This window comes from Homalodisca vitripennis, chromosome 3 (assembly GCF_021130785.1).
Source record: "Homalodisca vitripennis isolate AUS2020 chromosome 3, UT_GWSS_2.1, whole genome shotgun sequence".
NCBI lineage: Eukaryota > Metazoa > Arthropoda > Insecta > Hemiptera > Cicadellidae > Homalodisca > Homalodisca vitripennis.
In genome coordinates, this window is record NC_060209.1 from 195,365,726 (window position 1) to 195,509,904 (window position 144,179).

General features: G+C 34.8%; 1 protein-coding gene and 1 long non-coding RNA gene across 2 annotated transcripts; one reads left to right on the forward strand and one right to left on the reverse strand.

The window, feature by feature from the left end:
• Positions 1 to 5,981: 5,981 nt before the first annotated feature.
• LOC124357978 lies at positions 5,982 to 6,507 on the forward strand. Its single transcript, XR_006922014.1, has 2 exons — positions 5,982 to 6,020; positions 6,065 to 6,507. It is a non-coding gene; the product is annotated as an uncharacterized LOC124357978 (long non-coding RNA).
• Positions 6,508 to 8,490: 1,983 nt separating this feature from the next.
• On the reverse strand, positions 8,491 to 84,426 carry LOC124357977. Its single transcript, XM_046810148.1, has 10 exons — positions 84,130 to 84,426; positions 52,319 to 52,605; positions 47,102 to 47,302; positions 45,113 to 45,412; positions 44,111 to 44,368; positions 40,417 to 40,632; positions 38,430 to 38,537; positions 24,436 to 24,588; positions 17,756 to 18,657; positions 8,491 to 11,565 (listed from the first exon to the last, which is right to left on the reverse strand). The coding sequence occupies exons 1-10, from the start codon at positions 84,362 to 84,364 to the stop codon at positions 11,460 to 11,462; spliced, it is 2,766 nt and encodes a 921-aa protein (XP_046666104.1). The 5' UTR covers positions 84,365 to 84,426; the 3' UTR covers positions 8,491 to 11,459.
• Positions 84,427 to 144,179: the final 59,753 nt, after the last annotated feature.

Below are 144,179 nucleotides of genomic sequence, written 5' to 3' on the forward strand. Positions count from 1 at the left end.
AAAATAACCTATAGTAACATGACCTTAAGTTTTCCCCATAAAAACCATTTTAAACTTAGTGCAGTTTTATGCCCTTATTTAAAGTAAATTATAGGATTTTGGGAGATATCTTATTTCAAATATATAATTAATATGCATCCAGTTTAGAGATTGATATGGATAGAAAAACATCAATGGCAACATCGAACTCGCCTGATGACATCGATAGGAACAATGTTTTACTGTGTCAAAACACTATATTTTAAAAAGTAAACTTGCGTTTTTAGTTTTTACTATGGGTATTGAAAACGACTAAGATTAATGCTTGTTACTGGTAAAAGGACTAAATTCAATGTATTTTAATCCAAATTCACTTACTGTAAACCAAATGTGCATTAAAAATATTATGAGACAAATTGACAACACAATGTAACATGTAACTCTATGAAAATAGTACATGATTATTACGTAAAATTGAATCGTTGTAATTTAAGGAATATAAAACTAAGTTATGAATTTTACGGAAGAGTTTTAGCAATACAAGTGTATACTAAAAGAAGATTTAAACACTTTTTCATTACTTGTAATTGGTTTAACTAAAATAACATTTTTTGAAGGTTAACTCCATCGCTTGTATAAAAGACATTATCTTAAACAAAGCCTGAATTGATATTCATAATTGTGGAGGCACTGCTTTAGTAGGTTGTGTAAGATTAATAATTTAAAATGATTAGACTGATGTGGTAATGTAATTAAAAAAAAAATGCTTTTATTGTCTGCAAAACACAGTACATAGTTTACAAATCCACACTGAGAAATGATAATATGTAAAAGAGTTTTTACAAAAGTAAAATTCTTCTCTATTGCTGAGCCAATGCAATGAGCATGGAAAATAACTTTTTATTAAAAACATTGATGTGTAGAAAATGGCTCACAAACATCAATGGCAAAATTGTCGTACCTTGAATCCCAAACATCCCTTATCAAAGTCAATTCCTAATCCAAATGAATTTTAGTTTTTCTCTACATTTCTTAATGGATTTTTCAGAGAAAATCTCAAACTTTGTTGTTCTTCATTGTTTAAATACCCAAAAAGTGTACACATATAAAAAACTAAAAAAGTATTTTGAAAGCGTATTAGTTAAATCTTTTCTTCTAAAAGCATGCGCCTCAATTATTGCTCCACCCCTAACCCACTCCGTAAATACTTCCCTTCAAACTTGAATACATTCCCGACAAACTAAAATTTTCTTCTATCACTCCAATATTCAAAAAAGGTGATTTGTAGTCCGTGGAAAGCTAGACCTGTATCCATTCTTCCTGCATTCTCTAAAGTTTTTGAAAAAGCTGTTCTCAATTTTTTAACCGATTTCTTCAAAAGTAACACTCTCCTTCATGACTTTCAATTTGGATTCCAGAAAAATAAAAACATACATACCGCCTTGTACACTTTTCTCTATGAGATCACCACTGCTGTGGATGAGTCACAAGAGTGCCGTCGGAATATTCTGTGACCTGCCTAAGGCTTTCGATTGTGTAAACCATTCCCTTCTTATAAACAAGCTATCTTTCTATAGTGTGCAGGGCAAAGTAAAAGAATGGATCTCCTCTTATCTAGAAAATCGCCAACAAATCGTCGTCATTGGAGATCAACCATTTCTTAAAAATATCTTAATATTCTACACAGAGTTCTACAAGGGTCTATATTAGGGCCACTTTTATTTTTAATCTTTGTAAATGACCTTCAAAAATGTCTTCAAATTGTACTCTTATTTCATACGCTGATGATACCACAGTTTTTATTAAGAATTCTAATAGGATGCAACTACTTCATCATCTTGCATCAGAAATTACAAAAAAGTGGTTCAGTAATAATGGCTTGCTTCTAAATACAGAAAAGACATTCACAATAAATTTTCATTCCAACTATCAAAGAATTGCTAGGGCGGATGATTCCTACCTCGAACCACTGCTCAACACAACTCCGATAGGAAAGTTTCTGGGCCTCCAGATTGAGGGCAGTGTCACCTGGGGAGCTTACGTGAGAAGACTTTCAAACACCTTAAATAGAGCCCACTATGCCATTCTCACATTATAAAAAATCATAGACCTGATCGTAATTTTGATGGTTTATCATGCCTATGTAGGCTATATTCTCATCTTCTCTATGGTATTATGTTTTGGGGATCTTTACACCATAGTCAGACCATTTTTAAAATTCCAAAAAGAATAATTCGTGTAATTGCTAATGTCACACATAGATCATTATGCAAACCTCTTTTTCCAAAATTAAACATACTTCCGCTCCCATGCATTTGTAAAACAGAACCCTCTCAGTTTCTCCCAAAGCTTTTACATTCAATCATCCTACCTTACAAGACAGAAATAATATGATCCTTCCACTTCATAACACATCTTCATACGAAAAAACACCTGGCTATATGGGAAGAAAACTACAATAAACTCGGAATATTCCTTAAAAACGAACCATCAATAACAATCTTCAGGAAGAGGCTTTGTGAGCTCCTCATGGATGGCATGTTCTACTCAGTAGACAAATTTCTTCGATGACGCTGGTGGGGCTTTCTGGTACATCAAATGTCTACCTGAAGTTTGTAACACTTTGGCAAATACGTGCAATTGGTTAAATTTATTGTTAAGTTTAGCTGAATTTTATATTTATTATTTCATTCCATAATATTTCATTACTTTTATCTGTTGCATATCTATTCAGTATCACTAATAATAATATAATATTTATACTAGCACTTAAATTGAATAATATTACATAGACGAATACTACTTGTATGATTAATACAGTTTATAATAATGGATAATATCACCTGTTACTCTATAGCACTGCTATAATATGTAATGTTTTGTGAAAGTAAAGATATGAATTTGAATATACTACGTACTGTGTTTTGCAGATAATGGTAACACATCGTTTTTGTTATCACATTACTACACAAGTCAAATCAATTTCAATTATTAATCCTACACAGATTATTAAAGAAGTGTCTCCACAATTATTAAGTATATCAATCGTCAATATAACCTATTCAAAGACATAAAAACTGTGCAAAATTCACTATTTTGCTTCTTACATTTGAGAAATTTAAAAATTTGAATGTTTTCGGGGAAGCCCCCCTCAATCTCATCTTGATCCCCCAAAAATGTTTCCTGGCTACGTCCCTGGAATCAACGTTGTACAAATTCTTGAATGTCATAATTATTATACGATTTATCAAACATGGATCTTTCGCTATCTTGAATCTGGTATTCATCGATAGTTTTCCTGCATAACCTCAGCATGCTATTACAATGTCTCTTAAAATGAACTCACTAAGACAAAGAAAATGTTCATTTTTTTTAGATGCTGTCTACTATGATGAAAGAAATATGATGAGAGACCAAAGTCCCAAGTTGATCAAGCCGAGGTACAGCACAGTATGACACACAACTGGTTGGAAGGAACGGTTGGTGGCAGAGAGGTGTTGTGATCAAGTTCAGCTGGGTACCCTGAAGTCAACTGAGAAGCTCCAGCGGGTACTTCACTATTCAGCAATTTGTCGAGAAGTGACAAATCAAGCAGTTAGCATCTGACATTTAAAGTACCCAAGCCAAAAACAGTTCCAATCTGTGTCAGTGGCACAGCATCATAACTGCAGCCAAGTTTCATTCCAACACATGAGTCGGTCTTGAATATTCTGGGGACCAATCACAATCAGAAGTCTATCCAGCTGGTTAAATTTGACCAGGTGAGAAGTCAATTCTAAACAATTCACCCATTATCCCTACATGATTTAAACCATCTAATTAAATGTTTGAATTATCTTCCTTCTTCAGTTTGACCATTAGCTAATCTAGTGTAAAAGTCACAGATTGCCTGAGGTTTCTTACTAGCAGCCTCTTCTAGAATCCTGTTTTGTTTTTGTTCTTTTAGGAAAAGAAGCTTAGAAATTACACTTAGTCCTAAAACGTCTTATGTGCCTCTTCGGAGTGATAAGGTATTCTGGATGGGTAAGGGAATAGGGGCTGCCACTGTTAAAGGAAGGATTTAGGGCATTAATCTCAGTCATGTCTCCTCGAAAGAAGAGGAAGCCGGCTTTGAGTCAGCCTCTCCAGTCAAAGCAGGCAAGGAGCAGCATACTCTTACGTCCTTATGTCGAGGCTAGCAACAGCCCTTGACACTTGGGGAGCCCCACCAACTCCAACAGTCATCTCCCAAAGTAGTTTAGACCTATCGATCAAGCCTTTCACGCCGGAATTTGAAGTTAATGATGTTCCACTCCTGGACATCCATTATGTTATTCAGATTAGATGACACATCGGTTTTTTTTCTGTACCCAGCATAGGTTTCAACTGGAAGGTATAAACCATCATGAAGTGAACACTCCTGGGGTTAGAATTTTTCTCAGGTCACATAAATTAAGAGGTTTTCTTTTATAAACTTCATTTTTAGAATGATCACATTGGAAGTAATCGACTGGAGACTTGGAGACCAATTGATTTCTCTGTCTAGTCAATCCATTTTGTGAAAATTTAAAACCAAATATTGCCTCACCCGTCTTTAACAATGTAAGCAGCATCCTTACATTGTCAAAGTTGTCACCACCTTAGTTGCATTAAACTATTGATCAATTCAATCAAATGTAGTACAAAAAGAGTTGAGCAAGTCAATAATATTTCTTTACATAGCAATCCAATACATCAATATATGCACATTTTTGAAGAATAAGTTACCGTATTTAAAACCTTGGAGAAAACATCAATCTGGATTGTAGTAAATGTAAGTAATAGTAATTAATCTACTCATGTTCATTAATAAATGAATTATCATTTTCAAAACAATGTTGTTTATATAGTGTATAGATTTAAATACAACTAAAAAAGCGAGGAACAGAGGTAAAAAACGTGACCAGTGAGTATTGTAAGAAATTGTATATTTTTTAGTTTTATTTGTTTTTAAACCTATGAATCATATCACTCTTTATAAGCCATATGGCTGGTTAACTATGGAACTGAAATATTTACAATATCAACAGCAGAGTTAGGGCTGACTGCATTTTGTTTTAAACTCATTCGACATCAAAATTCAGTATGTGGTATTTCAAACATTTTTCTCCAAACAAAAAAAGTCAGGTTTTTTTAGACACAATTATACAAACCTAATTATTACTTGCAAAGTCATATTGATACATATATTAAGACATTTCTGAGATAAAAACTATGTAAAATGAGAATTTACTACTTTGAGAACTGCGTATCTGAGAAAGAGCCAGCTTCTAAGTCATCTCAGTATTTAGATATTTAGGCACCTTTTCATCTTGCAAATCACTCAACATCAGCACTCCATTACTTTGGTATCAGTGATCAGTGATCTCACATTGGTTAGAGTTTGAACAATGTGGACAACGACAAGTATGATACCGAAGTAATGGAAGCGCATTTCAAAATTTCAGAAGGAGGTGTAAACTAGCGTTTCAACAGCCTATAGGTAAACCGCTTACAAAAAGACCCTGGATTTCAGTTCACGCAGGGTGGGGTAAATACCCCTCCGACGCTGTGATGCCGCCCTCTCCCAGTATCCCCACTACTTCTCGGCATTCGCTCTATTAGATCAGCTGATTGATCTGGCTCAGTCGGTCTCGTTCACTGCTGCGATTAGTTCAGCTAAACCGGTCAGTACAGAGTTACTGAGCCTTCCCGCTAGAGTATGTTATACCGGTCATCGTGTTGACCGAACAAAATGAACGAATGAACGACTGGATGTAATGACCGAGTGAGCGAAAGGATCTGCTAGTAAAAAAGTGTTCGAATAGAGGAAGAAACAACAACAGCATATCATACAGTGAATAGACAGATATATAACAATAAATGTATTATTTCAGGAATCTAGTAAATGCTGATGTATCTATTAAAACATATTTAAAAGTGTAATTGAAAGTTACTAGATACATTACTAAATATTGTAAATGTTAATAATTATAATCAATGGACTTGGTTGATTGATATGCCTTTGATTTATCATAAGTAAGGTTATTACAAATAACCTTACTTATAATATAACCCTATTTGTAAGGTTATATTACAAATAGGGAGACTCTCTAGTCCCCCTGTTGGTTATACGATTACGGTTTTATTCTTAATCGGTTAGCAGTGAACTAAAGTAACGACTGAACAATTTTGAAAACCTGGTGTAACCTAATTAATGTATAAACTCAATAGTTTTAGTTAGTTCCATATGATGTTAAGCTTAGTTTTAACGATGATTAAAAATAACATATCTGGTTTGAGAAAATATCAAACTCATTCATTTGGCAAGAAAAAGTGAACGAACGTTCTAGGTGAACGGGTCTTTTGAAACACTCTGATCTGGATCACTTGTTCACTTGACTGACCCGTTTGAATTGATGGCCAGCTAATGGCCACTGCCACTGCACGGCTAACCTCAAAACAAAATACAAGCTTCCTAGATACATCTATGACTACATTAATCTGTTCAATTAATATTTTACGCTTAGACTGCGACACAAAAAATATATAGTTATAGAACAGGTAAAGTAGCTGCAGTGTAAGCAAAACTGTGAGAGCGAGACACGATCCATACAGCTGATAAACAGATACAAGAAGGTGCTGGTCCCACCCCCCACCCCAACTCCCAGCCGGAGGGGCCCCTCCTGCGTGGTACTGCTCAGAAATTTGCTTCTCCGCAGGTTTCTTTAATAGCGGTTGACCTATAATTTATTTCAGCAATCTGCCCACTTGCCTTTTCTAAAATTCCCGAGATCACTTATAAATCTAATTAGAGGCACAAATAGCAGTACATTGCAAAATCTTAACTATTATCTGAAACAGTCCAATAGTAGTAAAACTGACAAACATTTTATTGATATAGACAATTTTAAGTCATCGGTACTCTACAAAAACATTTTTTAAGAGATTTTGAAAACTTAATAATTTACTAATTATAAAAAAATGAATAAAGCAATAGATTTTGGAGATAACAATAATTTTCAAATTAAAAAAATATTTTTATCTTATTTGATTGCAGTCAATTAATTGTAAAACACTCTTCACAAATGAAATGTACATTTTTATTCCTCCCTAATTTTGCAGCAAATTTATTTAATAATATAGTTCCTGCTTTGGCAGAAAGTTTTGTAAGTTTTTTAAATCTGTGTTGGTTTGATTATATTGCTCCTAATTACTTCATAAAATTTACATTTAATTGTTCAGTATATGTTTGTTTCTAAAACATAAAAAAATCCAACGTCAAGAGTTATAACAATATAAAAGCAATTTTACATGAAAACTTCATAACTTTCTTATGGATTTGTTGTATAATACAGACATTATCTGGAACTTATTTATTCACATCATGCCCATATAATACTTATGTGTGGTAAAGACAATATATGAGGCAATAATACCATCTTAATATAGTTGTGTTGCAATTTTTATTCCAAATTTTAATTTTTCAATCATATGATTAATAAAACTATTATTTACAGGAACGACGGATTACAAAAACTGATTGAAATTAGATTTTGTTCAATTAATTTTTTAATTGATATTCAAGCAAAATTGTATCCATGAGTATATGAGTTCTATGATTTCATAATGAATTAGGTTCCAAAATATTAAGAATGAACTGAAATTGAAACACATATAAGAAAAAAATTGGCACTTAGAATCATCCTTCAAGGACACCATATTCTAATTTTACAAGAAGATATAATGTTAAGGCAAAATCTACTTGTTGAATTGTATTGGTTTAGTAAGATATAAAGTCACATTTGTTGTATTCAAATATATTATAGGTTTCAAGAATGTCTGAAATAGTTTCATGGTCAACACAAGCAATAATGGTTAGGACAGAAAGATGTCAAAGTTATAAATTTCTCCAACTATTAACTAACTGCATAAAGTGTAACATAGTATACTTTATTTTACTTTCTTAACTCAAAGACTAATAAAATATTGAATTTTTATGTATTCAAACCATTGATTAGAGAATATTTTTATTAATTTGAACAATTGTTGAATATTTTAATGAGCCAAGGATATTGCAATTCTGCCAACAGTGAGGCCTCCTCAAAGTAAACCTAGAAGGAATGAACGCTTTTCTAGCTTACATAGCTTATGAAAATACTAAATAGCTAAAGATGAAATGTGAATTCATCAAAATTTGTGAGAGAAAACACAGAAACAAAAAATGAAATGATAATAAAGCATACAGCAGATATCAATCATTAATTTCCCTCAGAATTTCATTTCACAACATTGTAACCTGATTGGTGGATGGGCATAATCCTCAACTGCCTCTACTTTTTGTAACATAAACTGTTTTTAGTTCTGTGTTGTATTTTTTTTTTTTTTTTTTTTTTTTTTTTTTTTTTTTTATTTTTGACTTTTCAGATAATGTTATCAGTTTACACAACCTGAATGTGCCTAAAAGTAGATTTTCTAACTCTCTGATTTTTAACCTTTTACTTAGGAAATTCCAAGAAAGAAGAAATTCCTTAATGTAAATCTTATCAGCCTAAATACTAAAAATTAAAATGACAAACATATATTTTTCAACTATAATAGTGAACAAAGTACATTTTGTTTAAATATTTCCACTTTTAAAATGTAGCATTACTATGTTTTTACTTCTATAAGAAAGTTCTTTCCATTCTGATAACTACTTGATGGCTCTCATAGAAATTACAGTGGTTAACTAAATATCAAATAAATAAATATACATATAAAAGGAGTAATACTGTAAAATCAAGATTAGAAGTTTAAATATTTATGATATTTTAATATTGTTATGACCTTTTATAAAAATACAAATAAAATATTCTTGTTTTTTATACCACCAATATATTATATTACAAGTTTCAGTTTTAAGAAAATAGTCATTCAGGTTCAAAAAGAGCCAGCCCTAATAGGATAGTTTTATCACTTGATATGGCTTGACCAGTCAGTGGCTTTTCCGGGAATAATGTTCTAGGAGAGGTATTTACTGTAAAGTAAACAGATTTTCGTTTTTGTAGGCAATTAAAAAAGTCCTTTGTCTTGATGGAGAATGGCAAACTGGAAGTAGTAATTTCTTTGACCAAACATTAACTAAGTTATAGAAATGTAGAGTTTACTGAGTTTGGTTATTATAGCAAAAATGATTAAATTACTACTGAGGTAATTCGAAATTCGCGGTAACTATTCGAGCGGCGAGCAAACAGCGCAATGCGCATGCGCGCCGACTCCCGGCATGCCTTGCGTACGGACCGACGCCATTTGCAGTGAAACCATTGGTATTTACTGTAAAGTAAACAGATTTTCGTTTTTGTAGGCAATTAAAAAAGTCTTTTGTCTTGATGGAGAATGGCAAACTGGAAGTAGTAATTTCTTTGACCAAACATCAACTGAGTTATAGAAATGTAGAGTTTACTGAGTTTGGTTATTATAGCAAAAATGATTAAATTACTACTGAGGTAATTCGAAATTCGCGGTAACTATTCGAGCGGCGAGCAAACAGCGCAATGCGCATGCGCGCCGACTCCCGGCATGCCTTGCGTACGGACCGACGCCATTTGCAGTGAAACCATTGTATTGTAGGTTGATGTTGATTGTGAAAATTTACAATGTTCAAAACAATTAATCAACCCGCCGGCTGCGAAATATGATTAGTTACCCGGTTTTTGGGTTTTTGACAGGAAGGTACGTTCCATATACATATATGATATTCATAGAAAGATAAGTGCAGTATTATTTTAAATATTTGTTATGAAATCGGACCTTACTTTCAGATGACCCTATTACCATTGCAACTAATTTTTATCCATTGAAATAAATATTTTACATGGTTTTAAATAGCTTTTAGTTTTAAAACAATCTGAATGGACTCTAATTAATTAGTAGGCTATTAATAACAAGTTCTCTACTTTTGAATTATTGGTTTGCTAGTAACAATAGACGTTATGTAGCCTAAATTAAATAATGATAATGAACCACTAAAATTCTTACGCTAGTCTTCGATTACAATCTTAGTTGGTATTAGCGCGAAAGGGTTGTTGATGTTGAGACGTTTAAAACATTTTGTAGAATCCTCTGTATTAGTAAGGTATATTGCTCTTAAATTCAAAGCTTACTTTTTACAGAATCTTATTACAGGGTTTTAGTGTGTGGTCTTGTAAGCTTTTTATATTGCAAATGATTTATTCAGCTGATCTACAAATTGTAATGGGCTACGTCTAGTGAAAACAACATTCAACTACAAAACTTAGCTGCGTACAATAATTAGAGTAGAGTGCACCAATAAATGTCCATCAGGTCATGTACTAAAAATATAAATAAAACTAAGCATTCATGCAGGTATTAAAATTAAACAATAACCAACATTTAAAAAAATTACTGCATGTAAGAAAATAAAGATTTTGAATAATAGTTACAAACAGTGTGTATTAGTTCGTGTCCCTGCACTAATAAATTAATATATAACAGAAAAAGGCTATTAGAATTATATGTAATGTAGGTAATCAGGCTCATTGTAAACCATTATTCTCTATGCTAGGAGTATTGAGTTTATTTTATTTGTATATATTATTTAGTTTAATCAATGAACACTATACTTAAACAGCCACATACATCTGTATAACACTCGAAATAGTGTCCAGCCACTGCTCTGTAGTAGCTCCCAAAAGAATTTTCTTTATATGTGAACTAAACTAAATAATTTCCCTAACAAAATTTACCTAGTTTAGCCTTAAGAAAAAAGTAAGTATACTAACTTACTAATCGAATCTTTGCAAAATGTAGATCATATTTTTAATTGACCGTAGAAGAAATTTATGAATTTTTTTTTATGTTGGGTCGTACATTTAGGTCAGTAGAATCCCTTTTTCTCTTTCCCTCTCTGGATTCCTGTAAAATATTTTGGTTTGCACTATTTTTGCATTACTATTGTTGATGTTATGCTTACTGCCTATTTATTTTTGTTATTGCTATTTAGTTACTTAAATAACAATATTGCAGTTCTAATGATAAAGTTTAAAATTATTATTATTGTTACAGTCACATTCATATTTATTTGTTATTATGCTGTTTATTGTTACTATGCAGTCTATTTTTATTATCCTATTTAGTATTGTTATGCTATTTATTGTTATTTATCCATAGTTTATTTAATGTTTTTTTTTCTTTTTAGACTCTTATCTGCTAGATACAAATTATGTATCTGCAGTTGATGAATGTGAGGATCTCATGTTTTTTTCACATTTGTTAGTCTAGTCTCATATTTTAGATATAATTTTATTGTTTCACTGTGTGTATATGTATTACTTAAAAAGGCATTGCCTTTGGTTAAATAAATAAATTATTAAAACTTGTATTACGTTTCAGAATCTATTCACATCATAATGTTGCTCCTAAGTTTACATCCTTCACCCGGTGATCATTTTAGGAATTCACGAATTTTTTGTGGAATAAAGTTAATTGAACAAACCAGTTATATTGTTACATTTCACCAGTTTTACATGAAATTTAAATATTCTCCACACTGTTGGGTCCAAGGGAGTGTCTCCACCGGAAAAGCCACTGTAACAAGAAGCCATGTCATAAACGATGTTTGCACGTAGTGCTTTAACTATCAATATTCAAGGGATAAAGCTTAGTACCTTTATAGAACTAATCTTAAAGCTAGTGTCACTATTGCTTAATATTATATCTTAATCAAGCATTTTATGTCAATACATTCTCACTTATCATTAATTTTTGGTAAATGTAAACTCTTAAACTTCTAAACTACGACTATGTCCAGATCTTACAGTCTGAAGACAACTAGATTTCTAAATGTCTACAGTTTCCTAAATGTATTGCAACATAAACTATGATGATGAAAAACATCTACGAAGAATGATCCATAGGACTACATCAAGATTTGTATGAAAAAACTTTTTTACAAGTAAATGATACTTTCACATTTTTATTTACCAATTGTTTTTACGTGAGGATTTTGAAATCAATAAGATGTTTGTGGTTCTCATTAGTTCAGAGGAACATTTTAACTCCTCTTCTTTGGTACAATACATAAAATTACTTGAGCAATAAACAATCTATAACATTTAAAAATTATTAAAAAAAAGTAAAACTGCTGTGGTTACTTTAACCCTCTCCCGCTCGCAAGGCATGAATCGGCACGGCCACCACATAGCCACTGCAGCCTAAACGGCACAGATCGGCACGCACTGATTTACCCACTAGAGCCGATAAGTGCTGCTCTCGTGTAGCAATATTTGGTACTACTACGGGTTGTTTGCTATCAGGAGACCATTTACTTTACTTTTACAGTAGATTTATTCCATTATTTGGCTATTTATATTAGTTGTGCGGAAACAATGGCGGGTTGTAGTCGTACACTTCGTGACAGTGAAATCAATCTCGTTATTAGTAGTGATTGCGACGATTCAAGTGAGTGTAGTGATGTACCAGAGCTTTGTGAAGTGGTTTGTGGCATTGAGGATGTAGTTCGTAGTGATCACAGTGGCAGTGGCAGTGACGGCGAGCCAGACAATGACCTTCACCAAGTAACTGCGCAACAAACAACGCAAGTAACTGCCACCGGCGCCCAGCTGTCCGTGTGCCCCCTCCCTGGTCTCGTACAATCAACTTCATTGAACCAATATATAGTAAAATAATTAATATATATAATTTTATAGTTAATTACAATGACAAAACCTGTGTAAGTTGAGGCGCAGCGTATTTTGACCGAGTGCGACCGGCAGAGCGAATTAATTGAGGTTAGAAGCACCGTGAGCGCCTGGAAACAATGCGAGCGGGAGAGGGTTAAATGATTTTTTATGAATATGAATATGTTACGGTATAATTATTGTATTGTTACAGCTATTGGTCCAACATTTTCTCAGCAGAGCTAAGAATTATTAATTCCGTTAAAAAAATTGCAAATAGAATTATTGTACCTCTCTTTATTTATACTTACAAGTATTTGTTGATTTTAATTAAGAATATTAATGTCTCTTAATTAATCAATAAAATACCTTGGACATCGGCAATTTCTTTGTTAAAAATACTTTGGACTAAAGTATGAACAATACTTTATAAACAATTGTTCTCGACATCACATTTAGTCTGTATTTATAAGTAATTGCAAAACCAACATTTATAGAGAACAGTTAATGTTAGATATTACGTAGGCTACCACAGTAATACATACTTAGATGTAATAAAGCTCTCTTCGTTGCATAATGAAAGTAAAACTAAGCCTAATCATAATATTGCAATAAACTATCATTACAATACTGTATCAACTAGCACTGTAATATTTTAAAGCATTCTATGAAAGACCTTAAATATTTTATTTACAATAAGGTACTAGTTGAGAAACTGACCTGTATTCATAAAAAACTTGGATCATTGAAATATTGTTCACAACAATATCAATATAAAATCTCAATTCAATCATAAATTCAACGTTTTAAAAACTAATTTAACAATTATTACTTACAGTAACACATTTAAAACATAGTATACGTATATTAAAGTTTATCTGTAAATATAACAATTTACGATAAAACTGATCTCACAGACACATAGAAAAAGACAAGTTGATATAAAAACTCAATATATTACCAACATTTTAAATTAAGTCAACAACAAGAAATGTATGTAACATGCGAGTTGTGTTCTGTTTTAGAACACAATGTTTATTGTTAAACATTGACGATTTAATGGAACTGAAGAATCAATTATTCTAAAATAATTTGAATTGTAATGATTTAAAATTTGTAACATACATTAAAAATAAATGTTATGTTTGTTCCCTCATTACTACAAACCTATGTACAGTTAAATTCAAGATTGTATTTTCTACTCAAGATCAGTTAAATAATCTTTGAGAATGTAATATTGAAGTTTAAACTGTATTATTTTAGTAATCATTAATAACAATTTCAGGTGAGCAAGTATCAGTATGGTGGAGGGAGGCTCAAGTAATATTGTTTTCTAGTAATGTGTAGCCATATTATTACCAGTTTCAAAAATTAAGTTGGTTAAATGTTATTACCAATGGTGACAAACAACAATCAAAGATAAATTAAACCTAAATAATTGTTAAGTACAGACAAGTAAACTAGTACACGAAGGGGAACAGTTGGAAGTCTATTTTTATTTGCGTGTTTTATCTATTATTTAATTGTACTTCAATATAATTTTAATTGTATAGTGTACTGTAGAAATGGAAAACAGGTGGAAAAGATGAAAATAAGTAATAGTGCAAAAACATGGCATAACATTTTGCTCTCTATACACTAGATATTTTACCATTTCCAAATTGCATTATAGCTCGGGTCCTCATAAGTTCAATTTTACATTTACGCAAAGTGTATTATTTCTTTAGAGACTTAATGCATATGTGAACTATGCTGCTTTTACTGAGTAGACATGAAAATTGATTCATTACTGTTAGTTATTTTATTTGTCATTTGCCTTCTAAAAGAAAACATGATATTTGAAAAAACTTTGATTTATTGGATGTAAACAGTACACTTAAAAAAAATGGAAAATTTCTCTAGATATTTATATACTTGACGTGCATGCTGAGTTTGATAAAGCAATCTTCGTAATGTATATATCTTACGATTTCATTAAATTGTATTTATCTGAATTAAAATTAATTATTTTATATCTTTCTGGTAAAGAATTCAGTTTGTACTATGAAAAACTGAATGGTTTATAAATACTGAAACAAACTCAATTAAATTGATTCATTAATTAATTAAAAATTTAAAACTATGATAACTAGATAGTTTTTGCGTAACAGACAAAACAAAAAAGTATTTCTTTTTCTCCATACATAATTTTTTTTAACTTTTGGTTCGTTCGGCATTTGGCTGACTATTTAAAATGCAGACACATCAAAAATAAAAAATCTTTGACTCAGGGATATAAAAATGGATATTTACACCACATACCAAAATCCAATGTTGTTATCGTCAAAATATTTTGTGGGGGAGCAAGCGAACTGTTACCGAAGCCATCTTCAGTCAACATGTTTTACACTGAAACTGCCAATAAAACATTCTGCTTATAGCTAACTATGAGCTGAGAGAAGCGGAGCTATAACGTGGATGGCCAATAACCAATACCTTAACCAACCAACAACCAATATGACAAAACAGGCTTCTTTATCACTAAATGAATAAGAATAAAGAATGGATAACAAAGCCATAGAGATCATGTTTTGTCGTATTGGGAGTTGATTGGTGAAGCTATAGCCAACTACGTTATAGCTCTGCCTCCTTTAACCCACTTGTATAAGCATATAGTTTTATTAGCAGTTTTCTTTAATATCTGTTTACTAAAGATGGCTATTCACAGCAAGGCCAAAATACTTCAAGAATTTATTTTTAAAATTAAATTATATGTAAATGTTTTGACGTGGTTTGATCAAAAAAACTGAAACAATACTTATGATACAGACTGTTAAGAAAACTTAAGTTCACATGACTGCCTCAGGGAACCTTAGTAGTTATTATCTTAAGCAACTGAGATGTCTCTGAGATTAAAAGATTAAATCCTAAGTGATTGTGCACAATGAGAAACCATGTAAATGGCCTCAGTCAATTTGATTTGCTGACAGTTATTGGATACAAACCCTACTCTTTAGCATGCCTATTGTCTTTGACAGATGGATCTTAAAACACTTAAAACAGAGATTGGTTAGAGAGATGTGAACTTTCATATGGAGTCATGGTCCAAGTATTGTGAGTGCATATTGTTGTTTGGGGTTCATACTACTAAACCGTGTATTACGTTTAATGTTAGCAAACCTTTTTATGTATGTTATTTCTGTTTAGTAAGAGTTTGCTTTTGCTTGCAGGTTGAAGAGTAATGATGGAGAATACCAAAGTCAGGTGTGAAAATGTTCTTGACGTGTACATAGAGGTGTACACAGAGTTGGAGCAGTACAATAGAAATATCATCAGCACAAGCATATTGCGTTCCAAGAATGTTAATAGTATAAACATCGGAACAAATACTAAACCCTGGGAAGGCCATCATAAAGTAGTCTGAAACCATCCTCCTTACATTTCATCAATCAGTTATTCAACATAGAGCTTACTAGCTTTAAAAGAAAGGAACAAGAAATGCAGTTGTAAAATTTCACTAATGGGCATTATATTTATACCCTGCTGTAAGCTGCTGAGACGACCACAGAGGAACCATGTGTGTTTCTCTTTACACAAAACCTCACCGAAGGATGGGATAGGATATGGACTCAACAATTATGATAAGGTTGAAACTGGCTTGTTCGGGCTGGACTAAGACTGGTTAAAATATGATGATGTATAGTAGCTACTTTGGGCTTCACACACAATTTTCTACTGAAAAACGGACATGGAGGGCATAATGACGTTCTATATAATGGTCAATTCACAGTCCAGTCTTCGAAAATCATCATCAACATTAGAGCAACACAATTCCTGTACTAAGCATTCCTTTTCCTCTGTTTTTAATTTTAATAAATGTCCACAATTTTATATTTAAACAAGTATTTGACAACTGGCGTAACTTTAGATATGTACAAAAAGGCTTTAATGAAATATCTCACAGTCAGTGAGTATATTAGGTATTTTAAACGCTGATCATAAAAAATTGAAAAGCACCGCGATAAAGGAGTGAATGCGGATGTTTGTAATCTTTGAATCTGCCGAGGCATAAGTACTAAAAGATACTCTTACATTATTTCTAGATGTTCATCTTGCATATGAACTTTAAATTTGGCCAAATATATATGCAAAGATAAATATGATTGATTATACAGAGTACAATGACAGAGTAAGATGAAGCCTTGAAACAAAGCTTCAATCCATTGTTTTATAACAAGTAACTACAGGAAACAATGGGAGTCCTGCAATTTTGAGTCCGAATCACAAGAACTCTTGGAATATTGACAGACTGCTAAGATCCAGTTTCCAAAATTGCATTCCTCCAAAGTTCGTGCATGACCTAATTATCTTCACGCCAAAGTCTAAGGACACGAGCTGATACTATACCCTACTCCAATATATCCTAACCTCAAATCTACTAACCAACCCGACCTCCACGTACCTAGATTATAAGACAATGACATCACATCAGGTCGATATATGTAGATGTCAGCAAGTTTGAAGTGCATGTGAGTGTGAGGCCTCCCAGATCACATTTATTGTTAAAGAACTCTACAATTGTATGGCAATTGTCTGCGACGTGTAACAAACGTTAAAGAGCGATTCGTTATTAGTGATAGAAAAATAACCAATTTTTCCTTAATCAAAAACATTACCCTTGAGAACTCTCCCTGTAATACTGATATATCGAGGATAGTTCAAAACAACATCAAAAATATGGAAGTTAGCCGAGAACTATTAGATTGATTGTACAGTTAGGTTATAAATGCTTCATGTCTTTATAAAGTACTACAGCTACTCATTTATACTCTAAGGCGTATTAATGTTTATTTATTATTTGTAATTTAAATTTCTAAAAAACCAACAAAACATCTACAATGTATAATCTACGAAAAGCAATTTTATCCTTTAGTTTTTCATGTATTTACAGTAAATATTTATTGATTTATTTTAAAACCTTCTAAAATATTTTGTTTGTAAAATATTTAAAAATAGTATTGCTAGTACAATATTTATAGTTATTGCCTACTATTAAATATTTTGTTCCCACAATTTTAAACGTTACATGCTACTACCATTGGATTGAAGTTAGTATTTACACGAACTCGTATATGCTGTGGTGGAGAGAAACTGTACATTCTTCACACTGCTGCTTGGGAATCGTGGAATGTCTTCTCGACCTGTCCACGGCCTTCTTTGGTTGGTAAAACGAGTTCCCGACGTCCCAACTATACCCGGCGTTCCTGTGAGGCTTGTCCACCATCGTGTTCTCTAAACTTAATCTACGTATCTTTGTCGCAAAATCTGATAGCGATTCGATCGCCACTTCGTAGTCAGTGTTCTGCAAGAGGCGGCCGTTGAGGTGGTTACAGGAGCGGGAGATCCTCGGCTTCCGTTCCGCGATGTCGCCCAGCTCCGGTCTCCGCCACCGGTGACTCCAGCTCTTCTCATAAACAGAGTTCATAGTTCGACTTTTGTATTTCCTCAAGTTAGATCTACTTTTACACCTAATTTCGGCGTGTGCAAAGTTGCTCTCGATATGGTCCCTGAAGGCCGTTCCGTTGCAGCGCCTCCTATCCGCGTCGTAGAGCATCTCGCTGCTCTCCAGAGCCTGCAGGATCTCGTCGTACAGACCTCCACACACCTGTCCGCTGTCGCTGTACTCCGACAGGCGTTGGTAGTATTTGGGGGCACTCGGCGGTGAAGAGAGAGAAGGCGTGGAAGAATCCGACTGATAATTGACATTGAAGACACTTGTGTGGGAGGTGGAAGGACCGTCGCTGTCGGTGAAGGCCAGGGTGGAGTGGAGTGGAGGGGCGGGTGGTGTGTAACGCGGTAGATGGTGTGGCAGAGGTGACACCACGTGGTTGGAGGTCTCGATGACGCTAGCGGGTCGCGCCGTCGACAATAGACTCACCACGGACATGCTGGGGCGGCGGGAGAAAGAACAGGACATCGCGCGTCGACGGGACCTCCATTGAACGTCCCAAGGTTCCATCTCCTGAAATAATACGCATGTGAGAAACGAGGATGTTAATGATCATCACTCGAGTTTACTTTTTTTATATACAAATGTCAACAGCAAGCAATTATACCTATAATACAAAAATTAATGTACAACAAGGAGGTGGTTATACCTGTACAACATCAAACAATAAGTAGTATACAATAAGTTGTTTGATGCAAAATACCATGCAACTAATACAAAAAACCACAATTGTAGTTAATCTGACCAGAACGGGAACTAGATTATTGAAAACAACTAATTACTATATATTCACAAGAACGTTTATATGTTCAGCGGGGCTCGAAAAGGTTCGAGGCACGACCTCTCCCATTCTTCAGATTGTCAGAAGAAATCCACGACATAGTACAGTCCGTTGGACAAGCGCTGTACCCGTGCAAGTGGTCTCGACAAGTTCTCGAAACCTGGTTCCAAGCAGAGTTCTAAAGTTTACTACTACCGATAGCTTCGGGCAGACAATTGGAGTTAGTTAAGCAGCATATGGATAAACAAAACATCAGATATCCAGCGTCTTGTTCGCAATCCATAGAATACCATGACATTTGGAAGTAGCTGTACAGGAATGTTCTGATAGCCAAGACGTACCTACCCAACCTCGAAAATGTAGTATGAATGTCTTCTGTCATGATCGATAAAATAGGGTGACCAAACCACACTTGCATACTCAAGAACCCGAAAGATCAATGAGTAGAAAAATGTTGCAATTGCCTGGAGATTAAGCAACTCTCTTGTTTGATCCCGCAATGAAACCTAAAAGCCTATTAAACCTATTACATATGTCAATATGAACATAAAAACAGGGATAATAGATAAAGATCACCCTAAGATCTCTGATAGTGGAAACCCTCTGAAGAGTGGAATTCATGATCTAATAGTCGGACAAGATAAATGTTCCTTTGGCGATGGAACACTAATATGGAACAATGATTAACATCGAATATCATACCGTTCTGGTTGCACGAATCTTGAATAACGTTTCAATTGAGGTCGTGCATAGTCATCAGTAGACGTGACCTCAGTGTTAAGTTTGGCATCTGAATTGTGGAACAGAATATTCGGCGTCAAGTTAGCCACCATGTCATTTATAAATATGTAAAAAAAAATAACGGACCCAAGGTAGAGTCTTCGGATACACCAGATGTTTGGTTGACTTCTAACGACATTACATGTGGTAACCTCACACACACGGATCGGCCATAAAGATTAATAGTGAAACCAGAAAAGCAGTGGTTCCATCACTCCATATCCACGCAATATTGTCTGACAAAGGCTCTAGGTTGATTTTGTCAAAATACCTGGACAAGTCCATTTACATTAAATAAATATGTGTCGCCCTCCCAAAAGCCTGAAAAACTCCTAGAAATTATGCAGATTAGTGGACGAATTTTCTAGCATGAAACGGTACGGGAACGAACTGTCAGCAGTGCTTGAATACGACTTAAGACTGTTAGACTAATCTCTCTCTAGAATCTTCCCCAGAGCTGATGGAGTAACAATTAATCTATAGTTTCTCACGTTTCCATAATCTCCACTCTTAAAAATAGGTTCGAAATATCCGGGCTTAATAATGCCATGAAAGGTTTCTTCTGCTAGATTCATTGAAGAGCTGTTGAAGAATTGTGGCTAGACCGTATCTACAGTGCTTAAGCAGGGATACTGGTACGTCATCCGGACCGAAATATTCCGAATTCGTAGTATAGGAAGCATATAATCTTTTGTGATAGCAATGGACACACCCAACGCATCAACACTATTGTAATCGAGATCAATGTGTCTCAACGATGGAAGAGAGAATACTGTAACAGAATATTGAGCAAGCGTGTTGCACTTATCTTCTTCTTCATCCGGAGCCACCCCACTGTCATTTGTAAGTTGCCAACTCCGAAGTCAAATTTTTCATTCCTTGACGATGCAAAAAAACTCCAGAACGGTTTTTGGATTCGAGTTAGCAACACGACTAATTGTAATGACACTCCAGTGACCAGACCCTACACACTCTCTCTCTTAGTCTGCTGAATTGATACCCATGTGCAATTGAGTTCCCCTGCTTGTTTCGATGATGAGCTGTTCTATTCTCAATCGTAAGCGCGATTAATTCCTTGGAGAACAAAACATGAAAACAAGTTTTTCCACTCTCTTAAGTGGACTGCAAGCCAACAGCACAACTAAGAGGAGAGACAAGGCAGTTGAACTTTTCATTAGTCTCAGTGTTTGGTAGACACAGCGAGATGTCGTAGACACCAAGTATGTTATGTGCAGCTGTTAAATCACATTTCCGAAGATTTGGAACAGTGGATTCAACCATAGTTTATGTTGGCTGAGTAGTCGGAGAAAGATGCAGAGTGCTGGGCGATAAAGATCTGGTTTACTGGAGTATCGATGACCATCTGAACGTTTAAAGATACATCAGTGCAGAACACAGAATCACGGTAGTTCCAGATGTGATTTAACTGATGAAGTTGGCATGATGAGGTAGCATCTTCAAATCCCTCGATGGCACATCTGTTGGCTGTGCCGAATGGTAGGATTTGAGAATCATCCAGATAATGCATAATCGGCCAGATGATGCTCAAACCTTCAACTGAGTTAAAGGAATATATGAACCGTTCAATATAAGTTTCTAGTGACAACCAAGCTCAAGACGGACTGAGATAGATTCTAGATATTTGGAGTAATACTTTTGAAACGCCCTCACCTAATGATTTATTACTTCGGATGATGAGATTTCTGTTTTTTCTATACACTGTAAATTATTGACACCTAGAAATTCTGAGATCGATACATCAGGAGTCAGTTATTTGAAGATGGAGGGATTGTGAAGGAAACAGGATGGTCTTGTTGCCTTCCAATGGGTATTGAGGATCATATGTTTATTTTTGGGAGAGATCCTTTTTTCGTTCTCCAGGTGCCATGTGTACCTATGTTTCTGGCTCTTGCCATTCTACTCTGGCACTTGTCCATTTTGTTGTCAAGGATTTTATCAAAATTGTTTTTCAATTTGTCTAGTATATACAGTGGAGTACCGCTAATCCGAACACGTGTAATCCGAACGTCGGTTAATCCGAACAGGTCCAGGAGGAATTATTTATAACGATAATGAACAGTTATAGGAACTAATTACATAAAAAATGAAAATGGGTGCATCATTTCGTACATAATCAAAGAAAACTTTAATTAAATAGACATACAGTATTTTATTAAGACAAATTGTGTACGGTACAGTACATAAATAATGAAGTTAAATACAGTACCAAATTGAAACTTATAGGTTAAGTATGAGATAAGTTACTGTATTAAGAAGTGAAATCAAACAAAAATTGGACGTACAGTACTGATATTATTATTGAGTACAATATTAATTTTTAAAAGACGTAAATTCAGTTATTGTCTTCTGTCTCATTGAAGAGAGTCTATTGGATGACGCGTAGTTTCGTTCAACTATTGAACGCGTGGAACCGTACAATATCCAGTACGCTCACATTGCACATTGCAATAGAACTCTCACACTAAATACAGTAAATGTGCTTAGTATTCGCAAACACGTTTATTTGTCAAGAAATACAATGCAACAGTCAGAAAATATGTTTTAATAAACAATGTTGATAATTCTACAATAAAATAGACCCATCTCAAGTTTAAAACCGTATTTTTCTGTAATTCTGGCTAATCCGAACAATCACATAATCCGAACAGGGCTCGGTCCCAATTAGGTCGGATTAACGGGACTCTACTGTACTCGCAAAATCGGCGCAGGCAGAAATTACTAGTGTATTATTCCCAGTTTCCTCAGGATTAATGGAGAAGATGACAGGGAAATTTCACACAGTCTTTGGCTATCTCCAAGACTGAAACAAATTCTTCTTCCAGTTATTTTTTTATAGAAGAAAAATATAAAAAGTCATAATTCTTCCCTGCTTGTCCTCGGTCTGACAAATTATTGTAAAATACTTTTCTTTAAGTCAGTCTTCAATATTGTAGAGGGTGTCTATTGGAGAAAGTTTCCGGGGTCGATTCTTTGTTCTATATTAAAAAGGAAAACACTCGTACGTGTTAAAGGGTTCTATCGTAGCTTGAGAAGCCTGAAATGCTTTTCTAACTTGAAGAGAAACACTGAATTTATTTTGTACCAGTTATTTGTGTGGTTTAGAGGTTCTCAAGCTGTAGTTTGGAGACTTGTAATGTGTTTTTTTGTATTGAAATTTCTATGGATCTAATTTTATTTTATAAGTGCTGTTTAATTAGTAGTGGCTGGATTTGTGTGCTTAAAGAAGAAATACGAACGTAAGAGTCTGTGGTTTTGTTTGTTGGTTGAGTACCTCTGGCCTCAGTTTCAAGTTGTTTCATCAAGAGTTTGATTAATTTTTATCGTCATACGTTATTTGACTTTCTAGTCCTCAAATTGCTTAAAAATAGATTTAAAGTTGTTGGATTTGATTGATGTCATGTTTTCAAAATATTGTCCTATTTCTTCGGAATGCAAATTTTCCTTTTGCAACTGATTTTTCCATTCCTTTACATTTCGGTAAAGCTTTTCATTTTGAACTAGATATTTTTTATCCTCTCCCCTCATATGCTCCAGCTTTGCATCCTTGATTTCAACTTCGATTTAAGTATAGTATCTTGCTGAGTTAAAAGTTATTTTATAAGCAGCATGCTACCAATTTTAGTATATATTTCTAATTTATATTCTTGAAGGTTGTGTTGTGGGAGTGTCGATGGCCGAGCGATCTAAGACATTAAACTTGAGTCTGAGTTAGAGATAGCGGAGGTTCAAATCCTGACTGCGACCGTTGCACTTTTTATCAGTACTATATCGAACTTGTACTTTATTGACTCTCCATTTTATTATGTTTGATAAGATCCTCGCACAGGCCATTGGACGGGCAGAATAAGTCTTAAAAGTAGATCTGCCTCACCTAAAAAAATAAAAAAAAAAAAAATTTTCCATTAAGCTGGATTTTAACTTCTCAATAGAATTTCATTGGAAATTGTTTCCTTGTAAACTAACTAGGGATACTGTAAGTGATGAAGCTTAAGGTCAAATTCAACCGCAGGTTCTTCAGTTTGGATTAAATTTGTATTAGTTTATTCTGTATTGCCATTTATTTTGCATGGTGATTTGGTTGTTTGTCTAGTTCAGCTTCTACTGAAGACTTGTTAAATTTTTCTGTTTCTAAAATTACCAATTAAAATTGTTTGTTTCTGAGTACAAGCAGATGTCATGTCATATAGCAGAGTGAGCCGAGGAAATAGTGGTACGTTAAAACAAACCAATGGCTAATATCCTTTAATATCATTGAAATCATCAGCATCCCACATTAATATGATAAGGTGTCGAGTTAAGGGCACCACAGTGATTAATGCACAATCTACGTGCCTGACCATAACTATAAAAATATGCAACATTTCATGCACAAATTAACAGGCTTGCTTAACTAAGATATACAGTGAGAGTTTTTAGTTATCTGTGCAATACAAAAACATATAGAAGATAACCACTCTATCATAAAAATATTAATCTTGCAAATACAATAAGCCATAGCCAGAAAATACCAATGGTAATTGTTCAAGAGAAACGTATATCCTGATAGGTCTAATAAAACATAGATACAATGACTAGAGCCTCTAGCGAAAGTGAAGAAGGACGATCACAATTCAAAACTTTACTACATGCACAATCAGCCTAGATAACTCTACTAAGGTCTTTAATTTAATTGAAACATGCACATCAAATAAAAATATATGACATCTCACACTGAGAGACTTCCTCTTGCGCAACTCTCGAAGCAGATGAGAGAACTCTGCTCTGAGCCTGTGTAATCGCTCAGTCTCGTGTGTGGTCGCATCACTGTGAGAGCGACTCAGCCTCTCCACCTCGCCTTGTACCAGCGACAGTCGACTAGCCAGCTGTCAACAGTGAAATATATTAGTTCCCACACTGAGAGACTTCTTCTTGTGCAACACTATCAGCAGACAGGAGAACTCTGCTCTGAGCCTGTGTAATCGCTCAGTCTCGTGTGTGGTCGCATCACTGTGAGAGCGACTCAGCCTCTCCACCTCGCCTTGTACCAGCGTCAGTCGACTAGCCAGCTGTCAACAGTAAAATATATAAGGTTCTCAAAATGGATCTCAAAATTGGCCTCTCAATCTATAACAGTCGGATGAGCTGCATCCATTGTTTGGTCCATTACTTACACTGAAGACAAGTATTTAGTGTATTGGGAATATTTTTTATTCCTGAGAAATTTGGAAATATTTTCTAAACTCTCCTCAGAGATTTTTTCAATTAGGGGAATTAGTTTTTCTTTTGGTTTATAATAATGTACGTACTAATTTCACCAACAGAAGAAATTATTCTTTCAACTTATATTGAATAAATTATTTATTTTCCTTAGACGATTTACCACCAGAGTGGTGACTATTGCATAATGAATTAACGTCAGAACATTCGTTTTCATTCTCAACACCTTAATCGTATGTGTCATATGGAGCATGTATGAATCTCGCATATGTTGTAAGACCTTCGTCATCTAAACCACTGATCTCAGAGTGTGTTGTGATGTACAAATTAGATCCTGCAAATACATTTTGAAACATGTTATAATTTCATAATATTTAAGTATATTAAAATAATAAATGATACTTAAGTGTGTGTGTAATATAACATAAAAATTCGGAATGAATTGATTTTATTTTATGCTAAATGGAAACATATAAATTATAATTAATTGATATTTAAAAATCCATCTTTGGCACATCATGATAACAAGGCTTCATACATACGTTTTTAATTAAATAAATACAATTGTCTTCATTAGTAGAGGTTTGATCAAAGTACAAACTCTGCTTTTCATGACAACCTGCTGTCAAAGTATACGAAATTCATTGCACATAAATTACAAAATAATAAAAATACGAGTAACGTGTATCACTTAAACATCCCTGCAACACTTTTCTTAAATTCTAAGAAGCTGAGGTTTTTATTGCAGAGGGCAGAGCATTATTTTCTTTTGGTCCAAAGTGTCTAAATACCTTTTCACTGTTTCTAAACTCGTTCGTGGTAGGTGTAATAGACAATTCTGTCGAGTACAGCGTTGACTCACCTCATGCATAAAAACCAGCTTTCTCCTAAGATATTATGGCCTTCCCGTCTGAATAACCTTATGAATCAGCTTAACGGTTTGAAGATGGGAGCAACCCTCCACCAACATCGCCCCAGCACTTAATCGGTAATCGCTTATACAATCAAACTTCTTCAAACTGGAAACAAATCTCAATGTCATATTCTGCAAACTGATGCGAACCATCACATTTTCCCGTGTTAAACAAAAAGTAATGGTTGGAAGAGTATTAGGTCATTAATGGGAAATTTGTTGATCTCATAATTTCTAATTTAGAAAAGACTGGAAGAATTATGCTTAGCTTAGATATAAATTTCAACTTGGTAGTAATACTTTCACACATGGATTTCTCATCGTATATGAATTCGAGTTGGCAATCAAGAGTGACTGATACTATAATTAATTGATATTTAAATTCCACCGTTGGCACATCTTGATAACAAGGCTTCATACATACGTTTTTAATTAAATAAATACAATTGTCTTCATTAGTAGAGCGTTGATCAAAGTACCAACAAATTTTATTTATTATGTTATACGCTAAGGATCTTTTATTATTTTAATAAACTTAAATATTATGAAATTATAATACTTTTTCTATATATATTAGTAGGATATTTTAATTAGGACATCGCACAACTTTGAGATGAAGGTTTAGGTGACGAGTATCCTATATCTGCGAGAAACACATGATCAGTATGATACATATTAATCGGTTGTTGAGAATGAAGATAAGACATATGTAGGTGACTCATTCCACATAAATGTTTATGTATATGAGAGTGTAAAAAAGTCTTTGGATGGCTAATCGGGAAAGTGAAGTGTTGAAGACGGTAAGCCTTTGGCACCATGCAATATTTTGAAGGTTCTTGGCGTCACTCTTGATTGCCAACTCGAATTCATATACGATGAGAAATCCATGTGTGAAAATATTACTACCAAGTTGAAATTTATATCTAAGCTAAGCATAATTCTTCCAGTCCCTTCTAATTTAGAAATTATGAGATCAACAAATTTCCCATTAATGACCTATGCTCTTCCAACCATTCATTACTTTTTGTTTAACACGGGAAAATGTGATGGTTCGCATCAGTTTGCAGAATATGACATTGAGATTTGTTTCCAGTTTGAGGAAGTTTGGTTACATAAGCAATTACCGATTAAGTGCTGGGGCGATGTTGGTGGAGGGTTGCTCCCATCTTCAAACCGTTAAGCTGATTCATAAGGTTCTTCAGACGGGAAGGCCATAATAACTTAGGAGAAAGCTGGTTTTTAGGCATGAGGTGAGTCAACGCTGTACTCGACAGAATGGTCTATAACACCTACCACGAACGAGTTTAGAAACAGTGAAAGGGTATTTAGACACTTTGGACCAAAAGAAAATAATGCTCTGCCCTCTGCAATAAAAACCTTAGCTTCTTAGAATTTAAGAAAAGTGTTGCAGGGATGTTTAAGTGATACATGTTACTCGTATTTTTATTATTTTGTTATTTATGTGTATTAAATAAAAATATCTTGCATATACATATGAAAATATATTATGATGTTTACAATATTAAAGTTAATAAATATAATAAAAAATCCTTAGTGTATAACAAAAAAATCAGAATAAATTAATTTTCATTAATTGATAAATAGTAACTGTTACTATAATTAATTGATATTTAAATTCCACCGTTGGCACATCTTGATAACAAGGCTTTATAAATACCTTGTTTCTTCAAGTTACTATTGCACTAAGTGATGCTTGTTTAGATGGGCAGCGTGTATGATTAGTTCAGTCGGTGCTTTTTTAGTTATTTTTTCGGCAAATGGAATAGTTACATAACGCATCGCTTCTTGGGCAGTTCTATAAAGAATCTTTCAAAGCTGCAGGCGTACCTTCTCTGTATCTGTGTCGTGAGCAACGTTCACACAATCGGCTTCTCAGTTCATGGCATTCTTATGAGTTGAATACTGTTTTTGGTCTTTTGGATTTTGTCTCCATCGATGACACGTCGTCTCACCTGGGGAATAGTTTGTCTTCCTGACGATTGGGCAGCATGTGCCAATAGATCCATACTAATATCATCAACAGATGGAATTTCATGTCAGGAGCTTTATCACCTTTTGTAGAACAAGATTTCTTCTTTTTCCTGTTTTCCTTAGATGCTTTTATGCCAGAGCGGTACCCATTGTAGAATGCAACAACGTCAGATGTCTTTGTCCTCATTCTCAACATCCGAATTTTATGTATCGTACTGAGCATGTATGTATCTCGCAGACCGTCGTCTCCTAAACCATTGATCTCAAAATGTGTTGCTATGTTTAAATAAAAATATCTTGCATATCAATATAAAAATGTATTATGATGTTTACAATATTAAAGTTAATAAATATAATAAAAGATCCTTATTGTATAACAAATAACATCGAAACAAATAATTTTAATTCTTTGATAAATGGAAACTGATAAAAATCATAATTAATTGATATTTAAAGTACATATTTGACACTTCTTAATACCACGGCTTCATACGTTCGTTTTTGTTTGAAGTTACTGGCGCACTAACGTTTGGTGGCAGTGTATATGATTTGTTCAGGTTGTGCTTTGAAGCTATTTGTTCGGGAGATAGAGTAGTAGCACAAGAACTGACGTGTTGGGCACTTCCATAAAGGATGTTTCAAAGCGGTTATGCCTTTATCAATCATTGTTTCTCAACTAAGAGTCACAGAATCGGTTTTTCAGTTCAAGACATTCTGATGAGCAGCATAATGTTTTCATGGTCAATTTTTTTTTGGATTTTGCCTACATTGATGGCTTGTAGAGGCCATCTGGGGAATATATTGACTCCCTGACGAATGGGCAACATTTGCCACAAGATACGTAGTAATATCATTAACAGATGGAATTTATCTTTTGTAATGATGGCATTTCTCTTTCTTCATGACCTTTTCATTTTTATTTTCCTCAGATGATTTACCGCAATAGAGGTATTTATTTATGTGATAATGAATTACCGTCCATATGTCTTGTCTCAATTCTTATAACTTATATCGTATGTATCACATGGTGTCTGTACGTATCTCGCAGAGCCAGGATCTTTGTCAACTAAACCATTGATGAAGAGTGTGTTACAATACACCTTATTAAAATATACCACTCACACAGGTAAAAATGTATCACATGGTGTCTGTACGTATCTCGCAGAGCCAAGGACCTTTGTCAACTAAACTATTGATGAAGAGTGTGTTACAATGCCCTTATTAAAATATTACCACTCACACAGGTAAAAATGTATCATAATGTTTACCATATTAAAGTTTGATAAAATAATAAAAGATCTTCAGGGTAAATTGGAAAACATTGCTTTAATTTGATGCTATATACAAAACTGATAAAATACTACAATTAATTGATGTCTGCAATATATTTTGGCTCAACATGATAACAAGACTTTATACACACGTTTTCGATTATAGTTAGTGGGCGCACTATTAATAACTGTTTAGTTGGGCTGTACATGTGACTTGTACAACCGGTGCTTTGTAGTTGTTTGTCAGGCAGATAGAATATTTGTTTAAAGTCCTCACGTGGTAAGCTGTTCCATTAAGGAGTTTCAAAGCGACGGCCAAACCTTTCTCTATATTGTTTGTTAAGCAAGGTTCATAACATTGTGATGTGCAGCATACTCTGTTTGGTCTCTTTGGAACGCGAGTTTGGTTCGATATGTCCCAAAACAATAAGGGCAAGCCTAGTAAGAGAAGTGGTCATTGTATATGTCAATCTTCTCTTTTTATTTTTATTTATAGACGACATTGAACTTGGGCTTCCGAGTTAAATTATCTTTGACCAGTGTACTGAACCATCGTTGCACTTGAACACGAATATCACTCCCTCGGCCGTTCTCATCGATGTGAGTAAAGTTGTTGACGTCGTCTGGGTATTAGGAACATCTGTATATGTTGGATCACACTCATATTTCCATTTTACGCCACTAAACGTACCAAAGTAATAACTAAGGGCAGTGCTTGTTGCGTAGGTATCTAATGCAAGGTTGTTCTGCGCAGTCGCTGTTTTGACCTCCATAGCACTTTTACTGCTTCACCGATTTCCTTCAATAGCGTCTGATTATATTTCGCCCTTCTACTAGGCTTTTTCCTTGCCAGTTCTTCGTCATACTCATTTCGATGTGTGTATCATTATATTTTAAGTAAGCTATATCATGAGGTTGAAAAATATCATCGAAGGAGTTTATACTCTTATAGTCCCTAGCTATGCGTAATGGTCTAATATTGAAGAGACTGGGAGAATTAAGCTTAGCTTAGATATAACTTTCAAAACTTGGTACTAACATTTTTACATATAGATTTCACGTGGTATATGAATTCGAGTTGGCAATCAAGAGTGACGCCAAGAACCTTCAAAAGTATTTCATGGTGTAAAAAGGCTTTTCGTCTTCAACACTTCACTTTCCCGATTGGATACCAAAGACCTCTTTACACTATCATATACATAAAACATTTATGTTTAACTAGCTGTTCCCCACGGCTTCGCACGCTTTTTGTAAGCTTTGATCGTGTATGAGCACTTCTGGTTCAAGTGAATTATATTGTCAACGCCGATGTAGAGTTTACCTTGTTGACACTATCAAGGAAATCTGCCAAAATGTATGTTTATAGCCATTGTACACGTGCATGTACTTAATAATAAAGTGGTCTAACATTCAAGCTATAAGGCTAAACAGAAATTCATTTGAAAGACAAATATCCATAAAAACTTAGCGCCTTCACATAGTGTGTGGTTATTATACACAACTATCTCGTAATTTGTAGTTTACAATGTGCAGGCGCTTTGATAATTATATATTTTGCAGCGCCTCCTGGTGGTGGGAGTTACTTTAATGGGTATAGCATATAAACCTTCTACGTGGAAAAATACATATACATATAATTTTTCATAATGATCGGTCAAATAGTTTCTGAGTCTATAAAGGACAAACACACAAACATTCATTTTTTATATATATAGATGAGTCATCGTCATATGTCTTCATTGTCAACAACCGACTAATATGTATCATATTGATTCATGTGTTTCTCGCAGATATAGGATACTCGTCACCTAAACCTTCATCTCAAAGTTTTGCGATGTCCTAATTAAAATATCCTACTAATATGTATAAAAAGTATTATAAATTTACAACATTTAAGTTTATTAAAATAATAAAAGATCCTTAGTGTATAACATAACAAATAAAATCGGGATAAATTCATTTTTATTCACACGAAATTGAAACTAAAAAAATAATTAATTACTATTTAAAATCTACTCTTATATTTGGCGCATGTTGATAACAAGGCGTTATATAATTACGTTACTAATCCAAGTTTATTAGCGCATTAAGTGAAACTCTCCAAGTGAGCAGTGTATGTGATTTGTTCAGCGCGGGCTTTGTAGCTAATTGTTCAGCAGAATAGAAATACTTACATATCGTCTTACAAGGTGGGCAGTTGTATAAAGGATTTTCCTGAGTGGCAGCCATGCCCTTCTCTCTATCTATTTCTCAACCAAGGGTCACGGAATCGGCTTCTCAGTTTAAGATATTCTGACGAGCAGCATGCTGTTTATGGTCTTTTGGATTTTGCCTACATTGGCGACATGTAGTAAGTACTACCTGGGATATATTATGTCTTCCTGACGAATGGATAATATTAGACACAAGATGTACTAATTTCATCAACAGAGGGAATTTTCTCCTTCTTAATCACCATTTTTAGAACAAGGAGTATTTAATCTTTTAATTTATTTAAATAATTTACCGCCATACATGTATCCATTGTAGAATGAATCTTTGTCAGATGTTTTGTCTCAGTTCTCAACACCTGAGTCGTATGTATCACATGGAGCATGTATGTATCTCGCAGGTTTAGGACCACCGTCTCCTAAACCATTAACCTCAGATGTGTTTGTGATGTTTAAATAAAAATATCTTGCATATACATATCAAAATATATTATGATGATTACAATATTAAAGTTAATAATATAATAAAAGATCCTTAGTGTAATAACAAATAAAATCAGAATAAATTAATTTCATTAATTGATAAAAAGTAACTGATACTATAATTAATTGATATTTAAAATTCCATCGTTGGCAACATCTTGATAACAAGGCTTTATAAATACCTTGTTTCTTCAAGTTACTAGTTGCACTAAGTGATGATTGTTTAGATGGGCAGCGTATATGATTAGTTTAGTCGGTGGTTTTTTAGTTATTGTTTCGGCAAATGGAATAGTTACATAAGGCATCTCTTCTTGGGCTGTTCTATAAAGAATCTTTCAAAGCTGCAGGCGTACCTTCTCTGTATCTGTGTCTTGAGCAACGTTCACACCAAATCGGCTTCTCAGTTCATGGTATTCTTATGAATTGAATACTGTTTTTGGTCTTTTGTATTTTGTCTCCACCGATGACACGTTGTCTCACCTGTGGGAGTAGTTTGTCTTCCTGACGATTGGGCAGCATGTGCCAATAGATCCATACTAATATCATCAACAGATGGAATTTCATGTCAGGAGGTTTATCCACCTTTTGTAGAACAAGATTTCTTCTTTTTTCCAGTTTTCCTTAGATGCTTTTATGCCAGAGCGGTACCCATTGTAGAATGCAGCAACGTCAGATGTCTTTTCCTCATTCTCATACATCCGATTTTTATGTATCTTACTGAGCATGTATGTATCTCGCAGACCATCGTCTCCTAAAACCATTGATCTCAAAATGTGTTGCGATGTCTAAATAAAAATATCTTGCATATCAATATAAAAATGTATTATGAAAAAATATTTTTAATTCTTTGATAAATGGAAACTGATAAAAAAATCATAATTAATTGATATTTAAATTACATCTTTTGACACTTCTTAATACCACGGCTTTATACGTTCGTTTTTGTTTGAAGTTACTGGCGCACTAACTTTTGGTGGCAGTGTATATGATTTGTTCAGGTTGTGCTTTGAAGCTATTTGTTCTGGAGATAGAGTAGTAGCACAAGAACTGACGTGTTGGGCACTTCCATAAAGGATGTTTCAAAGCGGTTATGCTTTTATCAATATTTGTTTCTCAACTAAGAGTCACAGAATCGGCTTTTCAGTTCATAGTATTCTGATGAGCAGCATGTTGTTCATGGTCATTTGGATTTTGCCTACATTGATGGCTTGTAGTGCCATCTGGGGATGATATTGTCTCCCTGACGAATGGGCAACATTTGCCACAAGATACGTAGTAATATCATTAACAGATGGAATTTCTTTTTTATTCATGACCTGTTTATTTGATTTTCCTCAAATGATTTACCGTAATAGAGTTATTTATTGTGTAATGAATTACCGTCATATGTCTTGTCTTAATTCTTAAAACTTATATCGTATGTAGTACATGGTGTATGTACGTATCTCGCAGAGCCAGGACCTTTGTCAACTAAACCATTGATGAAGATTGTGTTACAATGCCCTTATTAAAATATACCACTCACACAGGTAAAAATGTATCATAATGTTTACCATATTAAAGTTTGATAAAATAATAAAAGATCTTCAGGGTAAATTGGAAAACATTGCTTTAAATTGATGCTATACACAAACTGATAAAGTAGGCTAGTACAATAAATTAATTTTTGCAAACTATTTTGGCACATGATAACAAGACTTTATACACACGTTTTCGATTATAGTTAGTGGCGCACTATTAATAACTGTTTAGTTGGGCTGCGTATGTGACTTGTACAACCGGTGCTTTGTAGTTATTTGTCAGGCAGATAGAATATTTGTATAAGGCCTTACATGGTAAGCTGTTCCATTAAGGAGTTTTCAAAGCGACAGCTATACCTTTCTCTATATTTGTTTCTTAAGCAAGGTTCTTAACATTCTGATGTGCAGCATACTCTGTTTGGTCTCTTGGCTTTTCCATACATTGATGACAAATAGTAACACCTGGAATATTTTGTACTCTTGACAAATAGTCAGTGTTTGTTATAAGATACTCACTAATTTCATCAACAGAAGAAATTAATCTTTCTTGTGGTTTATTACCTTTTAAAGAATAAGATATTTTCATTTTATATTTTCTTTAGTCGATGTACCACCAGGGGGGTATTAATCTTGCAATGAATCTCTCTTAGTTGATTTGTCTTCATTCTTTTACATCTGAACTGTATGTATCATATGGAGCATGTATGTATCTCGCAGATATATAGACTCTTCATAACAAATTTTGTTATATGGCGTTTGTGATGGAAGCCGAGTTTGGTTCCATATTTCCCAAAATAATAAGAGCAAGCCTAGTAAGAGAGGTGGTCATTGTATATGTCAATCTTCTCTTTTTATTTTTATTTATAGTCGACATTGAACTTGGGTTTCCGAATTAGAGTATCTGTGACTGTTCACTGAACTGCCGTTGAATTTGGACACGAATATCACTCCTTCGGCGTGGTGGTTATTGTATATGCCATTCTTCCCTTTTTACTTTTTTTGTATAGTAAACATTGAACTTGGGCTTCTGAGTTAGATTATCTTTGACAGTTTACTGAACCATCGTTGCACTTGAACACGAATATCACTCCTTCGGCGTGGTTATTGTATATGCCATTCTTCCCTTTTTACTTTTTTTGTATAGTAAACATTGAACTTGGGCTTCCGAGTTAGATTATCTTTGACAGTTTACTGAACCATCGTTGCACTTGAACACGAATATCACTCCTTCGGCGTGGTTATTGTATATGCCATTCTTCCCTTTTTACTTTTTTTGTATAGTAAACATTGAACTTGGGCTTCCGAGTTAGATTATCTTTGACAGTTTACTGAACCATCGTTGCACTTGAACACGAATATCACTCCTTCGGCGTGGTTATTGTATATGCCATTCTTCCCTTTTTACTTTTTTTGTATAGTAAACATTGAACTTGGGCTTCCGAATTAGAGTATCTGTGACTGTTCACTGAACTGCCGTTGCATTTGCACACGAATCTCACTCCTATGGGTGTCTTCATTGACGTAAGTTGTTGACAGCGTGTGGGCATTAGAAACATGTATATGTTGGATCACTCTCTCATCCTCTATTTATACCACTAAACGTGTTAAACGTCTTCTAAAAGTAATAAATATGGCCAGTGCTTCTTGCACAGGTGTCTAATCCGAGTTAGTCTGCGCAGACGCTGTTGTGACTTCCATAGCACTGTTACTGCTAGTGCTTCATCCCGTTTCCCTTTATTAGCGTCTGATTTCTTCGCCTTCTACCAGGATTTTCTTGCCAATTCTTTGTCAGCCTCATGTCGATGTTTGTATTATTATATTCTTAGTAAGCTATATCATGAGGGTGACAAAACTCGTCAAAGGAGTGTATACCCTTATTGTCTCTAGCTACGCGTAAGGGTAGGATTTGTTAGTTGTATGAACTTTTCAATTGAAGGGGTGATGTTTCAATTGGATGATTTATTACAGTACCAATATAGGGCACTGTGCTTTTTAGATCACTGGTCACTATACCTCAACCTCATATCGTTTAAGTCTGCTTGATTTAACCTCGTGATTCGCGATTTATGTAACATTTCAAATAAAATAAAAGTACCTTCTTTCGAGCGTTTCGCTGTACGAGCGGTTTTTGAAACAACTCAATTCTTCTAAAACTAATTACAATTAATTGATATAAACTTAAATCATATAAAAATACTAACCTAATTGTTAATTACCAACATTTCTCTTACTTTGACTTGAAAGGCAGTCTCCTTGAGTGATTTTAGATCACAAAGGAGGGAGTTGTACAACTTGGGGAAAGAGTAAGAAAAACCTCCCCTCCCTATCTCAAGCCTCACTCAAAACAGTCGAAAAATAGTAAAGATGGCCAGTGTTTGTTGCGCAGGTGTCTCCCCTATTTGGCGTGCGCAAATGCTGTTCTTCATACATACTGTAACCGTTGTAGTTTCTTGGTTTTCTTACACAGGAGTCTGGTAATCACGCCTTCTTCTTGGATTTTCATACAAATTCTTAGTCAGCCTCTTTTCGATTTTTTGAATTTTATCCTTTGAGTACGCTATATCGTGAGATCAACAATGTTATCAAGGGGTTAATCCTTAAGTTTAGTTCTGCCCAAGGGCCACAGAAATAGTACCTCCTGGCAATAGTGTTTAAATTGCACGATTTATTACAGTACCAATAAAGGGCAGTGTATTTTGAGAGCACTGGTCACTAAACTCGGGTCGATGTGAGATTGTTAATAGCTACTTATGTGGCGTATCACCTTGTACTTTGATCTATATAGTAACTTTGATCTTGGATTTCTAAATTAGTTTTCCTTCGACAGTTATTACTCTTCTTTCTATATTTTATTAAGTGGATATCAAACCCACTCGTGTATAAATAGATCTGACGACGTTTCCCCTACTCCTGTAATGTTATTAGCTGAATGTACACTATCATGAGAAGAATCTAACCGTTCGTAAACATTATTTTCCGCTCGATTCTCATCATAAAGGCTACATGAACAGCATCGCGTAAATCTTTTCGGTCTCTCAGGTTCCTAATAGGGCCGCTTCTTGCATTCCAATTGTGATCTTCTTATATATCTCGTATTGCTGAAAGTATTTCACATTAACAGCTTCATTATCTTATAAAGGCTTACCGATCAGATTCAGACGATCTTTTATTTAGTGTTCGTAAGTTTACTGCATACGAGCTGTTCGTGGGTTCGGCTACATTAATTTTTCTATCATGGTTTGCATTGTGTTTATTGCCCGAGGTGTAGACCGTGTTTTAGCCTCGTCTAGAGCGGTTTGCAATAATACTCGAGACGTCTTTTATTTTCGTGTCCAAGGTTTGCAGATTTGTAGTGTCTAGACTCTGAACCAGATCAGCTAAATTGGGGATTCTGTTATTTCTCGCATTCATCTCATTATCTTTTGATAGACACGATACATCGATTAACTCCCCGAGCACAAAAGCGGTCATTGTCTCCATATTTACAGCGTGTAGGGTGCACGGTATCGCCCACATTTTATAGTAATTTACATTATCATTAACGTCGTAATTACCGTCGACCGTTGTGCTAAACCAGTGGCTGTAGATATAAAGGGTGGCGCAAAAGTCACTAGACAGTTGGTTAAAACAAGACTAGATTTATTTGAAATTATTTTTTATTACAAACAATACTTACAATTATATTTTATATTCAAATTGTTTTCCGTCTTCATTAATACATCTTTGAAGTCTTTCTGGAATACTGTTACATACTCTACGGCATAGTGTGGGATCATTGTCCAAATCATAAAATGCGTCATGTATGTAGTCTTTCAGTTCGTCAATAGTATGAGGCTTTCGAGAATAAACAGAGTCCTTGACTACTCCCCATAGGAAAAAAATCCATTGGTGTGATATCTGGTGAACGTGGGGGTATGTCAATATCTGCCCTTCGACCAATGACTTTTCTTTGGAAACGTTCGTTTAAATAATCGTGAACGGCAGTGGCGTAATGTGGTGGAGCACCATCGTGTTGAAAGTAAAGTAAAGTTTCTGCAAACGTCATGAGTCCTGGTACCGCGTAATTCTGAAGCATATCCAAATATTTATCTCCTGTCACTGTTCCTTCAAAAAAATATGGTCCAAGTACGCCAAATGATGATATTGCCCCCCAAACACTCACACCAGGTTGATTCAGCTGTTGCTCTAACAAAATACTTTGATTGTCATTATACCAATAAGTACAGTTATGTCTGTTAACTTGTCCGCTTAACTTAAAATTGGCCTCGTCAGACCAAATAATTTTTTTTAAAAAAGGTTAGGATCATGTTTGTGTTGGTTAAGCATCAATCCACAAAACTGAAGACGTCGATCTGGATCATCTTCAAGTAACCCATGTAATAAACGTGGAATGGGACTACAGCTTTAAACACGTGTCACAGATGAACTCACTAGTTCGATTGTTGTGTGTTTCATTGCATTGTATTGCCAACTTAAAAAGGCATAATTACCAACATTTAGTAATACCAACATCACGGACGAAAACTATTGTACTACGTCTTGCTGTTATTTTTTTCTTCTTTTAACCAACTGTCCAGTGGCTTTTGCGCCACCCTGTATGTTGAACGTGGTCGGTAAAAGTTTGGGTGGGCGATTAATGGGTAACAGTTTGGGTGGGCGATTAATGCTCCCCATTTTGAAGGAATGGGTGGTCAAATTCCACGCATTCTTGACAAGTCGGTCCTGGAGCGGGGTGTTAGAAATTATAGTGTGGGCTATCCGCACAGTTAAGGGCTCTTTAAGTATGGGAGGCAGCAGGAAGGGATGGATTTCCGGGAGGGACAGTTAGAAATGCGGTACTGGCTGTAAAGCGCTCGATTATTCTAAAACGCCGGTGTCAGAATGAGCGGTTAAGCAGTAAGCTTAGTGCTGAGCTATGTAAGTGCAACAAAACAGTACATCTGCGTTGAAATAAGTCACCGTAAAGGAGAAAGTCTGTGGTTAGGAAATACTTAAATACAAACCACCGTACCATAAAGAGACAAATTTAAAACATATTTTCAAGAACCCTTGTAAAATTAGCTCCATAAGAGCCAATGTTAGCGCTAGATCAGGGTCTGGTCTACTAGTGATACTGACCTCACGAACTGGTGACCTAGTAACGTCTGGGAAGCGGTACAACATGGTGTCAGACTTGGCCTCTCCCGGCACCCTCCTATTCTTGAGCAGGGTGTACATCAGCTCCACCTAAACAAGACATTATCACGCTTAGTCCGATTCGGTGAGAATAAAAATGTGTTTTAACCCACCAAATTTGCGATTGTTTACTATAAAATTCTCTTGTATAAGCTCACTCTGTTCAAAGACAAATTTATAAATAAGGTATACATGTATTTGTCTTCTCAAAGGGGTTGTTAACTAAGTTAAAATTACTATCTAAAAACTAGTAAAATTTACCCACGTTATCGACATAAGTACAAACGATGATATACATGAGTTGTGCACAGAAAGTAAACAAGGAAATTTTTGAAATAAAGAGGTTCTTACTGAGCCTATTATATTTGAACCGTCTACTAGCCCTGTAGAAAACGTTACACGTTGGCCACGTTGGTTTCAACCCTATAACACAATACTACAACTCAACAATTTTACCTTATTTTAAATTGTAGAATATGGCACATGTATCGTTTTAAAATATAATTACACGCTTATAAATGCTTTTAGTTGTTTTGAAATTGTAATTGTTTACAGTATCTCAAACTTCACTTTATATTTAATTGTTTTTATATGGAAAAAGTATATAAACTTTAAAAGAAAACTAAAAAGTGTCTTAATGTTATATTGTGCCGATAAAGTTAAATTGTATTTAAACGTCATGGTGAAACTGGACATTGATGGAGATGTCTACACAAACAATGAGTGACGGGTAACTGGTCAAGAATAATCGTCAATTGGTCCAGGGATAATGGCTGGTCAGACATTGTATATATCTCCTATCACTGCACAGTAATGACTGTGTAAGCGATACTGCAAATTACCTTCTCGGGGAGTAGAGACTTTATTCAAATAAAAAGATCTTGTTGCGATAAAGTTTAACTATATTTAATAAACACATTATAATGCAACTGGATTTTGAGATAGATGTCTACAATTATTATCAGTAGGAGGCGGGTAACTTACTTGCCAAGAGGTTTAAGACAAAAGTACTTCCTTAGTGCACCAATAGGACATATTATAAAAATGTTTACTAATTATACCTGTCATATCATGGTTTTGCTGCTGCAAATTCAACAAAGTCAAGAAATCCCCTTTATATCCATCAATTTTAGGAGATAATAATATAAATGTGTAACGGTAAAGATATAACAAACAACAACAGCGCAATATCAAAGTAAAATATAATAATACAGCAGAACAACATTAACATTGTAATAATACTAGTTGAACAATAATTTGACAAATTTATACAAATTTGACATTTTTACAAACCGATACGGAGTCAGAGTATGGTTTTGAGAAGTTCAACTAGAATTAATTAGCAATAAAAGTAAAAAGGCCCTATCTCGTGTCCTGATTTTCCACCATTTTATTTCTGCCGTGACGATCACTTTTTAATATTTGCCTCTGATCAGATTTATGTGGTTGGTAAGTCAGTGTAGACCTATTGTGACCTGTATTCTCTTGTTTGGTTTCAATTATTAGTTTTCAATTTTTATTAAGCACGGACACTGCCATGCTGAGGCCTGATTGAGCTGGTAGCAGAGAGTAAACACTCTTGAGTGAACATACATACCTGAGCTTGAAGATGGCTTAGAATCATGGTCCCTGCCGGCTCCAGACTGCTGTCTGTAGCAACAGCCACGAACACCTGGTCAGCATACGTCAGCACGGACACTGCCATGCTGAGGCCTGATTGAGCTGGTAGCAGAGAGTAAACACTCATTGAGTGAACATACATACCTGAGCTTGAAGATGGCTTAGAATCATGGTCCCTGCCGGCTCCAGACTGCTGTCTGTAGCAACAGCCACGAACACCTGGTCAGCATACGTCAGCACGGACACTGCCATGCTGAGGCCTGATTGAGCTGGTAGCAGAGAGTAAACACTATTGAGTGAACATACATACCTGAGCTTGAAGATGGCTTAGAATCATGGTCCCTGCCGGCTCCAGACTGCTGTCTGTAGCAACAGCCACGAACACCTGGTCAGCATACGTCAGCACGGACACTGCCATGCTGAGGCCTGATTGGGCTGGTAGCAGAGAGTAAACACTCTTGAGTGGACATCCTCCCACCAGCACTGCTGCTGACGGTCCCACCAGCGAACTGAACTGTAGACTCGCCTGCAATGTTAGTGTTGGTCAGATTACAAAGTGATAAAAAAAGGAACCAAATAGTCGGTAGACGTGCACTAAAGTGAACTGTTTTCATGCTTCTTCCATTATAAATCCTTTAGGTCTGCGTAAAGGTGAAAGATTCCTGCAGTGTGTGTAAAGGTCGTTCCACCAGCTAGACCTGCAGTCGTGTCTTGAATTTTGTTGTGTGTTCAGATTCTACGCGGCTGGACGAGATACAAAACATTACTGATCTCTTGTTAGAAAAAAACCAAATTTCTTTGATATACTATAGACACTGATCTTTCCTAGACTAATCATGTGAATAATCTGAGAAAGCGGCTACCATCAGGAGTTTTTGTTGTGAAAATAATTAAGTGGATTTGTCAGTGATACAGGTAGTGTATTATACAGTGTACGATGTTCGATGGCTTCTTGCCGTATTGTGTACTGGAAGTCTGTAGTCGTGGTGGATAAAGACTTATCACTGTTATAAATACAATAACTATTTAAACGCTTCTTCACAACTCTGTTTGTTCTATATCGGCTAGAGTTATTATTGCTTTCCTTTGTAAGATTATTCTATTTATATTTTTTGTTGTTGTGCCACCTCACATTGTCAAATCATATCAAATATGAGATTCAATCAAGGGGTTGTAGGCTGCTTTTGCTATACCGAGTCCTCCAATCCACTTAATTATTTTTACAACAAAACTCCCTGATGCTAGCCGCTTTCTCAGATTATTCACATGATTAGTTTAGGAAAAATAAGTGTCTATGGTAACTCCCAGAAATTTGGTTTTTTTCTAACAAGAGATCAGAAATGTTTTGTGTCTCGTCCAGCCGCGTACTAAAGTTGAGATTATGTCTTAGTGGAGTTCCTCAGATGTGTTTGTGGAAAGAAGGGGAGTAGTGTAATCATTATATATTAAAGAAGTGTAGTTTATGGAATTTGAAAAATCATTTATGAAAAGAACAAATAAAAAAGGCCCCATAACTGAACCTTGTGGAACTCTTCTGTTTGAGGATTAGAAGGATATCTTCTTACTAAACAGCATGTCTAGATTTGTAAATCTAGCAAAGCTAAGATTTTACCAGTTTGATGATATCTCAGTTAGATGGTTTTCATCTTATTTGTCTGGGCGTACGCAACGTACAAAGGTAAACGGGAAGTTATCGACAGCACTTCCTAGGTTCGTCGGTGTTCCTCAAGGCAGTTGCTTAGGACCGATTCTCTTTCTTATATACACAGCAGATTTGAAAGATCACTTAAGTCACTGTTCTTTGCATTCCTACGCGGATGATTCACAGCTATTGATTTCTTTTAAACCCTCAGAAACGGCTGAGGCTGTCCGTCATGTCAATACTGATTTAGTGAGTGTAAAGAAATGGTCAGACGATCATGGTTTGCTATTGAATTCTAATAAATGTTCTGTGATGCTTGTAGACCGGTTATCTTCGAGTAGTCAGTCAGTGAATAGCTGCGCTGAACGGTGTATATTTGTGGACGGTAAGCCTTTGATGGCAAGTAATAGTCTAAAGATTCTTGGTGTTACTATTGACCCCCAACTCGATTTTTCCAATCATGTCAAAGCTATATGTAAAACGGTGACAATGAGATTAAAGGCCCTTTACAGATTAAGCACAATTTTGCCAGAATCTTCCAAGCTGGAAATTGTTCGGTCAACAATATTTCCTGCTATACATTATGCTCTTCCAGCTTTTGCTTGTTGTCTGACTCAGGAAAATTTGATGATATTTACTCGTCTGCAGAACAGAGCACTGAGATTCGTTTACAATCTGAAAAAATTCGACCACATCAGCGAGTACAGATTAAATACTAAGGTGTTGTCTATTACGGGTGTCTCCGACTTGCAAACCTTAAATTTTGGTTCACAAAATTCTTCAGACGGGAAAACCTGAATACCTCAGGAATAAGCTGGTATTCAGGCAAGAAATTAATGTGCGTAGTACCCGCCAGAACAGCCTATTGCACCTACCAAAGACAAAGCTGGAAACGGGGAAAAGGGTTTTAGTTACTTTGGACCAAAGAAATACAATGCTTTGCCACCCACTTTAGAAAGTTATAGCTGTAAGACATTTAAGGGGAGTGTGAAGGTGGTGTTTGCCTGACCCATGCATATGCATCAGGTTAGTTTAGTTTTTATAGTTTAGTGTTTTACGTTTATTTTATGGTTTACGTTATTGTTCTCCATGTATTCTATATGTCTGACAAGAGTTTTCATGAAAAACAGTTTTTGTACTGATGGACGCTTGCTAAATAAAGACCTTATTTACTATTCATTATTGCTTGTAGTTCTATAAGTTATTGGTGGTCTTCGAGGTAATTCGCTATCCAGTTCCCTCCCTCTGATACCTAGAGTTGCCAGTTAAGTCAGAATGTCCCAAGTAGTCGAAAGCTTTTCTGTAGCCAACCGAAATGGCTACTGCAAGTTTGTTGTACTCCAACCGATCTTTTGATAAATTCAACTAGCCTGACTAATACACTTAGTGTTGATCTTCCTTTTTAGAAGTCGTGCTAGTGTTCTGTTAGCAGCTCTTCAGTTTGCAGATGTTCATTCGTCATTGGTATTGCAATGTTTTCTATTATTTTTGAAAATGTAGATATCAATAAATTTGGCCCCATAACTCTCTAACTTTGCAGTTGTTCTATTCTTGTTTTTTGGGCAAATGTTTGAGAGTTTCCCTACCGATGGGAAGTGCCCTTGTTCAAATGATTTATTTACCACAGCAGGATGGAGGCAGTAAGTTGTTTAGCACACTATTTGACAGTCTTAGATGTTACCTCATATAAGCCGCCTGGTAATTTTGGTTTGAGACAGCTTATTATGTCTACAGTTTCTCTTTCATTAGTTGGAACACAGTTGAACGTTGTAATGTATTGCATGATGGGAGGGTTTTGAATCGACTGAATAGTATAATGAAAAGCATTTTAAGTTTTTCACTGCGTTTTCAGCTTCTTTTGCAAATTATGTATTTAAGTTTCAGCAATCAAAGAGGAGCTATTTTCATTTGTACCATTTTTTCCAATTGGAAAGTGTGTGATATTGGGATTTTTAGCTGCTTCTCTGAGTTTATTATGGTCCACAGTGGTATTCCGTTGCTACGGTACGTCAGGGATGATTGCATGAAACATTTAGCTTGAACTCATTATAGTAATCTGTTCCGAATCAGATTTTTTACTACATATAGGTTTATCATGACCGTAATTTTGTATTCTTTTAGAATAATGAGGACAGCCCGTTCAGTGTCAATAGAAAAGTAGAAAACAGGGCAACGTAGCAAAATTTCAAAACTATGGAAGTTATAACTTTGGATTTATATTTCTTCCAGAGATTGCTTTCAGAAGTCTTCTTTACATACACCCAGGAGTGCAGATTACAAAGACTACCTAGGGGACTTTCATTACAGATCTCCATGTTCTAGTTTGATAGAAACTTGTATGGCTATTTGTGAAGTGCCTCACCTTCTGCTCAGTGAAGGCGGAGAGGATGCTCCTTGCAGACTGAGAAGGCATGAGGCTCATGAGGGCTGCTGTAGCGAGGTACACCACGAGCGCATCACTTGACTGCCTGAGGGCCCTGAGAGCGCGCCGGGTACTCCAGAGCCGGGGGACCGCTCCTTCCACCCCCACCGGCAGTGAGACTACAACAGGTGCCATCTGGCTGCCCAGCCGAGTGTCCGAGCAGTCCGCACTCGTCCTCAGGTCCACCGGCAGCACAACCTTCGGGACAAGCCAGAGTTCACTGAGTTCAAAGGGGAAAATTAATAAACACTGCACCCTGGTAGTTAATTAACCAATCGAAAATTCTGTTGCTTGAACCTAGGAATATATGAGTTTGTCCAAACTATCGGAAAACCATAATACAATACAAAATTATGCCAGTGTGGCACCCACTAGACATATCTATGGGACATAATTGAAAAGAATGTTACAATGTTAGATGTGAAAAACCATAATATTAGATACAAACATGTTATCAATGCATGTTGTAAAATAAATTTTGGCTAGTAAAAAGGTTTGATCATAAACTATGTGAAATATAAAGGAACACTCTTAAGAATTAAATTTAAAAATTAGTCATAAAGCGTGTAACCTTTTATTAATTAAATACTTACGCATCAATTTTGAGCTACCTCTCTTCCTCTCTCTCTGTCTCTCTCTTCCTCTCCTATCACCCTCTTCTCATTCTCCCTTTTTCTTACTCTCCCTCCCTCCTCTCCCTCTCACCCACTCTCTGCCCCCCCTTCCTTCCCTAACACCCTCTTCTCTCTCTCTCACTCTCCCTCTCTCTCTCTCCCCCTCTTCCTCCCTCCCTCTCTTCCACTCTGTCCCTCTTTCTACCTCCCTCTTTTTCAAATTACTTTCCAAAATTGGAAAAAATATTGTCTTTTTGGTATAATTGAATAGGTTTTCCAACTATATGAATACAGAATGAGTATGTGTGTGGCAGTAGGCCTAAGTTACCCTGAGATCAGGCGGCTGCCGGACACCACAGCTCTGGAGTAGGACACGTAGTGCCCCGGCCAGCGCAGACAACAGGACACAGTTGACCGTCGATCTGGTGACCTGCTTGACCCTGGTGACCTTAGCGAGAGTGATGGAAGCTGACCAACTGACGGACATCTGGCCGGACCAGTTGGCTCGCTGAGTCAGCAGGTTGTAGTCCCGTGCAGACATCAACAACCACAGGAACACCGTCAGTGGGCCGAACAGGCAGGAGCGCAACACCTTACAGTAGAACCCCACGGGCTGTTCGCTCCTGCTCTGCAACAGTCTGGGCTTTAGTATCCGCTCTCATTCTTAGTCACGAAGTACTCTCATAAAATGTACATATTCCACTTTGTGATGTTCGGGAATGATATGCTTTGCCCATTCACAATGTTTTCATCAAGTTTGAAATAAAAGTGTTCTAGGCTGCCAGGACCCTTTCAGCATGAAGGAAGGTTATGATAAGTTACAAAGTTTACATGGATGACACTTGTAAACGTTGTAACAAAAGTAAAATGTTTATACATAGCCCATCACAAATAAACGTGGTATTAATCTTGTATCTTTGTGTTATTGCATTTCTTTATTGTCACAAACATCATTACAATGTACGGCAAATCTGAAAAATAATAAGTTTAATTTTTGTACATTTGGAATTAACATATTTCGTTGTCAATAAAAATTTAGAAAACACTGAGATTTTCATTTTTTAACTTGTATTTCAGGGTCAAAATGCAGAATCAATACTGACATATTCGTACTCACCCACTTGAAAACAACTAACATGAAAATTTATAGAACAGAATATTTAACATGAAAAGAGTTCTTCTAAGGGGCGGCCTATTGTCATGAACTCAAGACTCAAGGGCCTTTTATACACCCAGGAAGTATACCATGACGCCAAGCATTTTACGGTTCGAGCAGTTTTACAAACCGTCGAAAATAACCGATCAGGTTCTCCTGGTAAAATTTACTACCTTTGTCCAGACTACCAAAGATGGCTGAAGAGAGTTATATATAACTGTAATTAAGAGCACATGGAAGAGAGCATATTCTCTTCATCAGGTGAAGACAAAAAGGCAGAAAAAAATTAGAAATAAAAAAAATTAAATATACCAAAAAACTGATTCCGAAGTACAAACAGGAGAAAATGAACCCAAGCTTTGTTACTGCACAGAATGCAAGTCATGAGCACAAGATGTCAAGAGCTCAAACACACGTCACGCCAGCACAGGCGAAAGTGAGATACTAACGAGAAAGATGAATTCCGGCACTTCCTGCGGCATCGTGGCGTGTCACTTGAAAAACTTCCTGACGGAAACTGCTTACTCATGAGCAGGCAAGATTACGATGATGACGATGAATATGGTATCAAAGAGCCCTCTTCTCCAGTGGCGCGCTAGCAGAAAAGAAGAAGCCCACCCAACTTCCTTCAAATGCAAGAAAGATTTTGATGTGAAGCCTCTGCTTGTGGAAAAGAGCATCGTGAGATTATCATATATTGATCCTTTTTTAGGAGAAATTATTATTCTACCGATTTAACAACAAAAACTAGTAAATTAGCTTTTATCTATTGGACTACAAGGACAAACAACAAGGTTTACCTGAAGATACGGTTTCTATCATTTTGTCCCCTAAATGAAATATGCGTGATGACTATTTATTTGGAATATTTAGAAATGTTTACGACTGTGCGATTGATTTATATACGAAAACGTACCTGTGTAAGTTCAATCTTTAAAAATAAAATCTGAAAATCATCCAGAGGCATTTGCAGAATTTTCATATACATCGATACATTACATACGTGTAAAAAAAGATCCAATATTTATTAATGCAGACATCCAATATTTTCATTAAAACAAATTCTCTCAGCAATGCAAAAATATCTCTAAGACAGTGTAAAAAGATGTATTCCGATCCATACTTTTTGCCCCATCATTGCCAAAAATTGTGAGGTCTCACCGGAATGCGTGGCATCACTTTGGTGTCTGCGAGGCAGCGGCACAGCATCGTGACCAGAGCGGGCCCGTCTGCCACAGACTGGTGTACCCGCAGTATAGTAGTGGTCCCTTGTCGGCCTGCGGCGTGCAGCACCTGTAGCTCCCACGGGGGTTTGTCTGTCAGGAGACCCTCACTCAGCAGCTCTGAGACGTACGTCTGCAGCTGCAACATGCACACCATAGGCTTCAGCGTGTATGGCAAATTATAACACCGTCTCTTGCAAACAATATGTTTTGCTGTTCCAATGCAGTGCAAGAATTTTATATGTCTATGGTCACTGAGGGCATAAAATATCATTTTAATTCTACCACAATATTCAATGTTCATTAAATGAGTACTTTTATTATGGTGCAGGTTACCATTTGATGAGTTTTACATAAACATTTTTGTAAGATTAGTTGTCTATTATTAGTGACCATTAAAAAATAATTGCTTATTGTTAAAATAACAATTATATTTTCAAGCAAACACGATTTATTGGTTTTAAAACAAAGAAAGTTGTAAATATAAAACAGAAATGTTTTAAGGGGTTACTATAAATTTATTAAATTTCAAATTCAAAATAAATCACTCCTCACTATTGCTAATATGATTTCCATTATAATTTTATTAAAAACTTAGTTTTTTTACACATCATTGTTGTGTTTTTTTACTGTAAACACTGAAAACGTAATTAAAATTAATGGAGCAATTTATTTTGCAACATTAATTATTTTACAAATGTGGTTTTAGAATCAACACCATTATAATTTTATTAAAAACTTAGTTTTTTTTACACATCATTGTTGTGTTTTTTTACTGTAAACACTGAAAACGTAATTAAAATTAATGGAGCAATTTATTTTGCAACATTAATTATTTTACAAATGTGGTTTTAGAATCAACACCCTCTCCCCTTTGTTCATTGCATAACAGAAATATGAAATTTCAAGTTCTTTAATGTTTGTTGTCTCTTTAGTAGTACATTATGAATCATAAATATTTTAGGAAAATAGTTATCAAGTTACACCTTGAGCTTGACGTATTTAACCTCTTCATGCATGAATTATTAAATAATTAAAATAAAAATTTGTTTACTTGTTTTTCTTGTTAAATAGGCTTGTTTAATAACAAAAATAATTTTTTTCAAATTTTTTTGCGTCTTAGTTAAAAAATGGCGGACCTGACGTCATATGACATCACCATGCAATAAGGAAACAAAAGAATTAATGTTACCTTTTTTATAAATTGTTTTATTTTCTGGTACATGTGCATTAAATAAGTACTATGTTTAAGTTATAAATGTACAAAAATGTATTTAATCTCTTAACATTAAATATTGTCACATTTTGTAAAATAAAAAAATGTTTATTTTAAAAAAAATTAAATTTCAAAACTAAAATCAATTTATTTATTGAAATATCCATATAAGAACATCCTATTTACTATGGAAAGCTTCCATAAGTGTGGACATACATGTAAACCACAAATGTTTTACACTGGAATCTGGTTTTTTTTTTCTTGCAGTGTTCAAAACGGCATCGCTGCTCCCTGGCGTTTTCGACTTTCGATGGCCAGTGGTCAACTTTGTCGTATCTCAGTTCCGGAATTATGCTTACTGGTTACTTTTTTTTAAGAGTTGGAGTGTTGTTAGGAGACATTGATGAGGGCCTTCCTATCTTCTTCGTGTCACATAACCCTTTCGCAATGAGGGTAAGGGGCTACAGATGATTTGAAAGACAACAAGTCCATTTTTCCATCAACCGATTTCGTGTAGCACAACCAAGCATTCACTAGGGACACATTTAAGAGGTGAACAAATACTCTAAGGTACCACTTCTTAGACTTGATGCCATGAGAGTAATGTGCTATCATTCTGTCCGCCATGTCAACTCCTCCCATGAAGGTGTACTCAGATATAGCATGAGGCCGAGTGATCGTTATAACTTCTTGGGTTTTCCTGTATTGACTGAAAATTTTGAAAATCTGTGCAAATTTCAGGAAGATTTTCTGGTATTTCAATACCTTCTGAAATATTCTGTTGGGCAACATCAACTTCAAATAGTTCATCACCTGAGAAACTACACTCCTCATCCTCTGACCCAGATGGAATAATATTCTCACTATGTAATTCCAAGTATTCGGCAATATCACTATCATCCAAGACAGAAGTATCCATGTTTTCTTACACCTACGAAGAAGAAAAAATAAAATAAGTGAAACTATACCAATCAGTAATGGGCATCGGGATAGTTTCACTTATTGCATGGTGGCGTCATTTGCCACTCATCAATAATTTGTGGCTAATTTTTATTATATTAGCAATTTCAAAAATATATTTAGTAAATATGTTAGTATATAATAATACCTAAAAACAGAACATAATTTTTCTTACCTGATAAAAATTCCTCATTAATCAGGAAAAAATTATGAAACTGCCAAAATAACCTCTCACTAATAACAACAATGCTGGACTGAGTAAAAATGGATGGAAAATGAACTATTGCTTCCAATGTGCTGTAGGGTGGCTTTTGCTAGTACCTATGAACCCTTGAGTGAACTATATGAGATAGAGACAGTTTGGAGTACATCTTACATTTTATATATATTTATTTATTTAGTGGTGTCAAATGACATCGGTCATGCATGAAGAGGTTAAAATGTCAATTGACCCTTAAAGATCTATATTTGATATTATACGACGAAAGTGCACAAAATCAGAGGCACAATCTTCATGTAATAGTGATACTTTAAGTTATTGTTGTTATTTATTATGTTATTGTTGATTCCGTTATCTGTGACGTAAATGCCTTGTGACGTTATCTGTACTTGTACTTCCTTTAGATGAATGTTCCTACTCGGGAGTTGTTTGTGCAAGGAACCATCGGCTGGGTGCAGTAGCAAATGAAAGACCATTAAAAAGCAAACAAATTAAGAAGACAAACACTAGACTCGATGGAGCAGTTGAAGTGGTGGAGAGGCAAACTGTCGAGACAATTTAATCTGCACCAAGGCTGTAGTAGTGTACCATCAATTAATCAGGCCCGAGCTGCTACTGCATTTGTCAGCCTTAAACACTCCATTGTCCCTCATTGTTGTGGTAGCCTGCTTTCCCAGGCAAGATACTTTAGCAAAACAATGGAGAATTAGTAATATTGCTCGCCTTTGTTCCAGAGTATGTTTAGCGTGAACTTTATAAATTATTGTAAAATATTACCTCAAAAATAGAACACAACAGGCACAGGTTTGTAGGAAGGGTATGATAGACAATTTCGATTCAGTATGGTGTCTCACAGGGATAATAACTTGGTCCCTTACTTTTCATAATTATGGAAAGGATAAAAATCAAATTGTAAACAAACAAACGATAAATAAATTTTCAGATACACCTTACGTGCAATATTACGTTTGAATGAGAAATGAAATAAATTAATATATAATATTATTTACTATGAAAATCTAAATTCGGGATCGTATTTTTGAAGAAGACAAATATACTAAATGTCATGGAATTAATACTCCGCGATAAGTACACGTTTTCCTTAAGTATAGTTTTAGGTTTTAAAGTTTTTTCAAGCAATCTAAAAAAAGTATTTTTATGACTTATTATGGTTTCTTATACGTATATGTTACGGTTATTGTGACTAATCAGTCATAATGTATTATGTCTGATAATTATGAATATGTATGTACACTTTCTAGAGAATCTGATCATTATATATAATTTAATAAGCACTAATACAGCCTTGGTGCAGATTAAATTGTTTCGAGAGTTTGCCTCTCCACCACTTCAACTACTCCATCGAGTTTAGTGTTTGTCTTCTTAGTTTGTTTGCTTTTTAATAGTCTTTCCTTTGCTACTGCACCCAGCCGATGGTTCCTTGCACAAACAACTCCCGAGTAGGAACATTCATCTAAAGGAAGTACAAGTACGATTGCATTTACGTCACAGATAACGGACTCAAGAGTAGCATAATAAATAACAACAATAACTTAAAGTATCACTATTAAAATGCAGTATTCCAATATTTTGAGAAATGTAGTTATTTTCACAGGTATACAATTATTCAGTTCCTTGCCATGCTAGAGCGCATCTCATAACAAACCAGGAAAGCTCAGTAGGAAAGAGTTTATGTATTCCTTGAAAGAAGAGCGACCTTATTACTCATGTAGTTGTTTCCTGTTGGACCACACATTTTATTCACATTTGACTAGAGGTATTAACTGGAATGTATGTGCAATTAGAATTTAAAAGCTGCAAGGCTTTCTGTGTGATAGAATATTCGAGATGGGTAGGGAATTTGGACTTTAGTTAGAAAAAAATCCCATTTTCCTGTGCCTATGGAGACCACCCAAACATGTATAAAACGATAATAGATGAGAAGGTGATAAAGCAAGTACTTCCACCACAAATTCTTTTTAATGAGAGCAGACTGATTAAATAACCATAGTCTATAAAACTAACATAAATTCATGACTGCTTTAAGTACACGTCCACTAGAAGATTACGCGTTTTTGTCACTAAAATGATTCACATAGAAGGCCTAAGTTTCTTCTACCCTTTAAACTTGCACAGCGTGCACAGTAAAGGACCATTCGTTGAAAAAGCCATAGGCGGGTACCTCAAACTCAAAAGTTCATACAAACCCTCATCTCGAGGAATTATCAGGATTTTATTGTGATATAGAAAACAGCCAAAAGATCAACTCTAGGTTGGAGGTTATAAGATAATCGGGCCTAAGTTTCTTCTACCTTTTAAACTAGCACAGAGTGCACAGTAAGGGACCATTCCATGAAAAAGCAAGAGTTGGGTATCGCAGCAGTACAGGTTCCATTCAGACTTCACTTCGAGGAATTATCAGGATCTTATTGTGATATAGAAAACAGCCAAAAGATCAAGTCTAGGTTGGAGGTCATGTATAAGATAATCGGGTCTAAGTTTCTTATACCTTTTAAACTTGCACAACATGCAAAGTAAGAGACCATTCCATGTAAAAGTCAGTTGGGTAGCGCAAACTCTTAAGTCCGTACAGACCCTCATCTCCAGGAATTATCAGGATCTTGTTGTGATATAGAAAACAGCCAAAAGAATAACTCTAGGTTGATGATAATGTAAGATCATCGGGCCAAAGTAGAGAAGCGATAATCGTAAATAAATGACTGTCTATTCTAACTGCGGTGGTGATTCCGCAAACTCACCTGCAGGTCTGTGGGCAGACAGGGGCCGTGGAAGACGTGCTTGTCGATGTCGAAGTGGGGGTCAGGCAGCCAGCAGTGTCCCGCGCCGGCCGTGAGGGGCAGCTTGTGTAGCCGGTGTGTGAGGCGCGGGTAGGCGGGTAACACGCGGGATAGAAGCAGCTGCTGCAGTGTGGGCAGCTCCACTCTGCCGTCGAACACTAGGACGGCGTGGAGCACGGAGCAGCGCCATGCTGCGCCCAGCCACCTGCAGTCGTTGCCGCGCATGGACTCAGCACCCCCGCCAATATCTGCACAACACCAGTCTCCAACTTTAACACCGTCTAACCTCTTTCTTAGAAAAAATACGTCAACAGTATACTTAAAACCCCATAGCCGTACTTGTTGTAGAGTTCAAAGAAGCGAGTTGAACTAGTTCAGTCTATTGTTGGGAATAAAGGCGGTCGGCATATGAAATAATAATAACAAATTCTTTCAAGGGCTTAGCAACTTTACCCATACAACGTCACGGGTGTCCATATGGGTACACTGTTACAGTTGAAATAAAATGCATTTTAAAGTAAAAATGACAGTAACTCGCTCATTTGTACATACATTTAATACAACTACGATTCCACTTCACGCACGATAAGTATTTGGTTCTATTATAAAGAAATTAGTAAATGGTACCTAATAAAAAGTAAGATTAATTCCCCAGACAATAATTATTGTCTGTAAATAACCAAAAATGAGCCGTGTACGATTTACTGAACAAAGCGTTCTGCCCGATCTGCCTTACCGACACACCGCAGCACCCGCCACGGGTGGATAAACCTCGAACTAAGTCGCTTGGTTCCAATTCTTGATCAAATTCATTTGGTGATAATCTTTGTCGTTCCATCATGTACCAGTGTTTCACTGATAAGAAGTGGTCCAGTCCATGCAGAATCGAACCTACGCTATCGCTAACGCTATGGACTCCGTGAAGTTTAGTCTGACGCCTCTGACACACAATAAATATATGTTAATATTGTTCTGTATAGGGTATACCGTAACTCTCTGAACAAAGGTATACCATGTTATTGCTCAGTTCAAGACAAATATATTTCACCATATGAACATGGGTCTCCGATGCTTAGTTCCAAAATTGTATATCTTAAATACCAGCAGTTTTTTAAAGAAGTACATGATTACCAGTTTTTGACATTATCACTAATCTAATAACTCAAATCTTATTTAAATTGAATAATAAATATTAGATTTAGAGCAGATTTATTGTGACAAGACATGGCCCCCATTGAGGTTCTAACCGAATAGCCAACACTACAAAAACTAAATAAACTGCAGCTTACTAAAAATTTTAGCCAAATTTGGTATAATTTAATTTATTGGTTTTTGATATATTAATTGTTTAATAAAACACATACAGACAGACAGATGGGAAACTAAGTATCAGAGACCCATGATCATATGGTGAAATATATTTGTCTTGAACTGAGCAAGAACGTGGTATACCTTTGTCCAGAGAGTTACGGTATACCCTATACAGAACAATATTATGGTATATTTATTGTGTGTCAGAGGCGTCAGACTAAACTTCACGGAGTCCATAGCGTTAGCGATAACGTAGGTTCGATTCTGGATGGACTGGACCACTTCTTATCAGTAAAACACTGGTACATGATGGAATGACAAAGATTATCAACAAATGACTTTGATCAAGAATTGGAACCAAGCGACTTAGTTCGAGGTTTATCCACCCGTGGCGGGTGCTGCGGTGTGTCGGTAAGGCAGATCGGGCAGAACGCTTTGTGCAGCAAATCGTACACGGCTCATTTTTGCTTATTTACAGACAATAATTAATGTCTGGGGAATTAATCTTACTCTTTATTACGTACCATTTACTAATTTCTTTATAATAGAACCAAAGACCTATCGTGCGTGAAGCACACAACAAGAGCAGTTTTTTTAAAATTATTTCTTCTTCGAACTTTCTAAATGTGATGGGAAAATATTGTAGTATTCCGTTTTAGGTTTATTATTGTTAAAGGTATGATAATTAGAGTTTGGTTATCCAATATGTACCAGACTCAAAAACCAAGATTTTTAAATAAAAATTAGCAAACGTAACAATAAGATATTTTTTGTTGATGTGTGTCTGTGTGAGCCTTGTTTGAAAATGACGATTAATTTCCATTTGTGATAAATTTAACATTGTCTAACATACTTAGTTAATCAGATTTTTATTTTTTATAGTTTCAAAGAGGATTTTAAGTATATACTTAAAATCCTCTTTAATTATTTAAAATTTATTTAAAGTACTCTCCAGTTAAACACCGGTACTCTCATACTAAATCTAAACTTCCTTAGTGATTTTGTAAAGTATATCCCTGTTTCTTGACTGACCAAAATGTACAACCCAAAGTAAGATAACGAGTACAATAGAGTATTTTGCAAAATTATTTAAAATGCCTAAACATAACTGATATGTTAAAAGTATTAAAAGTACGAAATTGAAAGTAAACCAGTCCAACTTGTCTCGTGTGCTATGAGGTAAGCCTGTCAAAAGCGATGAATAAAATATGACAGAATGTTCACTGATGCATGATGTTAAAGGGCTCTTTTAAGAAGCATTAAACATACATGCTTACAACCACAGACTATTCATGTATGTTTAAATACTAATTTTGTAGAATACATTGAGAATAAGTTGCTCTCGTTTTGTTGTCCATCGACTCTCTTACTTGATCCTATTGTCAAATTTCGTGCTAAGATTTACAGTTTTTGAAAATACTTAGAATATGTTTAATAATTCTAAAAATAGTTTAGAGTTACAGATTCAGCTTCTTCTACTTCACGGTAAAATTTACTAAATTTAAGGTTTTCCAAAAGTTCACAAATAGGTCCGGGCTTGAGGGCTGCCCCAAAATTAGAGGATTTTATTTTTACTATACTAAATTTACACTAATAATTTCGTCATCATTTGATGTTGTTTAAAAGTGTTTCAAATTCATTAAACACGTATTGCATAAGAATTACGAATTTGTTTCTCCCAATTCTCCCTTTTGGTACAACAATTTTCAAAAAAGTCAAACAAAACTAACTTTAGAGTTGGGGCAAAATGCTGCCCAAGGAACTCAAAAGGTCAAATACGCCACTGCTTTACAAATACTTGATTCAGTTTAGCTCAAAGCACGGTGGAGCAACCGAGTTTTATTGATACCCAATAATAAGTACTTAATAATCTAAAAGTATCTTAGAAAGAATATCCCTAACATCCATACAAGGGGTGTGTAACGAAATCTACAAACCTGCCTTTATACTAACGTTATCCATTGTCAGATAAATGCGTCATAAATATCCAAATCACAGTATTTTATTACGACCTTATTACACATCAACTGTGCCATAATGGTAAATAGAGATCATATTAAAACCGCCTTTATCCATTGCAATTAAGTCAGCTAAGTGTGCCATAAACAGCTAAATCACAGTATTTTATCACGACTTTATTACACATGAACTGTGCCATAATGGTTAATAGTGTTCATATTAAAACCGCCTTTATCCATTACAATTGAGTCAGCTAAGTGTGTTATAAACAGCTAAATCACAATATGTTATTACACATCAACTGTGTCATAATGGTTAATAGTTTTCATATTAAAACCGCCTTCATCCATTACAATTGAGTCAGCTAAGTGTGTTATAAACAGCTAAATCACAGTGTGTTATTACACATCAACTGTGCCATAATGGTTAATAGTGTTCATATTAAAACCGCCTTCATCCATTACAATTGAGTCAGCTAAGTGTGTTATAAACAGCTAAATCACAGTACGTTATTACACATCAACTGTGTCATAATGGTTAATAGTGTTCATATTAAAACCGCCGTTATCCATTACAATTGAGTCAGCTAAGTGTGTTATAAACAGCTAAATCACAGTACGTTATTACACATCAACTGTGTCATAATGGTTAATAGTGTTCATATTAAAACCGCCTTTATCCATTACAATTGAGTCAGCTAAGTGTGTTATAAACAGCTAAATCACAGTGTGTTATTACACATCAACTGTGCCATAATGATTAATAGTTTTCATATTAAACCCGCCTTCATCCATTACAATTGAGTCAGCTAAGTGTGTTATAAACAGCTAAATCACAGTACGTTATTACACATCAACTGTGTCATAATGGTTAATAGTGTTCATATTAAAACCGCCTTTATCCATTACAATTGAGTCAGCTAAGTGTGTTATAAACAGCTAAATCATAGTACGTTATTACACATCAACTGTGTCATAATGGTTAATAGTGTTCATATTAAAACCGCCTTTATCCATTACAATTGAGTCAGCTAAGTGTGTTATAAACAGCTAAATCACAGTGTGTTATTACACATAAACTGTGCCATAATGGTTAATAGTTTTCATATTAAACCCGCCTTCATCCATTACAATTGAGTCAGCTAAGTGTGTTATAAACAGCTAAATCACAGTGTGTTATTACACATAAACTGTGCCATAATGGTTAATAGTTTTCATATTAAAACCGCCTTTATCCATTACAATTGAGTCAGCTAAGTGTGTTATAAACAGCTAAATCACAGTGTGTTATTACACATCAACTGTGCCATAATGGTTAATAGTGTTCATATTAAAACCGCCTTTATCCATTACAATTGAGTCAGCTAAGTGTGTTATAAACAACTAAATCACAGTGTGTTATTACACATCAACTGTGCCATAATGGTTAATAGTTTTCATATTAAAACCGCCTTTATCCATTAAAATTAAGTCAGCTAAGTGTGTTATAAACAGCTAAATCACAGTGTGTTATTACACATCAACTGTGCCATAATGGTTAATAGTTTTCATATTAAAACCGCCTTTATCCATTAAAATTAAGTCAGCTAAGTGTGTTATAAACAACTAAATCACAGTGTGTTATTACACATCAACTGTGCCATAATGGTTAATAGTGTTCATATTAAAACCGCCTTTATCCATTACAATTGAGTCAGCTAAGTGTGTTATAAACAGCTAAATCACAGTACGTTATTACACATCAACTGTGCCATAATGGTTAATAGTGTTCATATTAAAACCGCCTTTATCCATTACAATTGAGTCAGCTAAGTGTGTTATAAACAGCTAAATCACAGTGTGTTATTACATATCAACTGTGCCATAATGGTTAATAGTGTTCATATTAAAACCGCCTTTATCCATTACAATTGAGTCAGCTAAGTGTGTTATAAACAGCTAAATCACAGTGTGTTATTACACATAAACTGTGCCATAATGGTTAATAGTTTTCATATTAAAACCGCCTTCATCCATTACAATTGAGTCAGCTAAGTGTGTTATAAACAGCTAAATCACAGTGTGTTATTACACATCAACTGTGCCATAATGGTTAATAGTTTTCATATTAAAACCGCCTTTATCCATTACAATTGAGTCAGCTAAGTGTGTTATAAACAGCTAAATCACAGTGTGTTATTACACATCAACTGTGCCATAATGGTTAATAGTGTTCATATTAAAACCGCCTTTATCCATTACAATTGAGTCAGCTAAGTGTGTTATAAACAACTAAATCACAGTGTGTTATTACACATCAACTGTGCCATAATGGTTAATAGTTTTCATATTAAAACCGCCTTTATCCATTAAAATTAAGTCAGCTAAGTGTGTTATAAACAGCTAAATCACAGTGTGTTATTACACATCAACTGTGCCATAATGGTTAATAGTTTTCATATTAAAACCGCCTTTATCCATTAAAATTAAGTCAGCTAAGTGTGTTATAAACAACTAAATCACAGTGTGTTATTACACATCAACTGTGCCATAATGGTTAATAGTGTTCATATTAAAACCGCCTTTATCCATTACAATTGAGTCAGCTAAGTGTGTTATATACATCTAAATCACAGTACGTTATTACACATCAACTGTGCCATAATGGTAAATAGTGATCATATTAAAATCGCCTTTATCCATTACAATTGAGTCAGCTAAGTGTGTTATAAACAGCTAAATCACAGTGTGTTATTACATATCAACTGTGCCATAATGGTTAATAGTGTTCATATTAAAACCGCCTTTATCCATTATAATTGAGTCAGCTAAGCGTGTTATAAACAGCTAAATCACAGTGTGTTATTACATATCAACTGTGCCATAATGGTTAATAGTGTTCATATTAAAACCGCCTTTATCCATTATAATTGAGTCAGCTAAGTGTGTTATAAACAACTAAATCACAGTGTGTTATTACACATCAACTGTGCCATAATGGTTAATAGTGTTCATATTAAAACCGCCTTTATCCATTACAATTGAGTCAGCTAAGTGTGTTATAAACAGCTAAATCACAGTGTGTTATTACACATCAACTGTGCCATAATGGTTAATAGTGTTCATATTAAAACCGCCTTTATCCATTACAATTGAGTCAGCTAAGTGTTTTATAAACAGCTAAATCACAGTGTGTTATTACACATCAACTGTGCCATAATGGTTAATAGTGTTCATATTAAAACCGCCTTTATCCATTACAATTGAGTCAGCTAAGTGTGTTATAAACAGCTAAATCACAGTGTGTTATTACACATCAACTGTGCCATAATGGTTAATAGTGTTCATATTAAAACCGCCTTTATCCATTACAATTGAGTCAGCTAAGTGTGTTATAAACAGCTAAATCACAGTGTGTTATTACACATCAACTGTGCCATAATGGTTAATAGTTTTTATATTAAAACCGCCTTTATCCATTACAATTAAGTCAGCTAAGTGTGTTAAAAACAGCTAAATCACAGTATGTATTACTCATCAACTGTACCATAATGGTAAATAGAGATCATATTAAAACCGCCTTTATCCATTGCAATTAAGTCAGCTAAGTGTGTTATAAACAGCTAAATCACAGTATGTATTACTCATCAACTGTACCATAATGGTAAATAGAGATCATATTAAAACCGCCTTTATCTATTGCAATTAAGTCAGCTAAGTGTGTTATAAACAGCTAAATCACAGTATGTATTACTCATCAACTGTACCATAATGGTAAATAGTGATCATATTAAAACCGCCTTTATCCATTGCAATTAAGTCAGCTAAGTGTGTTATAAACAGCTAAATCACAGTATGTATTACTCATCAACTGTACTATAATGGTAAATAGAGATCATATTAAAACCGCCTTTAACCATTGCAATTAAGTCAGCTAAGTGTGTTATAAACAGCTAAATCACAGTATGTATTACTCATCAACTGTACCATAATGGTAAATAGAGATCATATTAAAACCGCCTTTATCCATTGCAATTAAGTCAGCTAAGTGTGTTATAAACAGCTAAATCACAGTATGTATTACTCATCAACTGTACCATAATGGTAAATAGTGATCATATTAAAACCGCCTTTATCCATTGCAATTAAGTCAGCTAAGTGTGTTATAAACAGCTAAATCACAGTATGTATTACTCATCAACTGTACCATAATGGTAAATAGAGATCATATTAAAACCGCCTTTAACCATTGCAATTAAGTCAGCTAAGTGTGTTATAAACAGCTAAATCACAGTATGTATTACGCATCAACTGTACCATAATGGTAAATAGAGATCGTATTAAAACCGCCTTTATCCATTGCAATTAATTCAGCTAAGTGTGTTATAAACAGCTTAAGCACAGTATGTATTACTCATCAATTGTACCATAATGGTAAATAGAGATCATATTAAAACCGCCTTTATCCATTGCAATTAAGTCAGCTAAGTGTGTTATAAACAGCTAAATCACAGTATGTATTACTCATCACCTGTACCATAATGGTAAATAGAGATCATATTATAACCGCCTTTATCCATTGCAATTAAGTCAGCTAAGTGTGTTATAAACAGCTAAATCACAGTATGTATTACTCATCAACTGTACCATAATGGTAAATAGAGATCATATTAAAACCGCCTTTAACCATTGCAATTAAGTCAGCTAAGTGTGTTATAAACAGCTAAATCACAGTATGTATTACTCATCAACTGTACCCATAATGGTAAATAGAGATCATATTAAAACCGCCTTTATCCATTGCAATTAAGTCAGCTAAGTTTGTCATAAACAGCTAAATCATAGTGTGTTTTACGACGATATTACAAGTCAACTATGCCTTGAGGGTCAATAAAGATCATATTAAAACTGCTTTTATACAAACGTTATCCATTGCAATTAAGTAAGATAAGTTTGTCATAAACAGCTTAATCACAATATGTTATTACGGCGTTATTACACATCAACTGTGTTATAATGGTTACTAGAGATCACATTAAAACCGTGGAATGTTTTATTAAAATGACGGCGATGCCAGGCTCTCTCAGCACGTAATGGCGGCCTGGGGCGATGTCTACTGGATCAAAAGCGCTGCCGTGGAGCTTATTAAAATTACTTTCAATTTATGGCAGCTCAAGAGTTCCCTCAGAACCAAAGGCATTAATTATTTTCCCCGGTAATACTGCGGGAATAATAGGCATCCGGGCGCAGTTGGTGCAGACATTATAGTAATACGTTTATGGCTCTGAGATGGTCAAATAAAGTGTATTGGTTATAACAACAACCGTACCATTTCAGAAAGAGGCAGAGTCAAAAACTTACAAAGCTATAAATTTGGTCAACTTTTTCAAGTTTTCTTGATTTTCAGTAAATTCAATTATTTGCCATAATAAATCACGGTCACCGTACGTTTCGTCGCCAATATTCGAGAAGCTCAATTTCGTCACAAGTGATCGATAAACACACTGTAACTTAATACAACGATGCCACATATAATTAAAATCTTATAGTTTCTTGTAGAATTTAAGTTAGCATTTTTTTTAATCGCGTAAATCAGATTACAGTAATGTAAACACGTGTTATCAAACAGCACAGCTGACTGTAGCTTGTGTCAGCACCGCCAGCTGATCAATTTGTTAGACTCTTGAATCCATTTTTATCTGTTAGAATTTATTTTAAATAACATAATAAGCCGCTGCAGTTATCTGCACGGATAGATTCCAAACATTACTAATAAATAACGCATAACACTGTACATCTAGTCTTTAGTGTGTGCTGTTATTATAAACATTGATAAAAATAACGTTTTGGTCATGTTAAAATTAATTTGCCTTATACTAAAAAAAGCCATAAATGGGGTGTAATCCGACACATAAATGCGTCTAGATTTTTGTACAGCCCGACATATAATGCAGCATGTAGCCAAGATAATTACGAAATTAAGGCTGTCACCATATGAAGACAACTGGTTAAAAAATACGGTTTTCATTATGCCACATCCACGCGCTCATTCACAAAATTTTTTTAACACCTAGATCCTTTGTACATTTTGCTCGTATGGAGATGAATATCAAATTGTGTGGGTGGAAAATAGATAGAATCGCATCTAATGAACGCAAAAGCTTTCTTCCTCTGTTGGGAAGAATTACAATTACAAACATGTGTAGCTATACTTCAGGATGTGAAGTAGTACCTGACTTTATGAGCATTATGATTCGAGCGCTGTGTGGAAATGTGAAATAAATGAGCAGGGAAACAGACAACGGATGTAATAGCCAATAAATATGTAGAGGAGCGATTAGAGAGGAGTAGGAACGCTGTTTTATTCAGCAGCGAGATAGTCCATTATTCAGCAACCGCTTGGGACCGCTGAGTAACAGTCTTGTGTGTGTTTGTGTGTTTGCCGTTCATGCTTGATTGCTTGCCGTCGTCGTCTCGCATCACCACGCTGGGTCTTGTGGACAATGTTTGTTTAATACTAGTTATCAACCTCGGGTTTCGCGATTTTATAGTCTACACCTTGTACTCAAACTCGCTTCTTACTCTGTGCGGTTTCTTGATTCATTATAAAATTGCTTCGGCTTCTTCCGAAATAGCCTATCGGAGAACTAGCACTCCCCCTTGGAGTACAGTTGCACGGTGTTCACTGACGACTCTCTCCACCTCACGGGTAGTTTCTAACCCAACTGTAGACTCGTTTGACTTTCTTTTCAACACTTCTCCTCAATCACTTCCATCCATGTGTTCTGGAGCGAGCCTTATTTTCATTGTGAAATGTATTACTACGCATTACAAAACATAAATTACACCAACATGCACTAGAACGATTTAAAATATTCAATACTTCTAAAAGTCCAGTCCATATCGTTTTGGGCAGTTCAATTCATTGAAGATAAAGTACTGAATTATGTAAATCATACAAAGGACATAATATTCAATACGTGTAAGACGTTTCAACTTTGACCTTGTTACTCAGTTTTTGAAACTACCCAGAACATGGTCATGAATTCAGAAACATAGGCAGACTCTCTTGTACATGAAATGAAAATAATTTTTCGTAGAATATCTACTTTTAGAACACTTGGTATATTTGAAAAATTTCGGATGAGATTAAATAAAATGCACATTTTTTTAGACGCCACAAGAATGACAGGTAAAGAACTTTTAACAACAACGGATCTTAGTCTCACTTATGATTTAAATGATATGACAAACAGAGGAGCAACAGAACATCTGTTGAGTCAACACTGACAATATATTACAACAGTGAGTGCCACCTGTTGCAAACAAAAATGAAATGTCAGGCGTTCACTTTCACTCGAACAAGAAACAAAATAACGCCTCTCTGATCTCCTATGCGTCGACGTGTAAAAGCTCACCATGCAACCGAGAGGCACAAAATCGCTCTGTTGTCCACCTGTTTAACAAAACCACATGACCGTCCCCCACTCGAACCAAGAGAAGGTCTTACGTTGAGATGCATGGTGTAAGGAGACAAGGGTGTGCTCATACGGTGAACGAAACTGTGTCGGCGGCGCGCATGACGTCACTCAGTCCGCAACGACACGCTGGCTTCCTGCTCTGTTGCGTGCTTTGCAGCGTTTCTCACAGCTGTGAGTTAATACAAGATTGTATTCTTTTGTTATATTGAATATTTGTTTTTAATATTAAATGTTATATATTAATTATATAATAATTATGTCCTCAAATTATCGTTATTTATTATTATTTCATAGTACAAATATTCGTATTATTACTAAAAACAGTTTGCTACGGAATTGAAACGTTAAAATACAGCTATGACAAAAAAATGTGTAAATAATTTGTTTACAAAATTATAACATAATTAAGTGAACAGTACCAAAACATTTAAAATAAAAAACTATTTGGGGCCTTTAAAGAGTCGGATTGTTTAAACATATTGTAGCTTTAATGTTTAATTAATAAATGTCCTAACTTTTCTACGTAAGACTAACTTCAACAAAACTTTAATATTAAAAACAAATTTCAATATAACAAAAGAATACAATCTTGTATTAACTCACAGCTGTGAGAAACGCTGCAAAGCACGCAACAGAGCAGGAAGCCAGCGTGTCGTTGCGGACTGAGTGACGTCATGCGCGCCGCCGACACAGTTTCGTTCACCGTATGAGCACACCCTTGTCTCCTTACACCATGGTTGAGATGGAGACAGCCGAAGGAACTTAAAACGCAACCCTGCAATGGAAAATATAAAAATTCCCTTCGAGCCAAAATCTGAAACGCTGTGATAGACGACAAATTAGAGATTACAAATAGAGTGAACATACAGCGTGACTAAATTATTTAATTCGGATGCTATTATTGGTACACATGATCACGCGGTGACGATCAGTAGTGCACGGGAAAACGATGGATACTACAACGATGGACTTTTATCGTAAAAATCCACGATAATTAGATATTAATAAAGAACTGGATTGCATGAGGCTACAAAGCGAGTGCAGGGAGTATACAAGCAAAAGCCACGCCGCCTTAAAATTGACAATTAATGTTTTTTTGTTCTAAACATCCAGTCACATTGTCCACAAGACCCAGCGTGGTGATGCGAGGCGATGACGGCAAGCAATCAAGCAAGCGCGGCAAACACACAAACACACACAAGACTGTTACTCAGCGGTCCCAAGCGGCTGCTGAATAATGGAACATCTCACTGCTGAATAAAACAGCGTCCCTCTTCCTCTCTAATCGCCCTCTAAATATTTATTGACTATTACATAAGTTGTCTTACTTCCTGCCCTTGCGCATTTATTGGCTGAGCGTTAGCGTATGGTGTATTCTCCGAGTTTTAAACCTATGGATACACCGTTTGTGTACATAGAGCTTATAAATATTGTTAACATATTTTAGAAACTTAATGTTGTATGTGGAAATGTTTTGAAATCAAATTTTTTGTAACTACTCACCACCACGAATGAGACTGTGCACAATACACAACTCGGTAGCAACTTCCTTTGGTTCTCAATTGCCATGACAGTGATGTTTTTAAACTCGTAGTATTTTGTTTTTTTTTTCTAAATGTGCTTTTTTCCAGTTGTACAGTTCACTTTATTCAATACTAATGCAAAGATGTCAGGGTGGCCATACGTATTTACAGCTTATCAGTTTCTAGATCATCATTTTTAAAAAACATAGACAGGATTGCAGTTATGATAAAATATTCCAGATGCTGTTAAGGGAGAACACCTAAAACGTTCGAAAAACTATTTTAATTCACAAAAAGAGTATTTGGAAAAACAACAACAGAAGTCGGTATCAGTTTAATTGGTGATGAAACTGATAACACAGTGAATGACAGAGGCCTTTGTTTTGAGACAAAGGTATCACCGTACGCATGTCAATTTTCCACTCCGCTTATATTCTCATCCATCGACTTTTTGTCGGGAAGCTTTTCAACTCCTTGCTTTAGCAGTACTTGTCACTTGTGGTACTGCTTCGTGAACTTGTACAAATATTTTTTTGAGATTTTCGCTATCTTTGACGTAGTGTGAAACTAAATTGTACATGATTGTCATGACTACATTATCAGCTAAGTTGTAATTCATCTTAATAAATAAGGTTAGTTAGTTATATTGAAAATTTACTATATATATATATATATATATATATATATATATATATATATATATATATATGAGGTGTTAATAGATGTTAGCACAGACCTTAGGCAAATACGAGCATTACCGATATGTGAGTGGGCTTAACACTGTGATAGTTTACGTTATAGTTAATGTTTAAAAGATGTTAATCCAAGGTAGCGAAGACCGTAGGCAAATATTACTGAGATTTGAGTGGGCTTGAACACTAAGTGATATTTAATATATATGAGATGTTAATAGGAGTTAGCGAGGACCGTAGGCAAATATTACTGAGATTTGAGCGGGCTTGAACACTAAGTGATATTTAATATATATGAGATGTTAATAGGAGTTAGCGACGACCGTAGGAAAATATTAACGAGATATGAGCGGGTTTAAACACTAAAGTGATAGTTAATATATATGAGATGTAATAGGAGTTAGCGAGTAATGTAGGCAAATATTACTGAGGTTTGAGCGGGCTTGAACACTAAGGGATATTTAATATATATGAGATGTTAATAGGAGTTAGCGAGGACCGAAGGCAAATATTAACGAGATATGAGCGGGTTTAAACACTAAAGTGATTGTTAATATGTATGAGATGTTAATAGGCGTTAGCGAGGAGCGTAGGCAAATATTACTGGGAAAGTACAAACAGTTCCGGAGTCTCAGTGACACAAGAGCAGCTTAGCGAACGTTAATCCCTCAGATAAGACAACTTTGTGCGTGCTGTGACTGTACTTTGCCACAGAATTAATTATTTATCCAAGCAAGCCTAATGTTTATTTGTTCACAATCGTTATAAATCAGTAACGAACATATTTTAGATGGCTCAAATAGCTACAATAATTATCCCCAGACTAAGGTATGGAAATTGTTATGTATAAAATTGTATTAGTCTAAAAAGTACTTTTACACCAACCAAAGACATTTGTCCCAAATAAGATATTTTCTTCATTAAATATGTATTGTTTCTGATTTATTAATATGTTTACAACTATTAAAGTATTGTTGTTTAATTATTATTTAGAGACTAAACAAAATATACTGTTTGAGCTACACAGTCCTTATAAGAGTTAAAAGCATGTACCGTATAACCTAAGGTAATTACGAATGTTAAGTTTGGTTCCATTTCACCTTCTACTTAGTGCAGCGTTTGTTTAATACAAGTTATCAACCTCGGGTTTCGCGATTCTATAGTCTCTGTGGGGTTTCTTGATTAATTATAAAATTGCTTCAGCTTCTTCCGAAATAGCCTATTGGAGGACTAGCCCTCCCCCTTGGAGTACAGTTGCACGGTGTTCACTGACGGCTTTCCCCACCTCATGTGTAGTTTCTAACTCAACTGTTGACTCGTTTCACAACACTTCTCCTCAATCACTTCCGTCCATGTGTTCTGGAGCGAGCCTTATTTTCTTTGTGAAATGTATTACTACGCAATACATAATATCAATTACACAAACATGCACGAGAACTACTCGTATTTAAAATATTCAATGCTTCTAAAAGTCCACTCCATATCGTTTTGGGCAGTTCAATTCATTGAAGATAAGGTAATAAATTATGTAAATCTTACAAAGGACATAATATTCAATATGTAAGACGTTTCAACTTTGACCTTGTTACTCAGTTTTTGAAACTATCCAGAATATGGTCATGAATTCTGAAACATAGGCAGACTGTCTTGTACATGAAATGAAAATCATTTTTCGTAGAATATCTACGTTTAGAACACTTGGTATATTTGAAAAAATTTGGATGAGATTAAATAAAATGCACATTTTTTTAGACGCCACAAGAATGACAGGTAAAGAACTTTTAACAACAACGGATCTTAGTCTCACTTATGATTTAAATGATATGACAAACAGAGGAGCAACAGAACATCTGTTGAGTCAACACTGACAATATATTACAACAGTGAGTGCCACCTGTTGCAAACAAAAATGAAATGTCAGGCGTTCACTTTCACTCGAACAAGAAACAAAATAACGCCTCTCTGATCTCCTATGCGTCGACGTGTAAAAGCTCACCATGCAACCGAGAGGCACAAAATCGCTCTGTTGTCCACCTGTTTAAGAAAAACACATGACCGTCCCCCACTCGAACCAAGAGAAGGTCTTACGTTGAGATGCATGGTGTAAGGAGACAAGGGTGTGCTCATACGGTGAACGAAACTGTGTCGGCGGCGCGCATGACGTCACTCAGTCCGCAACGACACGCTGGCTTCCTGCTCTGTTGCGTGCTTTGCAGCGTTTCTCACAGCTGTGAGTTAATACAAGATTGTATTCTTTTGTTATATTGAATATTTGTTTTTAATATTAAATGTTATATATTAATTATATAATAATTATGTCCTCAAATTATCGTTATTTATTATTATTTCATAGTACAAATATTCGTATTATTACTAAAAACAGTTTGCTACGGAATTGAAACGTTAAAATACAGCTATGACAAAAAAATGTGTAAATAATTTGTTTACAAAATTATAACATAATTAAGTGAACAGTACCAAAACATTTAAAATAAAAAACTATTTGGGGCCTTTAAAGAGTCGGATTGTTTAAACATATTGTAGCTTTAATGTTTAATTAATAAATGTCCTAACTTTTCTACGTAAGACTAACTTCAACAAAACTTTAATATTAAAAACAAATTTCAATATAACAAAAGAATACAATCTTGTATTAACTCACAGCTGTGAGAAACGCTGCAAAGCACGCAACAGAGCAGGAAGCCAGCGTGTCGTTGCGGACTGAGTGACGTCATGCGCGCCGCCGACACAGTTTCGTTCACCGTATGAGCACACCCTTGTCTCCTTACACCATGGTTGAGATGGAGACAGCCGAAGGAACTTAAAACGCAACCCTGCAATGGAAAATATAAAAATTCCCTTCGAGCCAAAATCTGAAACGCTGTGATAGACGACAAATTAGAGATTACAAATAGAGTGAACATACAGCGTGACTAAATTATTTAATTCGGATGCTATTATTGGTACACATGATCACGCGGTGACGATCAGTAGTGCACGGGAAAACGATGGATACTACAACGATGGACTTTTATCGTAAAAATCCACGATAATTAGATATTAATAAAGAACTGGATTGCATGAGGCTACAAAGCGAGTGCAGGGAGTATACAAGCAAAAGCCACGCCGCCTTAAAATTGACAATTAATGTTTTTTTGTTCTAAACATCCAGTCACATTGTCCACAAGACCCAGCGTGGTGATGCGAGGCGATGACGGCAAGCAATCAAGCAAGCGCGGCAAACACACAAACACACACAAGACTGTTACTCAGCGGTCCCAAGCGGCTGCTGAATAATGGAACATCTCACTGCTGAATAAAACAGCGTCCCTCTTCCTCTCTAATCGCCCTCTAAATATTTATTGACTATTACATAAGTTGTCTTACTTCCTGCCCTTGCGCATTTATTGGCTGAGCGTTAGCGTATGGTGTATTCTCCGAGTTTTAAACCTATGGATACACCGTTTGTGTACATAGAGCTTATAAATATTGTTAACATATTTTAGAAACTTAATGTTGTATGTGGAAATGTTTTGAAATCAAATTTTTTGTAACTACTCACCACCACGAATGAGACTGTGCACAATACACAACTCGGTAGCAACTTCCTTTGGTTCTCAATTGCCATGACAGTGATGTTTTTAAACTCGTAGTATTTTGTTTTTTTTTTTCTAAATGTGCTTTTTTCCAGTTGTACAGTTCACTTTATTCAATACTAATGCAAAGATGTCAGGGTGGCCATACGTATTTACAGCTTATCAGTTTCTAGATCATCATTTTTAAAAAACATAGACAGGATTGCAGTTATGATAAAATATTCCAGATGCTGTTAAGGGAGAACACCTAAAACGTTCGAAAAACTATTTTAATTCACAAAAAGAGTATTTGGAAAAACAACAACAGAAGTCGGTATCAGTTTAATTGGTGATGAAACTGATAACACAGTGAATGACAGAGGCCTTTGTTTTGAGACAAAGGTATCACCGTACGCATGTCAATTTTCCACTCCGCTTATATTCTCATCCATCGACTTTTTGTCGGGAAGCTTTTCAACTCCTTGCTTTAGCAGTACTTGTCACTTGTGGTACTGCTTCGTGAACTTGTACAAATATTTTTTTGAGATTTTCGCTATCTTTGACGTAGTGTGAAACTAAATTGTACATGATTGTCATGACTACATTATCAGCTAAGTTGTAATTCATCTTAATAAATAAGGTTAGTTAGTTATATTGAAAATTTACTATATATATATATATATATATATATATATATATATATATATATATGAGGTGTTAATAGATGTTAGCACAGACCTTAGGCAAATACGAGCATTACCGATATGTGAGTGGGCTTAACACTGTGATAGTTTACGTTATAGTTAATGTTTAAAAGATGTTAATCCAAGGTAGCGAAGACCGTAGGCAAATATTACTGAGATTTGAGTGGGCTTGAACACTAAGTGATATTTAATATATATGAGATGTTAATAGGAGTTAGCGAGGACCGTAGGCAAATATTACTGAGATTTGAGCGGGCTTGAACACTAAGTGATATTTAATATATATGAGATGTTAATAGGAGTTAGCGACGACCGTAGGAAAATATTAACGAGATATGAGCGGGTTTAAACACTAAAGTGATAGTTAATATATATGAGATGTAATAGGAGTTAGCGAGTAATGTAGGCAAATATTACTGAGATTTGAGCGGGCTTGAACACTAAGGGATATTTAATATATATGAGATGTTAATAGGAGTTAGCGAGGACCGAAGGCAAATATTAACGAGATATGAGCGGGTTTAAACACTAAAGTGATTGTTAATATGTATGAGATGTTAATAGGCGTTAGCGAGGAGCGTAGGCAAATATTACTGGGAAAGTACAAACAGTTCCGGAGTCTCAGTGACACAAGAGCAGCTTAGCGAACGTTAATCCCTCAGATAAGACAACTTTGTGCGTGCTGTGACTGTACTTTGCCACAGAATTAATTATTTATCCAAGCAAGCCTAATGTTTATTTGTTCACAATCGTTATAAATCAGTAACGAACATATTTTAGATGGCTCAAATAGCTACAATAATTATCCCCAGACTAAGGTATGGAAATTGTTATGTATAAAATTGTATTAGTCTAAAAAGTACTTTTACACCAACCAAAGACATTTGTCCCAAATAAGATATTTTCTTCATTAAATATGTATTGTTTCTGATTTATTAATATGTTTACAACTATTAAAGTATTGTTGTTTAATTATTATTTAGAGACTAAACAAAATATACTGTTTGAGCTACACAGTCCTTATAAGAGTTAAAAGCATGTACCGTATAACCTAAGGTAATTACGAATGTTAAGTTTGGTTCCATTTCACCTTCTACTTAGTGCAGCGTTTGTTTAATACAAGTTATCAACCTCGGGTTTCGCGATTCTATAGTCTCTGTGGGGTTTCTTGATTAATTATAAAATTGCTTCAGCTTCTTCCGAAATAGCCTATTGGAGGACTAGCCCTCCCCCTTGGAGTACAGTTGCACGGTGTTCACTGACGGCTTTCCCCACCTCATGTGTAGTTTCTAACTCAACTGTTGACTCGTTTCACAACACTTCTCCTCAATCACTTCCGTCCATGTGTTCTGGAGCGAGCCTTATTTTCTTTGTGAAATGTATTACTACGCAATACATAATATCAATTACACAAACATGCACGAGAACTACTCGTATTTAAAATATTCAATGCTTCTAAAAGTCCACTCCATATCGTTTTGGGCAGTTCAATTCATTGAAGATAAGGTAATAAATTATGTAAATCTTACAAAGGACATAATATTCAATATGTAAGACGTTTCAACTTTGACCTTGTTACTCAGTTTTTGAAACTATCCAGAATATGGTCATGAATTCTGAAACATAGGCAGACTGTCTTGTACATGAAATGAAAATCATTTTTCGTAGAATATCTACGTTTAGAACACTTGGTATATTTGAAAAAATTTGGATGAGATTAAATAAAATGCACATTTTTTTAGACGCCACAAGAATGACAGGTAAAGAACTTTTAACAACAACGGATCTTAGTCTCACTTATGATTTAAATGATATGACAAACAGAGGAGCAACAGAACATCTGTTGAGTCAACACTGACAATATATTACAACAGTGAGTGCCACCTGTTGCAAACAAAAATGAAATGTCAGGCGTTCACTTTCACTCGAACAAGAAACAAAATAACGCCTCTCTGATCTCCTATGCGTCGACGTGTAAAAGCTCACCATGCAACCGAGAGGCACAAAATCGCTCTGTTGTCCACCTGTTTAAGAAAAACACATGACCGTCCCCCACTCGAACCAAGAGAAGGTCTTACGTTGAGATGCATGGTGTAAGGAGACAAGGGTGTGCTCATACGGTGAACGAAACTGTGTCGGCGGCGCGCATGACGTCACTCAGTCCGCAACGACACGCTGGCTTCCTGCTCTGTTGCGTGCTTTGCAGCGTTTCTCACAGCTGTGAGTTAATACAAGATTGTATTCTTTTGTTATATTGAATATTTGTTTTTAATATTAAATGTTATATATTAATTATATAATAATTATGTCCTCAAATTATCGTTATTTATTATTATTTCATAGTACAAATATTCGTATTATTACTAAAAACAGTTTGCTACGGAATTGAAACGTTAAAATACAGCTATGACAAAAAAATGTGTAAATAATTTGTTTACAAAATTATAACATAATTAAGTGAACAGTACCAAAACATTTAAAATAAAAAACTATTTGGGGCCTTTAAAGAGTCGGATTGTTTAAACATATTGTAGCTTTAATGTTTAATTAATAAATGTCCTAACTTTTCTACGTAAGACTAACTTCAACAAAACTTTAATATTAAAAACAAATTTCAATATAACAAAAGAATACAATCTTGTATTAACTCACAGCTGTGAGAAACGCTGCAAAGCACGCAACAGAGCAGGAAGCCAGCGTGTCGTTGCGGACTGAGTGACGTCATGCGCGCCGCCGACACAGTTTCGTTCACCGTATGAGCACACCCTTGTCTCCTTACACCATGGTTGAGATGGAGACAGCCGAAGGAACTTAAAACGCAACCCTGCAATGGAAAATATAAAAATTCCCTTCGAGCCAAAATCTGAAACGCTGTGATAGACGACAAATTAGAGATTACAAATAGAGTGAACATACAGCGTGACTAAATTATTTAATTCGGATGCTATTATTGGTACACATGATCACGCGGTGACGATCAGTAGTGCACGGGAAAACGATGGATACTACAACGATGGACTTTTATCGTAAAAATCCACGATAATTAGATATTAATAAAGAACTGGATTGCATGAGGCTACAAAGCGAGTGCAGGGAGTATACAAGCAAAAGCCACGCCGCCTTAAAATTGACAATTAATGTTTTTTTGTTCTAAACATCCAGTCACATTGTCCACAAGACCCAGCGTGGTGATGCGAGGCGATGACGGCAAGCAATCAAGCAAGCGCGGCAAACACACAAACACACACAAGACTGTTACTCAGCGGTCCCAAGCGGCTGCTGAATAATGGAACATCTCACTGCTGAATAAAACAGCGTCCCTCTTCCTCTCTAATCGCCCTCTAAATATTTATTGACTATTACATAAGTTGTCTTACTTCCTGCCCTTGCGCATTTATTGGCTGAGCGTTAGCGTATGGTGTATTCTCCGAGTTTTAAACCTATGGATACACCGTTTGTGTACATAGAGCTTATAAATATTGTTAACATATTTTAGAAACTTAATGTTGTATGTGGAAATGTTTTGAAATCAAATTTTTTGTAACTACTCACCACCACGAATGAGACTGTGCACAATACACAACTCGGTAGCAACTTCCTTTGGTTCTCAATTGCCATGACAGTGATGTTTTTAAACTCGTAGTATTTTGTTTTTTTTTTCTAAATGTGCTTTTTTCCAGTTGTACAGTTCACTTTATTCAATACTAATGCAAAGATGTCAGGGTGGCCATACGTATTTACAGCTTATCAGTTTCTAGATCATCATTTTTAAAAAACATAGACAGGATTGCAGTTATGATAAAATATTCCAGATGCTGTTAAGGGAGAACACCTAAAACGTTCGAAAAACTATTTTAATTCACAAAAAGAGTATTTGGAAAAACAACAACAGAAGTCGGTATCAGTTTAATTGGTGATGAAACTGATAACACAGTGAATGACAGAGGCCTTTGTTTTGAGACAAAGGTATCACCGTACGCATGTCAATTTTCCACTCCGCTTATATTCTCATCCATCGACTTTTTGTCGGGAAGCTTTTCAACTCCTTGCTTTAGCAGTACTTGTCACTTGTGGTACTGCTTCGTGAACTTGTACAAATATTTTTTTGAGATTTTCGCTATCTTTGACGTAGTGTGAAACTAAATTGTACATGATTGTCATGACTACATTATCAGCTAAGTTGTAATTCATCTTAATAAATAAGGTTAGTTAGTTATATTGAAAATTTACTATATATATATATATATATATATATATATATATATATATATATATATGAGGTGTTAATAGATGTTAGCACAGACCTTAGGCAAATACGAGCATTACCGATATGTGAGTGGGCTTAACACTGTGATAGTTTACGTTATAGTTAATGTTTAAAAGATGTTAATCCAAGGTAGCGAAGACCGTAGGCAAATATTACTGAGATTTGAGTGGGCTTGAACACTAAGTGATATTTAATATATATGAGATGTTAATAGGAGTTAGCGAGGACCGTAGGCAAATATTACTGAGATTTGAGCGGGCTTGAACACTAAGTGATATTTAATATATATGAGATGTTAATAGGAGTTAGCGACGACCGTAGGAAAATATTAACGAGATATGAGCGGGTTTAAACACTAAAGTGATAGTTAATATATATGAGATGTAATAGGAGTTAGCGAGTAATGTAGGCAAATATTACTGAGATTTGAGCGGGCTTGAACACTAAGGGATATTTAATATATATGAGATGTTAATAGGAGTTAGCGAGGACCGAAGGCAAATATTAACGAGATATGAGCGGGTTTAAACACTAAAGTGATTGTTAATATGTATGAGATGTTAATAGGCGTTAGCGAGGAGCGTAGGCAAATATTACTGGGAAAGTACAAACAGTTCCGGAGTCTCAGTGACACAAGAGCAGCTTAGCGAACGTTAATCCCTCAGATAAGACAACTTTGTGCGTGCTGTGACTGTACTTTGCCACAGAATTAATTATTTATCCAAGCAAGCCTAATGTTTATTTGTTCACAATCGTTATAAATCAGTAACGAACATATTTTAGATGGCTCAAATAGCTACAATAATTATCCCCAGACTAAGGTATGGAAATTGTTATGTATAAAATTGTATTAGTCTAAAAAGTACTTTTACACCAACCAAAGACATTTGTCCCAAATAAGATATTTTCTTCATTAAATATGTATTGTTTCTGATTTATTAATATGTTTACAACTATTAAAGTATTGTTGTTTAATTATTATTTAGAGACTAAACAAAATATACTGTTTGAGCTACACAGTCCTTATAAGAGTTAAAAGCATGTACCGTATAACCTAAGGTAATTACGAATGTTAAGTTTGGTTCCATTTCACCTTCTACTTAGTGCAGCGTTTGTTTAATACAAGTTATCAACCTCGGGTTTCGCGATTCTATAGTCTCTGTGGGGTTTCTTGATTAATTATAAAATTGCTTCAGCTTCTTCCGAAATAGCCTATTGGAGGACTAGCCCTCCCCCTTGGAGTACAGTTGCACGGTGTTCACTGACGGCTTTCCCCACCTCATGTGTAGTTTCTAACTCAACTGTTGACTCGTTTCACAACACTTCTCCTCAATCACTTCCGTCCATGTGTTCTGGAGCGAGCCTTATTTTCTTTGTGAAATGTATTACTACGCAATACATAATATCAATTACACAAACATGCACGAGAACTACTCGTATTTAAAATATTCAATGCTTCTAAAAGTCCACTCCATATCGTTTTGGGCAGTTCAATTCATTGAAGATAAGGTAATAAATTATGTAAATCTTACAAAGGACATAATATTCAATATGTAAGACGTTTCAACTTTGACCTTGTTACTCAGTTTTTGAAACTATCCAGAATATGGTCATGAATTCTGAAACATAGGCAGACTGTCTTGTACATGAAATGAAAATCATTTTTCGTAGAATATCTACGTTTAGAACACTTGGTATATTTGAAAAAATTTGGATGAGATTAAATAAAATGCACATTTTTTTAGACGCCACAAGAATGACAGGTAAAGAACTTTTAACAACAACGGATCTTAGTCTCACTTATGATTTAAATGATATGACAAACAGAGGAGCAACAGAACATCTGTTGAGTCAACACTGACAATATATTACAACAGTGAGTGCCACCTGTTGCAAACAAAAATGAAATGTCAGGCGTTCACTTTCACTCGAACAAGAAACAAAATAACGCCTCTCTGATCTCCTATGCGTCGACGTGTAAAAGCTCACCATGCAACCGAGAGGCACAAAATCGCTCTGTTGTCCACCTGTTTAAGAAAAACACATGACCGTCCCCCACTCGAACCAAGAGAAGGTCTTACGTTGAGATGCATGGTGTAAGGAGACAAGGGTGTGCTCATACGGTGAACGAAACTGTGTCGGCGGCGCGCATGACGTCACTCAGTCCGCAACGACACGCTGGCTTCCTGCTCTGTTGCGTGCTTTGCAGCGTTTCTCACAGCTGTGAGTTAATACAAGATTGTATTCTTTTGTTATATTGAATATTTGTTTTTAATATTAAATGTTATATATTAATTATATAATAATTATGTCCTCAAATTATCGTTATTTATTATTATTTCATAGTACAAATATTCGTATTATTACTAAAAACAGTTTGCTACGGAATTGAAACGTTAAAATACAGCTATGACAAAAAAATGTGTAAATAATTTGTTTACAAAATTATAACATAATTAAGTGAACAGTACCAAAACATTTAAAATAAAAAACTATTTGGGGCCTTTAAAGAGTCGGATTGTTTAAACATATTGTAGCTTTAATGTTTAATTAATAAATGTCCTAACTTTTCTACGTAAGACTAACTTCAACAAAACTTTAATATTAAAAACAAATTTCAATATAACAAAAGAATACAATCTTGTATTAACTCACAGCTGTGAGAAACGCTGCAAAGCACGCAACAGAGCAGGAAGCCAGCGTGTCGTTGCGGACTGAGTGACGTCATGCGCGCCGCCGACACAGTTTCGTTCACCGTATGAGCACACCCTTGTCTCCTTACACCATGGTTGAGATGGAGACAGCCGAAGGAACTTAAAACGCAACCCTGCAATGGAAAATATAAAAATTCCCTTCGAGCCAAAATCTGAAACGCTGTGATAGACGACAAATTAGAGATTACAAATAGAGTGAACATACAGCGTGACTAAATTATTTAATTCGGATGCTATTATTGGTACACATGATCACGCGGTGACGATCAGTAGTGCACGGGAAAACGATGGATACTACAACGATGGACTTTTATCGTAAAAATCCACGATAATTAGATATTAATAAAGAACTGGATTGCATGAGGCTACAAAGCGAATGCAGGGAGTATACAAGCAAAAGCCACGCCGCCTTAAAATTGACAATTAATGTTTTTTTGTTCTAAACATCCAGTCACATTGTCCACAAGACCCAGCGTGGTGATGCGAGGCGATGACGGCAAGCAATCAAGCAAGCGCGGCAAACACACAAACACACACAAGACTGTTACTCAGCGGTCCCAAGCGGCTGCTGAATAATGGAACATCTCACTGCTGAATAAAACAGCGTCCCTCTTCCTCTCTAATCGCCCTCTAAATATTTATTGACTATTACATAAGTTGTCTTACTTCCTGCCCTTGCGCATTTATTGGCTGAGCGTTAGCGTATGGTGTATTCTCCGAGTTTTAAACCTATGGATACACCGTTTGTGTACATAGAGCTTATAAATATTGTTAACATATTTTAGAAACTTAATGTTGTATGTGGAAATGTTTTGAAATCAAATTTTTTGTAACTACTCACCACCACGAATGAGACTGTGCACAATACACAACTCGGTAGCAACTTCCTTTGGTTCTCAATTGCCATGACAGTGATGTTTTTAAACTCGTAGTATTTTGTTTTTTTTTTTCTAAATGTGCTTTTTTCCAGTTGTACAGTTCACTTTATTCAATACTAATGCAAAGATGTCAGGGTGGCCATACGTATTTACAGCTTATCAGTTTCTAGATCATCATTTTTAAAAAACATAGACAGGATTGCAGTTATGATAAAATATTCCAGATGCTGTTAAGGGAGAACACCTAAAACGTTCGAAAAACTATTTTAATTCACAAAAAGAGTATTTGGAAAAACAACAACAGAAGTCGGTATCAGTTTAATTGGTGATGAAACTGATAACACAGTGAATGACAGAGGCCTTTGTTTTGAGACAAAGGTATCACCGTACGCATGTCAATTTTCCACTCCGCTTATATTCTCATCCATCGACTTTTTGTCGGGAAGCTTTTCAACTCCTTGCTTTAGCAGTACTTGTCACTTGTGGTACTGCTTCGTGAACTTGTACAAATATTTTTTTGAGATTTTCGCTATCTTTGACGTAGTGTGAAACTAAATTGTACATGATTGTCATGACTACATTATCAGCTAAGTTGTAATTCATCTTAATAAATAAGGTTAGTTAGTTATATTGAAAATTTACTATATATATATATATATATATATATATATATATATATATATATATATATATATGAGGTGTTAATAGATGTTAGCACAGACCTTAGGCAAATACGAGCATTACCGATATGTGAGTGGGCTTAACACTGTGATAGTTTACGTTATAGTTAATGTTTAAAAGATGTTAATCCAAGGTAGCGAAGACCGTAGGCAAATATTACTGAGATTTGAGTGGGCTTGAACACTAAGTGATATTTAATATATATGAGATGTTAATAGGAGTTAGCGAGGACCGTAGGCAAATATTACTGAGATTTGAGCGGGCTTGAACACTAAGTGATATTTAATATATATGAGATGTTAATAGGAGTTAGCGACGACCGTAGGAAAATATTAACGAGATATGAGCGGGTTTAAACACTAAAGTGATAGTTAATATATATGAGATGTAATAGGAGTTAGCGAGTAATGTAGGCAAATATTACTGAGATTTGAGCGGGCTTGAACACTAAGGGATATTTAATATATATGAGATGTTAATAGGAGTTAGCGAGGACCGAAGGCAAATATTAACGAGATATGAGCGGGTTTAAACACTAAAGTGATTGTTAATATGTATGAGATGTTAATAGGCGTTAGCGAGGAGCGTAGGCAAATATTACTGGGAAAGTACAAACAGTTCCGGAGTCTCAGTGACACAAGAGCAGCTTAGCGAACGTTAATCCCTCAGATAAGACAACTTTGTGCGTGCTGTGACTGTACTTTGCCACAGAATTAATTATTTATCCAAGCAAGCCTAATGTTTATTTGTTCACAATCGTTATAAATCAGTAACGAACATATTTTAGATGGCTCAAATAGCTACAATAATTATCCCCAGACTAAGGTATGGAAATTGTTATGTATAAAATTGTATTAGTCTAAAAAGTACTTTTACACCAACCAAAGACATTTGTCCCAAATAAGATATTTTCTTCATTAAATATGTATTGTTTCTGATTTATTAATATGTTTACAACTATTAAAGTATTGTTGTTTAATTATTATTTAGAGACTAAACAAAATATACTGTTTGAGCTACACAGTCCTTATAAGAGTTAAAAGCATGTACCGTATAACCTAAGGTAATTACGAATGTTAAGTTTGGTTCCATTTCACCTTCTACTTAGTGCAGCGTTTGTTTAATACAAGTTATCAACCTCGGGTTTCGCGATTCTATAGTCTCTGTGGGGTTTCTTGATTAATTATAAAATTGCTTCAGCTTCTTCCGAAATAGCCTATTGGAGGACTAGCCCTCCCCCTTGGAGTACAGTTGCACGGTGTTCACTGACGGCTTTCCCCACCTCATGTGTAGTTTCTAACTCAACTGTTGACTCGTTTCACAACACTTCTCCTCAATCACTTCCGTCCATGTGTTCTGGAGCGAGCCTTATTTTCTTTGTGAAATGTATTACTACGCAATACATAATATCAATTACACAAACATGCACGAGAACTACTCGTATTTAAAATATTCAATGCTTCTAAAAGTCCACTCCATATCGTTTTGGGCAGTTCAATTCATTGAAGATAAGGTAATAAATTATGTAAATCTTACAAAGGACATAATATTCAATATGTAAGACGTTTCAACTTTGACCTTGTTACTCAGTTTTTGAAACTATCCAGAATATGGTCATGAATTCTGAAACATAGGCAGACTGTCTTGTACATGAAATGAAAATCATTTTTCGTAGAATATCTACGTTTAGAACACTTGGTATATTTGAAAAAATTTGGATGAGATTAAATAAAATGCACATTTTTTTAGACGCCACAAGAATGACAGGTAAAGAACTTTTAACAACAACGGATCTTAGTCTCACTTATGATTTAAATGATATGACAAACAGAGGAGCAACAGAACATCTGTTGAGTCAACACTGACAATATATTACAACAGTGAGTGCCACCTGTTGCAAACAAAAATGAAATGTCAGGCGTTCACTTTCACTCGAACAAGAAACAAAATAACGCCTCTCTGATCTCCTATGCGTCGACGTGTAAAAGCTCACCATGCAACCGAGAGGCACAAAATCGCTCTGTTGTCCACCTGTTTAAGAAAAACACATGACCGTCCCCCACTCGAACCAAGAGAAGGTCTTACGTTGAGATGCATGGTGTAAGGAGACAAGGGTGTGCTCATACGGTGAACGAAACTGTGTCGGCGGCGCGCATGACGTCACTCAGTCCGCAACGACACGCTGGCTTCCTGCTCTGTTGCGTGCTTTGCAGCGTTTCTCACAGCTGTGAGTTAATACAAGATTGTATTCTTTTGTTATATTGAATATTTGTTTTTAATATTAAATGTTATATATTAATTATATAATAATTATGTCCTCAAATTATCGTTATTTATTATTATTTCATAGTACAAATATTCGTATTATTACTAAAAACAGTTTGCTACGGAATTGAAACGTTAAAATACAGCTATGACAAAAAAATGTGTAAATAATTTGTTTACAAAATTATAACATAATTAAGTGAACAGTACCAAAACATTTAAAATAAAAAACTATTTGGGGCCTTTAAAGAGTCGGATTGTTTAAACATATTGTAGCTTTAATGTTTAATTAATAAATGTCCTAACTTTTCTACGTAAGACTAACTTCAACAAAACTTTAATATTAAAAACAAATTTCAATATAACAAAAGAATACAATCTTGTATTAACTCACAGCTGTGAGAAACGCTGCAAAGCACGCAACAGAGCAGGAAGCCAGCGTGTCGTTGCGGACTGAGTGACGTCATGCGCGCCGCCGACACAGTTTCGTTCACCGTATGAGCACACCCTTGTCTCCTTACACCATGGTTGAGATGGAGACAGCCGAAGGAACTTAAAACGCAACCCTGCAATGGAAAATATAAAAATTCCCTTCGAGCCAAAATCTGAAACGCTGTGATAGACGACAAATTAGAGATTACAAATAGAGTGAACATACAGCGTGACTAAATTATTTAATTCGGATGCTATTATTGGTACACATGATCACGCGGTGACGATCAGTAGTGCACGGGAAAACGATGGATACTACAACGATGGACTTTTATCGTAAAAATCCACGATAATTAGATATTAATAAAGAACTGGATTGCATGAGGCTACAAAGCGAATGCAGGGAGTATACAAGCAAAAGCCACGCCGCCTTAAAATTGACAATTAATGTTTTTTTGTTCTAAACATCCAGTCACATTGTCCACAAGACCCAGCGTGGTGATGCGAGGCGATGACGGCAAGCAATCAAGCAAGCGCGGCAAACACACAAACACACACAAGACTGTTACTCAGCGGTCCCAAGCGGCTGCTGAATAATGGAACATCTCACTGCTGAATAAAACAGCGTCCCTCTTCCTCTCTAATCGCCCTCTAAATATTTATTGACTATTACATAAGTTGTCTTACTTCCTGCCCTTGCGCATTTATTGGCTGAGCGTTAGCGTATGGTGTATTCTCCGAGTTTTAAACCTATGGATACACCGTTTGTGTACATAGAGCTTATAAATATTGTTAACATATTTTAGAAACTTAATGTTGTATGTGGAAATGTTTTGAAATCAAATTTTTTGTAACTACTCACCACCACGAATGAGACTGTGCACAATACACAACTCGGTAGCAACTTCCTTTGGTTCTCAATTGCCATGACAGTGATGTTTTTAAACTCGTAGTATTTTGTTTTTTTTTTCTAAATGTGCTTTTTTCCAGTTATACAGTTCACTTTATTCAATACTAATGCAAAGATGTCAGGGTGGCCATACGTATTTACAGCTTATCAGTTTCTAGATCATCATTTTTAATAAACATAGACAGGATTGCAGTTATGATAAAATATTCCAGATGCTGTTAAGGGAGAACACCTAAAACGTTCGAAAAACTATTTTAATTCACAAAAAGAGTATTTGGAAAAACAACAACAGAAGTCGGTATCAGTTTAATTGGTGATGAAACTGATAACACAGTGAATGACAGAGGCCTTTGTTTTGAGACAAAGGATTCACTGTACGCATGTCAATTTTCCACTCCGCTTATATTCTCATCCATCGACTTTTTGTCGGGAAGCTTTTCAACTCCTTGCTTTAGCAGTACTTGTCACTTGTGGTACTGTTTCGTGAACTTGTACAAATATTTTTTTGAGATTTTCGCTATCTTTGACGTAGTGTGAAACTAAATTGTACATGATTGTCATGACTACATTATCAGCTAAGTTGTAATTCATCTTAATAAATAAGGTTAGTTAGTTACATTGGTTGAGTTAGTAAATATATATATATATATATATATATATATATATATGTATATGAGGTGTTAATAGATGTTAGCACAGACCTTAGGCAAATACGAGCATTACCGATATGTGAGTGGGCTTAACACTGTGATAGTTTACGTTATAGTTAATATTTAAAAGATGTTAATCCAAGTTAGCGAAGACCGTAGGCAAATATTACTGAGATTTGAGCGGGCTTGAACACTAAGTGATATTTAATATATAGGAGATGTTAATAGGAGTTAGCGACGACCGTAGGAAAATATTACTGAGATTTGAGCGGGCTTGAACACTAAGTGATATTTAATATATATGAGATGTTAATAGGAGTTAGCGACGACCGTAGGAAAATATTAACGAGATATGAGCGGGTTTAAACACTAAAGTGATAGTTAATATATATGAGATGTAATAGGAGTTAGCGAGTAACGTAGGCAAATATTACTGAGATTTGAGCGGGCTTGAACACTAAGGGATATTTAATATATATGAGATGTTAATAGGAGTTAGCGAGGACCGAAGGCAAATATTAACGAGATATGAGCGGGTTTAAACACTAAAGTGATTGTTAATATGTATGAGATGTTAATAGGCGTTAGCGAGGAGCGTAGGCAAATATTACTGGGAAAGTACAAACAGTTCTGGAGTCTCAGTGACACAAGAGCAGCTTAGCGAACGTTAATCCCTCTGATAAGACAACTTTGTGCGTGCTGTGACTGTACTTTGCCACAGAATCAATTATTTATCCAAGCAAGCCTAATGTTTATTTGTTCACAATCGTTATAAATCAGTAACGAACATATTTTAGATGGCTCAAATAGCTACAATAATTATCCCCAGACTAAGGTATGGAAATTGTTATGTATAAAATTGTATTAGTCTAAAAAGTACTTTTACACCAACCAAAGACATTTGTCCCAAATAAGATATTTTCTTCATTAAATATGTATTGTGTCTGATTTATTAATATGTTTACAACTATTAAATTATTGTTGTTTAATTATTATTTAGAGAGTAAACAAAATATACTGTTTGAGCTACACAGTCCTTATAAGAGTTAAGAGTATGTACCGTATAACCTAAGGTAATTACGAATGTTAAGTTTGGTTCCATTTCACCTTCTACTTAGTGCATGTCAAGACGTCCAAAACATTCGCCGACGAAGAAGCTCAAAACGAACTTTTGTTACTCTCTACGTTATGTGTAGAAAGCTCGGTTGCTCCACCGTGATTTTTTTATCGTCCTAGAAACACCGTAGTGCACTCAATTGTGCACATTATGAGACAAAGGGAACGCCAATTTATTTAGATTACTCAAGTTTGTAGTCTGCGTGTCTCTGAATCGAAATGATGTAGTGAGCTTCTTCGTCGCCGACTGTTTTAGATCTCTTCGGGTGGATGTTGATTCCAGATTTCAGGCTTCAAGTCTGACACAGCGTTAAGACTAGACACTGCACTAAGTGGAAGGTGAAATGGAAATAAACTTAACATTCGTATTGAATCACCCGTCCCACCACTGCTCTACGTTATATGTAGAAAACTCAGTTGCTCCTCCGTGATTTGGGATCGTCCCAGAAACACCGTAATGCACTCAATTGTGTACATACTGAGATAATGGGAGAACCAATTCGTCTAGATTAGATTTGTTTGTAGTACAGATGTCTCTGAGTCGAAACGATGTAGATAGTTCGTTTCTGTTTTGGATCTCTTCAGATAGATGTGACTAATCTAACTACAACTTTACAGGCTGTAAAGAGAATTTACCAGCCGAGATGAGAGGTCTGCGCCTGTTCCAGTAGAGCAGCAACAGGAACCATCTCGCCGCGAGCGTGAAGGGGAGCAGGACAGCCAACACCAGCAGCACAGGCAGCCCTACCAGCAGAGCTACCAGCGCTCCTAGGGCCGACCCTAGCAGTGACCACACGGGGCTCTCGTCCAGAGGGTGGCGCAGTCGTCTCAGCGGCGCACTCCGCATATACTGCCCTCCCCCACTCGCCATCTGGAACACCCGCAATGTAATAAGTCCACAACATTCACAATTTTAGTATATACGATAAGTGAATTAATTGTTAAAACCAAGTATAAACACTAACCAGCTTAATTCTGAAACTCCAGCTGTGTCACAGTTTTTAACTTAAAACCTTGTGGCACAGTTGATAAATTTATAAAAGTTGACAAAAGAGATTTCACACTAGTGTCCGAAACATTCTTATAAGTATTGTAATTTTGTTTTAAAGCAATTTAATATTTCAAAACAACTTGTTAATCTAGTTCCTAGCTCTACATGCTCTTATATAGAGCACAGGATTTTAATTAATAATTTATTTTAAAGTGATTATTTTTCAAATGTATTTTAAGTATATATTAAACCTAAATAACGTGCTTCTCAAGGCAACATAAGTCCTCATGATGTCGATGGCATGGACCGGGGCGTAGCACAAAACCCCACAAGACCCCAAATAACCTCTGGCCGGCCCGCTAGTCTGGTAGAAAAGGCAGAGCAAGCCACGGTAAAATACAGGTTTACCAGCTTACAAAGACTGGCTTGCTTGTTAATATCAACCTTTAGAAGCAGCCCTTCTAGGTCTTCTAGCACTAGAATTACAAGTCATGGTCCAAGGATATAAATCCGCGTATCGTATGAAAGCTGCGGCCACTGCATTATTGTCAAAACGCTGTAAGATTGCATATTACATCACTATGGCAAAAGAGTCTGTAATTAGCAAATTCTTTGTAATAGCTATCTGATCCTGGGAGCACTGTAAAAGGAAGGAGGGAGTATAGTTAGATAAAGGTGATCTAGTTTTGTTCCACAGATGGAGAGCAGATCTTGCCAGCTATGGAGTGTAGAGATCATCTCGTATAACAGCTCTCAGCGAAAGTCTAGGAGAGCATTGCACAGTCTTTAAAGCGTGCATATGCCCTATCTAGCTGGCGTAAATATATGATTGAATAGGAATTACTGCGATCAACGGTAAAACTATCTGATAGCCAGATCTCTCTTACGGCCCTTAGGCAACTTACTCAAGGCTGGTATGGGAAGGCTTTAAGACTTTATCCTTTTTAAATAATCGTAATCTCAGTTTGGTTTCTAAAGATGCCTGTTTTAGGGGCAATGAACTCGCTGACGAATTATCGAGAAGTGGCTCAAATAGGCACTTTTTAGAACCTGACCCAGCTTGTGGTACAATGAAGTCAAGTTTTACCCAGCTTATGGTTCAGAGATGAGCACTGTCATCGGTGGCAGAGTTTCCCTGTGTAATCATTTATCAAGAAGCTCATTTGAGGTAACCAGCTAAAATCCAGTTCACGAACTGGTTAATGATGCTAAACATAATGATGCTAAACAAATACCTACTGATACACGTGATTTCCCTTATTACTGGATACGGTGAATTCAGAAACCACTTGCACATCTAAGGATTTCCTATACTGAGGACTCTAGGTTTAGATTAGCCTAAGGAGACTGTTAAACACATTATTTTGGATTGTGAGAGGCTTGAGGTTAGGAGAAGAGCCCTATTTTAAGAGCTAGGGCAGAAGCTCTCATTGAAGGTACAGGGGTTGCAAGGCCCTACTAGCGGAACTTGGGTGTACAATAAGCTTAGGTTGACGAGTGGAGCTGAGTCCTGTTACCCTCCCTCCCTCTGTAATCGGACCTAAATGAAGTATATATTTTATCAATACATTTGTTATTACATTTGTTTGCATATGCCAACCTACATCAACTCGAAACGTCTTAACTTTATATGAATAATCTTTGCGGGTAATTAGTTGCAGTATATTGGTTTCAGATTGGCTCCATTTACGCCATGCGCTCTGAACCATGAATGAAGATGCAGGTAACTAGTAGTATCCTGTTGGTTTAAGATTGGCTTCATTTACGCTATTCGTTTTAAACCATTAATGAAATAAAACTCTCGCTGACATAAACAGAATAAAACTGAAAGTTGTAAGATGTTGGAAACAAAGTTGACTAACAGAGTTTGAGAGCTAAAGGGAATACCCGAGTCCGAACAGAGAAGTATTAATACTTCCCTGACAGCATTTGTAGTGAGTGAATATTCCAAGGAATAGCTGTTACGTAGCGGAATTGCCAATAGTTCAATATAAAACTTTTTGGACTTATCTACAGAAATATACGCAAGTACGCGTAAACTATTGTACGTATAGATGCTGTTCATATTGAAGCACAATCGTTTCTTAAAAAGTTTTCTAGTTCAAAATCACAGGTGGTCAGAAACTAAATGGTGAGGGATTATATATCAAATTTAAAAATTGACTTCTACTAATACTTACAATAATTACGATTAATCCGCTCTATTAATCTCATTTAATTTTTGTTTTACGACTGAGTGAAAATAATTAGCTAGTAATTCAGAACAAATTGTGTACATAAAGACAATCTTAATCCAATACACTGCTACTAGTTACCGAAATCCAAATATTCGTTCATTTTTCAGAACGAAAAATGAAGGTTGGTTTCAAATTGGCTTCATTTACGCTATTCGTTTTGAACCATGAATGAAGATGCAGGTAACTAGTAGAATCCTGTTGGTTTCAAATTGGCTTCATTTACGCTATTCGTTTTGAACCATGAATGAAGATGCAGGTAACTAGTAGTATCCTGTTGGTTTCAAATTGGCTTAATTTACGCTATTCGTTTTGAACCATGAATGGAGATGCAGGTAACTAGTAGTGGTTTTAGTTATATATATATATAACTAAAACCATATATACTATATATTGGTTTTAGTTTGGTTTCATGTACGTCATTTGTTCTGAATAATGAATGAGGATTTCGGTAACTAGTAGCAGTGTATTGGATTAAGATTGTCTTTATGTACACAATTTGTTCTGAATTACTAGCTAATTATTTTCACTCAGTCGTAAAACAAAAATTAAATGAGATCAATAGAGCGGATTAATCGTAATTATTGTAAGTATTAGTAGAAGTCAATTTTTAAATTTGATATATAATCCCTCACCATTTAGTTTCTGACCACCTGTGATTTTGAACTAGAAAACTTTTTAAGCAACGATTGTGCTTCAATATGAACAGCATCTATACGTACAATAGTTTACGCGTACTTGCGTATATTTCTGTAGATAAGTCCAAAAAGTTTTATATTGAACTATTGGCAATTCCGCTACGTAACAGCGATTCCTTGGAATATTCACTCACTACAAATGCTGTCAGGGAAGTATTAATACTTCTCTGTTCGGACTCGGGTATTCCCTTTAGCTCTCAAACTCTGTTAGTCAACTTTGTTTCCAACATCTTACAACTTTCAGTTTTATTCTGTTTATGACAGCGAGAGTTTTACTTTCCCCGAACATTGACTTAGTAGTGCTTACTCTGTCTGGTTCGTTGAGCTAATGTCATTACTTTCGCTTCAAGATATTCATTTGTAGCTTATCAAAGATGCAATTTTGTGTAGCATTGAGAACGTAACAGATGTTTTTGGACACTGTCATTGTTAAATGAAACAAAAATAGCAACATTTAGAGACTTGCAATTCTCGGGTGAATAAGTAACATAACTCATGGACTACAAAGTAGTCTAGACGGAACTAAATATAGAAATGGATCATAGCAATCGTGACAGGAATTAGTAAGAAAACATGTCGTGTGTCAATGCCGTGCACGCTATCTCTAATACAAACAATTAACAATTAAAGGCGAATAATGAACGGGTTACGATACGCCTGCACGCAGCAACCAACCACTGGCAACTGAGCAGTGGCCAATAAACGGAGAGCGTCACGACAGAAATTATATAGCGGCCTGGTTCAATCTAGATAAACTTGATCTTAGTATGACCCCGCATTAATTTATTGTAAGTCTTATTCTTTTTGATAGGTCAGGATTAACTTTTATTGTTTTTTTGTATCGAAAACCGATACGACCTAAGTATAACTTTACAAAATCATGTTACTTTCACAAACACTGGATTGCCAAAAACAAACTTAATTGTTATTCAAAGTTATACCACAATCAGTACAATAACGGAATTTTATGTTTACAAAATATATATAAATATATTAAAATATTTATAATTTATATTTTAGAAATGTATTATTTTGGTTTGTATTTTTAATAATCCTAAATATATAATATTTTAAAAAATGTATATATTTTATTTTTTTATTTTAAATTAAATATTTTTTAGAATTGTAAATAGAATAAAATATAAATATTTATGTCGTAGTGTTACAGACGAGCCTGTAACATAGAAATTATTATATTATACACTTCTAATAATTGGAATTCGAAATTTGCAACATACAAGTGCATGACCCAACATTCCCAGTCATGAGTGAACATTTCTCCCTCGTAAGGCCAATTTTAATGTAATTGTAGTTAATGCATTGCTTAAGTAATAAAACAGCTTTAATGTTGTCAAATTCAATGTAGTTGCTTTTAACCCGATGTTTGTTAAAGCTATATTTTATGTAATTAACTGAGCGTTAACGAAGCCTCACTCAAGGGGCTGGTAAACTTCCTTTCTGCCCGCGCGTCTGTCCGGGCGATACGTCGAAAACGAACTGACCTAAATAGTCAATTTGCATTAAGATTTCAATGTGGCCTAAATTGTTTGATGATGGTTCCTATCGCTCCATAGAATGTTGCCGAGGGTTATCGTACATTTCAGATTTTACTTATGGATAACCATGAGGTCAACGAAGAGATAGAGTAATAAATAAATTTATAAGCGAACTGTCACATTTTACAGGCTAACTACTCTAACACAAACTTTTGTTGACTAGGTGTATTCTTGGATTAAAAAGAAAATTATGTATAAATTTATTATTTAAACTCTACAATGAACTAAATTGTAATACGAAATTTGCAACATACAATTACATGACCTAACATTCCCATTCATGATTTAACATTTATCCATGCGTAAGGTCAATTTTAATGTAATTGTAGTTAATGCATTGCTTAGGTAATAAAACGGGTTTAATGTTGTCAAGTTGGTCACCATGGGACACAATCCAATTTAAGCCAACGCTAGGTCCGCGCATATAAATCCAAGAGGGATTAATGATAATGATTATGTAAAGGAAGTAGTTTGTAGTTTATTTTATAATCCTTTTACATATTGGGAAGGTAAGTATACATAATATGTATTTTATAGTTTGGAATAGTACTAAAAGGAAAAGGCGTTTTAGGTAATGCATAAGGAGTTATTTATCCAGATTTTTATCTACGATTAGAGATAATACTAGACAACGAAGAAGAGTTAAAACCTTTTAATATTTTTGAATATGTAATGTGTATATTATGTTCGGAGTAAAATTATGTTAAATATTGCGCCAATATAATTATGAAAGTTATATTATACATAACAAAAATTTAGTGTGGGAAAGTTATCGTTTGGGCTGCACACAAATATTATTAGTGGAACATTATGACATGTTATTTTATTGAGGTAATAACTGCAGTAGTGGTCACAAGGCGGCCTCTGCAGAGTGTAGTGCAATCCCAAGCAGCTCGCAGCCCAGGCCGGTCGCAAACACTCGGGCAGAGCGTTAATTGAATTGTTCACTTGGGAGCTTTTCCTTTCATCTCGGAATTTCTTACATTCTCTCTTTTTATGACGTCCTGTGGGATTTGCTTCCCTCATTAGTGTTTTATAAACGCCGAGTTACTGTCTGATCTCTGTGCTAATAGTGTAAAAATGTTTAGAACAAAGAACAAATGCACGAGTTCGCTGAAAATGAAAACTCAGACAGCATACAAAAACCAATATTTACACAGGGTAGGAATACACCAAAACACAGGGGTGTCGTGTAACAGGATTTGCTAAGTTCACAGTAAAATTTCAACATTGTGTAACTCATTTCGATCTCGAGATGTCCTGTGGACGGATACAAAAGGAAATAATTAAGCAGGAAAGACATTTTATATCCTCCCTCTGTAGACAAAATGAATTTCTTTCACTGTTAAGATATAAGGCGTAACCAAATTCCATGGTTCTATATGCACCATTTTAGAACTCAGTGTGTATATAGAAAAGTGCATAATTTAAGGCCTACAGAGAAAAGATCTTTATTGACATCTCTTGCCACAATATCGTTCATTGTAGAGTTAAAATAATAAATGTAGACATAATTTTCTTTTTAATCCAAGACAACACTTAGTCTACAAAGGTTTTTGTTAGAGTAGTTAGTCTGTAAAATGTGACATGACAAAATCCTTATATTTCGTTCGTTTAAAAATGTATGTATTACTCTATCCCCTTGTTGACATCATGGTTATGCATAAGTAAAATCTGAAATGTACGATAACCCTCAGAAACATTCTATGGAGCGATAGGAACCATCATGAAACAGTTTAGGCCACATTGAAATCTTAATGCAAAATGACAATTTAGGTCAGTTCGTTTTCGAGTTATCGCCCGGACAGACACGCAGGCAGAAAGGAAGTTTTCCAGCCCCTCGAGTGAGGCTTCGTTAACGCTCAGTTAATTACATAAAATATATAGCTTTAACAAACATCGGGTTAAAAGCAACTACATTGAATTTGACTTATCAGTGGATATAACTTTTGTACTTTATATGTCCTGTTCGTGTGCACTCTTGGGATCTCTTTTTAACCCTTTGAATTCTATGGCGTTATATAAGTACGGCGCAAGAAGTATCAATACGAGCCGTGGTGTAAAAAACGATCGTTACTTCGTCAATACTTTATACAGTACGTATTTGAAATATAAGAGTCGCCCCCCCACGCGAGTTTTGCATTACTCATCTCCCTTCGTGGTCTGAAAATCGCTTTGAAATCATCACATTGCTTTTGTCATCGGCCATTATTAAAATACCCTTGCCACCCCTCTGCCCTTTGTTGGTGTTAACACTATTGTTTTGCCTTGTTTCATTGGCTTTGCCGTCAGCTAACCCAACAACAAAGAGAATTTCATAGTATTCGGGTAGAGAATATTCCGTAATAAGTACAAACTACGCTACAACAAATTGTAAAAAAATGTCAATAATACGAACATGTTTGTTTACTGTAATTGTTGCTTTGATAAAAGCCACATAAATAGTCAAATTATATAATGTTTTTACTATTATTGGTTGATTGATTACACACACACATTCAAAATAATCAGCTGTTCGTGGTTATTGTGAAGGAAACAGGAACTTTTCCGGGGATTTGATATCGTTCAGTGATAAAACACAATCAGTTACACTCCGTTTAGAGATCTGCAATCTGATCTCTTCTTCTGGAAAATGACTAAACTAAAGCATGCCTGCAATCTAAGTAAAAGAAACAAAACATACCAGAGTGTTGTGACACGTTCGTACAAGTCAGGATAAGTTACAATCCTTCAATTGTTCATTGTTCAAACAATGAATATGTATTATTAATAAGGCACAGTGCTACAGTACAAAGAACACCATAAAATAAATTCTAAAAATTCTAAAACAAATTTAAAAATTAAATTCTACTAATACTTACAATAATTGCGATTATCCGCTCTATTGATCTCATGTAATTTTTGTTTTATGACTGAGTGAAAATAATTTGCTAGTATTACAGAACAAATTGCGTACATAAAGACAATCTTAATCCAATACACTGCTACTAGTTACCGAAATCTTCATTCATTATTCAGAACGAAAAATGAAGGTTGGTTTCAAATTGCCTTCATTTACGTTATTCGTTTTGAACCATGAATGTAGATGCGGGTAACTAGTAGTATCCTGTTGGTTTCAAATTGGCTTCATTTACGCTATTCGTATTGAACCATGATTGAAGTTGCAGGTAACTAGTAGTATCCTGTTGGTTTCAAATTGGCTTCATTTACGCTATTCGTACTGAACCATGAATGTAGATGCAGGTAACTAGTAGTATCCTGTTGGTTTCAAATTGGCTTCATTTACGCTATTCGTATTGAACCATGATTGAAGTTGCAGGTAACTAGTAGTATCCTGTTGGTTTTCAAATTGGCTTCATTTACGCTATTCGTATTGAACCATGATTGAAGTTGCAGGTAACTAGTAGTATCCTGTTGGTTTCAAATTGGCTTCATTTACGCTATTCGTATTGAACCATGATTGAAGTTGCAGGTAACTAGTAGTATCCTGTTGGTTTCAAATTGGCTTCATTTACGCTATTCGTATTGAACCATGATTGAAGTTGCAGGTAACTAGTAGTATCCTGTTGGTTTCAAATTGGCTTCATTTACGCTATTCGTACTGAACCATGAATGTAGATGCAGGTAACTAGTAGTATCCTGTTGGTTTCAAATTGGCTTCATTTACGCTATTCGTATTGAACCATGATTGAAGATGCAGGTAACTAGTAGTATCCTGTTGGTTTCAAATTGGCTTCATTTACCTATTCGTATTGAACCATGAATTTAGATGCGGGTAACTAGTAGTATCCTGTTGGTTTTAAATTGGTTTCATTTACGCTATTCGTATTGAACCATGAATGAAGATGTGGGTAACTAGTAGTATCCTGTTGGTTTCAAATTGGTTTCATTTACGCTATTCGTATTGAACCATGAATGAAGATGTGGGTAACTAGTAGTATCCTGTTGGTTTCAAATTGGCTTCATTTACGCTATTCGTATTGAACCATGATTGAAGATGCAGGTAACTAGTAGTATCCTGTTGGTTTCAAATTGGCTTCATTTACGCTATTCGTATTGAACCATGAATTTAGATGCGGGTAACTAGTAGTATCCTGTTGGTTTTAAATTGGCTTCATTTACGCTATTCGTATTGAACCATGAATGAAGATGTGGGTAACTAGTAGTATCAGGTCGATTTAAGATTGGCTTTATTTATGTCATTCGTTCTGAACAGTGAATGAAGATGTAGGTAACTAGTAGTAATATATTGGTTTTAGTTTGGTTTCATGCACGTCATTAGTTCTGAATAATGAATGAAGATTTCGGTAACTAGTAGCAGTGTATTGGATTAAGATTGTCTTTATGTACGCAATTTGTTCTGTAATACTAGCAAATTATTTTCACTCAGTCATAAAACAAAAATTACATGAGATCAATAGAGCGGATAATGGCAATTATTGTAAGTATTAGTAGAATTCAATTTTTAAATTTGATATATAATCCCTCAACATTTTGCTTCTGACCACCTGTGAGTTTGAATGAGAAAACTTCTTAAGAAACGATAGTGGTTCAATATGAACAGCATCTATACGTACAATAATTTACGCGTACTTGCGTATATTTCTGTATGCAAGCCCAAAAAGTTTTATATTAAAGTATTGGCAAGTCCGCTACGTAATAGCGATTCCTTGGAATATTCACTCACTACAAATGCTGTCAGGGAAGTATTAATACTTCTCTGTGCGGACTCGGGTATTCCCTTTAGCTCTCAAACTCTGTTAGTCAACTTTGTTTCCAACGTCTTACAACTTTCAGTTTTATTCTGTTTATGACAGCGAGAGTTTTACTCTTCCCCGAACATTGACTGAGTAGTGCTCTCTCTGTCTGGTTCGTTGAGTTAATGTCATTACTTTCGCTTCATGATGTTCATTTGTAGTCTATCAAAGATGTTGCAGATTTATGTAACATTGAGGACGTAACATATGTTTTTGGACACTTTGACATTGTTAAGTGAAACAAAAATAGTACATTACCTGCAATTCTCGGGTGAATAACTAACCTAACTCATTAACTACAAACTGGTCTAAACGGAACAAACTATAGAAATGGACCATTGCAATTATTACAGGAATTAGTAAGAAAACATGTTGTGTGTCAATGCCGTGCACGCTATCTCTAATACATATAATTAACAGTTTAAGGCGATTAATGAACGGGTCACGATACGACTGCACGCAGCAACCAACCACTGGCAACTGAGCAGTGGCCAATAAACGGAGAGCGTCACGACAGAAATTATATAGCGGCCTGGTTCAATCTAGATAAACTTGATCTTAGTATGACCCCGCATTAATTTATTGTAAGTCTTATTCTTTTAGATAGGTCAGGATTCATTTGTATTGTTATTTTGTATCGGAAACCGATACGACCTAAGTATAACTTTACAAAATCATGCTACTTTCACTGATTGCCAAAAACAAACTTAATTGTTATTGAAAGTTATACCACAATCAGTACAATAACGGAATGTTATGTTTACAAACACACACACACACACACACACACACACACACACACACACACACACACACACACACACACACACACATATATATATATATATATATATATATATATATATATATATATATATATATATATGTAAACATATTGAAATAATTATAATTAATATTTTTTAATATTATTTTGTTTTGTAAATTTCATGATACTAAATATGTAATACTTAAAAAAAATGTATATATTTTATTTTTATATTTTAAATTCAATATTTTTTTAGAATTGTAAATGGAATAAAATATAAATATTTATGTCGTAGTGTTCCAGACGAGCCTGTAACATAGACATAATTATATTAAACTTGTAATGACTGAATCCGAATAGACGCAGCACGGTACCAGACAAGCGCTGATCCGGCAAATAAATCAACCGCAGACTCATATAGCTCTTGATGTGTGACTCCTCTTGCCCGACGAAGTTCTTCTACTCTCTCAAGAAATGCAGCGATACTTGGTCCGGAGTTGTCAAACTTTAGCCCCCACTTGTAGACTGGGACATATCTGGGCCGGGAACTAGCGCCTGTGTCGTTTCGAGTTAGTGAAAATCTGGGAAGGTAGTGGTCCTCTGGAGGTCCTCTTTTTTCTTGACCTCTCAAATCCTCTTGCGGGATTCTTTCTTCTGTTCTCTGCTGAGGTCCTCGAAGTCGCAGTTCTTCTAACTTCCATTTCTCTTCTTGCTGTCTTCGGGCTTCTTGCAGTCGTCCTTCTTCTTGTTTCCATCTTGCCTCCTGTTTTCTTCTTTCTTCTTGTAGTTTTCTCTCTTCCTTTTGGAGCCATTCCTCTTGGTGACGCCTTTCCTGTTTTAGTTTTCTTTCTTCCCTATTCCGCCATTCCTCTAGAAGTTTCCTTTCTGTCGCCAGGTTCTCGTCGTCTTCAGTGGTTTTATTTGGTTTAAATGCCAACTCTAAAGTTTTGGGCAGTTCAAAATTAGTTTCTTGCGCTCGATCCTCTGGTCGTTGAAGCTGTTGAAAACCATCTGCCGATGTCCTGGGATCCGGTTGGTTCTTCGAATCAGAAGTCCCTCTAAAAGAATCCAATAGCTCCTTACTTCTACTCAGCAACGTTTCCTTACTTTCCGCTTGCTCACTATCAGAAGATGCTCCAATCGGAATTCTCTCCACTCGGAGATACAAATGCCAAAGACGAGCCACAATACGATGAAACTCGTTGTCATTATTCGTGCCTTCGTAATCACTCACTAGCGAAGATAAGTCCTGGTACTTCCCTTCGCATTCCTCCAACTCCGCATCGGCATCCAAAGAGTTTACAACGGTTTCATCAACCTGGGTATCAGCCGAAAAACATTGAGTCAGACGCTTCCTCAGTTCATTAGCGTTGCCATCGGTATCAACATTCCTAATTTTAAGTTCGTAGATAACCTCAGTCTTACGAAGATGATACGCATTCATGGTGAGGTAGAATACCAAACGCACCAGATGACCAGAACAATTCATACAGCCCACATGGAAATATCACCTCGTACTAATTTTAGCCAATCCTAAAAATGCAGTTCTTTCCAACCAAATAACAACACTAGAATGCAACCAACGATTATGTAAGTTCACATCATCCTCAGTTTGTCATACCGGGGAAAGTTCAAATCCAAAACAAAATTATTTATTTTATGTTTCGCAAAGAGGTATTTTTCCAATATTTAACTTAAGATCATGAACACTAGCAAAATTTAACACATAACCATTAACAAGACATTACCAGTGTTTCCCAATACTAACAAACAACAAAAATACTAAATACTATCTTTCAAAAATATTTACACTACAAGTTCAATACAATTTTATATTCTGTGAAAGTCAGGTGCTAACACAAGGGGCCCCACGTTGGGCGCCAGTTTGCCACACTTGCCATCAGGTTTCCATAGTTGAAGTAACTGAGGCATTGGGATACTTGCTTGTCACTATCCTTGACCATCTTGAAAAACCAATCTATCAACCCCAGTCCGGTTCCACCCAGGGATAGCATGTGAGTAGCTGCTAGCCAGCCTTTGATTGCTTTGGAGTCCTCCGCTTCTAGGACAGCATACATGCTAATGAGTAATCTTGATATTGCAATTGATTGGGATTGTGAGAAATTTCGATGGATATATTTTAGAAATCCAGCATGGGGAGGGGGAAGAGTGATAGCCAATTCGTGACCGGTGACTCCTGAGTATGATTGAGACCCCTTGATTGCAATATGCTCACTCACGCGAAATGGTTCCTTCACCATACAGCGGAAACAAGTGTCCAGGGTTGCCTCCCTTCTATAGCAGAAACACTGCCGAGATGTATGCTCAGATACTGTATCAGCCGCTGCGATTACGTGTTGGCCCCACGTTGGGCGCCAGTTTGCCACCCCTCCTCGCGGGTTAGCAATATTGTCGGCCTCGCTCAGTGGAGAAGGGCGTGAGTATTGGTAGAGCGCCAGGACAACCAAGTTCTTGCGCAGTGACAGAGGACTACTAAGATTGACGGATACCCAGATGGTTACGGTTTGCTCGGTAATAAGGGCGCCACCTTGTTGATGGGGTGTGATAGTCGCAGGTCTCCAACAAGGAACAGTTTCCTGCCCTCAGGTATGCTCAATCGAGACCACTACCATGCACGCAAGAACTAAAAATTTTACGACACTAAGCCTTAGGTACTTAAATTAGCCACAGATTTCGGTTGATTATTTTCTAATAGTAAGTTGCAAGGTCTCTAATTAAATATCAGGCAATTAGAAATTAAAACCAATATTTCACATATTTCATTCTGTAATGCCTATTTCTCTCACAGTGCTAAGGTCTTAAACTAAATAAAGAAATATATATTTAACTTAACTTAAACTTAACTCGTTGGCCAATTGAAATAAAAATACGAAAAATTATTACGGTAGGAGCGCTCCGATTACTAATACAAAATTACAGTGGCCAAAATCATGATGACCATATTCCTGAACTACAAAATTACAAAACAATAATTCACATGAATACATAATGGCTAGACATTAAATTAAAGTTGAGTCCCATTTGTCAAAGTTCAGAACTGGATCCACCCTGATGCAGTTATTCAGGCCTAGTCCGATAGGTAGAGGCTCCACAATGACATTGACGGAGTTAGTCCGACCTCCCAGGGGAGCACGATGGAATAAGTAGTGTAAAGTCTACTCACCAACTGGGCGGACCCAAAACACACACACGAGCTGTCGATTGTATCGTCCGTGCAATCCAATATTGAGACTTTAATTTCATAAAGTCAGTTTTATTCATTTTCTGCGGCTCATTGAAATCAGTAAAACTACTTATATTCAATCATGAAAACAATGTCAAACTTAACTTAAAAGAAACCAGCTGACTAAAACAGCAACATCTGTCACTATTGTTGGTGTGTCTAACATAATACTCGTATTTAGCTTACAGCGGCCAGTAAAATGTAAAGAAACGTTTAATGTATAAACATAAGTACATTAAAAAAGCGCAGAATCTGCCAATTACAATGATATACAATATTGGTCTTAAACACAAAGCATAATTATTCTGACACAGAAAAATTAATTACGTTTGTTCTTACTTAAACTAATTAATTACAATAATTATAGTAAAGTGTATTGAGGTATTAACATAATGCATTAATGTATGCACTTTCACGGCAATGGTAGGTATAAATTTCATGACAACTGCCTTTACATTATTCTGAGTAAAACTAAATAATATACAAACATTAGGACATAAAGTTATCGATTCAATTATTTATAGAACAGTTAACAAGTTTAGTAAGGAAATTTATGAGAGACGATGCAATTGTTACGAGATAATATCTCGGCCTAATTATGTACAATTTACAGAATCAATTTGTGGTTACAGTATTTGACACTATGAACACGTATTTACAACTATTTATTTCCGTGAACTATTAAAAGACTAGATTGGTATTAATTTATTACAGATAACGTATTAATTTCCTACGTTTATCGACAGGACTTGACAATCTTACTACGTTGGGCCTCGTGTTTAGTTTACCGTAGATATTTAATTCTGTAAAGACAAAATTATTATACTGAAATTTTACTAACTGACATACGCAAGCGACAAAATATCAATGGCATGGTAATGGCTCACCTTAGCCTTACTCCTTTATTTGAACAGCTGATTGGCGTCTAATCAGTGACCGTTCTGTTATTGCAGCAACAATGAATGCGCGCTTCTTCATTTGGATGTAAAATTTCGTTATGTAGAGTGATCAGTTCTACATAACAATTGCTCAGGTAAAACAGAAAAGTACACGTCACAGCGATACCTCGAAAACGAACTGACCTAAACAGTCATTTTGCATTAAGATTTCAATGTGGCCTAAACTGTTTCATGATGGTTCCTATCGCTCCATAGAATGTTGCTGAGGGTTATCGTACATTTCAGATTTTACTTATGCATAACCATAATGACAACAAGGGGATAGAGTAATACATACATTTTTAAACGAACGAAATATAAGAATTTTGTCATGTCGCATTTTATGTCATATTTTTGAATATGTTATGTGTATGTTATGTTCGGAGTAAAATTATGTTAAATATAGGGCCAATATAAGTATGAAAGTTATATTATACATAACAAAAATTTAGTGTGGGAAAGTTATCGTTTGGGCTGCACACAAATATTATTAGTGGAACATTATGACATGTTATTTTATTGAGGTAATAACTGCAGTAGTGGTCACAAGGCGGCCTCTGCAGAGTGTAGTGCAATCCCAAGCAGCTCCAGCCCAGGCCGGTCGGAAACACTCGGGCAGAGCGTTAATTGAATTGTTCACTTGGGAGCTTTTCCTTTCATCTCGGAATTTCTTACATTCTCTCTTTTTATGACGTCCTGTGGGATTTGCTTCCCTCATTAGTGTTTTATAAACGCCGAGTTACTGTCTGATCTCTGTGCTAATAGTGTAAAAATGTTTAGAACAAAGAACAAATGCACGAGTTCGCTGAAAATGAAAACTCAGACAGCATACAAAAACCAATATTTACACAGGGTAGGAATACACCAAAACACAGGGGTGTCGTGTAACAGGATTTGCTAAGTTCACAGTAAAATTTCAACATTGTGTAACTCATTTCGATCTCGAGATGTCCTGTGGACGGATACAAAAGGAAATAATTAAGCAGGAAAGACATTTTATATCCTCCCTCTGTAGACAAAATGAATTTCTTTCCCTGTTAAGATATAAGGCGTAACCAAATTCCATGGTTCTATATGCACTATTTTAGAACTCAGTGTGTATATAGAAAAGTGCATAATTTAAGGTCTACAGAGAAAAGACCTTTATTGACATCTCTTGCCACAATATCGTTCATTGTAGAGTTAAAATAATAAATGTAGACATAATTTTCTTTTTAATCCAAGACAACACCTAGTCAACAAAGGTTTTTGTTAGAGTAGTTAGTCTGTAAAATGTGACATGACAAAATCCTTATATTTCGTTCGTTTAAAAATTTATGTATTACTCTATCCCCTTGTTGTCATTATGGTTATGCATAAGTAAAATCTGAAATGTACGATAACCCTCAGAAACATTCTATGGAGCGATAGGAACCATCATGAAACAGTTTAGGCCACATTGAAATCTTAATGCAAAATGACAATTTAGGTCAGTTCGTTTTCGAGGTATCGCCCGGACAGACGCGCGGGCAGAAAGGAAGTTTTCCAGCCCCTCGAGTGAGGCTTCGTTAACGCTCAGTTAATTTCATAAAATATATAGCTTTAACAAACATCGGGTTAAAAGCAACTACATTGAATTTGACTTATCAGTGGATATAACTTTTGTACTTTATATGTCCTGTTCGTGTGCACTTTTGGGATCTCTTTTTAACCCTTTGAATTCTATGGCGTTATATAAGTACGGCGCAAGAAGTATCAATACGAGCCGTGGTGTAAAAAACGATCGTTACTTCGTCAATACTTTATACAGTACGTATTTGAAATATAAGAGTCGCCCCCCCACGCGAGTTTTGCATTACTCATCTCCCTTCGTGGTCTGAAAATCGCTTTGAAATCATCACATTGCTTTTGTCATCGGCCATTATTAAAATACCCTTGCCACCCCTCTGCCCTTTGTTGGTGTTAACACTATTGTTTTGCCTTGTTTCATTGGCTTTGCCGTCAGCTAACCCAACAACAAAGAGAATTTCATAGTATTCGGGTAGAGAATATTCCGTAATAAGTACAAACTACGCTACAACAAATTGTAAAAAAATGTCAATAATACGAACATGTTTGTTTACTATAATTGTAATGCAACTATAATTGTTGCTTTGATAAAAGCCACATCAATAGTCAAATTATATAATGTTTTTACTATTATTGGTTGATTGATTACACACACATTCAAAATAATCAGGTGTTCGTGGTTATTGTGAAGGAAACAGGAACTTTCCCGGAGATTTGCTATCGTTCAGTGACAAAAAACAATCAGTTACACTCCGTTTAGAGATCTGCAATCTGATCTCTTCTTCAGGAAAATGACTAAACTAATGCATGCCTGCAATCTAAGTAAAAGTAAACAAAACATACCAGAGTGTTGTGACACGTTCGTACAAGTCAGGATAAGTTACAGTCCTTCCACTGTCCATTGTTCAAACAATGAATATGTATTATTAATAAGGCACAGTGCTACAGTAAAAAGAACACGATAAAGTAAATTCTAAATACGCTTTTATTCGTTTACACTAATGCTAAATGCATTTGATAGTTAATAAATATTTTTTCACCTAAATCATGGTGATTGTTGCTGTGAAGTAGTTTGGGTAACTACGGGTCACGCGTAGTACCTCTACTACAGTTGCAATATATCGGTTATCTTTCACTCGATTTAGTTCAACGTATTTACAGACGAACAGGTGTACAAGACCGCCATCTTCAAATGGATAGATGTATATCTTCACTAAAAATATTTTAAACACATTATCAATGTTATAATCCGTTGAAACTTTGGTTCATGTGTGTGTAATGGTTTTAAAGAAAACTGTTTTGATAACAAAATATATACATATAGACAGACAGAATACCAAAACTTAATAAAAGAAATACAACGATATTAAAATGGGTTTACTATAACCATAAGAACGATCCCCTAAAATATCTGACAGAGTTCTGACTTATTCTGTATAAATCTTGATAATCTAGTTTTACACGAAATTTATAAATTTACCTAAGCATTCTATGGTCAGACGCACTGTTTATGTAGATCGATGTTTGTGTGTATCGAAACTGTTAGAAATACCAAATGATAATGTTTTTATTAGATCATATTTTGTTTAAATTGACACATTTTAAACCAACAGTCAGACACTTATGCATCTATATCTTAAGATTGATTACTTGGAGGAAAACCGTAAATTTCAGTCTTTAATCTCTGATGTTAAGACATTTTAAGTCTCAAGCACCAAAGTTTGAGGTGGGAAACGAGCAAGGTTATCCCCTAGTCATTTTTAAAGACATCTCCCGGATTAGAAATTTTTTAACGCTAGGAGTTTCGTGAAAGTAACGGAACATTTTGCCACGGTTAAGTGAAAAACAGAATCTCTAACGTTTTGCGATCTGTAATCTAATCTCTTGTTAAGCTGAAAAAAGTGTAATATATAGATCATGCATTACTAGTGATTGTGCACCGATTACTCGAAAATATGTGTGTTCTGTACTTCAGGTAGTCTAATAAATGCATGTTTTAGATATATTGTCCATGGACTGTCGTAACATATGATTTTGTAGTATCAAACGTAATGACATGATTTCGTTCACATTAACCTAGATTGAAGTTATGTGTTAGATTTGTCAATTACCTGAGGAAGAGGCCATTGCAGACCTCGAAACGTGGGTTGTCTTTACAAGTATAATTTTGACAGGGGTCACAACTTTTGTTTACTAAAATACCAAACCTACGTGCCAGCTTTACTAATGTTGGTAGTAGTGATTCCTTTATCAAATTCTGTCCCAAAAATCGTGCATTATTTTTACTACGCTAGGTACTACAGTGACGTGTACAATTCATTATTGTTGTAACTATTATTCGTTATAAAATAACGTAGCTATGGTAGGAATGGTTGATTCAATTGAATTTTGAGTATAACTCCAGATCACCTTCCTTTTATTGCCTTTTATTGATCACCTTCCTTGAGTCTGGTATCTGACACCGTCTGTCTCAGACTAGACTCCTGGAATTTAGAGTTATGTTCGTATGTAGAGGTCCAAAGAAAGTCGACGACGAAGAAGCTCAAAGCGAAACATTTCGACATCAGAGACACCTATAAATAAGTGAAGTGGTAGTCTCATTGTCTCATCAGGTACATAATTGAGTGCACTACGATGTGATAGACACGATCTCTAAGCACGGTGGAGCAACCGAGTTTTCTACCCATATTGTAGCTATGGTAGGAAGGGTTACTATTAGTTATCTGTAATTAATAATAGTTGATATTCACTTTAATATTTATGGTACTACATTTATAAATTAGTGATTCTAAATAATAATTAATCAAATAAACTAAATGTTTCCAAAATGGAAGTCACAAACTTTTCGCCTTTTTTACTACTTTTGATGATAAAAGTGAGTTCAATATTGTAAATTAAAAAATTTGAAATTTTGCTTTTAAAATTTTGTTTACAAATTTTGTGCCAAAGTACATTTGTAAAGGGGTCTCGCAATAGCGGACTAAGTGCGCTTGTTAACAACAAGCTTTGTAATGGATTTGCTTCCCATTTTTATTCCTATCAATGGCACAGCGTGTGTGTAAGCCACGATTGATGATAAACTGGGACACGATTGAGGCTGCAGCAGGTCGGGATTAGAAGATTAATGGTTTTGGACAGACCTTTGCAGCGCCAGGTTGTGTGGAAAGGGTCGGTAGGTGGTGAGTTGAGCGGAGGAGATAAAACAGTTTTATCTCATTTCCGCCCTCCGAGTTTGGGTACAATTCATTCCTACCACGTGTTTCTTGAGAAGCCACATGCGAAATCTTTTACTATCCCTTCATAATACAAAATAAAAAACATACAACTATCAGTCAATTATTTAAAATTTAATATTAGGTTTTAAAAAAATTTCATAGCTTATTGTTGCTACAATACATTTTTTTACAATACTGCTATTGTTTTTTTTTTTTTTTTTATTTTATGTAGTTAAAATAAAAAGTTACTTAGCAACAGAGCTTTAATGGCACTTCATCGCTTTAAATAAAAGCACTTAGATCTAAGTGCAATAGGCAAAAGATATTCTGGAGTTGCCATTTATTCATTTTTGTATTGTTGGCTATTCGCCGAGAACCTCAATGTTGCCATGTTTTGTCAGAGTAAATCTGTTCCAAACAGTTGTTTATTATTCGATTTCCGCTACGTAACAGCGATTCCTTGGAATATTCACTCACTACAAATGCTGTCAGGGAAGTATTACTACTTCTCTGTTCGGACTCGGGTATCTCCCTTTAGCTCTCAAACTTTGTTAGTCAAACTTTGTTTCCCAACATCTTACAACTTTCAGTTTTATTCTGTTTATGACAGCGAGAGTTTTACTTTCCCCGAACATTGACTTAGTACTGCTTTCTCTGTCTGGTTCGTTGAGCTAATGTCATTACTTTCGCTTCAAGTATTCATTTGCAGCTTATTAAAGATGCAATTTTGTGTGGAACGTAACAGATGTTTTTGGACACTTTGACATTGTTAAGTGAAACAAAATAGTACATTACCTGCAATTTTCGGGTGAATAACTAACCTAACTCATTTGACTACAAAGTAGTCTAGACGGAACAAAGTATAGAAATGGATCATAGCAATCATGACAGGACATTAGGAATTAGTAAGAAAAAATGTTGTGTGTCAACGCCGTGCACGCTATCTCTAATACTTATAATTAACAATTAAAGGCGATTAATGAACGGGTCACGATACGACTGCACGCAGCAGCAACCAACACTGGCAACTGAGAAGTGGCCAATATAAACGGAGAGCGTCACGACAGAAATTACATAGCGGCCTGGTTCAATCTAGATAAAACTTGATCTTAGTATGACCCCGCATTAATTTATTGTAAGTCTTATTCTTTTTTGATAGGTTTTTAGGATTCATTTTTATTGTTTTTTTGTATCGGAAAACCGATGCGACCTAAGTATAACTTTACAAAATCATGCTATTTTCACAAAAACAACTGTATTGCCAAAAACAAACTTAACTGTTATTGAAAGTTATACCACAATCAGTACAATAACGGAATTTTTATGTTTACAAAAATATATATAAAATTTTAAAATATATATTAATTTATATTTTAGAAATGTATTATTTTGGTTTGTATTTTTAATAATCCTAAATATATAATATTAAAAAAATGTAAATATTTTATTTTTTTTTTATTTTAAATTAAATATTTTTTAGAATTGTAAATAGAATAAAATATAAATATTTATGTCGTAGTGTTACAGACGAGCCTGTAACATAGAAAATTTATTATATTGTACACTTCTAATAATTGGAATTCGAAATTTGCAACATACAAGTGCATGACCCAACATTCCCAGTCATGAGTGAACATTTTCTCCCTCGTTAGGCCAATTTTAATGTAATTGTAGTTAATGCATTGCTTAAGTAATAAAACAACTTTAATGTTGTCAAATTCAATGTAGTTGCTTTTAACCCGATGTTTGTTAAAGCTATATATTTTATGTAATTAACTGTCTGTCCGGGCGATACATCGAAAGCAAAACTGACCTAAACAGTCATTTTGCGTTAAGATTTCAATGTAGCCTAAAACTGTTTGATGATGGTTCCTATCGCTCCATAGAATGTTGCTGAGGGTTATCGTACATTTCAGATTTTACTTATGCATAAACCATGATGACAACACGAAGAGATAGAGTAATACAAAAATTTGTAAGCGAACTGTCACATTTTACAGGCTAAACTACTCTAACACAAACTTTTGTTGACTAGGTGTTGTCTTAGAATAAAAAGAAAAATTATGTTTAAATTTATTATTTTAAACTCTACAATGAACTAAATTGTAATTCGAAATTTGCGACATACAATTACATGACCCAACATTCCCATTCATGATTTAACATTTATCCATGCGTAAGGTCAATTTTAATGTAATTGTAGTTAATGCATTGCTTAGGTAATAAAACGGGTTTTAATGTTGTCAAGTTGGTCACCATGGGGACACAATCCAATTTAAGCCAATGCTAGGTCCGCGCATATAAATCCTTAGAGGGATTAATGATAATGATTATGTAAAGGAAGTAGTTTGTAGTTTATTTTACATTCCTTTTACATATTGGGAGGGTAAGTATACATAAATATGTATTTTATAGTTTGGAATAGTACTAAAAGGAAAAGGCGTTTTAGGTAATGCATAAAGAATTATTTATCCAGATTTTTATCTACGATTAGAGATAATACTAGACAACGAAGAAGGGTTAAAACCTTTTAATATTTTTGAATATGTAATGTGTATATTATGTTCGGAGTAAAATTATGTTAAATCATTGGACCAATATAATTATGAAAGTTATATTATACATAACAGAAATTTAGTGTGGGAAAGTTATCGTTTGGGCTGCACACAAATATTATTAGTGGAACATTATGACATGTTATTTTATTGAGGTAATAACTGCAAGTAGTGGTCACAAGGCGGCCTCTGCAGAGTGTAGTGCAATCCCAAGCAGCTCGCAGCCCAGGCCGGTCGGAAAACACTCGGGCAGAGCGTTAATTGAATTGTTCACTTGGGAGCTTTTCCTTTCATCTCGGAATTTCTTACATTCTCTCTTTTTATGACGTCCTGTGGGATTTGCTTCCCTCATTAGTGTTTTATAAACGCCGAGTTACTGTCTGATCTCTGTGCTAATAGTGTAAAAATGTTTAGAACAAAGAACAAAATGCACGAGTTCGCTGAAAATGAAAACCTCAGGACAGCATACAAAAACCAATATTTACACAGGGTAGGAATACACCAAAACACAGGGGTGACGTGTAACAGGATTTGCTAAGTTCACAGTAAAATTTCAACATTCAATAAAGTCTCATTGTCTCATCAGGTACACAAATTGAGTGAACTACAATGTGATAGACATGATCTCAAAAGCACGGTGGAGCAACCGAGCTTTCTAACACATATATTGTAGCTATGGTTGGAAGGGTTACTATTAGTTATCTGTAATTACTAATAGTTGATATTCACTTTAATATTTATGGTACTACATTTATAAATTAGTGATTCGTAAATAATAATTAATCAAAATAAACTAAATGTTTCCAAAATGGAAGTCACAAACTTTTCGCCTTTTTTGCTACTTTTGATGATAAAAGTGAGTTCAATATTGTAAATTAAAAAATTTGAAATTTTGCTTTTAAAATTTTGTTTACAAAATTTTGTGCCAAAGTACATTTGTAAAGTGGTCTCGCAATAGCGGACTAAGTGCGCTTGTTAACAACAAGCTTTGTAATGGATTTGCTTCCCATTTTTATTCCTATCAATGGCACAGCGTGTAAGCCACGATTGATGATAATCTGGGACACGATTGAGGCTGCAGCAGGTCGGGATTAGAAGATTAATGGTTTCGGACAGACCTTTGCAGCGCCAGGTTGTGTGGAAAGGGTCGGTAGGTGGTGAGTTGAGCGGAGGAGATAAAACAGTTTTATCTCATTTCCGCCCTCCGAGTTTGGGTACAATTCATTCCTACCACGTGTTTCTTGAGAAGCCACTGCGAAATCTTTTACTATCCCTTCATAATACAAAATAAAAAACATACAACTTCAGTCAATAATTTAAAATTTAATATTAGGTTTTAAATAAAATTTCATAGTTTATTGTTGCTACAATACATTTTTACAATACTCCTATTGTTTTTTTTTTTTCATTTAGATAAAATAAAAGTTACTTAGCAACAGAGCTTAATGCACTCCATCGCTTTAAATAAAAGCACTTAGATCTAAGTGCAATAGGCAAAAGATATTCTGGAGTTGCCATTTATTCACTTTTGTATTGTTGGCTATTCGCTGAGAACCTCAATGTGGCCGCTGAGAACCCGTGTTTTGTCAGAGTAAATCTGTTCTAAACCAATTATTTATTATTAGATTTAAATAATTTTTTTGTCATTACATTTGTGATACAATCCTCTAAAAATGATATTCTTGAGAAAGATTTTGGTTTTTAAGATATTCAAAGTTCAAAAGTTTTATTGATCGAAAAGTTTTTAAGATATGAATTATCGCACGCACACACACACACACACACACACACACACACACACACACACACACACACACACACACACACACACACACACACACACACACCAGCAGCTGGCCTTGATAGTCATTTATTGCCTGATGATAATGATTTTGCCTTGTGTACCTCTAATGGATGCAAACTGTATTTTGACTGTGCCGGTATTACGGAAGAAACTTGGAATACTTAAGTAATTTTACTATCTTACAAAGGGAAAGGATAACACAATCTGCTGAAAGTCTTGCTCTAATGGTTCCACGATGTAATAAAGAAATTAGTAAACACGAATATTGCTACTGAGGGCCTACACTGTTTAACAGGTTTATCATATTTAAGGGAAATAATATACTTATAGAGAATAAGAATAAAATTAAGAATTCTGCCTTAGATTTTATAAACCGTCAGAACCACTGATATTTATGTGTATATACCTATGTAATCATATATGCCATCTTAATATAATATGTATTTTTTGTGTTTGTTAATCTATTTGTGTAAATTTTAAGCATATTTATTTGTTATCATTGTTACTTAAGTATTGTTGATTATTTTTTGTCTTACTCATATTAAATCAATCACTCACCATAATATCAAACGATGTACCTTAAGGTACACATAAGCTGCCAACTGTTTTTTTATTTGCATGTGTCAATTGTTATGCCTTTTGTTTATTATAAGAAATTTATAGAAAAGTTGTGTGCAAAACTTTATTGGATTTATTTTGTTATATTTGTTGTTATTTTATATTTATATATGAAAATCTAAGAGGAATAATTGTAACAGTATTACATGTTTAATTAAAGAATAAATACATAAAATGGTACAATAAGGCATATCTTGTGTTATATACATAGCATACATCGCATGCCACCTGATTATTTCTTAACTTGTTTTTTATAACAATTATTCCGCGCGAATTCAACAGAACTCATGTAATGTGTATTTCAAGGAAATAAATGATTTTTGAACGAACACTCATATACACACACACACACACACACACAGACAAACGCATGGAAAACTAAGCATCACAGACCCATGTTCATACCGTGAAAAATATTCGTCTTGACCTGAGTACCCCTGAGTAACGTTGTGTACCCTTATCCAGAGTGTTACGGGACATCTTGTATAAAAATATCTGTAGGTTACGAAAGATTTTTGTTTAATATATATATATATATATATATATATATAAATAAATAAATATATATATATATATATATATATACATATATATGTATTTATTTATTTATATATATATTAAACAAAAATCTTTCGTAACCTACAGATATTTTTATACAAGATGTCCCGTAACACTCTGGATAAGGGTACACAACGTTACTCAGGGGTACTCAGGTCAAGACGAATATTTTTCACGGTATGAACATGGGTCTGTGATGCTTAGTTTTCCATGCGTTTGTCTGTGTGTGTGTGTGTGTGTGTGTGTATGAGTGTTCGTTCAAAAATATATATATGTACTTCACACAAGAATGAGTCAAATTATTAAAATGGTTAAAAAGAGCTCAGTACATTCCATACAAGTAAAGGCCATGGTAGGCCAATTTTTGTTGTCAAATGTAGTTTATTCTGTGTTTATCTTTTTATTTTAGGATTTTTGTACGTTTAGCCTTATGTATTACAATTTTTTACTTCCAAGGAAAAGGGTAGAATCTTTGAAACGTAGTATTCTACTTTTATAACATAAACCGATGGGAAACACTTGGAATCCTACTACCCTTTATCCGGTATTATTCTCGAAAGACAAACATAAGTTACGAGTTTTGACGTTGAAGAGTGTTGAAGCACGACACACTCAAAAATTAAGATAATGTAAATTATTTTAAATACATCTCTGTTAATACAAAGGACAACTCGGTTCTCATCCGCCTCATTGTGCTAGCTACACAAACTTCTCAATCAGACCATTAATCCTATTGTCCTCAGCCGTTCTCATTGTTATTCCTTTGAACTTCCAGAGTAGTTTTGTGTGTAACTTTTTTTCAAACAAAATCTCCTATTATAGCAGGGCCGTAACTTTGCCTCCGGTCCTGCCGGTGCGTTGTCGCTTCGCTTTGCATTGTGATAGTACGAGGCACGTCCAGAAAGTAAGTGTACTGGTACTCTCACAGCTGTAGGGAATACTTTTTCGACATGTTGGCAACACTGCCGTGTAGCGTGAATCCTCCCCTTCAAAACGAGACCAATCCGAGGTTAGTGTGTTGAAAACTATTGACGCAGTAGCATCTCTTGCGAAAAATGTCGATCGTATCTCCCGCCAAGTGCGAAATTCGGACCTCATTCGCTACCTCGTTGGGAAGAAATATTTTCTTGTTTTTTTTTTTCAAAATTTATGACTAAAAATATTTTATTTCCAAGGATACTTCATTTGTAATTGGTTAAGAAATAACTATTTTATGGAAGGTTTTGTATTATACATGCAAGCTAAATAGTCCATTGTCTATAATTTGACATTATTTTAACAGCTGTTATTAAAACCATTTTATATTTGTTGTTATCTTTACGATTGTTACAAAACTTGTTAAACGTGTGTGGTATGGATATGTCAAAAGGTATTACATAAAAAGAAATATTTTAAAATCAGTTTTGATATTTTCAAAATGACGGACATCTAAATTTTGTGTTATGAAATGCGTAATAAATCACTGTTAAAAAATTTACGACACAACAGTTTTTAAATACATTTTCATTCCCAAGGATACCTCATTTTTAAAAGTTTATTAAGAAGGTTTCGTATTGCACTTGCAAGCTAAATAGCCCATCGACCATAATTTGACATTATTTTAAGTACTGTCATTTAAATCAGCTGTTACTGTAATTAAAATTCAATTAGAAACTGACTATTGAACCTTTAACATCTAAGGCCATAAATCAGGAGCATGTCCGTAATCTCTGAAAAAGAATACATGTTTATAACACTTGTTATACTTTTTGTAACATATAACGATGGCAAAAGACATGATAATTAAGTTATCTTTACGTGTATTAGATGTTAAAGTGGAAATTGAAAAAACTATTCTTCATTTTTAGCTTGGAATCACACGTAGCATCTGGAAATGCATAGTCCAACTTTATTTTTCGAATATTTCGTTAAAAAAGATCATTTAGTTAGGCTCAGTTACATACGCCATTTTTATAACTAATTGCTTCTGGAATTATAACGGGTTACTGTCAAGTACCACGCAAGGTTACACAGAGTCGGTATTAGTTATTGATCGAATAGCCAGAAAATGTAGAACAAGTGAGTACTGCAGTGTTGAATCACGCATGTGGTCTCAGGAATTAGTAGATTGGTTATAGATTATTTTACTATTATGGTACTATACTAGTCGTGGAATTATATATTTTACGGTATTCTTGGTTGATTGAATAGTGATAATGGATATTGGTGGATTTTGTTTAAAACAGGACTAGAAAAACCTGGATATTTCCCAGAGAGAGCCAGTGGCCGGAAGATGTTGGATGAATTGGGTAGCCAAATATGGAAATGAGCTAAGTACCATGAATGGGCGTCTGCACTGGACGTAACGTATCCGATGTGGAAACTAGCTCTGGTGTATATTAACTATTTTAATGATTTCGTTTTTCCGTTTAATCCATATTATACGGTGATGTAAACATGATGTAATTATTATACTTTGTGATGGATTAAAGCGGAAGATTAGTCTTTATTGGAATTCCTTTCCCCTTCCACAAGAGCCGTTTATCGCATACTGCCAGCATCTACATTCTATATATTAAAACAGCGGCGTTCTTTGTAAGTCTTGTAGAACGCTCCAAAATCATTACTTACTTCATTTTGACTTTATAATTAATTAATTAAAAACCGATATTTTTGCGTTAGAATTTGCAACACATTTTTGGTAGCACGACTTCAAACTCTTACAGTTCAGTTGCAAATTTGAAAGTGAAATTAAAGGTAGTTCTTAAAAAGAAAAAGCCTCTCTTCCAACTCTAAAAATGTTAGGTGTCTTGGCATGCCAAAGACGGAGTAACAAATGTAGATAGCGATCAAAAGATGGTCCTTGAAGAGGAAAGATGTAAATCCATTAAAGCTAAAACGAGACGTCTCTTGTATTTTCCCTCCCTTGCTATTTATTCCATTCTACTTATCACATAAAATATATATTTTACTTACTTTGGCAAGAAATTTTATTATAATACGAGAACCAACTTATTATGCATTATAAAAACTGGTTTATTATATCGTCATCCTGTCTTGTCCAGTACACACAACTATGAAAATGTCTTCTTGATACTGGTATTGCACTGTGGGAGTAAATTTTAATTCTAAATTAAAATATTTGATATTTAAACTCTTATTCTATCATGAGAGGAATAATTTTACCAATTGTAAGACAGTAAACACTTCTAAAACGCTATGCATACAATAGGCAATGCCAAGAGTAAAGTTTATTGCAAATCTTGGGAAAATAGTGATAGTGAAAGTAAAACTTTAGAATAGGAAACTTCCGTGAATAGATAAAGCCACGGAGCTTAATCAGTGTGAACTTGCATCGTAAACTGAACTAACGACTTCCTGTCACTCGTAGCTGGCAGGGGTTGTTGCTGTGCAGGAATACTTTGGTCAGAGATAAGTAGAGTAATTGTACTTTTTTACTGAGTCGTGTTGATAAAGCAGTCACTTTTGCATGCAATAAAATCCGCTGAATGACAATTATCTGGTGTTTCTTGAGTAGTGCATTGTTAGTGCAGAAACTTCAAATCTAAATTATGAACGAGTAAAATAACTATTTCACTTACAAGGAAAAAATAGAAATGTATGTTTTTAATTTTCTATAATTCTACAGTACTCTGTATTAATGCAAATTCGCTCTCAACTAAGATTTCTGTAGCATGTACTGTAGCGTCATAAAATACGTCGCACTCCAAATTATAATTCAAAATGAAACCACGTTAGCTAATGTTTGTCAATCAAGTACCATGCTGGTAGTTTCGGTTCAGTTACTATACAGTCAATTAATATCTACACCACAGTATTGCACAGATCTCGGAGATTATTCCAAATGAAACCACGTTAACTAATGTTTTTTTCAATCAAGTACTCTGCAGGTAACTTCGTATTAGTTACTATACAGTCAATTAATATCTACACCACAGTATTGGACAGATCTCGGAGATAATTCCAAATGAAACCGAGAGGATTCAAAGTGAAGAAATACTTGAACTCATAAACGTCAAGTCAAATCAAGGTAGTTTATTGCATTATTTTCTTCAATTTCAGTAGTGAAATTAAGATTAGGATGGATTTGGTTGTAGTATTTTATGAACATGTTTATTTGTCTTTCATTTCCTTTGAATAGACGAATTATATCATCGACATATCAGTAATCATAAATTATTTGTGTTATATGTTTGTTTTTATCACTTAATATGAATTTGGCTTCTATGTTGTCAAGTAATCAGCCAATAATCCAGATAGTGGTGATCCCATTGGTAATCCTTCATGTTGTATGTAGTAATTGTTGTTAAATATAAAGTAATTTTGTCTTAAAATAACTTTTTTGAATTCAATTATTTCTTCAATTTGTATCGAAGAACTACACAAAGAAAGAAATATCAAACACATTCAATAAGACTAACTTGGAAAACAATGCCACAAAATTTACAAATTATTTTATAACCAGGGATATCAATTGGCTTTCAAAACTTCAAACAATCTTGGCCTTATAATCAAAAACAAAAGTAATTTAACAAATTAAAATCAAAATTAAAAATTTAACAAGAGTGGAGTATACAAATTAAATTGCAATGATTTCCAAAACTACTACATTGGACAAACCGGTCTCTCCTTCAAAATTAGATGTAATGAACAAATAAAAGTATTGAAGATATCGTCTAATTCAAAATATGCTAACAATTTAAATGACACCGGCCTTACATACACAAACATCGAAAACAGTCTTGAAATTTTACACACATGCAAAAAAGTCACCTATTGTCAATTTTAGAACATTTTGAAATTTACAAAAGTACCAAAATTAATCTTAATGTATTATTAAATGACATATATTTTCTAACAAAACATTTATTATTCGATAGACTTTTAAACTATGTAAATTGATTACATATAAAATTAAATACAAAAATTTAGCCACTAACGTAGTTAAATACATAAGGCAATTTGGTTTCAATTATTTATTTACCTTGTGTTAAGAGTTGGTGTTTATAATAGTGTTTCCATTTCCAATATTCTAATACATGTTAGAATTAGTATTTTTAATAGTGTCTCAACTACCATGTTCTAATATAGATTAGAATTAGTTTTTTAATAGTGTCTCTACTTCTAATATATGTTAGAATTAGTGTTTTTAATAGTGTTTCCACTTCCAATATCCTAATATATGTTAGAATTCATGTGTTTGATAGTGTATCTACTTCCAATAATCTAATATATGTTACACTGTATTTTCATAGTGTCTGTACATCCAATGTACAATACCATGTATAATACATGGTAGATTTAGTGTTTATAACAGTTTTCATGCTAATATTTCAATGGTCCACAATTAATTGTGATTTTGGAAATTATAACTCTGGCAGCAGACTTAAAATGAGGAACCTTTCCTTATTATTAGAGACATTGAAAAATATTAATTTAAAATTTATAAACTGCCGCTTTATTTTATTAATATAGAACCTAACCTTATTAAAAAAAACCTGGCCAGTATTTAAGACTATAGATTTTCCGTCAAAGTTTTGTATTTGAATATTTTTAAAACCAGCAATTTTGTTAAATAATTACAAGAATAACATTTTTTATTTAATCACAAATCTAATAAATGACACCAAAATTATTTAAATAGAATTTTGAGTAACACATTTATTCTGACAAGTCACGGTCCACATTGAGGTTCCCAGTAATATAACAAATTGTAAAAAAATAGCAGCTCCAGAATATTTTATACCTATTGCACTCAGATCCAAGTACTTTTACATCAATGTTAATATCAGAGGGACTGGAATAGTATTGGTAAATTCCCAAAAAAAAAAACATACATAAGTGCAGTTGGGATTGTTGTTGTTGGCAATTGGCATAATTTCCTCATTCAATTTCCATTCAAGACAATCACAGACAAAATTATAAGCATTAATAGTTGAGAATTCTATAATTACTAAATAAAAATTTGATTTTTAAATAAACTTAAAAACAAATACACACAGTAGTAAAATTGCTTCTAAAATAAGAGTAGGAAACTGGCTGAGCGTAAGCGAAGCCCATCACTCATGGGCTGAAAAAATCCACCCGATATCTCAAAAACGCACTGACCTATAGGCTTGAAATGTTGCATCAAACCTAATTTCTATGATGGTGTATGTCACTCCATGGGATTTGGCTGAGTTTAACAAATACTTTCACAGTTAACATAGCTTATGGTAGGAAAGGTTGATTCAATATTGAATGTTGAGTTTAGCTCCAGTTCATCTTCATTTCATTGTCGCGTCTGGTATCTGGCGCTGTCTCAGACTTGAATCCTGGAATCTTGAGTCAAGTTTGTCTACAGAGATCCAAGGATAGTCGACGAGTTACAGAATTGAGTGCACTACGGTGTGATAACCGTACACAGGTGGGAAGGGTTGATTCAATTGAATGTTGAGTTTAGCTCCAGTTCACCTTCCTTTTATTGATTCCAGGAGTCGAGTCTGAGACAGCATCAGATACCAAACGCTGTAATAAAAGGAACGTGGAGTAAACTCAAAATTCAATTTACACGTGTAACCATGGTGACATTGAAAAACTCGCAGAGTAAATACGTGTACTATTTTGTAAATAAATATTGAATATAAACGTTATATTTCAACATGTGCTTCACGTGGCTAAAAACTTTAATTTCTCAAAGCATACGACCTCAGCGCGAAGCCTGTTGTAGTGTAGCTTACTTTTACCTAGAATTAAACAATTAGTTTCACCCTTAATAGTCCAGAAAAGTGAGAGCATCAGATAAAGGTGTAAACACTTTGCATACTACTGGCTCTATATGGCTACGATTGAGGGTTACGGGTTCAAACAAATATTATCCAATTAAAATTTAAACAATAGCTACGTTATGTGTAGAAAATTCGGTTGCTCCACCGCACTTATAAATTCGGCTATCACACCGTAGTGCACTCAATTCTGTAACTCGTCCACTATCCTTGGATCTCTGTAGACAAACTTGACTCAAGATTCCAGGATTCAAGTCTGAGACAGCGCCAGATACCAGACGCGACAATGAAATAAAGATGAACTGGAACTAAACTCAATATTGAATCAACCTTTCCTACCATAAGCTATGTTAACTGTGAAAGTATTTGTTAAACTCAGCCAAATCCCATGGAGTGACATACACCATCATAGAAATTAGGTTTGATGCAACATTTCAAGCCTATAGGTCAGTGCGTTTTTGAGATATCGGGTGGATTTTTTCAGCCCATGAGTGATGGGCTTCGCTTACGCTCAGCCAGTTTCCTACTCTTATTTTAGAAGCAATTTTACTACTGTGTGTATTTGTTTTTAAGTTTATTTAAAAATCAAATTTTTATTTAGTAATTATAGAATTCTCAACTATTAATGCTTATAATTTGTCTGTGATTGTCTTGAATGGAAATTGAATGAGGAAATTATGCCAATTGCCAACAATCCCAACTGCACTCATGTATGGTTTTTTTGGGAATTTACCAATACTATTCCTCCAGTCCCTCTGATATTAACATTGATGTAAAAGTACTTGGATCTGAGTGCAATAGGTATAAAATATTCTGGAGCTGCTATTTTTTACAATTTGTTATATTACTGGGAACCTCAATGTGGACCGTGACTTGTCAGAATAAATGTGTTACTCAACATTCAATTTAAATAATTTTGGTGTCATTTATTAGATTTTTGATTAAATAAAAAATGTTATTCTTGTAATTATTTAACAAAATTGCTGGTTTTAAAAATATTCAAATACAAAACTTTGACGGAAAATCTATAGTCTTAAATACTGGCCAGGTTTTTTTAAAAATAAGGTTAGGTTCTATATTAATAAAATAAAGCTGCAGTTTATAAATTTTAAATTAATATTTTTCAATGTCTCTAATAATAAGGAAAGGTTCCTCATTTTAAGTCTGCTGCCAGAGTTATAATTTCCAAGATCACAATTAATTGTGGACCATTAAAATATTAGCATGAAAACTGTTATAAACACTAAATCTACCATGTATTATACATGGTATTGTACATTGGATGTAAAGACACTATGAAAATACAGTGTAACATATATTAGATTATTGGAAGTAGATACACTATCAAACACATGAATTCTAACATATATTAGGATATTGGAAGTGGAAACACTATTAAAAACACTAATTCTAACATATATTAGAAGTAGAGACACTATTAAAAATACTAATTCTAACATGTATTAGAACATTGGAAATGGAAACACTATTAAAATCACCAACTCTAACACATAGTTGGACTAAGAGTATTGGAAGTGGAGACACTATTAAAACAACTAAATAATACATATATATAAATTCTTGAAGTAGAGAAACTGATAAACACTAATTCTGTTGTATGTTACTATATTGGACATGGACAATGATTATTTCCAAAGAGTGTCAAACTCGATATACTCTGAAGAGGTAATAATTGGAGTGTGTGTATGTGGTGGGGGGGCACGTGGGTGTGAGTGGGGCAGTTTTACATACTCGTAGTCACGTCACATCCTCCACATATTCTCCTGCAGTTGCAAATTGTTCACACTGCAGTCTTCACCACCTCTCATTGTTTATTCACGTATGGATTTGTACACTAACGTACGTGTTCCAAAGCCCAACTGTTTCGTAAGGGCGTACTGTACGAGCTCGTATTAATACTGGTTATTGATACTGCAGGCTTGTAACCTTTGTACGAATCTTGATCTCAGAAGACTAACTATACTCAGTTCAATTATTATTAAGCCGGGAATCTAACAACTATTTTCTTTCAAAATATTTTAAGATCATTATAATAAATAATTCCTCGAGTGAACATTATTTAGATGCAATATCGATTTATTAGAATACACAGATTTATTAAGTTACTTATTAGACTACAAAACAAAAAATTTAGATCTTTAAAATAATTTGTAATTTACGTTGATGAGTCCAATATTACCCGAACTTGTATCCGCAGTAGCAGCAGGGAGGCGGTCATCTGCGCAAGAAGGGCAATATTACAGATGTAGCCTCGAAAAGGGTTTAATATATAATATACAATAATACACCTTTTAACCCTTTTGGTAGTATTATTTTTGTACAATGTACATTTCGAATTCAATGAATTCATCATCAGGTTCTTGTAGGTTAATGTAAATGATGTAAATAAATAATTGAAACCAAATTGTCATATGTTTTTAACTAAGATGGTGGCTAAATGTTTGTATTAAATTTTATATGTAATCAATTTATATCGTTTAAAAGTCTATCGAATAGTATATGTTTTGTTGGAAAATCTTTGTCATTTAATAATACACTAAGATTAATTGTGGCACTTTTGTAAATTTCAAAATGTTCTAAAATTGACAATAGGTGACTTTTTTGCATGTGTGTAAAATTTCAAGATTGTTTTCGATGTTTGTGTATATAAGGCCGGTGTCATTTAAATTGTTAGCATATTTTGAATTAGACGATGTTTTCAATGCTTTTATTTGTTCATTAAATCTAATTTTCAAGGATAGACCGGTTTGTCCAATGTAGTAGTTTTGGAAATCATTGCAATTTAATTTGTATACTCCACTCTTGTTAAATTTTTAATTTTGATTTTAATTTGTTAAATTACTTTTGTTTTTGATTATAAGGCCAAGATTGTTTGAAGTTTTGAAAGCCAATTGATATCCCTGGTTATAAAATAATTTGTAAATGTTGTGGCATTGTTTTCCTAGTTAGTCTGATTGAATGTGTTTGATATTTCTTTCTTTGTGTAGTTCTTCGATAATACATCAATCATGCTTGGCTTGTATTCATTATTTTGGGCTATGCATTTAACAATATTTAATTCTTTATCAAAATCTTCAGTTATCATTGGATTATTGTGTAATCTGTCGATCATTGATTTGAGTGCAGCCTTCTTTTGATGATTTGACTGACTCGACGAGGAAGCAATAACTAAATCTGTGTATGTTGGTTTTCTGTAATTTTGAAATTTTGCTTTTTGTTGATCTTGGTTATAGTCAAATCAAGGTAGTTTGTTGCATTATTTTCTTCAATTTAACTAGTAAAATTTAGATTATAATGGATTTGGTTGAAGTATTTTATGAATATGTCTATTTTGTGGCAATGTTTTCCAAATTAGTCTAATTGAATGTATTTGATATATTTTTTTTCATACATTCTTTCTTTATGTAGTTCTTCGATAATATACATCATGCTTGCTTTTTATCCATTATTTAGGGCGATGTATTTAATAATAATTAAATCTTTATCATTCCATTTATTATCTTTGTATCCTTCGATGTAACAAATTTGTACCCAAATGTTCCAATCCAAGAAACGATACTTATAAATTAAAATAACTGAACAGAACAAAACATTCTAAATACACACGAAAGTGAAGAAATACTTGAACTCATAAACGTCAAGTCAAATCAAGGTAGTTTATTGCATTATTTTCTTCACTTTCAGTAGTGAAATTAAGATTAGGATGGATTTGGTTGTAGTATTTTATGAACATGTTTATTTGTCTTTCATTTCCTTTGAATAGACGAATTATATCATCGACATATCAGTAATCATAAATTATTTGTGTTATATGTTTGTTTTTATCACTTAATATGAATTTGGCTTCTATGTTGTCAAGTAATCAGCCAATAATCCAGATAGTGGTGATCCCATTGGTAATCCTTCATGTTGTATGTAGTAATTGTTGTTAAATATAAAGTAATTTTGTCTTAAAATAACTTCTTTGAGTTCAATTATTTCTTCAATTTGGTGTGTATTTAGAATGTTTTGTTCTGTTCAGTTATTTTAAATTATAAGTATTGTTTCTTGGATTGGCACATTTGGGTACAAATTTGTTACATCGAAGGTTACAAAGATAATACATCGAATGATAAAGAATTAATTATTGTTAAATACATCGCTCTAAATAATGGATGAAAGCCAAGCATGATTGTATATTATCGAATAACTACACAAAGAAAGAAAGTACGAAGAAATATATATCAAATACATTCAATTAGACTACTTTGGAAAACATTGCCACAAAATAGACATATTCATAAAATTCTTCAACCAAATCCATTATAATATAAATTTTACTAGTTAAATTGAAGAAAATAATGCAACAAACTACCTTGATTTGACTATAACCAAGATCAACAAAAAGCAAAATTTCAAAATTACAGAAAACCGACATACACAGATTTAGTTATTGCTTCCTCGTCGAATCAGACAAATCATCAAAAGAAGGCTGCACTCAAATCAATGATCGACAGATTACACAATAATCCAATGATAACTGAAGATTTTGATAAAGAATTAAATATTGTTAAATACATAGCCCAAAATAATGAATACAAGCCAAGCATGATTGATGTATTATCGAAGAACTACACAAAGAAAGAAATATCAAACACATTCAATCAGACTAACTTGGAAAACAATGCCACAAAATTTACAAATTATTTTATAAACAGGGATATCAATTGGCTTTCAAAACTTCAAACAATCTTGGCCTTATAATCAAAAACAAAAGTAATTTAACAAATTAAAATCAAAATATAAATTTAACAAGAGTGGAGTATACAAATTAAATTGCAATGATTTCCAAAACTACTACATTGGACAAACCGGTCTATCCTTCAAAATTAGATGTAATGAACAAATAAAAGTATTGAAGATATCGTCTAATTCAAAATATGCTAACAATTTAAATGACACCGGCCTTACATACACAAACATCGAAAACAGTCTTGAAATTTTACACACAAGCAAAAAAGTCACCTATTGTCAATTTTAGAACATTTTGAAATTTACAAAAGTACCAAAATTAATCTTAATGTATTATTAAATGACATATATTTTCTAACAAAACATTTATTATTCGATAGACTTTTAAACTATGTAAATTGATTACATATAAAATTAAATACAAAAATTTAGTCACTAACGTAGTTAAATACATAAGACAATTTGGTTTCAATTATTTATTTACCTTAATCTAAAAGTACTTGATGATGAATTCATTGAATTCGAAATGTACATTGTATAAAGATAATATCTATCAACAGTGTTAAAGGTGTATTGCTGTATATTGTAAGGGGCAATATATACAGTACTTTCTTTGCGATGCTGTTTTCGATGTTTCTAATTTGATGGGAGTTTTTTATATTTTGAGTGTATTTCGATTTTGAAGAAAAAAAGGTCGATTCGTTCTCGCAGCTTTGTATGTGGTCCTTCCAACCGAGTCGCAAGAAGTAGATAGATTTTGTGACAACTGAAAAATTTATAACTCTTTTCTTTTGGGAATTACACATAATGGTTTTCTTGAAAACTGTTGGCTATGCCATAAGAGTAACGTAACTCAACATTATTTCAAACTGGAAACAAATTGAAAATTAAATTATCGAGCACAATATCATTTCGTTGCTAGAAAATCTATAGTCTTAAATACTGGCCAGGTTTTTTTTAGATATCCATTCTAAGGGTGGAGTGGGCCATTTATGATGGTTTACATTTTATTGGATTTAAAGACCCCCCATAAAACTGGAGTTTTTTGTTTTTAAGAAGTGCAAAGTTCCAAAAGTATTTCAACCCCTCCTAGGAGTATCGATAAATTCAGCGAGTTTTGACAACTGAGATTCAAACTGACTAAACGTACATAAGGATTGAAATTGCCGTTTAAATTACATGCACTAAGTATATAGAAATAAGCGTTAGGTCGATTTTCAGAAATACGTTGTGGTATCAAAGAAAAAGGGAAGTTTTATATCCTGCTGAGTTGCTGTTTTCTTCACTATTCCTTACAGCCGCCACAGCCTGTGGGTTGTGAAGGCGAGTAAACTGCAAGTCATTATCAACTATGAATGTCTGCCATTTCAAAGTTGCCTTTCTCGATCTGCAAGTAGCCCAATCCCTTGTTCCGATCCGTAAAGCCATTATTAGTTGGATAAATTTAAATTATTGTTTAAATTTTAATTGGATAATATTTGTTTGAACCCGTAACCCTCAATCGTAGCCATATAGAGCCAGTAGTATGCAAAGTGTTCACACCTTTATCTGATGCTCTCACTTTTCTGGACTATTAAGGGTGAAACTAATTGTTTAATTCTAGGTAAAAGTAAGCTACACTACAACAGGCTTCGCTCAGGTCTTATGCTTTGCGAAATTAAAGTTTTTAGTCACGTGAAGCACATGTTAAAATATAACGTTTATACTTAATATTTATTTACAAAAATATACACGTATTTACTCTGCGAGTTTTTCAATGTCACCATGGTTACACGTGTAAATTGAATTTTGAGTTTACTCCACGTTCAAAATGGTATTCTTGTAATTATTTAACAAAATTGCTGGTTTTAAAAATATTCAAATACAAAACTTTAACGGCTGCCATTTTGAAAAGTATTAAAGATAATATCATAATGTTGTAGTAGTAACTGGCCTTGTTACCATAAAGTTTGACCTAAATGTGGTAGGATTTAATGTATTAGTTTTTAAGGTATTAATTTTTCATAAAAGCACATGCAGGCAGACGAATGGCAAACCAAGCACTGGAGAACCTTGTCATTTAGTGAAATTTTGTTGTCTTGAATTAAGTAATAATGTTATATGACTTTGTCTAGAGAGTTACAGGACATCCTGCATAATAAATAATAGTAGATAGATATTTATATTATAGATACATGATTGTTTTAATTTACGTGTATGTAAGAGTGTGCCTACTTAGATCAGAAACTTTTCATCTAGATTCAAGGTAAGAAGGAATGCTCTACATAAAGTGTCCAGTAATAAGCTCCGCATAGGGTACAATATTCTAAAATAAACTAAATGTCTTTCTAACTGAAAATGCACAATTTTATGACAAAATATATTTACTCTTTGATTATTTTCGAAATTTTAATTAAGTTTTGAACATAACGTAGTGAGAAAGTCAATCAATATAATATAATAAACCAATATTGAATCAGTTCTTCCCATAGCTACGTTGGTAACCGTAGAGAACTCAATTGCTACATTTTGCTTAAAGATCGTGTCTAAAACATCGCAGTACACTCAGTAATGCACCTGACACTAAATTTTGCAGTCTAGGTGTCTGTTTTCAAAACGATGTACAGAGTTCATTTTTTAGTTTCTTTTTTTTACTTTTTTTGGATCTCTTCAGACAAACATCACTCCAGATTCCAGGAGTCAAGTTTGTGATAGCGTCATTCCAGACGCTGCACTAAGAAGAAACTCAAGGAGCTGAACTCATCATTCGCATTAATTCTTCAAATAATATTTCCGGTCCTTAACTCGGTCCATTTACTCCCATGCTACTGTCTTAAAACGGTATAGTTCTAGTTTAACTAACGTATTTATTAAAATCAAACAAGAATTGTTACCGCTTTGCATTAAAATAATCATCCAACGCAATCTTCAATATTAAAACACAAATCCTTTACTTCAGTAAGCCAAGTGTAAACAGTTTTAAGTTTGGACGGAATTGGTTTCTTTGTAGTTTCTCAAATTAATTGTATGAATCTCAGTTGCTATTAGGTAATTAAATAGTATTAAAATATAATTCTTCTAAATACATAATAAGTTGTCACTTTAATGGTTTAATTATTTTAGTACAAAGAACATTTCATATTTGAAAATGAAGTTCAATTTTCAAACGTAACATCAGTGACTTGATTAGTTTGAAAACGGAAGCAATATTTGATCAGCGATGAGTACTCTTGTAGTAATATAAATTGGCTTTACTAGGAACTTTGAACTGTTAGTCTTTGAACTTTGAAATAAATAACTTTATTTAATAGAACTTTACTATCTCCTAAAACAAAATAAGTTAAAAGGGTCTTTGACACGTCCATATTTAATAAACTTTTACGATTTACTAATTTTATTTATTTATAACAAAGATTGTTATAATTATGAAAAAAAGTCAGAATACTCATTTATTTCTTTAATTTAAACACTCTTACCGTGGATTTCACAGGCTGTACTATATTCCCTATACAATCCATGGGGTTAGTTAATACTGTAAAAAAGAGAACAGTTATTAAACCTGCCAAATATAATTCGATAGAATCTGGAACTTGCAGTACAATCAATAATTTCTAAATAGTTTTTTTAGCGTGAATATATTTTTAAATTTTACTTCGTACCAGAATATACGCTTTATCTAGGTAATGTTTTAAAAATGCACATCGCTATCACCTCTAATTGCTCATACCCGACCTTACCCTATAAACTAATGCGTTTGGCACTAATACAATTATTATGGCACCACGAAAGATATGCAGTCTTACCCAGAAATCTGCAGACTCTGCAGTCTGCAGATTTCTGCAGACTGATTTCTGCTGATTTCTGATTGTGTATTTTTTACACAAGTTCAGAAATATCGAAAGAAACTCGACTCCGGGAGAAGGATAGGCCTCCGGAGAGCCAGTCTTGAATTATTCAAATGTAGATGCTTCATCTGGAGACTCGGTATACTGAATGTTTCTCAGACGTTTTTGCAGCTGCTACAGTTAGAAACCGTTACGTTGTTTATCTATTATTAGGTATAATGCCGAGTTACTTGATCGAACTTATCTACCCTAGACTATCGTTTTTTACCGATATATTTCTTTCTATGGAGGTTTAGCTGTCCGATGCTAATATACTAGTATAAATAACAGAAAAATCCGTGGCCCATTTACATGTAACAGGTTTCAATAAAGTAAAATGGATAGGTACTTTAGAAGGCCTTTGTTTCATTATTGTCTTTTCTATTATTTAATTAGTTATCAATTGCAACTTATGTTATTCACTCCGCATTGCAGGGTTATCTTTATAGTAATGTAATAAATAGTCAACTAAAACTCGATTTTTGAAAAAAATTAAAGTATTAAATAGAAAATACTAATCACAATTACAACTGTGTCATATAAATTTACCACCTGTTTAAATGGTCCACATGTGTTTATTTAGCTGTGTATTATTTACCTTAAAGGTTAATTTACACTGATGGTGGTTGATAAAGAAACAAGAGTATTGCAATAAAATGTTAAAAAAGAGTTTAAGTTGACTATTTATTATACTAATTATATCTTGTATTTTTGTACGTTAATTTCCAATTCATGCTGTATTATTAACCATATAATGGATTCAAACGTGGAAATTTATTCTAAATGGTCAATTTTAATGGTTTAGGCTTGTTGCTGTAGGTTTAAATTGGTAATGTTGATTTCGAAAAAGGTTTAATAAACAAGCTAAAAAGGTATTTGCAACATGTTCTTTAAACAAATCATCTGTTTTATCTCTCCTATACTTAACGTTAACCTTTTACTGCCGACAAAATTCATAAATTACTTTACAACATATAACAAAAACCTTTAAGAGGATTTGCTTGACTCTACTTAGGATAATGTAATTAAGTACATTAAGAGTTTATTAATTGTAGTTCTACTCATATCTGAACTATTAATACAAATATTTGTTACAAAGAATGCGATGTATGGAGGGATTAGTGAGCAAGCAATATTAAAAGCGCGCTCGCAAACACACGCACACGCACAAACACAGGCGCGCGCCCGTACAGATAGGAATATTTGTTCAAATGGACATCTTTGTAGAAGCGTACCCGGCAGGTAAATGTATTTTAACTTTTTTGCTAGAATGATGTGCAAAGAGATTTCTTCTCCTTATACTTTGTACAGAGAGAAAGAAAAAATATTATCACTTTTAGTTTGAAAAATAAAAATTGAGATAAAATATTAAAGGTTAGTTAACGAGCTTACAGAAAGATAACAAGAACTCTGTGTATTCAGAGGATTACTCCTCCCCCTCCCCCTCCACTCCGCTGGATTCCTCACAGTTCTCGGTCAACTGGAGGGAAATACTCCCATCCATCAGTTTGAGAGTAATTGTTCTGTCTCAAGCCCATAGATTGGGACCCTTAGATAGCGTCAGTAGCTGTTTACTATCTCTCCAACTGTTATTCTTCAGTATTTATGGACTGTGGGGAGTTTATGTTGGGTAACATTCTTGTGTATCACCTCTGATTTAATAGCAGTAAGATATTTTTATTAAAAAAAACAGTCATGGAATCTGAACGAAAAAGAACTTTTAACTAGTACTAAATCCAATATACTCTGGACTGACCAATTTACGTAAGATACGGAACAGTATATCTCGTGGTTGTATCGGTAGTCATTTATTTGAAGTTTATTTTTGACGATGGAAGGATTGTGAAGGAAACATGATTTTCCGGACATTTGCCGTCGTCCAGTGATATAAAAATCAATAACACTACGTTTCGAGATCTACAATCTGATCTCTTCTTCGGGTAAATAACTAACCTAAGACATAATTACAAACTAGGTTAAAATAAACAAATCAGACCAGAGCGTCGTGAGACGCTTAAGTCAGGAATCACAACCACCATGTTATGTGTAAAATTCACTAACTCTAAAACATGCACTTAATAAAAAACTAAACACGTCTAATTATCAAAACTGATTTACAGCATACAGGTCACAATAGGTTTGCATTCGTCGACCAACCACCTACGACTTTATCGATAGGGTTGACAGCATATTACACTGAAAATTTCGAAAATAGAATGGTGATAAGTGCTACTATCTGGCTTGATTCACATTGATTAGCGAAATCTAGCGTCACCGATTACTAGTTTTTACGAAGAGTGCGAAAGTTACTATTTCATTGAAAAAAAAATAAGGCTCACCAGCGCCATCTTACTCCAACAAGGTGAACCCAACTGACTAGAGGTGAGAAATTGTTATAATTTGTGTTATACAAAGTCTAACCTGTATGCAATGCATGTATTCTCGAGAGTCTCCATTTAGACACTTTATAAAAACTTTAATCATTGCCCATAAACAGATTAGTTTATAAAATATGTGTGGGAACAAGTTGGGTGACTCAATATTAACCAAAATTTCAAAGCATTAGTGCTGAGTATTAAAAACTACAACAGTAGATGAATGACAAATTATCAAAATTTGCAGAGATGGCAATCACTCCTGAATTGTCTTGTTGTATAGCAAAAGTCCCTTCCACCAGAAAAAAAATCTAGATTGTCGATAAGTTATGGAATTGATTAAATATTTTTCTCATCATTATATATAACAGCATTCACTGATCGATACAGCACGATGTCCTCCTCCTGGCCAATGACACCAGAAACTGACATTGACACCCGAAAAATCAGTTGTCCAAAAAAGACTTGAAGCTCATGAGGCACAAAAACAATCTAATAAGGGAATGCCTTATTTCAGACAAGTTGAGTACAAAACAGACATTCAGTTATAATAGTTTATATGTTATTTTCACTACAATTGTGAAAGTTGGTATCAAAAATGTATAAACTTAAAAATAGTCTGATCATCTTACAATAGTAGAAAGAACAATGTCAAGTTTTCTCATATTAAAGTCATCCCGGAACTCCTAAACTTATATTTTCACCTGAAAGATCTGGATCATGCCGAACCCAACATATAAGCAACAATTCTACAAAAGGAGAGGCACGAGAAGTGGAAGCCTCTTACACAGATTCTTCCTTCCACCTATTCATCTGCTTAATCTGAGTAACATCCAGATGGCTACTAGCTATGTATCTATAAAGCACCCACCATGAATATTTTTTGTTGAATAATCGGGTCTTCTACATCACAAGACTTCACTTATTCACTTTCAATCACCACTTACTTTCATGTTCAAGGGTAGTCGGCTTGGAATCTGTGAGAACGTGTAAATTTTACCCAATGTACATTTTTGCCAAATTCCAACTTCCAATTATCAAAAAGAATAAAGGGTTAGTTGTAACCACTATTACCGTTTTGCTCAGATTCGCAAGGATCATGTAGATAAGTCAACCCTACAACAGATTCAAACACTGATTTCAATATCAAATGATTTGTCATTTTGGAACTCGGTAAGTCCAAGTTGATCAAATCTCTTGGTCGGGGATCATGAAATAGCGAGCCAAGATTTTGCACGCGAAAAGAATTTTATGTTTTGACCTCGTCACTATACTTCTGAGAAAGATGCAGCCTTAATGTTTGATATCTTGAAACTTAATAAAAGACAAACCTAGTTTTCAAAACCTGGTATTTGGTCATTCTACCAAGCACCAAATCACTCAAAAAGCAAAAAGATACAAAAGATGATAATAGGAGAGGTTCACCATTTGAACGTTCGTAATATCAATCCGGCCTCATCACTCTGTCACTGTCAGTCAGTCTAAGCAAGTATCTAATATCTGTTTAACTCAATTAATCAAGTAGATGCTTAATTGTTTTGATCAAATTCTGGTCATGAGTGACTTAGCACGTGTTAAAAAAATTTGATCTAATATCCCCCAAAACCAATAAGAGTATGGAAAAATTAACTAAAAAGTTAACTAAAAACGATATTGTTTACGATTAAAAAAAATTAAATCGTTAGCACATGACTCGCATGTGACGCATGCTTTGCAATGTTAAAATTGTTTCTGGTAATAAAGGTATATTGTATTGTATTGTATGTGACTCTTTCACGGATTTTGAGTCCGCACCTGTCTGAAAATTTAAAAAGCATGGTGAAGTCAATATAAGCTTCTTCGTCGCCAACGTTTTTGAATTTCTTCTGACGGTGAAAGCGCTGCAATAAGCGGAATTTAAAATGGAGCTGCAGCCAACATTCGCATTGAATCAATCCTTCCCTCCATTCTCCATAGCTACGTGTATACATGTTCTAAAATGTTTATCTAGACCATTTTCAAAATGGAGTATCACAATAGAACTTGATATTGAACGTTTAACTGAAATCCGAATGAAGGTCGGTCAATTATACCGATTGTATTTTTTACACGTATTTAATTAGATTTGTTTAAATTATTATTTCTAAACTCAAAGTAATCAAGTAGTAACCAATTTAAGTACTGGGAAACTATACTATAAAACTGTAGGAGCGATAAGGAATAAGCCTATAATGTAGAAGGTATATTTAAATAATAATATAATAAAAGTACCCTAGGAACAGTTTTCAACAAACTGCAACTACAATACTGAGGTCGATAAATCATTTTGATCTGTTTTTTTTTAATTTTTATATTAAAATTACTGAATGTTTTAACTATCTGCAAACTTTCCAAAGGGACTGCAGCAATAAATCTGAGGAGATAAAGTCCCGCGGGCTTCAGCAGAGAATTACTCAAGTCGAGGGGAAGGGCGGCTTCAGTGCTCCGGAGTGCACCTTCGAGATCACTTTGATGTAGTCGCTGTCAAATGTTTCCTGTCGTTGCATCCTTTTTGCAGTTCAGGAGAAACAATTCCGGTAAAAATCCTATTCTTAAAAGTTGTTAACATTTAGCAGAACTTCACCAAAGATTATCAAGAGATTTTTTTCAAAACTAACAAACCAAACGATGAACCATATCGTTACAGTGTTTATATTCAGAAGATAAACATTAATGAGCTGGCAAACGTTACGTACTTTAATCACTCTTTGAATATACAATATTATTGAAGACAAATTATCATGCACTTTTTCAAAAGTTTCATTAATTGTCATTCCGGATAGGGTTGTAACTGGTAAAATCCTATAAAATGAAGATTTTTAAAATATCGAGAATGTAGTTTTTATTGAAGAACCATTCTAATGTATTAAATATAAAATAATGCTCTTCTTCTTTAACATTCTTCACTGTTCTTCTTGATAACAATACTAGATTTTCATGATATCAATGAATATTGAATTTTTGATAATTTAATGGGTCGTAACATTTATAAATGTCTGATATTTGAAAGAGATGATCACAGCGCAGTTTCAATCGTTAGCTGAGAATAGCGCCATTAAAAAAAAGAAAAAGACTAAAAAGAAGTGGATTATTTATAAGGAAATAGTTAAAAAGGAAAAATCACAGTTCGATCGTACCTTTCCAAAGAATTATTTCCCAATTTAAAAAAATTTTAAACATCAAACAATCGATTATTAACCCAAATTTTAAAATTATTTGCTACTTCCTGTTTAATTCTTCATCCTAAATTAAACTTTCCAAGACACCAAAGCATAAATGCATGTATAGCTCCCTAATGTAAATAATGTAACATGATTTACTTTCGATTTAGTCACCATATGACGTCTACTTCCGGTTACCTACTTCCGGTGAAAGTGGGACACCGGACTTGGGAGAGACAGTTATGGCCGGGGAGGAAACACGCCAGACCTCTCAATTATTCACTCGGACACTAACCTACTGAACTTTGACTCTTGTGGATTACCTCCGTATTGTCTGCAATGTAACGTTAACTCCAGGCAAATTAAAAATATCTATATAAACAAAAGCCGTGTCATACTAAAATTCCACGTTGCACATTTCGCAAAAATTGTTTTGTTTACAGCGTTGCTAGGCAAAAACTAACTTATTGAACTTTGACTCTTGTGGATTTCCTCTGTTTTTTCTGCAATGTGACCTTAACTCCAGGCAAGTTAAAATCTAAATAAATAAAAAGCGATGTCATACTAAAATTCCACGTCGCACATTTCGCAAAAATTGTTTTATTTACAGCGTTGCTAGGCAAAAACTAACTTATTGAACTTTGACTCTTGTGGATTTCCTCTGTTTTTTCTGCAATGTGACCTTAAATCCAGGCAAGTTAAAATTTAAATAAATAAAAAGCGATGTCATACTAAAATTCCACGTTGCACATTTCGCAAAAATTGTTTTATTTACAGCGTTGCTAGGCAAAAACTAACCTACTGAAGTTTGACTTTTGTAGATTATCTATTTATTGTCTGTAACGTGAAGTTAAATCCAACCTAATTAAAATTTAAAACGATAAAAATCATGTAATACTAAAATTCCACGTCACACATTTCGCAAACTGGTTTTTCCTTTGAGGTTACGTCGTAGTTAAGTATAACGAACCTATATAACTTTGTTAGTTTATACGTTCAGCATAATCTACCTCCTCAGCTAGTAGGCAACCTAGGGCACCATATCTGAGCTCATCATCGGTGCCAACGTGGTAAAGCCAAACCAATTTTCGCAACTGAAAAAATAGAATACCTTAACACCAAGCTTAGGATATTTGGTACATACTGTAAACCTCCCATTTGAGCTCACCATGCAGGTTTTAAGTTCGTCGTTGAGAATTTGGTCAAGTACAGGGTGACACAGAATAACTGGAATTAAAAAAAAAATAAGAGTGATGGGAGAAAATTGTTTTATTTGTATTAAATGAAACATCAAAACTTGCCATTTATGAAACACTGATGGAATTTAGGTTTTTTTAAAAACAACATCCTTTAGGTGGCGTCGTCGTCTACGAATGCATTCTTGAAATCTGCGGTGGATATTCCTCATTGACCGCTGCAACATCTCAACTGGAATACTGTTAATTTCATCCCGAATTCTCTGTTTTAACTCATTTACAGTTCTTGGTCGAGTTGTGAACACTTTAGTTTTGAGGTAGCCCCACAAAAAGAAATCGCACACGGTCAAATCTGGCGATCTAGGGGGCCAGGAAATGTTACCGAATCTTGAGATGATACGGTTACCAAACAATACTCGCACAGCTTCCATTGACTGTCGTGCAGTGTGTGATGTCGCACCATCCTGTTGAAACCAGGATTCTTGAACGTCTGGAAAATTGTTCAATTCAGGTGTAACGAAACGTTGTAACATTTCCACGTAACGATCAGAATTGACAGTTACTGCAATCCCCCGTTCATCCTTAAAACAATAAGGTCCAATAATCCCTTGTAATGAAACTGCACACCATACTGTAACCTTATTAGCGTGTAAAGGACGCTCATGAAGTTCATTAGGATTTCTGTCTGCCCAGTATTGGTAGTTCTGCTTGTTAACATAACCTGTGAGATGAAAGTGGGCCTCATCTGACATCCACAACTTGCTTAGGAATTCATCTTCATTGTTTATGTGTGTTAACATTTGTTGGCAAAATTGCAATCGCGACTGGTAATCATTTTCCTTGTACTGTTGCACTATCTGCAGCTTGTAGGGGTGAAAATTTTAATTCCAAATGAAGAATTCTGCGAACACTCACGGGGCATTTCAACCGCAGATGCTTGCTTACGAATCGAACGGCGTGCACTCCTCAATACAGATCGGCGTACAACATCAATGTTCTGTGCAGTACGAGCACTTTTTGGTCGTCACGTTGGTTTCTTCTTTAAAGCTGATCCACTCTCTTCAAACTTATTAATCCAACTTCTAATGGCATGTTTTGACGGAACAGAATCATGACGTCCTAAGTTGTAAAAACGTAGGAACTCAATCTGGGCAGCTTTCAAACTATCACCGTTTTTATAAAACATTTTTATAGCTAACGCACGCTGTTGCCCGTTCCACTGGTCCATGGCTACTGTAATGGCGGCTTGTTTACTTGGTCACTGTCACTGTCCTGCAGTGCTGCCACCTGCTCACGGCTGCCACGACGCGTTACAAAAATTCCCGTTATTCTGTGTCACCCTGTATCATCGTGGTTATAATCGACATCTACGATCAATAGACAGAGATGTTTGTTTTGAATGGAGCACATGAGGTTTTCTAGTGTCCGGTGCATGATTAATAATTGACCCTTATTCCAATTAATATCTTACGACCAAAATTTAATCGGAATTGAAAATGCCCATCACCTTCCTGGCTCGTATAGTTTTTGGCCAATACAAACCGTTTTTGGATTGCGTTTGCTGAGGCAATGTTCAGACACGACATTGAGTACCCTTTGACCCAGATAATGTGACCAAATACCATCACCACTGAAAGATCTTGATGTTGATTAGCTCTTTTTCCTTCACTCCACGGAAGAGAAAGAAATCTACAATTTCCGAAAATATGACCCAAGTGGGCTTCTCAGTACTGTGTACGTATATATATTTTCATAATCGGGCCAATGAGGAAACACAACTATGGAGTCGGACATATAATTCATTCGAACGAGAAGTGCTTATACATTGCAAAACCTAAAATAAAAACCATATGGAGTTTCACTTGATATCTGAAGTTCTTAACCAGCAACATTGTTATAATATGTACTTAAGTTAAGCATACTTCTATTCAAAATTACCTAGAGGCTCACCATTTATTACATCATAAGTGCGTTAACGGACGTCACTTATCTCAGGACTGTTTGGAATACCATTTAGAAAGAAATATGCTCATGAGGTCCACGTTTTGCCAAATTAAATTGCGTGCGAAGCCGCGGGTAACCGCTTGTATGCTATAGTAATTATTGAAAATCTCGTTGGATGTTACATACGCACTTGTTTGTTATATTTCGGCTGTTGTTATTTGGCAGAACCCCAAGACCAGTGCAACAGGTTCTAAGGCCACCAGTCATGCTGTTGGGTCTGACACATGTGGTCTGATACACTATTGTAACACATGGCGTTCACACGTAACACCATAAGCTGTCACGGTTAGTTAGGCTTTAAGCGTCTCTACATCTACCTATAGAAGTATCTGCCAAAGATTCCACGGTCACATTTAACTCAGGGATTATTGTTTATATACACACCCATGAGTTTTCAGACAACTTGATCATTTTGTGCAAGCAAAAGAGTTCTGTTCATAGGAAAATCCCTAAGCTATTTAACCTAGGGAAGAAGTAGAACTTGATTGCTGCAGTATGCCATAGTATAAAAATATAAAAGGTACTTGAAGTACCAAAAGAAAAATTTCGGCAAATACTTTCATCAGATTTTGATGTATTTATTCTATCTTGCTTCCTTCATTATTACTGACTAAGGTGTCACAGACGCAACTGTGTGGTGCTCGGGCTTAGAGAATAATATACAGGGTGTCCAAAAAGTCCCGGGTCGGTTAAATATTTTTCAAAATATTTAAAATAGAGCTACAAAACCTTACACAAAGTTACTGGACATAAAAATCTATTTTATCACATATTCAGTGATCCGCTACTTCCTCAGGGGGGCGGCCCGCTAGGAGTCAGAAGCAAATCTTAAATGTAAGCATAGGTTGATATGCATATCAAATAAAAGGTCTTCATTAGTAGAGTACAGAGCCGCAAACCCGACCTCAAACGGATAACCGAGTCAAAAATTACAGCCGTTCTAAGATGGCTAGAGTTTGGGTCCAAAAAGTCCCGGGTCGGTTAAATATTATTTAAAATATTTAAAATAGAGCTATAAAACCTTACACAAAGTTACTGGACAATAAAAATCTACATTTTATCTCATATTCAGTGATCCGCTACTTCCTCAGGGGGCGGCCCGCTAGGAGTCAGAAGAAAATCTTAAACGTAAGCATACGTTGATATGCATATCAAATAAAATTCTTTACTATTAGAGTACAAGAGCCGCAAACCTGACCTCAAACGGATAACCGAGTCAAAAATGACAGCCGTTCAAAGATGAGTATTTTTTTACATTAACCTTAATTGCTAACTCTAACCATCTTTGAACGGCTGTCATTTTTGACTCGGTTATCCGTTTGATGTCAGGTTTACGGTGTACTCTAATAATAAAGACCTTTTATTTGATATGCATATCAACCTATGCTTACGTTTAAGATTTTCTTCTGACTCTTAGCGGGCCGCCCCCCTGAGGAAGTAGCGGATCACTGAATATGAGATAAAATAGATTTTTATTGTCCAGTAAACTTTGTGTAAGGTTTTATAGCTCTATTTTAAATAGTATTTAACCGACCCGGGACTTTTTGGACCCAAACTCTAGCCATCTTAGAACGGCTGTCATTTTTGACTCGGTTATCCGTTTGAGGTCGGGTTTGCGGCTCTGTACTCTACTAATGAAGACCTTTTATTTGATATGCATATCAACCTATGCTTACATTTAAGATTTGCTTCTGACTCCTAGCGGGCCGCCCCCCTGAGGAAGTAGCGGATCACTGAATATGTGATAAAATAGATTTTTATGTCCAGTAACTTTCTGTAAGGTTTTTTAACTCTATTTTAAATATTTTGAAAAATATTTAACCGACCCGGGACTTTTTGGACACCCTGTATATTCACTAAAATTTTGAGAGAATTATGAGGTTTTTAAATATATCAAAATCGAACCTCGACATCCTTTCCATACCTTTTGATATTGTTGAATCTTCATAATTTGATCATCATCAGGATGCAAAATGCGCTGAACTTCCGTTGGATTATTTATTTATTTCATTTCCAACGGTATGCCATTTTAAAATGTGAGAAAAGAGGAAGAAAAAATCTTACAAGATAGCTACCATTAGTTTTTAAATTTATAATAAAACCTTATAATAAATAACAGTGTTAATGTCTTACAAACTAGAACAGTAACACCATAATTGTATCCAAAATGTAGAAAGAAAAAATATAACTATAATATTTGTATGTGTAATATACAGTACCAAAAAAGGTAAACAAACTAGAAAAAATCTCACGTAAGTATCATTGTGTTGAAGCAGAATTTATGAAAAACAACAATAACGCTAAAGTAAAGTCTGAAAAATACGGTAACAAATTAAAAATGATACAACAAGAATAGACTATGTAGTGCAATAACAATATTATACTTTGAAGTAGAAACCGCAGTTTGTGCAATTGATATCAACTATTCGCTTCTATATCGCGCCAAAATCGACTCCGCGGCAGCCACCGTGTAGGCTTCATGTTAAAAAAGTCTACATCTGGAGATATTTCGCAGCCGATTCTGAATCCTAGGTATTGCTTTGTTTATTTTGAAGAGTGTATGCAGCTGCAGCCTCACAAAAGTTCCTCAGCCTTATACGAGTTGAAGGCACTCTTACGTTGAGAGCAGTCATCCTTTCGAGCAGTTGAGGGCTGTCGATGAGAGCATTTAAAAGCTTGTATAGGAACATTGCATCCTGGATCTGTCTTCTACCTTCAAGTGACACCAAGCCCATGTCCGATGCAATTTCTTCGACCGGTACGTCTCTGTATTGAAGGCCGTGCCTCACCACAATTCTCACAAAGTTTTTGAAGAGCCCTGATGTGACCAACTTGAAAAGGCGACCGTTGAAAACTCCAACACTTGCCTGACGAGGAAGCAGTATATGAACTTGAGGGCTCGGAGATTGGTTATTCCCTTTGTAGATCCGTTTACAAAACCCAGAAGACGATTAGCACGGTTCAAAAACATAGTTTATTTGAGCTTTTTGTAACAGGTCCGTTGATAGAAGCACCCCCCCCCCCAGATCCCGAATGACAACCACTCTTTCGACTCTGTTTCCCAGTAGCCTGTATTGGAACACCCGAGTAGACCTCCTTCTGTTGAAAGATATAACGAAGATCTTACTGGCATTTACCGTCATAGAATTATCCTGGCACCATGCAACTAACTTATTTATATCCTCATGTAGAGCAGCACAGTAATACACATTTTTGATATCTCGAAATGTCTTCAAGCCGTCCGCAAAAAGGTTTTTGGAGGACAAGTACGTTAGATTGACAGTATTCCTAGTTTCTTTTTATATGCAATACTGCGGTTGTCATAGTCAGTCAAGAAATAGCCCCCAAAATCATTTTGGTATTAGATTCTTATATGCCGATTTATCAGCTCAAGCCCAGTGAGCTGATATTTATTTGTGGAGTCGCCTGATGATGAAACCTTTGGTTTCGAAAGGCCTCGCCCAAAAAATAAACAATTTGGAAAAGTATTGTTTTTATGTAGTAGCATTTAGTAATATCATGATAAATATTTAATGCAGTATACATTTTAAATGTTACAATTTCCTTAATCTTCTGTTCCTACCAGATTGTGTTCGTCTGGAATAGTTAAACGTAATAAATATCAGGGAAGATTTGTCCAGCGATTCATTCATAAATAATATATGAAAACACTGAGAACTTGCACGAATTTTTAAACATTATAGTAACTTACATATTTGCATAATCGATTATTAAAAGCCGATAACTTAATTTCGTCTATTATGGAAAGGAATAATTTAACAAGGATAATTAAAGATGAGGCAGCTGGCCGTTAGTGTATACTTCATTTCAGATTCCATGTGTTCGGTAGAGTTTAATTCAGCTTCGTATTGAGAGAAAATTTAAAATATATATTTTTAGACTCTATATTATTTGTACTAATATATTATAGAAAAGCAAGTATAAGGTTTTGTAGATTTTTTTATTTTGTCCAAATAATTTTAACACGTTGTTGTTAGAGTCTTCGTATATTATAGTATGTAAGTTACTTTATAATGGTAAAATTCCATAAGATGTTGGAAAAAAAATATCATACACTTTTTTGATAAGCAAAATTGAAATTTGATACGCAATGCAAATGTCTTCACAGACCTGCAACAAATAATTATTAAATTGGCAAGAATAATCCAAATTTAAATTTAATATAAACTAGTGGTATGTAGCACAGAACACCCATTTGGTAGTGTTGTATGTAGACAGAGCATCATACACCTCAAAATGCAAAGCTTTTATTTTTGAAAATCCAGTATTTGGAGCGAAGGCCATAAATTAAGAGGCTGAAAAAAATGTATGTCTGTTCGTACGATATTTCAAGAACAAACTGTTCTTGGACTTGAAATGCATAATCTTCATTTCTATATAAGCAACGTCGATAAAGGTGTATGTCATTCCATTGGGTTTGGCTGAGCGTTAGCAAACATTTTACATTAGTCTCATATCAACGTCTAATCAATATGGCAACGAGAAAATCGCAGAATAAATAAGTAAATCTCAGTACAATCATTTGACATTTTAACCCGTGACATAGTAACATAAGCAGCTTAATAAAATGTGTTATGGACTGTTACAGACTGTGTTACACGAATAATAAGAGTCCTGCACCAGTGCTGTTGGCAGAAAAACACTGGTATGATGAAAATTAATGTTTATTTCAATCCGTTAAGTTGATTAATTACTTCTGCTGACGGGTATGTGCTAAACAGGTAGCAATCGCGGGTCTTAAACGTAGTAAACACGGTTTCTACGAGACATACAGGGTTTGTCCGGAAAGTAATAGGACCGAGTCGATAAAAAAAATTGATTGAGCAGATCGTTACAATTCTTTAAAAACTTTCAAAATAGGCTCCTTCTGCGTCGATGCAGCGCTGCCGGCGCGATTTACAAGCATTGAAGGCGTCACAGAAGGCATTCTCCGGAATAGCCTTGAGAGCCGCGCGGTGCATGCTGCTTGGATCCCCTCTGTCGTCTCAAAATACTTGCCTTTCATTGGCCTTTTCAGGTGAGAAAACAAAAAAAAGCCGGGCGGCCACATTCGGGCTGTAGGGCGGCTGTGGAATAGTTTGGATGCCGTCAGTGGTCAGGTAGCTGTTCACAAGAAAAGCGGCGTGAGCCGCAATTTCTGGTCGTCAGTGAGCACTTTTGGGACCATCTTCGCACACACCTTGCGCATGTTCAAATGCTCCGTCACAATTTCATGAAACACATATTTCGGTAAATTTAACATCTGGGCAATTGAACGAATACTTAGTCGACGGTCTGAGTTCAAAACTTTGCGCTCACGAGTCACATTGTCGGTGTTTGTCGAAGTCGAAGGTCTTCCAGCACGGTCTTCACCAGCGATCTCTTCCCGGCCCTCCAAAAAGGCCACTGAATGTAATCGCGTACCTCTGCTCTAACGAACGCTGCATTTTCGGCTTGCACCACTCACAGAAACACATCACGCGAAAATGCCTGTCCTGACTCTCAGGTGCTCGGAGACAACTGACCAGCCGCAACAACTGATGAGTTCGTTAGCTAGGAACGCCCTCTACCGAATCCATTCGGTGCGCGCACGCTCTGAAGTACAGTCTCGGCAAAAGAAAATCAGTCCTATTACTTTCCGGACAAACACTTTGTTATTTAAATTTCAATACATGTTATTTAAGGGGATCCGCCACCATTTCAATAGGTATTTTTTCAATTTTTTTTTTTATTACATATTCTTATAGTACATCTTTTTTAGAATATTTTCTTGAAGTTTTATGGCATTCTGACCAATATTTTCATTTAAAAAAATTAAATAAAAGAAAAGTAGTGAATTTCGATATTTTTTACATTTTCAAACATTTTTATAAATTACACAAATGTTTATTACTTATACATAAAATGTGTTTCTTAATTATGTATAATATGAATGTATATTGAAATTACATCCACATATTGTGTACATTACTATAACACAGGCCTATAAATGTAAATTGCAAAACTCAAAACGACAACGAATCGTTACACAACCTGATTTGGAGCAAATGTCCAAAAAAACGATCTTTACAGCAAGAATGAAAATAGAATCAGCTGTAGGAGAAGCAATTTGTATATATAATCAAGGTTACTTCATCACAATAACACAGCTACAACAGGCTTGCAAGATCTCCCTAGGAACAAATACTTAATAATATTCAGTGCAAAGGGGCTCTAAACGGCTACGCACTAAGAATGTGAGGGCTACAGAAAAGTATCAAAAATATAGGAAGTTGTTGAAAAGCAGACAGATAGCTTCGGAAGATAAGAAGATAGGTGAAGAAGGTGTTACATATGGAGCAGGAGAGTTTTAGTAGAGATTTAAGTATTTACAGACTTTCGTTGACGATTTCCGAAAGTTTAGTTTTTTAACACAATTTTTAAAATAACTTCAAGAGTTTTTGACATAGACTATTGAAATTTTTACATCAGCACCCTTATACCATGAACTAATTTTAATGGTATAGACAACCTTCTAGGTGAGTAAGTATTTATTTTATTAAATATTGTTTACACAAATTTGTGGTAACATTTTAATGTTTTTACAAATAAATCAATAAAATTAAGAATTTTAGTCCTATGATAGTCTTTATACCATTAAAAATAGAGCACTTCTTAGGGAATAAAAAAAAATATTAAGTTTATTTAAATATCTTAAAAAATAAAAAAGTTATTTCCATTTTTCGCATTTAAATTAAAATATATATATATATATATATATATTTTAATTATAAATATATAATAAAAATATATATAAATATATAAGTAATGGAAAAAAAATAATTTTTTGTAGTATTATTTTTTTTTACATGCTAATAGATGAGTAATGAAAGAAAAAAACCATTATTTTTTATTAAATAAAAAAAATTACTGAAATGGTGGCGGATCCCCTTAATTTACAATGTAAATTTGTTACGAGTATATCGATATGAAAAAACACTATTCTAAGGATGATGATAATTTTATTTGATGTATTATGACAAAGCTTATGATACAATATGCTCGTATCAAAAACATGATTTATGCACGGAGTTAGAAGATTTCGTATTGGCTAATTAGGTTGGGGTTCTACTTCCTCTATCAGCTCCTCTCACCGGCCATGATAGTATGTAAAGGGTTTTATTTTAAGACATCATATGTCGCCATAACAGAATGGTTTTATCAAATGATACAATTTTTTAATAGCTGCTGCACCTGCGTTTAAGCCAATAGGTCAGGCTGATTGTATATCTTGATTTTCAAAAGGGCATGACATGGCTGCAGTATAATAAGCGACCACCATTGCAATCGAATCATCGATAAAAAATAAAACTCAAAACAGAAAAAAAACTGAAAGAGTACAAAATTTAAGTTTTTCACGCATTAAATCCAACCAGCTCAGCAAAATTCCACATCATCTACGAAAGGAATGACCTTTATACAGCCTTCATTTCTATATCTGAGGAGCCCCAGTCCCTATTTCAGATAACGGTGGCACACTCTCAAACTGGTTTCAGACCAAACATTTTTAACCTACCAGGTGGGAATATGTATTACTAAAAATACCCCTGTCCACTTCACATGTCCTAGATACTTCTAGTTAGGAGAGCTTAGGAAGAGACAATGACGTTAAGAGGAGATAAGCGTGGAATCAAGGAGTATGTTGAATTAATCAGGATGTGAGTACAAGAGAAACTTCTATTGCTCCTAATTCCATCAAACGTAACGGAGTAGGTTTAAGAGTGAAATTAATATGGCTGTTTTGATAAGGATTAGGAACATTAAATGGATGCCAGGTCATGGTATTAGCAGATTGAGTGAACTATACAGTAACCATACTGAAGTCCTCGGGCACTTCGGAATTGGTAACAAAACTCTCGGATTACACTCCACGGTACTGTACTGTAAATGGAGTGTGCAGTATAATAAACGGCCACCAAAACAATCGAATTAATTATTAAACTATTAAGCTCCATTTTTATACGTAAAAAAATATATGCATTTTAGCTTACAGAAAACGACACAACTTTGTTTATTTTAAATTTAAGCACCTTAATAATTACATATCTTTCTAATCAATAGTTTAATAGTTAATTCGATTGTTTTGGTGGCCGCGTATGTACAGTACAGTGGAGTGTAATCCGAGAGTTTTGTTTCCTCACACATACATACTCATTGAGTCCACGCTTATCTCATCTTAACGTCATAGTCTCTTCCCAAGCTCTCCTAACTAGAAGTATCTGGGACATGTAAAGTGGACAGGGGTATTTTTAGTAATAAATATTCCCTCCTGGTAGGGTAAAAATGTTTGGTTTGAAGCCAGTTTGAGAGTGTGCCACCGTTATCTGAAATAGGGACTGGGGTTCCTCAGATATAGAAATGAAGGCTGTATAAAGGTCATTCCTTTCGTAGATGATGTGGAAATTTGCTGAGCTGCTTGGATTTAATGCACGAAAAACTTCAATTTAGTGCTCTTTTAGTTTTTTTCTGTTTTGAGTTTTATTTTTTATTAGCACGACATAACAGGACAAAATATGGTTATGGGAGTTCTAGAATGGAACTTTCTTATAAGACATCCCTTATGTGCAGTATATTATCGTAAAAAGAAATGCCCTAGCAACGCCAACAATTAAATGTATTTTAATGACGGATAAAAAGGTTCAACTAAATGTTGATTTAAAAAGAGAATCGGTGACGCGAACAGGTGGAAGGAAGCTTCTCTTAAATCTCTATTGTTGAATCTCACATTTACAATTTTTTATTATATATCTGTTAAATGGTATTCTTAACCACCAAATGCCATCCTGTTTATTAAGAGGATAATAATAATTAATAATTTTTATGTTGCTTGCTGGCAGCATTTTCAAAAGTCCAACACTCTGGAGTGTGATGACATAACAATCCGCATTCTGATGGAACAGGTCGTACTTCAGTCAGGGAAATTAATGTGCTCGACCCTTTCCTTTCTTTTTAAACAATCTCACCTCCCTCCTATTATCTCATCGTGTATTGCGTATTTGTATTGTTTCTCTTCTCTGCTACCGATCCCCTTCTTCACCTCACCCGTCATATGCACACAGAGATTAGCATCGGAGACTGGCATAAAAATGAACAGAGATTGAAGACGTGAGAACTAAATCTGCTCTGGGCCCGGTATGTAAAGTTTTTTCTTGTTAGTGTTACAACTCATTCTGTAAGATCATACGTATGCAGAGATTAGCATCAAAATCATCAGAGATTGGAAACATGAAGAATAGCTCTGCGGTGGACCCGAACCTACTGAACTTTGACTCTTGTAGATTACTTCCGTATTGTCTGTAAAAACAAAACCACTGGAATTTGTATTAAACATTTGATATTCTAATAGTCCATTAAAATTACATATTGTGATATTTTACATATTTTTCAACAAGTTCTACCAAATTTCTGAAGAATGCAAAATGGTACTATTTCTGAACTATTATACTTTGTTTATATTCAGCATAATCTACCCCCTGAGCTAGTAGGCAACCTAGGGCACCATATCTGAGTTCGTCACAGGTGCCAACGTGGTAAAGTTAAACCAGTTTTCGCATCTGAAAAAATGGAACACCTAGACCAAGCTTGGGATACTTGTTGGACACTGGTAACCTCCCATTCGAGCTCACCAAACAGGTTTTAAGTTCGCCATTAAAAGTGTGGTCAAGTATTATGGTTAGACTCGACATCGATGGTCAATAGATGGTAATGTTTGTTTTAAATGGCGCCTCTGAGATTGTCTAGTGTCCTTTGCATGATGCGTAATTGACCCTTATTCCAGTTAATATAAAATGTACGACCATACTTCTATCGAAATTTAAAAAAATGCTCATTATCTTCCTGGCTCAAGTACTTTAACAGACCCTTTTTGGATTGGTTATTCCGAGGCAATTTCAAGGCTCCTGTCAATGAGTGCACTTTGACCTAGAATAATGTGACCAAATACTTTCACCACTGAAAGATCTGAGATGTTGAGTAGGTCTTCTTCCTTCCCCCCAAGGAAGAGAAAGGAATCTACAATGGTCAAAAATAGACGCTTTATGAGCGAAGTGGGTTTCTCGGAACTGTGTACGTATATATATATATATATATTGTTTTGATCGGGGCAACGAGGCAAATTAAACTATGGTGTCGTACACCAGTGCTTGTACACCGTAATAACCAGCAACACTGTAATAATATTTACCTAATTATGCCTACTTCCGTTTCAAAATTACATAGTTCCACCATTTAACACCGTTGACTGAAAAGCTGAAAACTTCAACTTTTAAATTCCTCCACTATAAAAGTGCAGTTATTCCTGAAATACTTGGAGCTATTCAATAAAACGTCATAGAATATTGGAGAGAAATTTTAGTCGTTTTACATGTACTTTAAAATCTGTTTCACAATGTGACTGTAGAGTCCAAAAAACCGTTACATAAATTTAAATCTAAAATGGATAAGTAGGTTAGAATATCTTTCAGTGACTATTACTTATCTCAGGACTATTTGGAATACCATTTAGAAAGACATATGCTCATGGGGTTCATGTTTTTCCAAATTAAATTGTGGGCGAAGCCGCGGATAACTGCTAGTATGTAATAGTAATTTAAAATCTCGTAGAATGAATGTTAAACACGCACTTGTTTGTTATATTTCGTCTGTAGTTATTTGGCAGAACCCCAAGACCAGTGCAACAGGTTCTAAGGCCACCAGTCATGCTGTTGGGTCTGACACATGTGGTCTGATACACTATTGTAACACATGGCGTTCACACGTAACACCATAAGCTATCACGGTTGGTGAGATGCTTTAAGCGTCTTGAATAGCTTGACCTCTACATCTACCTTAAAACAGTATCTGCCAAAGATTACACGATTAATATTTAATTCAAAAATTTTTGTTTATATGAGGGACAACATACCCATGATTTTTCAGCCAACTTGATCATTTTGTGTAGACAAAAGAGTTCTGATCATAGGAAATCCCTAAGCTATTTAACCTAGGAGCTGGATTGCTGCAGTATGGCAGAATATAAAATTATAAAAGCTAT

Excerpts from the sequence above, each read along its gene's own strand:
- LOC124357977 (XM_046810148.1), bottom strand. The coding sequence starts at position 84,364 with ATGGCGAGTGGGGGAGGGCAGTATATGCGGAGTGCGCCGCTGAGACGA. Across the intron at positions 45,413-47,101 it reads AAGTGATGCCACGCATTCCG|AGCAGGAGCGAACAGCCCGT; the intron begins GTGAGACCTCAC and ends AGACTGTTGCAG. Across the intron at positions 44,369-45,112 it reads GGCAGCCGCCTGATCTCAGG|GTTGTGCTGCCGGTGGACCT; the intron begins GTAACTTAGGCC and ends CTTGTCCCGAAG.